The sequence below is a fragment of the Carettochelys insculpta genome, chromosome 2 (assembly GCF_033958435.1).
Source record: "Carettochelys insculpta isolate YL-2023 chromosome 2, ASM3395843v1, whole genome shotgun sequence".
Classification (NCBI taxonomy): Eukaryota; Metazoa; Chordata; order Testudines; family Carettochelyidae; genus Carettochelys; species Carettochelys insculpta.
Genome location: NC_134138.1, coordinates 40,881,691 through 41,025,869, shown reverse-complemented (window position 1 = coordinate 41,025,869; position 144,179 = coordinate 40,881,691). Strand labels below are relative to the sequence as shown.

At 45.3% G+C, this 144,179-nt stretch overlaps 2 protein-coding genes across 3 annotated transcripts; both read left to right on the top strand.

Annotated features, from left to right (window-relative positions):
- Positions 1-1,772: 1,772 nt before the first annotated feature.
- Positions 1,773-53,657, top strand: ATP6V1C1 (ATPase H+ transporting V1 subunit C1). 2 transcript variants are annotated; one of them, XM_074985665.1, is made up of 14 exons: positions 1,773-1,925; positions 16,745-16,840; positions 17,948-18,130; positions 22,295-22,362; positions 24,485-24,570; positions 26,423-26,517; positions 36,790-36,881; positions 38,081-38,179; positions 42,066-42,134; positions 43,798-43,890; positions 44,041-44,134; positions 46,143-46,240; positions 49,631-49,757; positions 52,871-53,657. In XM_074985665.1, exons 3-14 carry the CDS (start codon positions 17,999-18,001, stop codon positions 52,964-52,966), a joined length of 1,149 nt encoding a protein of 382 aa, XP_074841766.1. In that variant the 5' UTR covers positions 1,773-1,925; positions 16,745-16,840; positions 17,948-17,998; the 3' UTR covers positions 52,967-53,657. The 2 variants fall into 2 exon arrangements, with proteins under 2 accessions (XP_074841766.1, XP_074841765.1); XM_074985664.1 differs by lacking the exon at positions 16,745-16,840.
- Positions 53,658-76,136: 22,479 nt separating this feature from the next.
- BAALC (BAALC binder of MAP3K1 and KLF4) lies at positions 76,137-137,852 on the top strand. The gene is made up of 3 exons (XM_074985663.1): positions 76,137-76,419; positions 116,810-116,979; positions 136,760-137,852. Exons 1-3 carry the CDS (start codon positions 76,242-76,244, stop codon positions 136,868-136,870), a joined length of 459 nt encoding a protein of 152 aa, XP_074841764.1. The 5' UTR covers positions 76,137-76,241; the 3' UTR covers positions 136,871-137,852.
- Positions 137,853-144,179: the final 6,327 nt, after the last annotated feature.

The window sequence follows — 144,179 nt, the reverse complement described above, 5'->3', positions numbered from 1 at the left end:
CATGAGTACCGACCTGTGCCCTGTGGCCCACACCAGGTCCGCATCCTGTCCCGTCTGTGGCTGCGATGGCCCTGTGGGTGGTCCCTTTGTGTGGTCTACACCCCCCTCCCCCGGGCATGGAACTGTTCGCAGGAGCAAGTGCTGATGGGCACTGGTGCTGTGCCGCCGTCCTGGGGCCATGGTCCAGCTGGGCCCTGGTGGGCCAGGGTCTGCTGGGACTGTGGGGGGGCCCCCGTCACATATGGTGACCCCACCCCATGGTCTGGGGTGTGTGTCCTGTTGGGTCCACCCCCGATGTTGGGGATGGCCGTCTAGCGAATGCCCGGCTGGAGGTGCAGGAGGGGAGGTCAATGACCAGGCCCCCTCCTCACTGGATCAGTCTGCTGCTGCGCCCGGCTCTGTGTCTGGCCCTGGAGGTGTGGGGCTGGCCAACGGTCTTGGCTCCTACTCTTGGCCTGGCTGTGGCTCCTTGGCCGAGGTGTCCAGGAGGGCGAGCAGGAAGGAGGTGTTCTGGGGGCCCAAACTGGTCCTGAGTTCCCTGGAGAAGGGGCGGCCCCCAACTCTCTGGCTGAGTCCCGAGCCTGGGTGTAACCTTGCCACAGCTCCTTAACCTTACTCCTGACTTGGTCAGGAGTGCGAGCAGGGTGACCCCAGGTGCTCAGGCCCTTGGCCAGCGAGGTGTAGGCAGCCACATTCCACCGCTTGTTCCCCATCACCTGGACCACATCCTCCTCCTGCCAGAACTCCAGCACGTCCCAGAACTCAAACTCCATCCAAGAGGGGGGGCGTGCTTCTTTCCCCCCACCTGGACCCTTGGAAGCCCTGGATACATTTGAAGTGGGTGGGGGGCGCCCTGGGGTTTCTCGCGGGCTGGCTGGTGGCCATCGTGAGTTGGGGCGGGGGTCTGCTCAGGATCGCACTGAGGTGTGCAGGGCAGCACAGGTAGCAGCTGCCACCTGCACACACTCACCTTCCTGCAATGGGGTTTCCTGGTCTGTGCAGCTTTCAGAGCCACTGCACACACAGCCCATAGAGCCCTGCAGGGGCTGGGCATTATGTCTCCACCTAACAGCTGATCACTGCCATGGCAGACCCCACTCTGTGGGAGAAGTGGGACGCAGAGTGTCTACACACGGTCGAAGGCGCGGCCGTGTCCTATTTTCTGTTCGGAAGAGCGGTGTCAAACCCTGCGGCGCCTAACCTGGATTTCCTCTTCGTAAGCGCGCAGGGCGTGCGCAGACGCGCCGGGCACTACTGGGAAGCGGGGCCTGCTCTTTCGACAGAAACGGCCAGTGGAGGCGCGGCTGTGCCGTGCCGTGTCGTGCTTCCCACGTGTGGGCCAGCTCCGCGTGCGCGGCGGCAGGTGCCGTCAGCTAGCAGCTTAGGACCGGTCGTATGTTGAACTCCGCTCCGGGTAGACGGGTCTGAGGTGGCAGTTACCGACGTTACGCTTGCGGCAAGGACCCGCGCGGCGTCCTGTCAGCGGCCGGACGGGTCCGACCGCGCGGCACCGACCCCGCGCCACAGCGACACCTGCCGAGCCGCGGCCGCCCTCTCGGCAGCCGCATCACCAGCCGCCGTGGGTAGCTCGGACCTCTGAGGGGACCGCCCTCAACTGCCCCGCCCCCGCCACCTGGCCGCTCTCACACTCCGTGCCGCCCACCCCTCCCCGCACCTCACCGGTTCTCCTTCCGCCAACCAATTAGCAGCCCTTTCCGGTCGTTGTCCCGCCTCTTCCTCTCCCTGGTCCCGGGGGAAGCTGTGGTAGCGATCAGCTGACTGGCAGCTCACGTGACTCGCTGGCCGTTGGAGTGGCGGGGGCTGCTGTCGCTGGGCGATGGAGCAGTGACGGGTAAATACCCACCAGGACCCGCCCCGCCGCCTCTTCTTCTCCTTGCTCCTGCTTGGCCGCTCCGGGACCGCCGGTGAGTGCGGGGAGATGCTATTCCCGGGGCCCAGCCGGGTGCGGGTGGGACTCGGACCGGGTGACCGGGGCTGTCAGTCCCCCCCGACCCCCCCAGGAGAGGGCTGCTGCGGCCTCAAGGCTGGGAGCGGGTCGCGCCTCCGCGCATGAGAGACTCTCGTGTAGGCCTGGCTTGGGCCACCCGGCTCATTGGGGGAGGGGAAAGAGAGACTCCCCCGGGCGGGCCTGGCCGCGGCCCGCCACTCTGGATGTCGAGAGAGCGGGAGCATAGAAACCGACCCCCGGTAGCTCTGCCCAGTAGCCCTGTCCCTTGCCAAACGGGCCGGGCTGAAATTTGGTGCCGGATGTGTGTTGTCAATGTTTGCTGCTTCTTGTGCATCTTTTTAAAAAACCACGTAAAAGTTAACCCTCAGTTGGCCCAATATTTGTTTTTAAAACCTTTATCCTGGTCCCTAAACTGGAAAAAAATGCCCTTCCCCTGAGCTATGTAAAGAAGTCTTCTGGTCAATAAACTTGAGCTCCATTGCCTTATGAAACACTGAATATCTGTTGCTTTTAAAATTGTATGTAGTCAGGTAACAACAGCCTCTCCTAGGCTCCCTGCGTCACAAAAGGTTTCAGATAGCAGGGACCATTACAGAGCCCCCTGTATCCTGCCTAATTCAGTCAGTTGTAAATGGAGAAGTTGTATGTGGGAAAGGTTATATGCTGAGAATTGTTACTTCTAGCAACTGGTTCAAGGGTATTAACGTGATCTGATCTGAAATGTCAAGAAGAAAAACCTTTCACGTCTTTGTCCTGTGTAAATTTAAGTGAAGCTGTTGTGAAAATCTGGAAATGATTGAGGTCCTGTATTAATGGGCACCGAATGGTTGGTTAAATGGAGCACTGTAGTCTCTGATTGTGATATAGTCTCATGATGATCTATAAATGTGTCCTTTTCCCCTAGCATATTTACTCAAAACTTACATTTCCTCAAAACTTGCATTAATTTTTTCCAGTACAAATGTCACTTCCTTGCCATGGTAGACTTCCCTTTATGAAACATAGGCACAGTAATAGCAAAGCAGCTCATCTCCAGAAATTGCTTCTGGGTACAATAATGAAAGAATATGAAATCAGAATTGAAAGGAAGTTCAAGGGATCATCAAGTCCAGGACCAAGCACCATAGATGATTGCTAACAGGTGTCTGTCTAACCTGCTGTTAAAAATTTCCAGTGATTGAGTTGCCACAACCTACCTAGGCAATTTATTCCTGTGGTTAACCACCCTCTCAGGAAGTTTTCCCTAATGTTCAAACAAAACCTCCCTTTCTGCAATTTAAGCCCATTGCTTCCTGACTTTTCAGAAGTTAAAGAGGGTAATTTTTCTCCCTCATTCTAACAACCTTTTAAGTCAGTGTTAGTCTTAGATTTGTGTGAATAATACCAAACAGGCGTTGTTTGGAGGGGGTGTCACATGTACACCCCAGCATCTGGGCCCCCTCACTTACTGTAAGCATTGGTCTGTTTCTGGTGACTGTGGGGGTGGTCCTGCCCTTCTCCCATAGCAGAGCCATGCTAGAGTACTTGTTGCTTTTGGGCTGCATCTCTCTGGGGGTGGGGTGAGACCACTGCTGCACTCACTGTAAGGGATGGGCTGGGCAGGAGCAGGGCAGGGGGATGAGGCTGATGTTCTCCAGAAGTCCCGTCACCACTTGACACTGATACCAAATGATGAAAATATTCTCTCACTGTCTGCAGAGCAAGTTACTGCTATAAAAAACTGGTTAGCAGCTGAAGGAATTCTGTTTCAAGGCACCTGGCTAATGATTTCCACCAATTCAGGGGAGTAACTTTGTTCCAAACATCATCAGTAAATATGTACTGATGAAATGGGTTTGCTTCAACCCTGAAATTTATTATGGCTGGCATAATTGAGGAGTGTTTGAAAGAAAATGAGGTGCCGTTAGCATTGAACAATTTGCTTCTTTATTGTCTGCAGTTTAACTTTCTGGTGAGGTATTTTTTTCATCATTGTCTCTTGAAGATCCTTCCAAATATTGATAGTATCAGCAATGCAGCAGCAAATTCTCCAATGTTATTTAAAATTGTTTAACAAATTTCAGTATACTAAGCATATCTAAATCAGTGGTTCCTAATATTTTCAGTAATACAGCACACTTCAATGAGTCAAACGATTCCATGGTATGGCCACTCTTTTTCAGCTGAATCAATTGCTCATAAGTGTCACATTTTACTTACATTTACTATGGTTATGGTCTGACTAAATTGCAACATAGTAATATATACAACAAGCTAAACAAGGATCAAATGCATTAATGTTTCGAATCCACCACAGAATACACTGTCTTCAACAGGTCAAAAAAAAACCAAAAACCCTGCAGGCAAGTGAATACATGCCATGCTATGGATGTTGAGTAGTCACATAATCTCTACCAAATATTCATAAACCTGAATTACCTACCGGGAAAAGTAAAAAACAAATCAACAGGGCTAGACAAATACCCAGAAACCAACTACTCCAGGATAGGCCCCAAAAAGCCAATCACAGAACACAACTTGTCCTTAGCTACAGCCACCAACTCAAATCACTGCAATGCCTCATTAAAGACTTACAACCTATCCTAAATCATGAAGCCACACTCCATAAGGCCCTAGGTGACAGGCCTGTTCTTCCCTATAGACAACCTCCCAACCTTATGAGGATTCTCACTAGCAACCGCAAACTATACCAGAATAATACTAATCCTGGAACTTTTCCTTGCAACAACTCCCATTGCCAACTTTGTCCACATGTCTGTTCTGTAGAGACCATCGCTGAACCTAACAACATTAATTACAGAATCATGGGCACATTTTCCTGTTCCTCAACTAACATCATATATGTCATCATGAGCCAACAATGCCCACACACCATGTATATAGGACAGGCTGCAAACACTCTTCAACAAAGTATGAATGGACACAGAACAGACATCAAAAAATTCCAAATACACAAACCTGTCAGCCAGCACTTTAATGAAGTGGGCCATTCTGTTAAAGACTTGAAAGTTTGTGTTCTACTGAAAAGGGACTTTAACAACCATCTACAGAAGGAATGCTCAGAACTAACATTCATATTCAAATTCGACACATTAACGTGTGGTTTGAACAGGGACAGCAATTACCTGACCCATTATAAGGACTCTTTTACATACTTTGATGTTTTATCTAACTCTTAACTTCCGCACCCCACAACCCCGCTAGCTGCTGTCCTTCTGCTTTTCTGATTTGCCAATCTTGATAACAGTTTTTGAACCTCTGTGCTTTATACATAGAATCTGTTCTGGTAAGGCTGTGATCTGAAAAAGTGGGTCTGTCCCACAAAAGCTCATCAACTAATACATTATTTTGTTAGTCTTTTACATTACTACATGACTTCTGTTTTGTTTTGATAGAGTACAGACTAACATGGCTATTTCTCTGTCAGTAACCAGTTGAAATTTTCAGTGATTACTAGATTATTCACAGGGCAGGGGAAGAGGCAGCTCCAGAGAGCCAGGCTGATGGAGCCAGAAAGTGGCATTTAAACCGCATGCCACCTCCAGCAGCCTTCTGCCCTCCCTCCCTTGCCAGAGCAGGGGCAGGCTCCCTGCCTCTCTATTTGATTTGGAAGCAGCATGTCAGCTGCTTCCTGGTGCAAATGGGCCCCCCTGGGTTCTGCTCTGCAAAGAGTCGCAATGAGGGGAAATTGACAAAATTTCACAGCACGCTTGGGCCGTTCTTGCGGCACACTGATGGAAAACCAATGCTCTACATTTTTTTAAATAAAATGTTGGATACTTTGCATGAGATACTTCCATCTATTTAATCATGGTTTTCTTTACAAAAGTTTATGAAATTAGGCCAATTCTTAATAAATTGTTCAGAACAGTCAACTACAGCGTTCCATCAAACATTTTGAGGAAGAATTAGTTTGGATATTCCATAATAAACATGAGCTTTACCAAAAGAGAAGGAAGTATTTTGTGACTTCAGCATTTTGTTTTGTTCCTGGAGAAGATGTACTTAATACATAGTCTTAAAGATGTAGTAAATGGGCTCTTTAGCCTAACGTTATTAAGGAGCATACTTCCATTTATTCCTCTAAGTATTTTCCCACCTTCACTAGTTTTTCATGTATGATGTATGACGGAGTGCACACATGGCAGTTGAATTTTTGTTCACGGTTTATTCTAGCTTTCGCTGTCACATCCTTTAAATATTGTGATGTGTGCATGTCCTGATGTATCTGTTCTTTTTTCTGAAAGATATGCAACCTTCTCTTCCGTTGTCACATGGGCACGATGGCGATTACTAGTTGCCAAGCATGATCATCTTCCATGGGAGTTGTGGATCCTCAGGTGGCTGATGAGGCCTATCCTTGAGCCACAGGCTCTATTACAGTGAGAACAGATGCTTTCAGATATTGCAAGAGGCTATTGACCATGACTGGAAGCCAGTCTCTCCTTCCTCCTGTGCCTCTTGTCCTCAGCTGGTCATGGGCATGTTCAAAATGCAGGGCACCAACTTGTAGCACTTCTCTCTATTTTGAGTGATCATGGGTGAGTGTCTCCCAAGTGTCACAGAATACTGGATCATTGTGTACATTGCTCAACCCATCAAGGTTTAAACTGGCAAATTTCCCTTCAGGATTTCTTGCATGCTGTTCAAGTTCCTTCGCGGGCACTTTATCTAGCAACCTCCCACAATGTTTGTGCTACCAGAAGAATGTAGCCTGTTTGTAAGAACTCAACCATGTCATTGAAGATTTTTATTTTTGACAACATGAAAAGGCAAATATGTGGCATAAGTCAACTGCACGATCTTTTCATTCATGGTGTCTTGTTAGTTTTTGCTGGTCCTTACTACAAAGCCACCCGTAGTGGTGGTGGTTTTACTGAACAATTGAATCTTTGGCTTGCTAGTGATACACTGTTTCCTAACACATGTTTTTCGTTTTTGCACTGCTGCTAAAAATATAAATGAATGACTCTGAAGATGGTGCAGATAGACTAAGTCTCTTTTACTTAAATGGGATACTGAAACAAAATTCAGAAATTTTGAGTAGTTATTCTTCTCACCTATTATTCAGTTAATCATTTGTATTTTTTTCATCCAGGATAGAGTTCCAATTCCAAGGTACCAAAAAAGCTAAGACTGACTGTGCTTAAAGTGCACTTAATTTTGGATTAATCCCCCTTGAACTTACTGGCACTTCTGTGTTTTGTTTTTTTGTTTGTTTTTTTTAAGAAAACAGATATGGATGTGATTCCTTGGGACAGCTCAGTTATGCTGAAGTAAAATAAGGAATAGATTTATGCCTCGCCATTATAGTCTGTGGCAAAGGTTTTCCAAAATAAGGGGCATGTATAAAGTAATATAAAATAAGAAAATGACACACAATGGGATCATAATCAACTTGTTTTTAGCAACTTTTCTTAAAATGAGTTAAAAGTAGTCTTAGATACTACACTTGTCCCCTACTCCCTTTTCAATTCTCTCTTCAAAGTTAATCAGCCTCCTCACCTTCAAGCGCCATTTGTTGTTGGCAAACCTCACAAACAAGGGAACAGAGTGAAACTCAAGGGACAGAAAGGCTGTGTCTACATTACCACCTTCCTTCGAAGGAAGGATGGTAATGAGGTGGTTCAGAGTTTACTAATGAAGGGCTGCCGTGCATAGGCAGCACTTCATTTAGCAAATTCCCCCCGCGGCAACTCCGAAGTTTTAAACTTGGAAGTACCTGTACGCGTCTAGCCGCGGCTCACTCGTCGGTACTTCGAAGTGCCAGGGCATCTTCGAAGTCCCATTATTCCTTGAGGAGCATTTCGAAGTACTAGCGGGTGCACCGCAGCTAGATGCATGCCGGTGCTTCGAAGTTTAAAACTTCAGAGTTGCCGCGGGGGAGAATTTGCTTAATGAAGTGCTGCCTATGCATGGCAGCACTTCATTAGTAAACTCTGAACGGCCTCATTACCATCCTTCCTTCGAAGGAAGGTGGTGATGTAGACACAGACAAAGTGTTGTCTGCTACGGAATACAAACTAATTTGACAGATCTTATAAAATTTTTCAGTTGTTAGTTTTCAGAGCATGATTCTAAGATGCACTTCTAAAATGCTCAATTCAACTGTTCTTCGTGTCTTCAGTTTTAATAGTTGGAATACTGTTTTAGTAATTTCCTGTCATACTCCTAAATTATATTTAGAGCATTAATCTGACACAACTGGAAAACCACTTACAATAAAAATGTATTGGTAATTTCACCCTCATGTATTTTAGGTTCTACATGTCCAGAATAGTCTCCTTATGCTTAATTGAAGTAGTAGTAGTTTTATTCTTGTGTTACTTTTGATAGAATTGGGGAAACCACTTTGCAGGAAAAATGTGTCAAGTTGACTGTCCTTGTAGGCAACCTGTATTTACACTCAAAATACTTCTGAAGCAGGGTTTTAAAATGTAAATTTCTGCCTCTAAAATGGATATAAGTATTTTGGCCTTTCTGTAAAAGGGCTTATTTTTTCTCTGACTTGAAAATTCAGCTGTTCAGCTTTATAGCTTTGCACGAGATTACTTGTTACTGTGTAATTAAGTGGATAGGATATTTTTCAGACTTCTTTGGTGGTTAGACAGTTAAATATGATCTCCGTTATTGTACTACAAAATTTAAAACCATCAGAATAAGAAATTGGAGTGACAAGTCTGCAAGAAAATTTGCTTATATACAGTACTCTGCTTCTTTCACTAATTAGTAAGCTGTCAAGTTATTTTTCTTTTCCTGTGTGACTGCTTGTACTTTTTCACTCTACTCTGTTGTATTAGCAGCGAAATTTACTCGTATCTCTGAAACACTACATCCTAGCAGTTGAAACCAGAATAATCTTTGGTATAACTGCTGCCAGCATTGGTATAAAGGCTTGATGGTTCTAGTTTTGTTTACGTGGATCAAAGTTGCATTTGTTTATATAATTGTATATTATATAATAATATTTCTACTCATTTGAGAACACTTTTTGTCAAAACTGACAGACATTAGTCTTAGCTGTCACAATACTTGGGCTTATGTCAGTAGAGACACGATGCCATGGCTTTAAAATGTATCCAACACCTATAAGACAAAATCTGCCAGTATGCAGTGAGGAGAGAAATGTCTGAGCCAACACTCCTATACGATTTAAGGGAACAAAACAATGAATAACTGTTTAATTACAGCTCTCTTTCTGTACAATGAAGAAAAAGTCATGTAATATCTTATCCTTTTGTTCTGTCACATTTTCTTTCCAATAATTATTTTATTGATCATTGTATATCTTTTCCTGGATTGTCTGGTTGTGTTTGCTTTTTTTTTTTTTTTCTTTTCTGTCTGTCTCTCATCTTATCATGCTTTACCTACTCTGTTCTCTCGGCCTTGTCCTCTGTATTTGCTGTCTCCATCTTTTCTCACATCATTTTTTTTTCCCAACTGTGCTCCTCTCTTCTAACTTTTTGGAAATCTTGCCATATTCTAAACCAGGGGCTGCCAACCAAGAGAGGAAGAGATTGTTTGTTTGAATCAATTAAAAACTCAATTTATGAGCTGTAATGCATGTGAAAATCAGACAATCCTTAATAAAGTCAAACAATACTTTCTGTAACTGCTGTTATAAGAACAGCACGCACACAGTGATTTGTAATGCAGTACGTGATTACTGCAGGACATTCACTGCGTCTTTTTTTGAAACCCTTCCAACCCTACTTTAATTACGCCTATTTTACTTCACGTATAATTTCAGTTTTCTTTCTTAAAATCCATGTCGCCCTTCATAGCAGGAATGCCACAATCTTCCCTTTCAAAATCAAGCAACATGATCAAAATACAGACATAGTATCCTATCCCACAACTTTTCTACAGGTTGAACCTCTCTCGTCTGTGCTCTCGGGACCTGACCTAGCCAGACAAGAGAATTTCCCAGATGATGAGAGGTCAATATTTTCTAGCACATAACCAACACTTCCTCTGCTTATTTGGCTCTTAGAAGACATTTAGGGTGTCAAAGTTTGACTCAGACTCACAATTTATCAGACCACTCTGTTTTATTAGCAAAGCCGCTCTGCTAATACATTTAGGAGTGGGGCTTGTGTCTCTTAATTTATACAGTTTTTTGGAGAACAAGTTACAGAGAAGTTAGAGGCAAAAGAAGAAAAAGATTTTAGTCACCACCCTTCGAGATCCCTGAGACCAGTCAGGTATCTTCAATTACCTGCCACCCTTAACAATCTCCTTTAACAGCTTCCAGTTAACTTAACTAATTGCCCTTCACACCTTCCATTCTGATGCCTGCTTCTTAGAGGTGCTGGCTCCATCTTAATTGCTTCTCCATTCAAAAGCTAACTGTCCCTACGTGTGCTCCCTCAGATACTTTGTAACATGTTTTGGCATGCCCTCTCATATACAATGTATCCAGCATGTCCCCTTATACAACGTTATACTTATACAATGTTATACTTCCACAATGGTAAATTACAGATAAATAACAGTGCATAACGCAGAGAGCCAGGACTGGTGGCTGTAAATAAACATTATGGGGCCATGGGAAACTTGGCCACACCCATGATAAGTGGTTGCCTGGCTAACTAAAATCCATGTCAGATTTTGGAGTCTGTCAGGCGAGAGTGTTCTGGATTAGAGAGGTTCAATCTGTAGTAGCCTTCTGACTCCTACCTCTGGAGGAGGGGGATCTATTACACTGCTGGAAGAACCCCTTCCATTGCATTAGTGGGCACAGCTGCAGTTGTACCACTGTAGTGTTTTTTTGCGTAGACATAGTCTAAATCAAAACCGATCTTATCTGTCAGAAAGATGAATTGAACATAACAATGCACCTCCTGTATTTTTTATTGCACCAATTGAATTAAAGATTTGTTGTAAGCCCCTCTCTTCAGTAGTTTATACTCTAATTGCCAGAGACTAAATGTGTGTGCTTTAAAATAGTTTTCAAAGTCATTCTGTACTATCTATAAAAATCTTTAAAACTTGACATTTTAAAGTCCACGTATATTCACTGTTTGCCTCAGAAAAAAGTTTTTGAGCATTTAAAATAACTTTATTAATGATTGCCGAATGTTCTGTTCAGAGAAGCTACTTTTCACAACATCATTATGCAAAGAATGAGAGACCACAGCACCATGAAAATGTACCTGTTCTCCTGATTGATCATATCTGATACATCTTTTGGAAATATTTTGTAACACAAAGAGTTGTTCAGATCTCAGTGGAAACACATATAATGTTCCACTTGTAGTGAATGAGTCAGATTTGGTTTTTCTAGAATTCTTGCTTGTACTTTTCTTTCAGCAGAGCTACTTCCCCATCTTGCAGTGAGGCTTGTTGCTGAGTTCCTCCATCTTCCCCTCAAACTCTGTTTTAAAAATTAAGTTTTAGTACTTTTGAATTCCAGTCAATCCCTCGGTGTGGCAAATGGAAATAACACAAGTGACTTGAGCCTTTCAGATGTCAGAATGCGTATCTCTAAACTGAACTCTTGTCTTTTTCTGGAGATAGGGTTACGGGGCAGGGGAAGAGTGGAGCTCTGTCTCATGCAGTGGCAAAACTAAAAGCTGACTGGGAGTTTCCAGTTAGGAAGGCTTGTGAGGAAATGTTAGCTATGAATGACTTGAGTGTTAAAGTAAATCAAAGTATCAGAGCAGTAGCAGAGTTAGTTTGTATCTTCAAAAACCACAAGAAGTCCTGTGGCACCTTAGAATCATAGAAGAGTAGGACTGGAAGGGACCTCGAGAGGCCATCGAGTCCAGCCCCCTGCCCTCATGGCAGGACCAAGCACTTTCTAGACCATCCCTGAAAGCCATCTATCTAACCTCTTCTTAAATATCTCCAGTGATGGAGATTCTACCACCTCCCTTGGCAATTCGTTCCAGTGTTTGATCACCCTGACAGTTAAGAACTTTTTCCTAATGTCCAACCTGAACCTCCCCTGCTGCAATTTAAGTCCATTGCCTCTTGTTCTATCCTCAGAGGCAAGGAACAAGAAGTTCCCTCCCTCTGCCTTATGACACCCTTTTAGATACCTGAAAACTGCTATCATGTCCCCCCTCAGTCTTCTCTTTTCCAAACTAAACAAGCCCAATTCTTTCAGCCTTTCTTCATAGGTCATGTTCTATAGACCTTTGATCATTCTCGTTGCTCTCCTCTGGAACCTCTCCAGTTTCTCCACATCCTTCCTGAACTGCAGTGCCCAGAACTGGACACAATACTCCAGCTGAGGCCTAACCAGCGCAGAGTAGAGCGGGAGAATGACTTCTCGTGTCTTGTTCACAACACACCTGTTAATGCATCCTAGAATCATGTTTGCTTTTTTTTGCAACAGCATCACACTGTTGACTCATATTTAACTTGTGGTCCACTATAACCCCTAGATCCCTTTCTGCTGTAGTCCTTCCTAGACAGTCCTTTCCCATTCTGTATGTGTGACACTGATTGTTCCTTCCTAAGTTGAGCACTTTGCATTTGTCCTTATTAAACTTCATCCTGTTTACCTCAGCCCATTTCTCCAGTTTATCCAGATCCTTTTGAATTATGACCCTATCCTCCAAAGAAGTTGCAACCCCTCGCAGCTTGGTATCATCTGCAAACTTAATAGGTGTACTTTCTATGTCAATATCTAAATCGTTAGTGAAGATATTGAACAGAACCGGTCCTAAAACAGACCTCTGCGGAACCCCACTAGTTATACTTTTCCAGCAGGATTGAAAACCATTAACTACTCCTCTCTGGGTACGGTTATCCAGCCAGTTGTTCACCCACCTTATAGTAGCCCCATCTAAGATGTATTTGCATAGTTTACTGATAAGTATATTATGTGAGACCATGTCAAATGCTTTACTAAAGTCTAGGTATACCACATCCACCGCTTCTCCCTTATCCACAAGGCTCGTTATTCTATCAAAGAAAGCTATTAGATTGGTTTGACATGATCTGTTTTTAACAAAACCATGCTGGCTGTTCCCTAGCACCTTACCACCTTCCAAATGCTTGCAGATGATTTCTTTAATGACCTGCTCCATTATCTTTCCTGGCACAGAAGTTAAGCTGACTGGCCTGTAGTTTTCCAGGTTGTTATTCTTCCCCTTCTTATAAATGGGTACTATATTTGCCCTTTTCCAGTCTTCTGGAATCTCTCCTGTCTCCCATGATTTTCCAAAAATGATTGCTAAAGGCTCAGATACCTCTTCTATCAGCTCCTTGAGGATTCTAGGATGCATTTCATCAGGCCCTGGTGATTTGCAGGCATCTAATTTTTCTAAGTAAATTTTAATTTGTTCTTTTCTTATTTCAACTTCTAAACCTACCCATTTTTCACTAGCATTCTCTATGTCAGGCATTCCTTCAGATTTCTCAGTGAAGACCGAAACAAAGAAATCTTTAAACATCTCTGCCATTTCCAAATTCCCTGTCACTGTTTCTCCCTCCTCACTGACCAACGGCTCTACCCTCTCCTTGGTCTTCCTCTTGTTGCCAATGTATTTGTAAAAAGCCTTCTTGTTTCCCTTTATGCTTGTAGCTAGTTGGAGCTCATTTTGTGCCTTAGCCTTTCTAATCTTGCTCCTGCATGCTCGTGTTGTTTGCCTATATTCATCCTTTGTAATTTGTCCTAGTTTCCATTTCTTATACGATTCCTTTTTTATTTTGAGATCCTGCAAGATCTCCTGGTTAAGCCAAGGCAGTCTTTTGCCATGTTGTCTATCTTTCCTACGCAGCGGGATAGCTTGCTTTTGGGCCCTTAATAATGTCCCTTTGAAAAACTGCCAACTCTCCTCAGCCATTTTTCCCTTCAGTTTAGCTTCCCATGGGACCTTACCTACCAGCTGTCTGAGTTTACCAAAATCTGCCTTCCTGAAATCCATTATCTCTATTGTACTGTTTTCCCTTCTACCCTTCCTTAGAATTGTGAACTCTATGATTTCATGACCGCTTTCACCCAAGCATCCTTCCACTTTCAAATTCTCAATAATTTCCTCCCTATTTGTTAAAATTAGATCTAGAACAGCTTCCCGCCGGTAGCTTTTTCAACCTTTTGGAATAAAAAGTTGTCTGCAATGCAATCCAAGAATTTATTGAACAGTCTGTCCTCTGCTGTATTGGTTTCCCAACATATACCTGGATAGTTGAAGTCCCCCATCACCACCAAATTCTGGGCCCTGGATGATTTTGTTAGCTGTTTAAAGAGAGCCTCATCCACCTCTTCCACCTGGCTAGGGGGCCTGTAGTAGACTCTTAGTAGGACCTCATCCTTGTTTTTAACTCCTCTGAGTCTAACCCAGAGACTTTCAACCCATCCATCTCCTACATCCATCTCCACCTCTGTCAAGTGTGTACATTTTTAATATACAAGGCAACACCTCCTCCCTTCTTTCCCTGCCTGTCCTTCCTAAGCAGGCTGTACCCTTCAATACCAACATTCCAATCATGAGTATTATCCCACCAAGTTTCTGTGATGCCAACAATATCATAGTTGTATTCATTTATTAGTACTTCCAATTCTTCTTGTTTATTTCCCATACTTCTTGCATTTGTATATAGGCATCTCAGACATTGATTTGGTCTTGCCTCCCAGTTTTGCCCTGGCCCTCGTTTTACTCTCCCAGTGTAGTCCATACTCCCTCCCATGTCAAGTTCATCTCCCAGGTATCCATGCTGTCCACTTACCTGCAGGCTTTGCTCCCCTGCCCCCATCGAACCTAGCTTAAAGCCCTCCTCACTAGGTTAGCCAGCCTGTGTCCGAATATGGTCTTCCCCTTCCTCGAAAGGTGAATGCCATCTCTACCTAGCAGTCCTTCCCGGAAAAGAATCCCGTGGTCAAAGAAACCAAAGCCTTCCTGGCGACACCATCTACGCAACCAAGCATTCACCTCTAGGATACACCTGTCTCTGCCTGGGCCCCTACCTCTAACAGGCAGGATTGAAGAGAATACCACCTGCGCCCCAAACTCCCTGACCCGTGCCCCCAGAGCCCTGAAGTCACTCTTGACCTGCTCAGCGTCACACCTCGCAGTGTCATTAGTGCCCACATGGATGAGAAGCATGGGATAGTAGTCAGAGGGCCGGATAATCCTCGACAATGCCTGTGTAATGTCTCGGATACAGGCCCCTGGCAGGCAGCACACCTCCCAAGATGAAATGTCAGGGTGGCAGATGGGCGCCTCCGTCCCCCTCGGAAGAGGGTCTCTACGTTTCCTTCTTGCAGGGGTGGCAGTAGACTTCCTAGCCTTGGGGGTACGAGGCTTCTCCTCTTAAGTTTGACAAACAGAGTGAGGGTAATGGAGGAGTAATCTAGTGTTGCATCAGGAAAAGTGCCACTGGATTTTTGTCAGATATTAAGGGAAAGAATGCTTCTAAGTTAGGAGTCCCACCCCTGCCACCTCAGTGAGTGCAGTGGTTCCTGCTGCTGCCCCACACCAGGCCTTCCATAATCCCCGAAGCCACATCCCTCGGGAGGAGGGGCTCGGTGGTGGGAAGAAGACAGGAACGAATAGGGTTTGGGGGACAGGTGCAGCCTCCCAAGACCCAGGGGCTCCTGGTTCAGATTCTGAAACTAAGGCCATAGATGGTCCATGAGCTGTGAGCTTTAGACTTCTCTACATCTTGAGAAGGAAAGGATTTAAGTTGCCTTTTCTCCATAAACATGGGACATTGAGCAGATCAAGTTCAGAGAACATCAAATGATGTGAGATCACATACCTATGCTTGCCAGGTGCCCAGTTTTCAACCAGAATACTTGGTTGTAAAGGGAACCTCGTGGCTGCAGTCAACATGGCTAACTGAGCCATTAAAAGTACAGTTGGTGTGGGACTACCAGGCTCCCTGCCTGGTTCCATGTAGATCCCTGGAAGTGGTGGCATGTTGCTCAGCTCCTAGGTGGAGGGATGGCCGGCAGGCCTCCATGACAATGCAAACTGTGGGGTCAGTTACTGCAGGTGAAGGCAATGCACAAAGCCGCCAGGCCTTACCTCTACAGAGCAGCTGAGAGATGTGTTGCCACTTGCAAGGAGCCACCTGAGGTGGCAGTCATCAAGAGCTCGCACTGTGGAACCACCCCCCACACCCAAACTCTTTTTTCCCCAGCCCTGAGCCCCTTCTTAGAGCTTGCATCCCAAATCCCCTTCTGTGCCCCATCTCCATGATCCACACTCCAAACCCCTTGACCCAGCCTGGAGCTACTTCCTATACCCCAGACCACTCTGTCCTGACCCCACTTCAGAGCCCACCACTCCCATCCAAACCACAATCCCCTGCCCTAGCCCAGATTTCCCTCCCACACCTAAACCCCTTATTAATGGCCCCAGCTCAGAGCCCATACCCAAACCCCTTTCTCTAGCTTGGAACATTCTCCGACTCTCTGAACCCAATGGCCCCAGCTCAGAGCCCTCTTCTGCACTCCAAACCCTTTATCCCTGGCCCCAAGCTGGAGCCTGTCTGCTTCTTCCACACCTCAAGCCACTGCCCCAGCCTAGTGAAAGTATGGTTGGGGAAGAGTGAGCAACAGAGGGGGGGAGGGGGATGGAGTGAGTTGGGGGGGAAAAGCCTTGGAGTGAGGCAAGAACGTTCGGTTTTGTACAGCTAGAAAGTTGGCAACACTACACGTAACTAGCATTTTTTCATGTAAATACCTGGGCTTCATGTAACGAAGAAATACACCCCTTCCTTCCCCTGTATTGACATTGTACACTCGTGGACATAACATCTTTGCATTCATGTACCATGTTCTGCTGCTGCGTTCAATGGCTTCATTGTGATGGTCAGAAGACACATGTCGGAAGTTTATGAAGGAAGGAAATAAATCGGTAGTTGTGATTGGAAGAAATCTGTGCGGGAAGACAGACAAAAGCGTTTAATAATGTAAGCCTCATTTTGTTTATATTCTAATTGGAAGAGACGTGCATTAATTTGGAAGTTATACAATCAAAGGGATCCCCTTTTTTTTTTTTTTTTTAAAGGTATAGCAGAACTTTGCTAGTCCACACAATTTGATTCTTACAGATATGACCCCTTTCTCAACAAAGATTACAAATACTTTAGTGAGGTCTCATTTAAAACCTCACAACTTTTCCAAAGTGTACTAAAGGAAAAAATATAACTTACAGAACTAAACCATCATTGTCAAATGAATAAAGTACATTTAGTGGTGTGCTAGCCTTGACTTTTTAAAAAATTCAAATACTAAATCAAAAAGTCCAGTAACTCGCAGTAAGCTTGATTCTGTTTTTCACGTCCAGCACAGTGCTTAACTAGTTCCTCTTTTTGATCTTTTTTGAAAAGTTTACTTGTCTTCTCACTGAGAATTTCGTTATTTGCATTGTAGTAATGAATAAATGTCTGTTATGTGCACAATTCTGTAAAGTACCATGATGAGATCGGAGATTCAGTGACTATTAAATTACACATAAGTTCTCTACCTACATTAGCTGCTTGGAAAGTCCGGTTAACTTCATAGCTGTAAATGGTTCACAAATTACTTCATAGTCAAGCAAGAGTTCTTCAAGTGCAATTCTACCCTGAAAATTGGTCAGTCAAAAATTATACCACTTTACTGAGTCAATTTGTTTTCTTATATATTGTATTGCTTATATATTGATGTATTTTGCTTGTTATCCAGGCTTCTTTTAAAATAACTCATTGTTGACACTGTAGAGTGAATATGGCTCTGGGAGTTTGAGCTGAATTTTGTTATCAGTTGTGCACCTTTGGTAGACTGGTAAATTGTCCTGTTGGAGAAGCTGTATCGTTGAAAGAACCTGTCTTAATTTGCAATTTCTAGGTGGAGTTTGCAGGGTCAGTAGTTTAAAGGCAAAATGGTAAGTAATGAAAAACAAATGTAACAATATAATGGGTTTTATTTTATAACCTTGAAAAGAGACTGCGATATTGAGAACACATTAGAGTCCCTTGAAGTAGTAGCTTTTAAAAGTGTAATCTGTGGCTAAGTATAGATCCTTTTTCCCCCAGTGTCTTGCATCTATCTTCAGAAATATTAAGTATCAAAGTAAAGTGACAAAAATGACAGAGTTCTGGCTTATTTCCGCTCCTGGAGAGAAAACATGTCAACAGACATGGGAGAAATTACATGCTGCAACTACAAAAAATAATAATCTCTCCACCAATTCAAAGTTCAACATACCTGACTTAAAGGTACGCAAATATTCTGTCACATTTCCTAAAATGTTCATATTTTCTTTATTGAATTCAGGATGCTTCTGCTACAAAATCCGAGTGAACTTTTGTGTTTTTAATTAGTTAATTATTAGTGGTTTGAACAGTGGAACTTTAATTTTAATGAAGAAAATTACAGATTGAGAAGTTTCTGTAGACCTGAACCCTAGAAATAAATTCACTTAGAGAAAATACTGAAAAATCACTTTTTCTATTTAACGTATGCTGAGTTCTGTTTACTCTATAAAGCTTGAAGATACAATAATCACAATACTTGCATTTTAGATCTGGTAACTGCTGTAGAAGAAATAATGTTGAAACCATGAGTTAGTAGTTAAATTAAGAAGATGTGTGTATATATTTGATTAACTACTATTTTGTAGTTTGAGTTATCTGATAAGGCTTACTGTGGTCCCCTCTTGAGTTGTCTTTTACCTGAGATGCCATTAAATGGCTCAGTTAAAACTGCAATCTTTCAGTCAGAGCAGAGCCTATATCCAGGCACAACACTTCCTTCTTCAGTACAGATGGTGCTGCTTCAATACCAAGATTTTCCATGGAAAAATTATTCCTGGGGGCATTCTGCACCTTTTCCTCAAATCTGCACACGCTAACTTAAAATTCTGCATTTTTTGTCAAAATAAAGCTATTGCACTAGTTTCAATTATTTTGGTAGTCTGTTTTGAAATACCTACTGGCAAGTATTTCCAACAACACAGACAGAAGAAAAATCCTGGATTTTTTTTTTGGTGGGGGGAGGGGGACAAATTAATTCCTTACTAGGCATATTTATACAGAACATTGAATAATTCATTTAATCTACAATACAGAGAAATGTATTTACTGCACTCAGAATTAGAGCAAAGTTTTGGTGGAGCAAAGGTAATGCAGAAGCTAAGGGAAGGGGAAAATAATTGCTGGGAAGGGGCCTGGGAGTGAACCTGGAGGGTTGTTGGCTATGGGTAGGAGAAATATGGAACAGTTTTTGGAAGGTAGGGAGGGCTTGTTAAGGAGTTGGGGAGTGTCCTCTAGGCAGAACCTCGCTCATAGTCTCTACCATTCAACCAGGGACATCTGCTTTGCCCCCATGTGTTCCTGCAACCCCCGTGTATTCAGCTCCTGGTTCAGTGCTATCATCCCACTACCTCCTGAGCCTGTACCCCAGTCTGTCACTCTTACTAGCTTTTCTGAATCCCATTGTGTGACCCCTGCCCCAGCAGCCCTGCATGTCTCACTCTGTCCATTCCAGGTCTCATCACCTGGCCCCACAGTGAGAAATACAGCTTCTCTGCGGGATGACTTCTCCTCTTGTGGTGCCACAGCAGCCCATGGTGTGGGCAAAAAGTGTAATTGCAGCATCTCATCAGAATCTCTTTATTCTGTGTATGGAGGAGGGGAGCAAGCTGTGGAGGGGACTTAGTTTCTGCATATGCAGAATGATTCCCCCAGGAATTAAGTAAAATGTGAGACTGTGGATACCATTGCAAGGAAAAGGAAACCTGGAAAACAGTTGCTCTTGAATTGGATTCACTTCTTCCTGTCCATCTGAGGTGGGAACCTGTGAATTAAATTAGAAAAAAAAGCACACCATGGTGTCAGGAACACTAAGAACTAACAAGTCCAAGATAACTATTGAGAGTAGAAAAATCCACCAGAGGGAAAGAAGGAAAAGAAAAACAAGAAGGGAGGAAAATCTGCCTGTCACTGGAATGATTCCTAGCCAGGAGGCCCGATCCTTCCCACCTGCTACCTGTCACTATCTGTGGCAGTTAGCCAGAGGGCAAAAAGCTCCAGCACCCACCTGGTGGTGAAATTCTCAGGAGTCTCCAGCTGGTATAATTAAAAGCACCTCTTGAAATGGTCTGTGTCGGGGGTGAGCAAGATGTGGCATACCCTGCCAGGACCCTCAGGCAGGCTCGCCACCAGCTGCAGCCCCAGGCCACTCAAAGCAGTTGCTGCTCCATGTGCCTCTAGGCACCATGCACTATTTGCAGAGGCGGAGGGAAGAGAGTATTTGTGGAACGCTCCCTCCCCCAGCACAATCATTGCAGAAAACTGACCAGTGGAAGCTATGGTGAATGTGCAGGGGGTGGCGGCAGCACCAAGTATATTTTCCACTCCACACACTGGGCATGTGGTGCAGAGGCACACAGAGCAGCCAGCCACTTTGAGTGGCTTGGGGATGTGGCAGGCAGGCAGTGTGCCTGAGGGTCCTGCTGGGCTGCTGGCTGGGATCTGCTTAGGTAAGCATCTCCTGGCTAGAGGTTGCATCTGGCACTCCCTGCCCCAGGTCACAACTCCCTCCCAGATACTGCACTGCCTCCTACATGCCTTCCTCAGGTCAGAATTTTCTCCTGCATCCATACCCCCTCCCAGACCCTGCACCCTCATCCCCTGCCACAGATCACAACATCCTCCTGCACCCAGACTCCCTCTCAGACCCCACACCTTCTCCTGCACCACAGTCCCCTATGCCAAGCCCCCTTCTGCACCAAACCTCTGCCCTAATCCTTGCACCCCCACCACTGCAAATTGTGTCCCTTGACCATCTACCAAAATCTTGGAGTTGCACCCTGCCCCCAATCAAATATGGAATGGGGTTTTGGGGAGGTAAGGAGAGAGAGAAACAGAACCTTCAGTTTCTAATTCTTATGTACACCATATCACTAGAAGTTTTGTTCTTCTGGCTTATACGTTGTGTGGACGAAGGGACCAAACTCAACTGCAGAGGGAGAATCAATAAGTTTGCATGACACAAAATATCACCATATGTTCTTGAGATTTCTACTTTGAGGCCAAAATTTCATTAATCATTCACTTTGAGATTTTTGGCTGTATAGGAACCTGTCAGTACCAGGAATTAGAATGTGAAGCATCCATTTTCCCTCCCTAGCCCTCAAGACAAGAACAGGCTACAGGGATGTACTCAAAACTGCAGCCTATTATATATTCTATATATGTATATGTACACACCCACCCATGTGAGTGCATAGAGCAGAAAGCTGTTTGATTTAGAGCTTTCAACGTCTGAAGTTAAAAATTGTCTAGATAAAGATTTGTAATATACCTTTATTTAACTTTCAGTATAACAAAATTGCTGCACTTACATATGGCTTTAAAGGTCCTAAACTTAGTTCTGATTCTTTGTAAAACATTGTTTCTTTATGTGAACCACATGTACCAGTGCACATCAAGAGTACACCGAAAAAAACTATTGTACATGTTTACTCCCAAAAAAGAAAATTCCTTCAATTTCTGTGTGGCACGTTTGAGGAAACCTAACAGTATGTGAGATTCCAAGGGCTTCCTGTAACTTAAACATCAGGTGCTTAGCACCCGAACTATTTGGTATAATCCACACGTACTTAAACAATATTTGAATCTAAAATGGTAAAGTTTTTGTCCCGCAAAAATAAATGTGCAAAAGTGGCTGTAGATATCTTCTCTCTGAAAAGGAAAAGAAGACAAATGCTTTTGGAGGGTGGCAGAAATAAGAACCAATCTTAAAAACTACTTTACTATAATCTTGCCACTTATTTGAATAACAAGCATATCCAGAAGTGTTATAATTAATAGCAACGAATCTTGGAAAGGGTGTTCAGCCTCTTGCTTCAGGACTTACTTAAATTGGTTGAGACCTTCTCTGTGGGTGGCAAATTATCTTACATCTGTCACATGCTTTCATTGTAGCAGCTGATATTAGCCACCCTCAGAGATGGGATCCTGGACTAGTTGAATGTCAGGTGTGATTCAGACTGTTTCCACATGCAGAACTCAAAAAGACTTCAGCAAATCACTTGGGATAAATAACAGTTAACTTTTGAATATCCATGAATATTATCAAGGGATCTTGGAGGGGCAGGGTGCAGAAAGTCCTGTTCATAGCAGACATCATTAAGTCCCGTCTAAGACGGTGCAAATTTAGAAAGCAATTTGCGTCCAAAGTTTGATCGGTGTAATTCCTGTTAGTCAGTGGTGGTTATTAACTTCAGACCTTTTGTACTGATTTGAATCCGCAAGGTCTTGGTTTGCAAAAAGCACATAACAATTTTCTTGTTTAGCAGTAAAGTACTTGTTCTCTGAAACTTAACTTGAACCTAAAATCAATTAATAATCTTAAATTCTGTATTTTTTCTCTTCTAGGTTGGAACACTGGATATTTTAGTTGGTTTGTCAGATGAGCTGGCTAAGTTGGATGCATTTGTGGAGGGGTAATTATGTGTATATATTGTATGTTTGATGTTCAGTCTTCATAATGACTCCATAGTCAGTTTTTCAGCAGATTGACCCAAACTTTGTCTAACCTTACACAAGCTTTTTACAGAAAGTGATCTAAACATGTTTAAGATTATCTTTTGCTAATTAAAAATGGTTTTTTTTGTGGTAGTGCTGTGTGCTGCCAAATTCAGGAGAAATGTGTTCAGATCTTGGCTTAAGAATCACAAGCAGTGATAGTGAGTGTGACTGGTTTTCCTGGCATGCAGCCTGCAACTGGAGTACTGCTGAGCCCTGTGGTTTACCTGCCTGGGCTCCTGCTCAATCTCTGACATAGTGACAAGGTACAAACCTCTCAAAGTACTGCGCTTACACAGACATCCATAGGCAAGGACACACTCAGCTGAGTTACATGAAAGCTTCTCCTGGCCACTCACATGCTAACAATAGAGAGGCACCGGCCAATTCTCCCAGCTACCTACTCTAGATACCCGGGCCTGTCGCATGTTTGACTAGTGTAAGTTTATTACCCAGTGCCCCATTCCCTCAATGTGACAAGGATGTGCACCATCTTTTGTACACTGAGCAGAGGTTTCCCCACCACTTGAAGCACAACACACTGGTTTATGTAAAATACCAAACATGTTTAACTACAGAAAGGCCTGACTAGTCAACTGACTGACTAGTTGTGGTGCTGATGTTTTCCTTAGCAAATCCAAATTTGCTTGTGATATTTTATTTTACAGATTGCTAGGTATAGACTTACTTGTGTGTTTGTTGAAGACTGAGGTGATTTAGGTGCAGGGGAAGTATCAGTAGCCGGGGAAGCATAATTGTGCTTTTTACAACACAGAGCTAAATAAGCACAACTCCTTTTCCTCTCAGAGCATTATGTTCACAGTGACCTTGCTAAACCCGAGTGTGTCTTACTGATACAGATAGGCCTGCCAACCCGCTGACAGGGGGTGGGCAAAGTTAGCGGTTGCCCCCAAGGATTGGCATTTCCAAGGGGCCTGGTGTTGCAGCTGCTGTGCCAACAGCTCTGAGGGAGCAGGGATGGGGGGCATGGTTGATTTCCATAAGCCCCACTCTTGACCGTTCACTTCCAAGGCAGGGAGTGGCTCCCCACGTGACTTTGCCCTGTGGTCTGTGGCGGTTGTTGACACCGCAGGACTACAGACCTAGCAAGGCATTCAATAGAGATGATTGTTATCTTATCCAAGTCTAAAATTATCAGTTAAGAGTTTGATGATGCAAATCAGGTTTCTTAACTGTCTGAGTATTCCAGGGAGGGAAGGTAAAATGATTAGCAGTGGGATAACTACTTGTTGGAAAGCTTTAAAACAAAAAGCAAGTAGTCCTTTTTTAGATTTGTTACAGTAAATGATTGGAATACTGTTAATTTAGGATTCTTAAGCCACTGGACTCAGGAGATTTTGTGTTCTCTTGCCTCATCCACAGTCTGTCTTTGCACCTTTGGTAATTCATTTAGGCCTTGTCTACACTTAACACTTAGGTTGGCAACTCTTTTGGTGCACAGGGGAATGGAAAACTACAGCCCTTAACATGATACTTTATGCTCAGGGAGGTGGAGTGCTGATATTGACATAAAATCCATTCTGTCACCGTAATCTGCATCTGTGCCACAGAGTTACAGCAGTATGGTAGACATGTTTTTAACTTTCCTTGTGTTAAATAGGGTTAATCATGCTCCCAACCTCACAGGGTGTTTCGAGATCTGTGATCAGATATTTTCAGAGGAGCCTAATGGAAGCAGGCATCCAGAGCCCAGTGACTATAAATAGGGTTTGGGCACCTAATACCCTGGGACTCTAGAAGGTAGCCACACTACAGTGACAGTCACCTAGCAAAGATGATAAACAAAACAGATGTGCTGACAGCTGTTGGAAAGATGGCTTCCTGCAAATACATAATTTCTGTAACATGAGGCTTCAGGAGTGCAACTTAAAATTTAAGTTTGATATGATTGATCTGAAATACATGGAGAATAAATTGTCTGTGACTCAGTGGAACTAATGTAACAGATTCTCTTGTAAAATGGATGTGCTTTCTTCATTCTCAAAGTGTTCATTTTGTTGCTCTATCTTGGTTCTCCAGAGTGGTCAAGAAGGTGGCCCAGTACATGGCTGATGTTTTAGAAGACAGTAAAGATAAAGTTCAGGAAAATCTATTGGCTAATGGAGGTAAAGTGTTAACTTGATTCTCTCCAGTGTTTCAGAATTTGCTGCTTTTTCCCCTCTCCCTTCAGACTTAACAGATCACGTAAAGAAGCAGACTGAGAACTTTTGTTTAAACATGAAATGCTTTCATCTTTCTCTTGCGTAAGTCACTTATGTAGAAAGGGATAATACCGCCAATAGTGGGTAGGAAACATAGGTACAGATCTACGTGTTAAATGTCCATTTCCAAGAAATGCCTTTAGTTCCCTTTGGGTACTGTGGTTTTACAAGTCTACGGCTGTGTCTACACTAGCCCAAAACTTCAAAATGGCCATGCAAATGGCCATTTTGAAGTTTACTAATGAAGCGCTGAAATACATATTCAGCGCCTCATTAGCATGCCGGCAGCTGCAAAGCTTTGAAATTGACGCGTCTCGTCCAGACAGGGCTCCTTTTTGAAAGGACCCCAGCAACTTTGAAATTCCCTTATTCCTATCTGATGTTAGGAATAAGGGGATTTTGAAGTTGCCGAGGTCCTTTTGAAAAGGAGCCCCCTTTGGATGAGCCGTGAAGCAGCGAGCCACATAAATTTCGAAGTGTCACGGCTGCCGGCATGCTAATGAGGCGCTGAATATGTATTTCAGCGCTTCATTAGTAAACTTCGAAATGGCCATTTGCATGGCCATTTTGAAGTTTTGGGCTAGTGTAGACACAGCCTACCTGTTTAAAGTCCAATTATTGTCATTCCTTGCACAGATCTTTAAAGATTTTGTTGGGGTGAAATATTCCATCAATAAATTGTTTTCGTATATTGGGCTATTCGAATACTGCCTACTACGAGCTTCAGACAGACTGGCTGAGAATCTCTACCTACCCTCAAGTCACTTGTCAAGTTACATTTTATCAGGCTGATTCTCTCTTAGAAAGAGAAGATTGGCCATTGCAGAACACGGTGCTGAGCCCTCGTGTCAGCATTCTATCACCAAGTAATATGTCTGAAAAATATTTACTATTGTCTGGTATTGATATGAAAGACAGATACAAAATTTAGTTAAAATAACTGCTGAAGTAATGCTCCCCACCAAAAAAATGATTAATGCTTATCTATGTATAAACTGCCCCCCCGGACCTATGCACTTGATTCTATCAGAGAGCCAAGTTAACTTTGAAATTCAAGAAGTAGTTATGGGAAAATCAAGACTTGAATGCCATAGGTTGGGGTGGCCAAACTGACTGACCCTCTGAGCCACGTACAATAATCTTCAGGGATTTGAGAACTTGATGTGCCTCCCAGGGCTCAGGACTTCAATTTTGCTCTGGCTGAAGCCCGGAGTCCCAGCAGGCACCTCCTGTGGGTTGCAGCTCTGAGACCTCCCTGGCCCACTTCAGGGCAGAGACCCCTTGCTCCATCACCCTGCTGTAGGGTGGAAGCCCGAACCTCACTCCATCCCTGTCTGGTAGGTTGAGAAGTGGGGGAGGGTGTGAAAGGGCTAAGTGAGCCACACTTCAACTCTAAAGGAGCCGCATGCAGCTCCTGAGCTGCAGTTTGACTGCCCCAGCCATCGATGGTAGGCAGACATACTATGTATGTCTTCATCACTTTGCTGCTTCTCAGGGTTAACATTTCTACAATTTTAAGGCTTTGTAGGAGTCAATAGCTGAAGGCAAAACTCCCAGCTTACACTTCTATAACTTTTTAGCTATAGGGTATTAGGAGACATCCTAATATAAGCCTAAATAAAAGGGACAATATATTTGGAAGTCTACAGTCTTTCTTGGTATCTTTTATGGAGTCAGAAACAGTACTGTTTGGGGAAAAAAGTAAAGTTGCACAGTCTATTATCAAACTTAACATATTCCTTTCTTCACATTTTAGTTGACTTGGTTACTTATATAACAAGGTTCCAGTGGGATATGGCCAAGTATCCAATCAAGCAGTCCCTGAAGAATATTTCAGAAATTATTGCAAAGGTAAGATTGCATGTAATTCAAACTACATATATATTGTGTTGCTCTCATCCTTGATGCAACAATTTAGTTTGGCGGTGATTCGCAGTTGATCCCACTCTGGGCTACATATGAAATGGGAGATTTCTCAAGGTTCACCCCCTCCATCTATCACTAGTTCTGTGACAACTATAGTATTTGGCTACAGCAAAAAATAGATTATTAAGATCATACATAAATAAAACTTGCTTCTGTGCTATGCATTTGGCAGGTTGGTTTGTGTCTTATTTGGTATCTGTGTTCTTTTTCTTCCTCACCCAAATCTGTTCTCTCACCTGGTGTAATCTCATGGATTTCAGTGAGATTACACAGGCCAGGGTATTTTGCGGGATGTTTCCATTCTTTTGTGTGGTGTCTGAACTGGCTGATCATGGAATTTGCACAAAAGAAAATCCAGAAAACAGAAGCAGCTGTATATGGCACATAGAATCATAGAACAATAGAGCTGGAAGAGACCTAAACAAGCCATTGAGTACAGCCCCTTGCTCTAAGCAGCGCCAAACCCATCAGATCAGCCTAGCCAGGGCTTTGTCGAGGCGAGACTTAAATACCTCCAGGGATGGAGACTCCACTACTTCCCTGGGTAGACCATTCCAATGCTTCACCACCCTCCTAGTGAAAAAGTTTTTCCTAATGTTCAACCTGGACCTTCCCAACCGCAACTTGAGACCATTGTACCGTGTTTTGCCATCCATGACCACTGTGAACAGCCTCTCTCCAGCCTCTTTGCAACCTCCCTTCAGTAAGTTGAAGGCTGTTATCAAGTCCCCCCGCTCAGCCTTCTATTCTGCAGACTAAACAGTCCCAGTTCCCTCAACCTTTCTTCATAAGTCATATGCTCTATTCCCCTAATTATTTTGGTCGCCCTCTGCTGGACCATCCCCAGTGTATCCACATCCTTCCTATAATTGGGAGCCGAGAGCTGGACACAGTACTCCAGATGTGGCTTCACCAAAGCCGAATAAAAAGGAACAATCACTTCTCTGGATCTACTGGCAACGCTCCTCTTGATGCAACCTAATATGCCATTAGCCTTCCTGGCTACAATGGCACACTGTTGACTCATGTCCAGCTTCTCTACAACTCCCAGGTCCTTTTCTGTAGAACTATTACTGAGCCAGTCGGACCCCAGCCTGTAACAATGCTTGGGATTCTTCCGGCCCAAGTGCAGGACTCTGCACTTGTCCTTGTTGAACCTCATCAGATTTCTTGCGGCCCAGTCTTCCAATTTGTCTAAGTCACTCTGGACCCTGTCCCTACCCTCCAGCATATCTACCTCTCCACGTAGCTTAATGTCATCCGCAAACTTGTTGAGGGTGCAATCCAGCCCCTCATCCAGGTCATTGATAAATATGTTGAACAGAACAGGACCCAGAACCGAACCTTGGGGCACTCCACTAGAAACCGACTGCCATCCCGACTTGGAGCCGTTGATCCCTACCTGCTGGGTCCAACCTTCTGGCCAGCTTTCTATCCATCTTACCGTCCATTTATCCAATCCACATTCCTTTAACTTGCTGACAAGAATGTTGTGGGAGACCGTATCGAAAGCTTTGCTAAAGTAAAGATAAATCACATCCATTGATTTTCCCCTATCCACAGAGGGAGTTATCTCACTGTAGAAACTAATCAGATTGGTCAGACATGACTTGCCCTTCATGAATCCATGCTGACTATTCCTGATCACTTTCCCCTCCTCCAAGTGCCTCAAAATGACTACCTTGAGGAGCGCCTCCATGATTTTTCCAGGGACTGATCTAAGACTGACTGGCCTATAGTTCCCTGGATCATCCTTTTTTTTTAAAAATGGGCACTACATTTGCCTTTTTCCAATCATCCAGGATCTCTCCCGATCTCTACGACTTTTCAAAGATAAGGGCCAAGGGCTTGTCAACGACACATGCCAACTCTCTCAGAACCCTTGGATGAATTAGGTCCAGGCCCATGGATTTATATACATTTAGCTTTTTTAGATAGCTCCTAACCTGTTCTTTCCCCACCAAAGGCTGTCCACCTTCATCCCACAATGCATCACTTATTGCATTAGTCCAGGAGCTGTCCTCGTCCGTGAAGACAGAGGCAAAGAAAGCATTAAGTACTTCAACTTTCCCGACATCATCTGTCACTGGGTTACCTCCCTCATCCAATAGGGGCCCCCACGCCGTCTCTGATCACCTTCTTCTTGCTAACATGCCTGTAGAAACTTTTCTTGTTATCCTTCACATTCCTTGTGAGTCGCAATTCCAGTTGTGCTTTCGCCTTCCTGATAACTGCCCTACATGCCTTTATATCCCTCCCTAGACATCTGTTCAAGTTTCCAGTTTTTGTGAGCTCCCTTTTTGTGTCTGTTTTCCAAGGATTTCCCCAGTAAGCCAGTCTGGTCTCCTACCATATTTACTTCTCTTGCTGCGCATCGGGAGGGTTTCTTTCTGTGCCTTCAATAGGGCTTCCTTAAAATACTGCCAGTTTTCCTGGACTCCTCTTCCCTTGATGGTAGCATCCCAGGAGATTCTGCCCATCAGGTTCCTGAAGGAGTCAAAGTCTGCTTTTCTGAAGTCCAGGGTGTGTAATTTGGTGCTCTCTTTCCTTCCTTTGCTCAGGATCCTGAAGTCTACCATCTCATGATCACTGCTTCCCCGGTTGTCACCCACCTCTACCTTCCCTATTAGTTCCTCCCTGTTTGTCAGCAGCATGTTGAGCTACGCACCACCTCTGGTCGGGTCCTTAAGCACTTGTACCAAGAAGTGATCCCCAGCATTCTCCAGAAATTTCCTGGGCTGCTTGTGTACTGCCATATTTGTCTCCCAACAGATGTCAGAGTAATGAAGTCCCCCACAATAACAAGAGCCCGCGATCCGGTAACTTCTCTCAGTTGTCCAGAAAAAGCCTCGTCTACCTCATCATCCTGATTTGGTGGCCTGTAGCAGACACCAACCACCACATCTCCAGTGCTGCCTACACCACTAAGCTTGACCCATAGATTCTCAACAGGCTTTTCTCCCTCTATGTACTGGAGTTCCAAGCAATCCTAGTGCTCTCTTACATACAGTGCAACTCCTCCTCCTTTTCTCCCTTGCCTGTTCTTCCCGAACAGTTATACCCTTTCATGACAGCACTCCAGTCATACGAGTCATTCCATCAAGTCTGTTATCCCAGTCAAGTCATAGTTCTTGGACTGGGCCAGGGCTTCTAATTCCTTCTGCTTGTTACCCAGGCTTCTGGCATTGATGTACAAACACCTTACGTAACCAGTTGATCTCCCTGCCCTCACTATCTTCTTTTGTTCAGCTGGTCAAAACTCTCTGGAAATCCACAAAAGAATCAGGAAGTAGGTTGCATGTAAAGGGAGGGATCAGTACCAGAAGGCTGACGTGATCTGCAGTTATGGTTAGGGCCCTGTCAAATTCATGGTCTATCTTGATCCATTTCATGGTCATAGGAGTTTTAAAAATAGTAAATTTCATTATTTCATCTATTTAAACCTGAAATTACACTGCTTTGGAATTGTAGGGGTCCTGACCCACAGGAGAATGCGTGAGGGAATCAGAGTTATTGGGGGAGGGACTAGTTTGCAGTACTACTACTATTTTGTGCTGCTGCTGCTGGTGGGTCTGCGTTCAGAGCTGTGCAGCTGGAGCATGGCAGCTGCTGGCTGGAAGCCCAGAGCTGAAGGCATTGTCACTACCAGCAGCAGTACATAAATAAGAAAAACATTATATGGCATTGCCACTGTTACTTCTGTGCTGTTTGCTGAGTGAGCCCCTTGGTCAGCAGCTACCACGCTTCAGCCACTTACCTCTGAAGGCAGTGCGGAGTAAGGGTGGCAATACCACAACCTTCTAAAACAATCCTTGTAACCCTCCTGTGACTCCCTTTTGGATCAAGACCCCAGTTTGAGAAACACTGGTCTGCCACCAGGATGTTTGTGTATAGGGCAGGGGTCAGCAACCAAAATAACAAGAACAAGAAATCCTGTAGCACCTAATAGACTGACATATTTTGGAGCAAAAGCTTTTGTGGGCAAAGATCCACTTTATCACATGCATGAATGGGGGAGGTTTCAGAGGAGGATTTAAAGAGGGGGTCTCAGGAAAGGGGAGGGCCAGAGCTGACAAGGTTTATTCAGTCAGGGTGGAAATGGCCCATTATTGGTAGTATACATCAAGAGGGGAGAAAACAAGCCAGATCGGTCAAGGGGGATGTGGCCCATTGTGAGATTCTGATGTGGAGGTATGAACATTAAGAGCAAAGAAACTGCTTTTGTAAGGGGCCAGCCACTCCCAGTCTGTTTAATCCTTGGTTAATGGAGTCAAATTGCAAATAAATTGCAGCTCAGGTATTTCTCTCTCCATTTTATTTTTGAATTTTTTTTTGTTGTAGGACTGCTACTTTTAAACCTGTTACTGAGTGTCCAGGGAGACTGAAGTGTTCTCCTACAGGTTTTTGTATGTTACCTTTCCTGATGTCTGATTTATGTCCATGTATACTTTTATGTAGAGACGGTCCACTTTGGCCAGTGTAAATTGCAGTGGGGCATTGCTGGCACATGATGGCATATATTATATTAGTAGATGTGCAGGTGAGAGAGCCCCTGATGGTATAGTTGACATTAGGTCTTAGGTCCTGTGATGATATCGCTGGTGTAGATATGTGAGCACAGTTGGCAGCGAGGTTTGTTGCAGGGAATAATAAGATGAGCCTTTTTTTAAATTCAGTAAAAAAAACCTCAATTCAAGAGCCTCAATGCATGTGAATACGAGATGGTCCTTAAAAATAATGTCAAACCATACTTTTTGTAACCCTTATTTTAAGAACAGCACGCACACAATGATTTGTACTTCAACACATGGTTACTGCAGGATGTTCATGAAGTTTTTACATATCCTGTTTCCTCACACTGTGTGTGTACTTGTGCAGGTGTCGTCTTGACTTTCGCTCCTGAGCCCTCTCTCTCTCTCTCTCTAGGACACTAGCTTCTGAACAATCTTGTTCTTTTGAAATCACTGTACAGCTGCTCTGACACTTCGATAAAGCACTCTTTTATATATTCCCCATACCTGAACAGCTTTCCTCATTTCACGATCTCATGAGTTTCCACAGAACTAGCCACAGTTATGCTACTTGGTGATTTCACCTATTTAGCAAATGTGTTCTAACTTAGCTCTACTTTGCATAGCAGCTCCTCTGGGGCTTTTTGTCTGGCATCGCCAGCTGGATACTGTTTGGGAATAGTAGTGTGTTTTCTGAGAAAATGCCTCTTGAGGTTGCATTTTTTGTTGTTGTTGGCAGACTTCTCATTGCAAATGAGACATAAAGGAAGCCCAGTTGAATTTGATATAAATGCGAAAGTTTGGATCCATTTGGTTTGGAATTCTGTTGTCATCTTCAATTTTCCTCTTTCTGAAGCCATTCTAGCCCCACTTTGAAATTAAATGTGAAGTAAAATTGGCATAATTAGTTTTTTCTTAAAATCCCTGTTGCCCTTCGCAGCAGGAATACTGTAAGCGTCCTTTTCCTTTTCAAAAGCAAGACTTTATTAGCAACATGATCACAACATAGATACAGTTATCCTGTCCCACAATGAATTGCACATATGAAAGGGGGAGTTATTCAATGTATTGAGATCACATAGTTTGCAGTCCTTAAAGTGTTGCTTGGGGCATGTTGCTCAAAGGTCACTAGTAACTGCTGATACCACTTTTCATGAGCTGTCAAAAGTAAACCATCTTCTCCCCTCTACTTTTTTAAGTTTTTATGGATGATGTATTGCTCTCCTCTTAAAATCAAGTTGATAACCATATCCTGTTAAATGAAAAGCTTCTTGGATTTTAGTTTTCAATCTCAGGCCTTGAGAGAAAGTTGTTGAGTTAAGGCCACAAGCAGTCTTTTTATGCCATGTACTGCTAGCCACCATACAGATAAAGACATAGTTCTTTAGAGCTACTCCATTATGTTAAAAACAAAATCAAGTATCTTTTTAAAAATTTGTTCTGTTGGTTTCAGGTAGGATGTTCCAGTGCCTTGGCTCAAAACAGAAAATCCCTCTGGCAAGAACGTAGGCCCAAATAAAGGCACTAGTTATTTAATGATGCATTCATATATTATTGTGGAATGTATATGTACCTAGATTCTTGACATAGAAGCAATAGAGGAAGATTTTAGGTTTAATTATAAGACCAGAAAGGTACACTGTACTGAATCCTTTTATACACTTGTGTAACTAAGCTTTTTAAATCGGCATGCTTAATCCAGACAGCCAATATATAGAGTCCTCCTAAATTCCATGTGATAAAGGAATATATATTTTACCATCTCTTTGCCTAAGCTTAGAAAATCACTGAAGGTCTACAATGACCCCCTAAATCTTAAAGGCAGAGTGCACAATATGCTTGACTTGAGTAGTCAGGGAAGTATTAGGCAATGCTAAGAGACTATACTTTTAGTTACAGATGTAAATCCTTAATAGAATCTTGTAGTAAGATGGCCCTGAGATGGGAAGAGAATCTGTGTGTACCGTTAAACATGCTCTTACATTTGAAACTAGCATCTAGGCCAGTGTTTCCCAAATGGTGTTCCGTGGAACCCTGGGGTTCTGTGAAGTGAAAATGAGGATTCCACAAGAAAATTCTATTAAAATAGCTGACTCTTCTGCAGCTCCCTGCCCTGCCGCTGCTGAAAGAGGAGAACTAAATTTAATTGGTTTAGCAGCTGGCAGGGCACCGGGAGGGATCTGGCTGTTAAACCAACTGAATTTGGTTCCATTATTTCAGCGGTGGCAGGGCACAGAGCTGCCGAGAGCCCTATCCTACCCAAGCAGCCACACCGTTCCGGTGTGCATGGCTTAGCTCACCCCCATGAGGGGAACATGATCTTCTGCTGGGTGCACCTGGCTGTCTGCTGTAGGGTCACACCTGCCACAGGCTTACACCCTCCAGGGGAAAAACCTCCTTCCACTGAGTGCATGTAGCCACCTGGCATAGGCCCTCCAGCCAGCGCCACAGGTGGATTAGTCTCAGGGGCTGGTTTGGGGCAGAGAGGAGTTAAGCCTGGAGATGAGGGGGTGGTTTTGGGATTGAGAGGGGTTAAGCCTGGGGATGGGGAGGCAGGTTTGGGGGTTGAGCCGGGTACAGCCTGGGAATAGAGTTCTGCAAAATTCTTCTGAGTTTAAAAATGTTTTGTGGCCAAATAAAGTTGGGAAAGACTGACCTAGGCTAATGTAATTGGGAATAATCAGACCCAAAATAGTAAATGAATAAAGGGGCATTATAGTCTTGGAGGAAAGAAATGAGTTAAGACATACTGACATATCTGTAGCTAGTGAAATAAGTCATGCTGTTATGATTTTTAATTTTGAAATGCTTTGATTTATAACCAGCAATAACTCCATTGGACATGGCCCAGTGCAACTTCAGCAGAAGCCAAAGTATCCCATGGCAATATTTGCTAAATGAAGAACACTCTTTCATAAAACATGCTGAAAGAGGTCTGTCCACATTTTAGTTTTAACAGTCTTAGAGACCTGAAGCACAGGTAGCTTGGTGTTATGCCAAAATACACAAGACTGAAACTAAACTTTCTAAAGGAAATTGGCAAGTTACTTTCTGATGCAAACTTTGTTACATCTTCCCTTCAAAGTTTATAGTGAGGGAACTGATTAGTTTTTATTTAAAAAAAAAAAAAAAAAAATAGCCTGATGTAGTATAAATGTGACAATATTTAGAATTGTAGCAGGAATTTCCTTACTCTAGTTAGACCCCTGGTGCATATAGTCCAGTATTTCATTTCTGACAGTGGCAAATGTCATATACTTCAGAGCAGACATGTCAAAAATCAAAGCCTACTGAGGGCAAAACTGAGAGCTTTTAGGGCTATGAAAGAAAATGTACTTCTATCAGACAGCTGTATTTATTATATGTTATGTTTTAGGTGTATATTATATTTTTTAGGTCTTGTTTGAATATAATGCAATAATTGTAATTGAGAATTTAATACTTATGCATTTTGTTTTAAAACTTTAAGTTCATAAAACTTGATGTGTAAAATTGTTGCATTTGCTCATATATAATTAAGTTAAATATAAATTTGCAGTATTCTGCACCTCAGCCAGCTTCAAGCTGCAAAAAAAAATTCAATGGGGCCCACATGTTTAACATACTTGCTTTAGAGGAAAGTATAAGAAACCATGAAGTAGGCAGAAGTAATTTAATTTGCTCCTGTTCATGTTTCCTCTTACACAAACTGTCTTAAACCCTGAAGCATGAAGTTCAAATGTTTCTTACAATAGTTAATATTTTAGGAAGTCTGGAAATCTTTGTAAATGTCCATTACCTTTTTGAATCTTACTAAATTATTGTCCTCACATCTTGTGGCCAACAAGTGGTTTGATAGAAGGAATAATAGTCCAAGTCAAGAAGGAGGAAGTTAAAAGTATATTAAGTTAATAGCTTTGTGTGTAATGGTGAAGAGAACCAACTTGAAAGATTAAAAAATTGCACTTCTTTTGAAATCTTGAAACTATATTTGAAGGATCTAATATTAAAACAGTGCAATATGTCTGAACTCCCGTTAATGGACAGAAGGGTATATGATCATATATCGAGAAGGGGATGAAATATGGTCACCACTCACTTTTTTAATAATATATATGAAACTTCCTAACACATGAAATCATCTTGTTCACTGCTGAAAGTTGCTCAGTTCCGTGTAAAGGGATGAGAATATTTTGTGGCAGAAGAGTGTGTGGTAGAATTTTCATAGAATCATAGAATGCTAGGGCTGGAAGGGACCTTGAGTCATTGTGTCCAGCTCCCTGCCCTCATGACAGGACCAAGAACTAGAACCCTGGTACAGCTAGTCCAGTATTGTGTCTCTGACAAGGGCAGGTGCCATATACTTCAGAGGAAGGTATAAGAAACCATGCAGTTTTGGGACATGTAGTATGCTGTATAGTCACACAAAGCAAAATGGATGTATGGAATCACCATCACTGGAGATTTTTAAAACAAAAAGCAGTCAAGTAGCACTTTAAAGACTAGCAAAATAGTTTAGTAGGTGAGATTTCGTGGGACAGACCCGCTTCTTCAGACAATAGCCAGACCAGAACAGACTCAATATTTAAGGCACAGAGAACCAAAAACAGTAAGCAAGGAGGACAAATCAGAAAAAGATAATCAAGGTGAGCAAATCAGAGAGTGGAGGGGCGGGGGAAGGTCAAGAATTAGACTGAGCCAAGTATGCAAACAAGCCCCTACAGTGACTCAGAAAGTTCCCATCACGATTTAAACCATGTGTTAATGTGCCGAATTTGAATATAAAAGCCAGTTCGGCTGTTTCCCTTTCCAGAACAGTGCGATAATTCCTTTACAGTAACACACACATCTTTAGGTCATTGACAGAATGCCCCATTCCATTAAAATGTTGACTAACTAGTTTGTGGATCTGGAGTGTTTTGATGTCTGTTTTGTGGTTATCTAAACATCTGTCAGGAATCAAAACAAAAAGCAGTCAAGTAGCACTTTAAAGACTAGCAAAATGGTTTATTAGGTGAGCTTTCATGGGACAGACCCACTTCTTCAGACCATAGTGGGTCTGTCCCACGAAAGCTCACCGAATAAACCATTTTGCTAGTCTTTAAAGTGCTACTTGACTGCTTTTTGTTTTGATAGTGTATAGACTAGCACGGCTTCCTCTCTGTTACTATCTGTCAGGAATGATCTAGATAGAGCTTGGTCATACCATGAGTGCAGAAGACCAGACTCAGTGACCTCTCGAGGTCCCTTCTAGTTTTTAGTGTTCTGGGATTCTGTCTCTGAAAGTTTCTGTAATAAATTAAATACCTTATAAAATTGTTGACATGAAAATACAGATAACATAATTTGGTAAAGCGGAAGGTGAGTGAAATATTATTTCAGGACACTTCTAAAAACAAAAGAAACATGACAGCATAGAAGTTGTGGTTCATAAATGCTAAGTTCCACTCTACATTACTCCATTGGACTTCCTTAAAGATATCTGCAATGTGCTGCCAGTTATAAAACTGTGTAGCAATGCAACTTTAGTCACTTATTTAATACTGCCCCCACAATTTTTTCCATTTCTGCTTACAAATAATGAAATCCAAGTTTTATAGCTTTTCCTTAGCAGCAGTTTAAAAATAACGTATTAAATTTACACTTTTTATGAGGCTTAAAGTAACAAATTTGGGTTTTTTTTAATTTTTTTTATTTATTTTTTAAGGGAGTAACCCAGATTGACAATGATTTAAAATCAAGAGCATCAGCATATAACAATCTGAAAGGCAACCTTCAGAACTTGGAAAGAAAGAATGCGTAAGTGGTATTACACCTTGCTAATATGAAACAAACATGTCTGTTTAATTGCAAAGTGTTGGTAGTGTGAATATATTAAATTTCAGCTTGGTAGGTTTTAGAGGTGCCTATGTTCCAGCATTCTGGTGTGTCATGCAAATTAGCTTGTTTACTGGGGTGAAAAAGCCTGAAATAGCTATTTTTACTTCACTATAGTTATATGCAAACAATATGCCACTTGAGTAACTCTACTAATCATGTGACTTTTTTTTTTTTGTTGCTCTGTTTCCTTACAATTGAAATATCTAACTAAATACATGACTTGTCCCTAAACCCACAGATTAATTAAGAATTGTAGTCTCCAAATCCACAGGTTAGTTAAGCAACATCTTAAATGTGTAAAGAGGAAAAGCAGCAACAGGCCCAGGGACAAGGTGGGCCCTGCTTTCCCACCTCTTCCAGGGGTTGGGACTAAGGGCAGAAGGGGTGGGGCAGTGCACTCTGCAGGGTTTCACAGCGGCCCAGAGCTCTGGCTGCTAGCACTTCTTCTGCAACAGCAGTCAGAGCTCCAGGCCCCTTTGAAATGCCAGGCCTAGGGGCAATTGTCCCCTTTACCCCCACACCCCCATCAGCAGGCCTGGATAAAACTTAGTGAAAATAGGTCAGAATAAATTTAAATAACTGATGGTAACATTCTGTCCTTCCCCTCTTTGTATGAAAGATCCTCAATGTAACCAGACCATGTATTTCCTGGTGGAGACATGGCTATATATCACTCACATGCTCTATGGGAGTGTATGCCCAGTGGCTCTGTGTTCCATGCGGCCCCTAAGGATATATTTTCAGAGGTGACTTAGGCTCCTAATGTTCACTGACAGTCACTTGTGCTTTTGCCTCTTAATTTTTGAAAATGGAACTCAGTACTACATAATAGACTTCAGAACTTGAAATCCCATATCCCACACGTGGATTGGTCAAGAGCCTCAACTGCTGCCATGCTATGGAGGCTGTAGCAGTGACAGCAGAACCACTGATAACACTTACAAATACCTTACAGAACCTGCAGGTATGGAAAGATTAGTAATAGTAAGTGCACTCTGTGTACTAGTAATTATTTCTAAGGTAAAGTACTTTTAAAAATGTTACTAACCAAACTTTACAAGTTATCTAGACCAAGTGTAAGGTTTGTATTTACTGTAGCAGTTTTTGTTCCTCTGCAGGGGAAGCTTATTAACTAGAAGTCTGGCTGATATCGTAAAAAAAGACGACTTTGTACTTGACTCAGAATACTTAATTACATTGGTGGTGGTTGTACCAAAGTAAGTAATCTCCTGGAATACAATATTGAATAAAAATATTACTAAAATGCAAGCAAAGCATGAGTTACACAATATGTTTTGTCACAGGTGGGAAAGGGTGGTTTATAGTATATTTTCAGTCTCAACACTGTCTATGAAGTCAATGTAGGCCAGACTTTTAGATTCCCATCCATGGCATGAGGAGCCTGTGTGTCTGTTTTCTTGCTGTTGCTATCTGACAGCGGTATCCTAGGGAGTGCTCACTAGCCACAAATACCTTTGAACAAAACTTGGAATCAGTCCCTTAATGTTTTGTATGGAAAGGTGATGCCCCTTATTAATAATAAAAGAGCTGTCCATATAAAAGAATAAAATCTAACCAAAATGCTAGATGAAAGCCAGGATTTCTTTCCTAATTTTCCTAAAAGATCTAGCCACTCATTTGCTTGGTTATTTGAAGATTATCTTGTGCCAATTAACCTTCTTAACAACACATTATTTTTAATACATTAAGGTTCTATTTAGCCTTTCTATACCACGTTTTTAAAGAGTTTGAGTAGAGCTTGGATCTCACTGGTCCAGCACCCTCGAGATCTGAGCACTGCTCAGTTCACTGCTCCTCTGCTGGCCTCCTGCCCTCCCCCTCCCCCCCACTCCTGGTTTCCCCTCGCTGCCACCGGCCCGCTGCCAGCCACCGGCCTGCTGCCAGCCACCAGCCCAGACTGTTTCCCGGCTCCTTGACCCTAGCAGCAGGCTGCTGGAGTGGAACTTCCAGCCACTGGATTCACAGCTAATCCTTGCTCCTGGCTGCTTGGGGCTCTCTCGTCTGACGATGTGCCGACCTACTCCGGGTCCCGTGGGTGCACGTGGGGTGTGATACAGCGGGGGGAGTCGGGTGGCCCAGGACCAACCACCCCACCTTTATAGCAGCCTGATATAGTGTAGCAGCAATATGTGATTCAGTGTATCCACTTTAAAACCTAGGTTTCCACAGTATTATGAGTACCAGGAACAATAACACTCCGATTGTGAACACCACAATGCCCTGTGGCTGTTCTAAGTCCCAATAATTCTCTATACAGACCCAGCTAGACCAGCTAGTGGTATTTACCAATAGTGATTTATTCATTTATTCGTAACTACAATTACTTAACACTTGTTATATATATATATATAGATATATATATATATATAGATAGATAGATAGATAGTTATTTATTTGGCATAAGCTAAATACTAGGTTACATATAACTATATATAATTACATGTGACTTACCAATAACATCCAATGCTCCCACATCTCACCAATAACTACGTTACAGCGGCCCTTCAAGTCAGAGATACGGCTTGGTTGGGACCTTTCGTGGTGGTGACGTCCGGGTGATCAGGCCGGGGTCTGCTGTCTGGACTGGAAGTTGCTAGCCTCCGCCTTGTGTCCAGGAGCCCACACCCTTATTCCTGCTAAATCACCTTTTATACTGTTTCTTACTTGGGGGTTCGATACCTGGCCAATTAAAGCGTTTGTTACCTAATTTGGGCTTTCTATCCTGCCGGCCTGTTATAACATGTTACAAGATTTCCTCTGTCCTTGGTCTTTTTCTGAACCTCCCCTGAGACCCTCTGATGTTGTACAACCAAGATGTTCTCTTTGGGGGGCTTCCAGCTACTAGCCCCAGCTGTTCTCTTTGGGGGCTTACTATCTGCTTGTCAGGATGTTCTCTTTGGGGACTCTCCAACTACTTGTCAACTTTCTGATTTCTTTCTCCTGGCCTGACTTCAGACCTTCCCGCCGTTGTATGATAGCGTTCCAAGATGGAGTGTATGGTCATTCTGCCTTGTGAGTGAGGCCCGGCCACCAGGTGCTCGTACTCCCACATCGTCCAGCAACATCCATGGTCCTGCCAGACCAGTGTGGCCTGAATGTCAGAGGCTGATCCTGTATTGCCTTTAGAATTGCATACAGTCTATATCAATTTAACAATTCTGTCAGTAGTCTTGTAACCTCAGTCATCTTCAGGAATGCTTTAAATGGTGTGAGGGTGATGAGGAATTCTCAGGTACATGCTGAGTACTATATAGATAACTTTAGAAAGTATTAGCTTCAAACTGAAAATGTGCCCCTCTGCCAAAAACTGCTACCCTGGAAACCCAAATAATCTTTTTTCTTTTTTTTTTTTTTTTTGAGTATGAATGGGGTGGAAAAAGCAGATTTGAATATTTCTTGAATCAAATAACTGAGTAAACTTCCAGACGTTTTGTTGTGCTCTCTTTACGTTGCCAGGCTATCCTTTTTTGGGGATGGAGAACAGGATGGGATTTGTGAGGTGTTTTGCTCCTGTTGAGCAGAATGAAACCCAACCCTATGCAACTACCCAAAGTCATCACCCCTGCGCACAGCTCCAACCCCAGCTCACCACCCGCACCGGCTCATCCCCCTTCTACACGCCGTGCGGCTCCGGCTTGGTGTATGATACATAAGCACAACATTACTAAATAATCATTCACTATTCAGTAAGAATTAAGTGTAACACAATAGTAAAGGCAATATCTGTTGTAATGGCAATAGCCAAGGAAGTGAGCGTGAAGACTCATGGATCATATTCTTCCTTGTGCATTTGAGTTGTTGTGACTTTGGGTAGTTGCATAGGGTTGGGTTTCATTCCCCTCAACAGGAGCAAAGCACCTCACAAATCCCATCCTGTTCATTTTGAGTACTGGGTGCAAAATGTCTCTAAGAAGAAGATGGTTCTCAATCTCTGTGTGTGTCTGCTTAGCCAGCTCCTAAAAGGGATGTAAATATCTCATAGGAATGTTGACAGCCTTCACTGAACAATGTCTGTTAGACATTTCAGAGATCCTCTGAGAGGTGTTAAATGTGTAACTATCAGTGCTCAGCTGGCTTCTCTCTTCCCCTCCCCCTCCCGCCCCCGTCCAATCCCATGGGTGGGGCTGCCAAGGTGCTGGTACTGAGTACAGTAAACCCTCAAAATCCTGCTCCCCTAGGCTCTGGCTCAAACCACCCCGCCCGCCACCCGGCAGCTCTGGCTCACCACCCTGGCCCTGGTTCAACCCCACACCAGCTCATCACCCCTGGGCACAGCCCTGGTTCAACCCCCACGGCCCAGCTCACCACCCCTGCGCCAGCTCCAGCCCCAACTCACCACGCCCATCGGCTCATCCCCCCGCCCCGTGGCTCCAGCTCAACTCAACCCTCACCCCCTGTACAGCCCTAACCCACCCCAGGCTTAACCGCCCTGCCCCTGTCCCACGGCCCCAACCCACTGCCAGGCTTAACCCTCCCCAACCCAGACTTACCATTCAAAAGGCGCTTCCAGTGCTCCTGCTGCTTCCCTAGCTGCAAAACATGTGTTCTTCCCCCTGACTTACATGAAATTCGAGTTATGCAAGGGTTTGCGGGAATGCAACCCTCAGGTAACTCGAGGCACTATATTGGCAAGTACTGGCACACCAAAAAGCACTGGTAATTATTAACTTCATTGTGCAGCTGTGCCTGATTTTTTTTTTTTTTTAAACCTTTGCCTTTCACTTTTTAAAAAAAGCCCACCTCATCACACATATACACCTAAAAGTATGTTTAAAGATCAAATACTATTCCTCCTTAATGTCTGAGTCCTCATTTTAAGAGTGTTTTCTTTGCAAGAATTAGTGAAAAATACCTGAAAAATAGGACAGGAGGAGTCCAAATTCCCTAGTTCTTGTACTTTTTGCTGGCCTTCAGCTGTCAAAGGTAAAGTTGACTTGCAGGAGAAAGAAACACTTTTCAAATACTCCTGAGGGTGTCTAAATATTCAGGGGTTCTCTGCCTGCCTTTTGTGACCAATTGGGTTTTTGCCCTGGTTTCATTGTTGTAGAACTAAACTTGAATTATAACTTATTTATTCTGTAGGTCTAGTTACAATGACTGGGTCAAGCAATATGAAACATTATCAGAGATGGTAGTTCCACGATCCAGCAAGTAAGTGGCTTTTTTATGATTCAGCTTTTCAGAAGTAAATCTTTGATTTGCTTGAATTGGGTTTTAGTCATGCAGAAGAGTATCTTTTGTCCTTACATCTTTGGGGCCTTTATTTGTAACTAGCAGATGAACCCAGTGTTGCTCTGGTCCTTAACTGAAGTTGTTTTTTTTTTCCCTCTGCTCCCCTCACCTGACCCCAAGGGGGGTCAGCGAGTGCAGGGAACAGCGATATTGCAGTGTGACCATTGGTGGCAGAATGCATGCCCCCCCCAACCCACCCTTGCCTGTCTTTTGGAGGATGGGAGCTAGTTTGGGCCACAGCTCCTGCTTGGGGTTGCTTTCCCCAGCCCCAGCATGAGATTGGGGACTAGGAGGGGACAGGGCTGGGTATCCTGGCCCCAGGACGTCAAAGGAGCTAAATGGGAAGGGCGTTTGTAGGGGAGGAGGGTGGATCATTTAGTGGTGTGGAGGCAGGCAGGGTCGAGAGTCCCATCTCCATGTTGCCACTGCTCTCCTTTGGCTAATGCCACCAGTGGTCACTCCAGTATTACTGATCCCTGCACTTGCTGTCCACAGTGGTGAGACTGAAGTATGTCGTCCTTCCTGGTGCCCCTCCTTTTCCATGTTCTAAGAAATCCTGGGATTTCAGGCATTTTCCACTTTCCAGGCACAACCAAACCCTGACCTTGGTTTAAGATAGTGTAAGAGGAGGCTACATGCCAAATTTTGTGGTCATAGCTCTTACGGTTTAAGAGAAGTTCTTGAAGAAAGCCGCATTGTATTGGGATGTTAGCTGTAGTCCTTTGGAGTACCTACTCCAGGATGGCTAACACAACTCCATGCCATCCAATCACCTGCTTAGTTCACTGCTACCTCCGCACCTCCTGGCCTTCTCTACTTGCATCCATTTCCTTTCATCTGAAAGACGCCCAAAATAAACATAACTGCTGAAAACTCACATGACCGCATACATCGAAATGAAATCAGCAAAGTTATTTCAGATAGAAAGAGGCTTTAAACTGGAGAAATATCAGGTGTAGCACAGCAAGCATCCACAGAACATGTAATATAAGCAGTTTGTCTCTTGTTCAAGGATAACAAAAGCAAGTACTTTAGCTAAGATTATTCTTCTCTAATGTAGTTAAACTCTGGAAGTGAAGTACTGTAGGTGCAGTGGAGGTAGAGATGCCAACTTCCCTTCTAGCATGGTGTGGGGGGGAAGGTGCCCTGCCACTGCCCTGCCTCTACCCCACTTCCTCCCCTGAGTGCTCTGTGTCCCTGTTTCTCACCCTTCCTCCTGGAGCACCCTCAACCTTGCAAAACTGCTGTTTTGTGGTGGGAGGGAGGCCTTGGCAGGGAGAAGCTGATTAGAAGGGCCACTGGAAGGTGAGAGGTGCTGAAGGGAGATGAAAGGGGAGGGCTGGGTGGTAGTTTGGCTGCTGGTTCATGATGAGTACTCACTATTTCTCCCCCTTAGGTGCTTCAGCCCCAGGGCACCCATGAATGGGGTGCCTGTGGGGAGAGTTTTTCTAGAATCATTCATAAACAACTAAATTGATTTTACTAGTTCTGAGTGATCACAGACTATAATTTTGATTGATGCTTCAGTCCCATAAAAGTTCTAAACCTGAGAGTTGTAAACTTTTTTTTTACCCCTTTACAGTGTTCTTTCTGAGGACCAAGATAGTTACCTGTGTAATGTCACCTTGTTCAGGAAGGCAGTGGATGACTTCAGACACAAAGCGAGGGAATACAAGTAAGATCATTTCTTCTTTGTCTGCTTCCATCTCTTCTTCATTGTACAGGAAATCAATCGCAGGAAGTGAACAGGCTAGCTTCTGACAAAAATAAACAATTTGTACTCTACACAGCCATTTGCAATTTTTTTGTTCCTCTCCAAATGTAGGTTTATGGTTCGTGATTTCCAGTACAATGAAGAAGAGATGAAAGCAGACAAAGAAGAAATGAACAGGCTATCTACCGACAAAAAGAAACAATTTGTAAGTTGTCATACACTAAATGTTGTTTTGGATAGAAATGACTATAACTGAAAATTTAGGCATGAAAAGGTCACTGCTGCGATCATCCTCAGACCACGAAGCTCACAACAAGAGTACTTTTCTCTGTTGGATCTTCTTTTGGCTTGAGACATGATGCTCAGGGTTTATAATCTGAGGTAAGCATAAATTTAAGTTGCATGCAAACTGCTGAGTGTCTGTGATTGAATAAACGTAACAAAATCGCAACTGAGTCTCAAAAGGACTTTGATAATATTTAAGTTACGCTTCTCTCATGCATGAAGTACAGTGGGTCCTAATTATGAGCACCAGTTAAAGGCATTGTAGCCTGCCTGAAAATACTACAGATGGTAGCTTATAACATAACATCTCTTTTATAAAATATACAACTGTTTCTAATCCAAAAACATTCATTTAGACAGACTGTGAAGTCCAAGCAGAATGCAAAAACTATATTCTTTCCTTTTACATAGAAGAAAAAACACTCGGTATGTTGTTCTTCCTCAGTGATACAACATATCCTGCCAGATCCTCAGCTGTAGCTAAGGTAAACAAGGATGAGGAATAAAGTAGTGCTGTGTTCCTCTGGTCTTGGAGCTGCTTAGTGGGTGTCAGTTTAATCCAGTGATACTCTGACTGAGGCTCTGGAGCCAACAGTGGCTCTCCATTGTGTCACCTGTGGCTCTTTGCAGCACATGGCATCAAAACATTGTGTGATTTAATTTTTAATTGGGTTAAGCCTGTGGTGTCCAATACACTTCCCAGTTCGCCACATGTGGTGAAGGGGGAAGTGTCTTGTGGTGCATGCAGCTTGATGGGCTGATGCAGCGGCTTGGGCAGTGGCTTAGGGGCTTGTGTGGTGGTGCCAGTGGCGGCAGCACACAGCTGGCCTGGGGGTTACGCAATGGCTCCTCGGGCACCGCAGCTGGCTCGGGGGCTCAAGCACCACGTCGCACCACTCTCAGGGCTGCGTGGCTTGAGGCTGGGCAGCATCAGCAGGATGGCTCAGGCAGCGGTTTCAGTGAGTTACCAGGGGCAGGTGTGTAGGGCACCTGGCTGGTGGGGTTGGGTGCTTGGCTGCAAGGGCGTGGGGGTGGCAGGAGAGGTAGGGTGCCTGGTTGGGGGGGGGGCATGTGGCAATCAGGTGTTTTGGTTTTGACACCACTGTTTTAAGTTATTAACCAATCAGGATACTTTTACAGTTAATCAGCTGTAGTCAATACAGTGGTAATATTTGGTCAATCATTTTGCAGTGAGGAGTAATATATGTTGGTTAAGTATGAATATATAATACTATAGAGAAGTCACACTATTGTTTCTCTTTTGGGTAATGTCGATTGCAAATTTGGCTCCTGAAATTCTGAGGTCTGAGTATCACTGGTGTAACGTGTGCCTGCTGCCACTAAACCTAAGGGGTTATTGTGGGTCCAGGCATCCCCAGTGCAAAGAAGAGCTCTGTCCACATCTCCTGTACCAGCAGCTAGGAGATATGACATTGATGCTCTGTGGGGACTCAGTCTGATCCAGGGATCTCCCTCTGCAAAGATCTTAATGGTATGGTTTTCTAGGTTCCGAGCTGCTTCATACTGATAAAGTAGAACAAGGCAGATGAGGCATGACTTAGGACTGTTGCCTTAATTTTTAGAGTTAATAGATGTCAGTGCACTAAAAACACAGTAAAAGTGATTATGAACTTCACTAATAGATATTTGGCTCATGTTAAAAGCCAGTGTGCTCTCAGTAGAGTCAAGTGCGGTTTTCATATGAGACCCCTACTGTCCTTTTTCTGTAGTAAAACAATTGGGAGTTAGCTGTCTAGCACTTGCTCTTCCACCTAAGTTTTCTGTGTATATAATAATACTGTTTTAAATAAAGAGTATTTCTTTTAAGCAAATTTTAATACAACAGAGTCTTTCTTGAAGCTTGTGAATAACTCCCTGTCTCTTCTACCCTCTCTTCTCTTCCTTCTCTCCCACTTCACCCCAAACAGGGACCTCTGGTTCGGTGGCTGAAAGTGAATTTCAGTGAAGCATTCATCGCATGGATTCATGTGAAAGCATTACGAGTCTTTGTGGAATCTGTTCTAAGGTAAACAGATTTGGAGATGAGTTGCAGTGTTTTTCCTAGGATTTTTTTTTTTTAAACCTACCTGGAGTTATTTTTAAATAACTGAGGACCTTAATCCAGGCCTCAAATCATTTTGTACTATTCTTGGAGTTGTTCTTGCCCTGCTCCCTTAAATGAGTCATGCTCTCTGTATATTAAGGCAAGAGGACTTCACTGGCTGTTAATGGTTTTCTTTAATTGAATGACTGGTAGAAGATAACTTTCTAGACTTAAAAATGCAAACAATAAATAAAGTGATCTATTTTAAGATACACAGAGAAGACAAAGCACTTAGTCATATTATTAAGTAAACACAATTTAATACAAATCTGTTGAGGCTGTCAGGTTGATAAAGCAATCCAAAACTCCTCAACAGTAGCTGTTAGATTTATATTTTCCCGAGTATGTGGCTTTACTGTTTTTGTCTACTTGGCTTTTCTCTTGCTCATAAGAGAAACAAGAAGTATAGCTAATAAGATGACTAAAATAAGTGGATTAATTCTGCAAAGAAAGTGGATTGGTAGAGTGGGAACATCTCGTTCACAATTGAAGTTTATTGCTTTCTAAATTGGACAGATACTGAAAGCTTCTTGTAACTACATTTATAGCAACAGATGAATAATATAGTAAGGTAAAGAATTAAGTTAGGTAAGTGATGGAGCAGTGTTCAAAGGATGACAGGGAGTGGTGGTAGATTCATAAGTTATTTTGATACATATTTTCCAGAGCCTGCCCATCCCACAGCTATGCAGACCTGTTACTTTGGGAGGGAAGTAATTATTTGTTTGTTCATTTCCTTAATGAGAAACTAGAATGAAAAGTGTTGAAAATGAATATGCACCTTGATTAGCTAAAAGGTGGCTGGGAGAAGGGATTGACAAAAAAGGGGACTAGCCTTCTCATGCAGTCACGCAGGTGAGATCTTTCAACATAGGTAAATTACTTAGTTGCTATCCCAAGAATTAGAAGTAACCTAATGGAAGTCTTCAAAACTTAAAAAAATAAAATAAGGGGCGAGCAAAGCTTGGTGAGAATAAACATGGGAGTTCAATATTGATGATGGAGGGAATTTAAAAAACAGGTGTCTTTATAATGGATTTCTCTTCTTATTTAACATGAAACAAAATTAACAAGGGGTCCTGTGACACCTTATAGACTAAGAGAAATGTATGAGCTTAAGCTTTCATGGGCAAAGACCCACTTTGTCAGATGCAGGTAGTGGAAATTTGCAGAGGCAGATATAAGTGGGCAGGCCAGAGCAAGGCTGGAGATAACAAGTCAGGGTGGGTGAGGCTTACTACCAGCAGTTGATCTGGAGGTGTGAACACCAAGAGAGGAGAAACTGCTTTTGTATTTAGCTAGCCATTCACAGTCTTTGTTTAATCCTGAGCTGAGGGCGTCAAATTTGCAGATGAAATGCAGCTCAGCAGTTTCTCTTTGGAGTCTGGTTTTAAATTTTTTTTGCTGTAGGATAGCTACTTTTAAATCTGTTACTGTGTGTCCTGGGAGATTGAAGTGCTCTCCTACATGCTTTTGTACATTGCTATTTCTGATATCTGGCTTGTGTCCATTTATTCTTTTCCGTAGGGACTGTCCAGTTTCCCCAATGCATATAGTAGAGGGGCACTGCTGGCACATGATGGCATATATTATGTTGGTAGATGTGCAGCTGAATGAACCTGTGATGGTGTGACTGACCTGGTTGGGTCCTGTGATGGTATTGGTGATGTAGATATGTGGGCAGAGCTGGCACCAAGGTTTGTTGCATGGATGGGTTCCTGAGTTAGAGTTGATGTGGTGTGGTGTACAGTTGCCGGTGTGAATTTGCTTCAGGTTGGCAGGTTGTCTGTGGGCAAGGACTGGCCTGCCTCCCAAGGCCTGTGAAAGTTGAGGATCATTGTCCATGATGGGTTGTAAATCCCTGATGATGCACTGGAGGAGTTTTAGCTGAGGACTGTCTTTGATGGCCAGTGGTGTTCTGTTGGTTTCTTTCTTGGGCTTGTCCTGTAGTAGGAGTCTTCTGGGTACATGTCTGGCTCTGTTGATCTGTTTCCTTACTTCCTCGGGCAGGTATTGTAGTTTCAAGAATGCTTGGTAAAGATCCTGTAGGTGTTTGTCTCTGTCAGAGGGGTTGGAGTAAATGCGGTTGTATCTTAGTGGTTGGCTGTAGACAATGGATCGTGTGGTGTGTCTGGGATGGAAGCTGGAGGCATGAAGGTAGGTGTAGCAGTCGGTAGGTTTACGGTATAGGGTTGTGTTTATGCGGCTGTTGCGTATTTGCACCGTGGTGTCCAGGAAGTGTATATCCTGTGTAGACTGGTCCAGGCTGAGGTTGATTGTGGGGTGGAAGTTGTTAAAATCCTGGTGGAATTCCTCTAGAGTCTCCTTCCCACGGGTCCAGATGATGATGTCATCGATGTAGTGTAGGTAGAGACGGGGTGTGAGTGGACGAGAGTTGAGGAAGTGCTGTTCCAGGTCAGCCATAAAAATGTTGGCATACTGAGGGGCCATGTGGGTGCCCATAGCTGTGCCACTGATTTGGAGGTATACATTGTCACCAAATCTGAAGTAGTTGTGTGTGAGGATAAATTTGCAGAGTTCAGCCACCAGTTGTGCTGTGGAATCATCGGGGATACTGTTCCGGACAGCGTTTATTCCATCTGTGTGTGGGATGCTGGTGTAGAGAGCCTCTACCTCACTTCAATCTCCCATGATACACAGTAACAGATTTAAAAGTAGCTATCCTACAGCAAAAAAATTTTAAAACCAGACTCCAAAGAGAAACTGCTGAGCTGCATTTCATCTGCAAATTTGACACCCTCAGCTCAGGATTAAACAAAGACTGTGAATGGCTGGCTAAATTCAAAAGCAGTTTCTCCTCTCTTGGTGTTCACACCTCCAGATCAGCTGCTGGTAGTAGGCCTCACCCTTCCTGACCGAGTTAACCTCGTTATCTCCAGCCTTGCTCTGACCTGCCTATTTATACCTGCCTCTGCAAATTTCTACTACCTGCATCTGACGAAGTGGGTCTTTGCCCATGAAAGCTTAAGCTCATACATTTCTGTTAGTCTATAAGGTGCCACAGGACCCCTCGTTGCTTTTGCAGATCCAGACTAACACGGCTACCCCTCTGATACATGAAACAAAATTGTTTTCCAAGATGCCCAAATACGAATCAGTTAACAGTTCGGTCTTGCCAAAAGTAAAAAATATAAGCAGATGTTTTATTCTCAGGAACCAGAAACTGTTAGCAAGCTATTGTCCCCCTAAAAAGTGTGGTATAGCACTGTTTGAGGCACGAATGAATAGACTCTAATGTCACTTGAAGAAATCTCATTAGCATCTCTCCTGGCTTTCTGCTTGTATCCCCAGGTACGGTTTGCCAGTTAATTTCCAGGCAATGCTGCTTCAACCCAATAAGAAAACAATGAAGAAACTAAGAGAGGTTTTGAATGATTTATACAAACACCTCGACAGCAGTGCAGCAGCTATCATTGATGTAAGTAACTCGTGTCACCTTTTTATAACTATTGTTAAGGGTATCCAGCTGCCACCCACCTTCAGCCCAACATTGATTAGTCTTTTTTTTTTAAATAACCAAGTGAGGAGTGGTCTGCCTCACTGTACAGTGTTAATCCTCGAAAAGGAATTGCTCCATGAGAAAGAGATGCAGGCTTCTAGGCTCTTCAGGAAACTATTTAATAAGAAATAAGCTCCATGAATTACCTTGGAGCAGTTCACAGAACATGTTGCAGAAGCTTTTTGGCTTTTTTTAAAAACTTTTTCTCTCCATTAAGTACAACCATTCCTTCTCCACTGCAGAGGGCCATTTAATTTTATTGGCTTTAATTCAGTGGAGTTCTCCGGGCACCTTTTCATGGATTTTTGCAATGGTGGAAGTACTTGACTGATAACCAAGTCATCTGAAGAGCTGTTTTATGGTCTTGCATAAATTGTGTGCAGTTTAACAAATGAAAGCAGCATAAATGTAGCACTTTAAAGACTAACAAAATAATTTATTCACTGGTGAGCTTTCATGGGACAGACCCACTGTGCAGTTTGTACAACCCCAATGGCCAGTGTACCATGATGGCATAGTAAGCAGCAAGTAGAACTTTTAAGTTAAATGGGTTGAGAACAAATACCTTTGATCAAGTTTAAACTTAATTTAGAATTAATCTCTAACCATTTCATAACCTTTAAACACAAGTAATTCAGGAGATTGTTTACCATCTTCAGCCTGAGGGACTGCTTCCGTTTATTAAAAACGAATACCACATACTTCACTTGGCAGTTTCAGCAGGTATACGAAGTGAATGGAAATGAAGTCAGAATTACTTTTTCAGGCTGTGTCTACGTTACCACCTTCCTTCAAAAGCAAATGAAAGCAGCAGAAATGTTGCACTTTCAAGACGAACAAAATGATTTATTCAGTGATGAGCTTTAAACTTTGAAGTAGCAGCACACAGTTTATGTTGTATTTAAGGAAAACTCAGCTGAACCAAAGTCTGACAGTTAGTCTGCAATACAGTTTATGTTGGACCCACAGCAGTCCACAAGTTTAAAATTTCAGAGTTGCCATGGGGGGGGCGGTGAGCCGATGCCCAGGTGCCAGCTAAAGGTCCGGTGGGGCAAAGGGAGTGATGCCACACCAGCAGCTACGCTAAGCAGCCAGGGCAGGCTGGGTTCTTTGGTTTGTGTTTAGTTCGGGTACAGCAGCAAGAGGAAAATTACACTTATTAGAGGCTTTAACAATTAACTTTTATTTATACAAAGATAGAAACAATTTAACTAAGACAAATGATTAAAGTACAAGTTAGTACCCGTGGTTTTTAAAGGGGAAACAACACAATTTAACTTAAGAAAAGTTCTAGACAAACTAGCTAGCTTAAACTAATACAACTAATGTGTACACAAGAAAGGCACATTGCAGGTGTGATTTTCACCCCTGCCTCTTCGACCTGGTGGAACCAGAGTCTTTCCCTCAATTCCTATAGGAAAGAAGTGTAATACAGGTGTAATTCTTACCCCTGCCTCATAGATCCGGTGTGACCCAGAATCTTTCTCTCAATCCCTCGGGAAGAAGTAGATACGAACCAGGCGTCCCCAGTCTCGGGAGTCAATACCGGACCTGGCCAGCAGGTGTGGGTGATTGGAGCTCAAAGGGGGTGGGCTGCCAAACCCCTCTTTATACCCCTTTGGTCACGTAGGCTTCTTCCTGGTCTCAAGTGGCCAATCGGGGAGGAATGTGTTTGAACCCCAGGTTTCCCAGGGAAGGTGCAAGGCTCAATTCGCACCTGTGAATTGTGGACAGTTGGGCACCTTGGAGGTGATGGGCGGAGGTTCCCCGTTCTTCCTGGGGCAGTGATCAGGCGTGTTAATTACCGATATCAGCCAGAAGGGCGGCCATTAGCTAGCCCATTCACTGTCTGGTTTCTGTGTATGGTAGAGAGTCTGGGCGAGACAGCACACCTGCGTTCCCAGGGCATCAAAGGCTGCCTGTCTCCCTCTCTCTCTCTCCCAGTGGGGGGGAGAAGAAAAGGCCAAATGGGGGGTTCATGTCTGGCTACGGGGGGTGGGGGGAAATTTGCTTAATGAATTGTTGCCTATGCACGGCAGCACTTCATTAGTAAACTCCAAACAGCCTTATTACCATCCTTCCTTCGAAGGAAGGTTGTAATGTAGACACAGCCTCAGTATCCTAGAGGTCCTCAGTGCTAGGAAAGCTTGCACGGCTGCTGCCAATACTGTGCTTGTTCTGGCTGCTTAGATAGAATTTCACTGTCCAAAGCCGTAACTTTTCATAAACAGTTGACAGTAAAACAAGCCAATGGTCTTGAACAGGTGAAATGTAGAATTTAGACAAATAATCATGAAGGTTCCTCCTTATGTTAACAGTATTGTTGAAGTATTTTCAGATACCAACATTGAAATAGGGTATAAAAATATTTAATCCTGCAGACTAACTTTCAGACTTTGGTTCAGCTGAATTTTCCTTAAGTACAAATTTTAAATTTGCAGAAATATTAAATAAAATAGTTTAATGAAATAGGGATGTAACTAAACAAAGCTAAATTTAACTTGCATTGGTTTTTTTTTCAGGTTTGCCTGTAGATTTCCACTCTTAAATAGGCAAAACTCTATGTAAAGGAAAATCCTTTAATACAATTTTAGAGTAACAGTAGTAGTGATTTGCTGAAGACTGTATAAAGCTGAAAATGGGGGGAAGAGAAACAAGTGACTACACTTTTTGCTCCATATTGTGATGAAGTTATGGTAACAAAGCCAAATGTATTTAATCTGAAATACAGTATGTCTTACAAAATATGGGAAAGGGAGTATAAGTAAGGGAAGATATTTTTATCTATCCACTTTATTCCATTTAAGGAAGTGTGATGGCACATTATCCTTTTCTTCCCTTACATTTACAATTCCAGACAAAACAAAGCCCAAAGTTTAAAATTCAAATAGGGTTTTTTTTTATTTTTGAGTTTGAGGTCTGGCATGAACTTGTGTATCTAGAATTCTGACTATGTCATGTAATCACCTGAATAGGATACTGACAGTCTATTGTAAAATGTATAGTCATTTTTTAAAACTCTTATTTCACAGGCAACTATGGATATTCCAGGATTAAACCTCAGTCAACAGGAGTACTACCCTTATGTGTACTACAAGATTGATTGCAATTTGCTAGACTTCAAGTAAATCTTTCCTGATCCTGACAATGCTCTGGTAGTGTTGGTGTAAACAAAGAGAAGTGAGGTTGAAGTACAATGATACTTTTAACTCTGTTAATCCTATGCTTGCTTCTGACTCCCTTTCCTTAGATGAATTTTCCCCCTGGCTGTCCATGTCTTGACACTTTCTTTCAAAGAAAAGGTATTAGTGCTTTTAATCAATCAAGTCTGTAAATGTATATTGAGAGAATCAGAGTATTTATAAACAGAGTCATTTATTTAAAGAAAAAGGTAATTCCTCTTCCATATGGTGATCTACATTAATTTCATGTACCATTGTTCATAAAGACCTCATTTACAAAGGAAGATAGCGTGAACATGTATGCCATTTTGTTCTCTGTATTTAGTAGATACACAAGTGTTAACATTGATGAATTGTGATGTAAAATATATGAAATTGATATACAGTCTGTGCTTTCAGAATATTTTGAATTACAATCCATAAGAACTGTTGGAGAAAATAAAAATACCTGTGCAAATGTATGGTTCATCTTATTGTGATGCATAGAACTGTAGATGTCTCCAGCCAAACATTAATACAGCTAACGTAAAGATATGATGCATGCTGTAGCTGACAGTATAGAAATACGTTTTTTCAGTTTAATATAAATATTTGATGCAAGGTAAACTGAAATAAACACCTGCATTGTTGTGAGAAATTCTGGAGGATACTTTATTCCTATAATTTAAAGTTCCAATTGTACAAACATACCCCACAGTTAGTTCTTAGGGGGGCAGTCATGGCTTAACTCTCTGGGGGACTAGGAAAGACACAGACTTCTAACACCTTTGGCCCTTAACAGTCACTCACATGCTGGTTTTATTTATTTGCAACAGTGGCTTCTCTTATAATATAGCACCCAAAATTCTAGAGAAACAGCTACTACTTATCCTATAGCCCCACACACAAGGCAGCATGACGTTTTAATACTTCCAGTAACTCTTCTCTCAGCCATTTGAATTTAAAACTGCATCTTCCACTCATTACATCAACACCAATGGATTCCAAGTACTGAATTAATAACACTAATCATATTGTAATCATCAGGACAAGTCCTAGGGCTTTGAAATAACATTTCGTAAATCAGTATATCTCCAGAGCGTTCTAGTCTTTTGGAATTTTTTCCCTAGTTAGCCTTTAATATCATCTGAATTTAAACGATACTGGAAGATTCAAGGAAGATCAGTTGTGTGGCTTCTAATTGCTTGTTATAAACACTCTTTTAGGCATATGTCTGGCAGACATGGCAGCAGCTTTCACTGAAATGTATAGCCCACATAAAGGGGTGCACCTGCTTGTGTATACACACTTCCAGGGAGTTCTGAGCTGAAGTAGCAAAGGTCCAAAACAAGATCATTTCATAGATTCTGAAGTCAGAAGAGACTATTGTGGTCTAATCTGAATTCCTTTGTGGCATAAACCATAGACCTTCCCCCAAAATAATTCCTTGCACACATCATTTTTTTAAAGAAAAAATCCAATCTTGATTTAAAAATTGCTAGTGTTAGAGAATCCATCACATGGTAAATTGTTCCATTGACTATTCTCAGCATTTGAAAACTTACATGTTATTTCTAATCTGAATTTGTCTATCTTCATCTTTCAGCCATTGGGTCACATTAGACCTTTTTCCAATTGATTGAACAGCCTATTATTGAATATTTGTTTTCTGTTGGTACTTATAACATTAAATCCCTCCTTAGCCGCCTCTTAAACTAAACAGACTCGCAGAGGTCAGTCACATTAAAGCATATTTTTTCTAATGTTTTAATCCTTCTCCTGAGTCTTCCTTGAACTTGTGTCATACTGCTTGAGTTATAGGTGCCCATGTTGGTTACAAATAAGAAATTAATTAATTCTTGGCACTGGGAATACAAGTTCATTTTAAACAGTCTCTTACATACTATATTCCTGATCTCAGTGGGCAGCATGTGATATACATTTAGTGATGTGAAGACCTTGTGACTATTTCTGATGATGTTCTTAAAGTTCCCTGGAAAAGGTGTTAAGAAGTAACTTGAAGAGTTTGGAATAGTTAAGGCAATGAGAGAGAAGATGCTGCTGTACTGCAGTGGAGGGATAAGCAGAGTTTCTTCCAAAAATGGAGACTTTTCTACCTCATTTCTTACCCTACCTCTTCTATCAACTAGATCAGGACTTAATTACTACTTTCATATATTATTCCACACAAGTGTTAGGCACTTTACAGTACAAAGAATGAGATGATTCCTGCTCTGAATAGCTTGTTTTTAAGATAGATGCAACCAGAGCCATCCCAGCCATAGGACAAGTTGGGACACAAGGTATACTAGGCCAGGGTGCAGGCCTTTGTCAAGGCGGGGAGCAGTTGAGCAAGGTCCTGTGTGTGGGACACTGGGCTGGGGCTGCCCCAGGCCCCAGACCCCAACTCCTACCTCTGGACAGCCCAGGATGCATCTAATGATAACCTATCAATCAGTCATTAGAATATAATCTTACAACATTAAACTAGTAACTTTCTCCTCTGCAGTTCTTTTCCTATTTGTTAAGATGTTAGTCAATGGATTGAAAACTTTCTAAAGGTAAGTTGCCCTTTCTTCTGTTCTGCTTAATTATTAAATATAAATCATTCAGCAACATACACTTCCATCTGTTTCTTTGAGAGAAAGGAGGGACATTACTGATTAGAGACCTCACAGTGGATCACTAAGAAGTATTTACATATTGCCAACTGAATGACCTGGGCAGCACTTGTATTTTTCAAGAACTAAGATTTGTTCGATGTATGCACCTTTTTCCTTACATGCTGTGAAGAGTCATGAAGACAAGGCAGTAGTGCCTCGATTTACACGAGGGTTGTGTTCTCACGCACCCTCGCGTAACTCGAATTTCGTGTAAGATGGGGGGTGGCTTTTTTTCCCTGGTGGAACATGCATTCTGCAGCAGGAGCACCTGGAGCTCCTTTTGAAACGTAAGTCTTGGGGGTGGGGGGCAGTTGGATATCGTTAAGCCTGGGGTGGGTTAGGGCTGTGGCAGGGGAGGCAGCCAGGGAGTGGAGTTGAGCCAGAGCCGCGCGTGGGGTAGGGGTGGGTTGAACTGGGTCAGTGAGGGGGAGTTGAGTTAGAGCTACGCGCAGGAGTGATGAGCCGGAGCCACACAGGTGGTGTGCCAGGACATGGTGGGGGTTGAACCAGGGTGGGGCTGGTGAGCCAGAGCTGTGCTCAGGTAGTGAGCAGGGCTGGGAGGGTTGAACTGAAGCCGGGTGGGGAGGGGTGGGTGGGATTAGGTTGAGTTGGGTTGAGCCAGGGCTGGGGGAAGCAGGATTTTGAGTTGCGCTTAACTTGCGTTACTGTGAGTTAAGTGCAACTTGAAATTGTGTGTTTCGAGGGTTTATTGTGCTCTAGGTATAATTTTTAAAGGGAGTCAAATTGACATTCATCAAGAGCCAAGCATATACCTGAGGACACAAAATGTAGTTTATCCTCTGCCAATGTGTAAGTATGTCATTGTCCCTCAATGGAGATAATAAACAGGACAACCATAATTTATTTTGTTGATAAATGCTGAGATAACATATGTTTATCTACATGTTGAACTCCTCTAATCTGGAGCTCTCTTGTCTGGCAACATCCATCATCTGGCATTGTTTTAGTTAGCCAGAAACGCACTTGGGTGTGGCCAAGTTTCCTGTGGTCCTGGCTTAGTGTTCTGTGCTGTTACTTAGCTGTAGATTACCCTTAATGTCTTCTAAGAGCCCTGTAAGCAGTGGAAGAGTTGGTAATGTACTAGACAATATTGACCTCCCATGGTCCAGGAAATTCTCTCATTCAGCACCAGTCAAGTCCCAAAGGTGCTGGATGAGAGAGGTTCAACTTGTACAACAAAAATTTCATACAAATTACATATATACACCCAGTCACAAAACATGTAATGCCTAGCTCAGTGATCATTGGTCTGTCTCAGACCTCCAGGTACCACTTGTAGTACAAACAGCTAAACCCACAAATGCACAGTCACAGGGCTTAGTACCTTGTAGGAAAATATAAAAACTGGGTCTGAAAACATATATAAACATATAAAATGTATAAAAACATAATCCATTTTGGCTTATTTCAAAATTTGTAAAACTCATTCTACAAGAAATAGGTATTTCAAAGTAAATGCTGTTAAGACAGGGAATAGTGCCTATGGCCATGTCTACACTAGCCAAAAACTTTGAAATGGCCATGCAAATGGCCATTTTGAAGTTTACTAATGAAGGGCTGAAATACATATTCAGCGCCTCATTAGCACGCGGGCAGCCACAGCACTTCGAAATTGACGTGGCTCGCCGCTGTGCAGCTCGTCCCAACGGGGCTCCTTTTCAAAAGGACCCCGCCTACTTCGAAGTCCCCTTATTCCTATGAGCAGATGGGAATAAGGGGACTTCAAAGTAGCTGGGGTCCTTTCGAAAAGAAGCCCCGTCTGGATGAGCCGCGCGGAGGCGAGCCGCGCCAATTTCGAAGTGCTGTGGCTACCCGCATGCTAATGAGGCGCTGAATATGTATTTCAGCGCTTCATTAGTAAACTTCGAAATGGCCATTTCGAAGTTTTTGGCTAGTGTAGACATAGCCTATTTGAAATAAACCATTATGTGTCCAATGGCTCTGTGTGTAGACTATGTACAGTAAAACCTTGATTTTTACAGACCCCAATTAGCAGACTTCAGAAACAATGGATGCCCCCATTGTTCCTGAAGCCCACTAAACAGGGGGTCAGTAAAATCTTAAAAGTCCCTCCTGCCCCCCACCCCAAAATTAAGGGACTTACCTGCTGCAGCCTGGAGGAGTCTCTGCTGCTGCCACCTCCTTTGCCAGAGCCGCCACATGCTTCTGTGGCATCTCCTCCAGACCACACGGTGTCCCCTGCAGCCACCCACAGCAAGGCAGCTCTTGCCATGAGGCCAGGTGGCTTGAGCTGCACGGCCAGGTGCATGAGGCAAGACGGCTCTAGATGTGCAGCCACGTGCCTGTGGTAGGACGGCTTCAGCTGCCCAGGTCCAGGCACCCATGGGCAGGCCCCCTGCAACCAGGCATCTCCAGCCAGCAGGCTCCAGCAGTTCCTCCTTCAGAGCTGGTGAGTGGCAGAGGTTTGCTTTTTGGGGAGGGTTTTTTTTTTTTTGGAGGGGGGGAGGTTGGTGTGTTTTTTGAGGGGGGGTTGTTTTTGGGGGGGAAGTTGAGGTGGGATTAGGGTTGGGAGAGACACTGGAGAGGGGGAGCAAACCCTCCCATTTAACAGACTATTGGGAAGAACGGACAGCCCTTCTGCCCTATTAGTCCATTAAACAGAGGGTTTGCTGTATTTAGACATAGATAAGTGCTATTTCAATATGCACTTTTGGCTACGTCTACACTAGCACAAAACTTCAAAATGGCCATGCAAATGGCCACTTCGAAGATTACTAATGAGGCGCTGAAATGCATATTCAGCACCTCATTAGCATGCCACTAGCCACAGCTATTCGAAATTGCCACTTTTCGCTGCTGTGCAGCTTATCCACACAGGCGTCCTTTTCGAAAGGACCCCGCCGACTTCGTAATCCCCTTATTCTACTGATAGGAATAAGGGGATTTCGAAGTTGGTGGGGTCCTTTTGAAAATGACCCCTGTTTGGACGAGCCGTGCGGCAGTGAAAAATGTCAATTTCGAAGAACAGCGGCATGCTAATGAGATGCTGAATATGCATTTCAGTGCCTCATTAGTAATCTTCGAAGTGGCCCTTTGCATGGCCATTTCAAAATTTTTTGTTAGTGTAGACATGGCCTTTGTGGGCAGCAGCATTATTTTGAAATAAGCTATTTCAGAAGAGCTATTCCAGAATAGTTGATTTTGGAATAAGGCTGTTGTGCAGACATACAGTTACTACTTTAAGATATTAAATCTCACAATCAGAATCTTTGCTGTTGAAACACTAGAGGGTGCCCCAGTACTACTTTTAAATAGTTTCAGAATGAAGCATATTGGGTATGTAACTTGTTAAATGGTTTGAACTAATTTGAGATCCTTGTGTAGCTTCATTTCCCTAATGATGATGATTTGATAATTTGAGCCCATAAGATCAATTTTATAAAAACTACTCTTACTACTAAATTTTGTGGGAGTTGTTCTCTTCTCTTTACTTTTCCCTCCAACTAACCAGAGAAGACTATTTGTTGCTGTGACAATTGATATTTACATGTCAGCCAAGAAAAACTAGAGTTCTTCTTGATTTACTGATTGAAATATAAATTGAAGACACTCCAGAGTAAACTCATACTCTGAAAGGTGACTCCTCTGGACATGCAGATACCATTTCAAGTGATTGCACAAAATATTGAATTAGGGGATTGTTATACTTAGTCATTCAAAAAAGAGTGTTTTATCTGTGACTGGAGCTGGTACACACATAGCAGTGTGGTACATTTGCAGTTCAGTGTGTTATTGTGGTGCCAGTCAAGACTCCAGGGTTCCATCTTTTACTTAAAATGGAGATTCAAAATCTTGGTTTTGTTGAAAAATGGAAGATATTTTCCCAAAAATTGCAGCACTTCTTTGGACACAAAATATGTATTTTGGTAATTTACAAATAAATCTTAGTTGGGGTTAAAATTTATTAAAAGCGGACTCCTCTAATATATGTAACAGGTCAGTCTTTTTGTCCAAAATGAGCTTAGCAGAATAACACATGCACTTCCTACATAGTTAAAACGCAGCTAATTGAAATCTTTTCCATAGGCTATATTTGAATAAACTAATTCATCTAATTATCATATCTAATAGATTACTTGTATTACTGGATTGCCTTGGAGGCCTGGCCATTAATCAGTATTCCAAAGTGCTCGGGGGACAGAGAGGTGACAAGGTCAAAGCAGTAAGCTAGGCAAATGATCTTTGTAGCAGCATTCTGAATGGATGTACACATAAGATAGCATCTGTCAAGGCCAAGAAGAGGATATTGAAGTAAACAAGACATGGGTGGATGAGAACTTGAATGAGAGAGTTTTTTTTTTTTTTTGCTGCCTGGATGGCTAGGGTAGGTCTTTTGGGAATGAGGCATGCAGGCAGATGTGCAGGAGAACCCTTGAAATGCAGACCCACTGGAACTTGCGGTCTTAGCTCTCCTTGCTCACTCTACGTTTGTACACAGCCCTGTAAACCAATAAGTCCACTGAAAATTAAGGGACAGATTTACCACTACCTTTTGGCAGCCTTGTGCTGCTCTAGTCTAGTGCTGTAATTCAGTTGTTACAGATTACATGGAATTCATTCTAATAACTTAAACTGTGTGGTCACATTCTTCTTAGGTGCCTTGTTCAATGTGTATTACAACTTTAATTAAAATGTACAGAAATTCCCAAATTAAGATAAAAGTAAGTTTGAAAGTGTGACTCAGAAATTTGCGTTAAAGAATTACCAGGATGATTTACCTCCCCCCAAACCATTGCAAATTCAGGAAACAAAGAATTAAGGTTCCACTTAAAGGAAATCCAGATATGTTTAGGTGCCTCAGCTCTGCCTTTCTTACCCTAACACCCTAATATCCTTAATTCCATTGGTAATGATGCCACCAGGAGGAAAAAAATATGAAAAAAAAATCAAATCTTTAATAATCAATTTTATCCAATAGTATCACAAGTAAATCTAGTGAGGAAAATTTTGACATTTTCATCAGAAAATGCTGATTTGTTTAAATGTAAACCTTTTGTGGCAACATACCAGTTTCAATGAAAGTTGAGTCAGGAAAGGATTTCTCAGGTCAGGATGGATCTTCAAAGGGAAGAGAAGAGAAATATCACAAACCCAGCACAGTTGGGCCATAAGCTGCATCTCCCACATCCCAGCGGAGTGCCCTAATAACTGGGCTCTAAAGTTTCTCTATTTCTACCAAAAACAATAAAAATAAAAAACCAACCAAAAAAAAAAACACCACCAACAAAAACCCACTTTGAAAGTTATCAGCTTCTCTTGCTGCAAAATAGGAAATATTTTGATATATCAAATCTTCCCAGGATTGGAAAACCACTTCCCACTTAGCACTGGTCACAAATCCTAAAATGTTTTCACCACACTGGAATGTTTTTGCCATTCTAATGAAATTATTTCTACAGTACCAAGGGTATTTGTGACCGATACAAGAAAACAAGTTCCCTCCCTTGAAAAACTTTAAATATTCAAAATCTAGATTGGTCAGTTCTGTTCTGGTGAATCCACCAGAGACATGCTGATCTCTCCCCCAGAGCTAGAGCCTCTTGGCAGCCCTAGAGAGGGGCTTTTGTGAAGGTGGCAGTGGGGTTTCAAGGAGAGTGAGGCATGCTGAAGAGCTACTGTTCTCTCAGCTAGATTCACAGGTAGAGGGAAATATGAAGACATCAATATGAAAATGCCAGTTTCTTAACTTTACTCCTAAAATCCTTGGTTACATTGCCATTTTTGTTACTCAGGGTGAGAAGGAAAAACATATGTTGCTGATAAAAGAAGCGTATATGTGTATGGAAAGTGTTGGATGCTTGTCTGTGATGGACCAAAAGTTGCCTGGGTCACGTGGTTGATAACAGACTGACTGAAACCAGTCTGATATGGTTTAGTTGCTGAGGGACGAGATGGTGTGTCCTTGCAAGAAAACTTAATTTCTGTTACTTAAGACAAAGGTAGCGCTATTGTTTTAAACCAATCAAATCACTGTTGCTGAGCTTATGTATTGACCTCTTCTTTGTGTAACCAAGAGTATAAAAGTTGCTGGGGACATATTGTATACAAAGTTTTCCTTTCAGGCTTCCCACAGCTGTGTGTTAAAGTGTTTCTATCTTTCCACACTGGAGTCTGTGTTTCCCTGACAAGGGGCATGAAGGAAACCACACACTCAAACATAAACTACACTGACAGAAATACCAGTATGAAAAGCAGTATATTAGTGAGGGAGCTTCTCACGATATGGGGAGGAGAGGCCCCTCTGTAAGAACAAAGGCCTGTTTCCACATTAGAGGAACCAAGGACAGAGCAACATTGTTTCCTAATGTAGTTTTTAATCTATTTGACCCTCCCATAGCTCATAGTTTACCCTGGATTAACTCTCTTCTGCCCTTTAGTACTGATTTTCCCTTTTTCACACTGTACACCCCTCCTCTCATTTAGTCTCCCTTGTTCATTGATTCTTTCTCCCCTGAATTTAGAAACAAACACTTTAGCAAAGGTTGCAGTTTAGAACAGTCTATGTTGCTAAGCAACAACCTGCCTTTCAGTGCAGCCTGCTTTCCATGTAAGCTCCATTGTGTTGACTCATCATCCATGCTCCTCTCCTACCTACTGTAATTATGAAGAACTGCTGGAAAATATGGAGCACTTCCCAGACCTTGGAAGTCATCTCTTCACTAAAGTTGACATTGATGCAGAAATCCAGAATTATGTGAGTCATGCAAGCTCTGCTTTCGCCTGCCTGAGACAAAAGGTCTTCAAGAACTGGGACATCTATCCCAAGACAAAGCTCCTCATATGCCATGCAGTAGTTGTTCCAATGCTACTGTACCCATGTGAAACCTGGACAACATACAAGTAACATTTGAAGGCACTTAATATCATCAACACTCCCTCAGGATAATCCTAAATGTCTCTTGAGAGGACAGGCACACAAACACTAGAATCTTGGAAGAGTCGAACATGACCAACATTGAAGCCATTATTATGCCTCAACAGCTTGGTTGGACTGGTCATGTGGTTCAGACGTCTGATCAGTGCCTCCCGAAACAGATTGTTTTCTGAGTTCAAGGAAGGACAGAGGAGCATTGGGGGGCCAACGGAAGTGATATAAGGACATGCTGAAGGCACACATGAAAAAGTGCAGTATTGGTGTTGACACTTGGGAGAACCTTACCCAAGACCATCCCCAGCAGAGACTGGTAATCCATAATTGGTTGCTGCAATTTGAGAGGTCCTGCCGCAGTACAGACCAGGAGAAGTGCAGAAGAAGAAAAGAACATCAAAAACTGTCCTGTGCCCTTCCAACAGCTACCAACTCCTGCCCCTTCTGTGATAAGACCTGCAGCTCCAGAATTGCCCATCAACAGACTCACAAATAGGAGGAAGACATCCTACTCATTATCAAGTGACTGCCAAGAGTTACCTAGCAGTCTCAGATCACTTTCACCTGCTCATTTTCAAATGGTTATCAGTGGAGTTGGGTGAGAATTAGAGGATAGGTGGTGGTGGGGAATCTTGCCTTTGGATGACAAGATACACAAGATATTTGTTCTGTTTCACTGAAAGACCTGTCCCAGGATGCTGTGAAATCTGCAGCTCCTGCTTGAAGTGGGCCCAGTTCTTGAGAGGTATGCCTGAGAGCTATCCTTATGGAGCAAGCAATGCAGCCAGTCTCTGATCTTAGCCTCTAAAGCAGTGTCTACACAGCACTCCTCTTCCAGAAGGGGAATGCAAATGCGTGAGATTGAAAATGCAAATAAAGCATATTTACATACCTCATGACTCATTTGCATATTCCTGTGTGATTGCACTTCTGGAAGAGGGTTTTCTGGAAGCAAAACCAACCATGTAGATGGGATTCCTTTAGGGGGAAAAAAAGCCCCATTTTCTAAAGAAACCTTGTCCCTGAAATTACTGCAGAAGAAGGGTTCTTTCAAAAATGGGGTTTTTTTCCCCCAAAGGAACCCCATCTACATGGCTGTTTTTGCTTCCAGAAAATCCTCTTCTGGAAGAACAATCATGTGGGAATATGCAAATGAGTCATGAGATATGTAAATCTGTACTTTTATTTGCATTTTCAACCTCACTCTTTTGCATTTCCCTCCTGGAAGAGGAGTGTTGTATAGATGCAGCCTAAGTATCTGGACCCTCAGGAAGCTAAAGGATGAAGAAATGTCCACTCTTCAGTGCCAAACCCTGATGAAAAGTCACTTAGGCTTGCATCTCCCTTGTCTGGGAAGTACAAGGACAGAACAGACTCTGAGTATAGATCCTCAGAAGTGAACATAGCCCTTTTCAGCTGTGAAGCTGGGTCTGCACTACAGAGCTCTGTCGATAGAAGAGGCCTTCTGTCGACAATACTAGGGAGTGTCTACATTACAGATGTGTTCTGTCAAGAATCTGGTGACAGAATGCAGCAGTTTTCCTGGCAGAGTTCTGTCTTGACCGTTCAAGGCATAGCGCCTCTGTCAACAGAGTATATTGACAAAAAAAAAAGGTGTAGACACAACGGGGGCCCTCTGTCAACAGAGAGGGCTTCCAGTTCACTGGGCTGCTCTGTTTGCAGAGCTTCTTATTGGCTGCTTTGTCAACAGAGGGCTAGGCAGGTCTGGTTGCTCTCTGTTGACAGGAGGGCGTGGACAGGGGCAGCTTGTATTAGATGTGGATGTGTTCTGTAGACAGGAGGTTCTTTCGGGAAATATCTGTCAACAGAACTCTGTAGTGTACACACAACTTGAGACTGCATAAACCACTGAGCTCTCAGACCTTAAATGTGCCTCAAAACTTAGAAAAGGTGCCCCGACACTAAACCTGGTGCCAGTTAAGTGGACCTACACATTAAAGAGGCTTCACTTTATGCCTCTGGAGTCATTTTAGCCTCATCAGTACCAAAGCAATCAGAGGGATTCCTGGCTACATGGTACAGGCCAGAAATTTGACTCTTACCAACCACGCTTTGGTTTTCCACACTCGGTCCAGTACGAACATCTCCACATTGAGCTACACAGATTTTTCTATCACCTTTGTATTGCGAAATTGCAACAGTCTAGACATAACCCCACTTTCCTTGTCCCTTTTTCAGGGACCACTCCCGTGAGATATTGCTTCAACAAGAAATGCAGTCCCTCCTTGCTTTTGGGTATTGTAAAGGAGGTTCTCCTGCAGTAGAATAGGAAAGGGATTTCTGTTCAAGATATTTCCTCCTCCTGAAAAAACTAGCGGACTTCACCCTATGTTAAACCTCAGGCCCCTCATCAGTATCTATTTCAAGAAACTGAAGTTCAAAATGGTCTCCCATTGCATTTATCATATGCTCCCTGGACCACAAAGTCTGGTATACTGATTTCATAGAATCATAGAATACTAGGACTGGAAGGGACCTCGAGAGGCCATCGAATCGAGCCCCCTGCCCCCACGGCAGGACCAAGTACTGTCTAAATCATCCCTGATTTCAGTGATGTATTTCATATTGGATAAACTCTGCATACAAGTGCTTCCCAAAGTTTGTGTGGAACAATCCCTACCAATACTGGGGTTTGCCCTTCAGCTTGTCTGTGGCATGTTGGGTATTCACAAAGTGCTTTGCAGTTGGGCAGCATACCTGAGAAGGATGGACATCCATGTGTTATCGTGCTTTAGGTAACTGGTTGTTGAGGAGCCCCTTACAATTTGCAGGTCCAAGCCATCAATGTGTCCATCCTCCAGCAGTTCTCGTGTCTGGGCCTGATAGTGAAGGAGAAGAAATTCACATTAATCTCTGTGGTACATAGAATTCATCAGGTTCTCAACATGAAGTTAGCGACAGCCTACTTACCACTTGCCAGATTTCACATGAAGTGAGACCTCTGCTCCCAACTACTGCACCACCTCCTGCTGTGAATGAGAACTTGCCCCACCCCTGCTGGTCTCTTGGTAGCATATACATTCGTTACCCCATTTTTGCAGTTGTTGATCCAATTATTTCCAAAGATTCAAGGGTGGCATGAAATGTACATGGTGCTATATGCCCTAATAATTTACTAGTTTATTCCAGTGGAAAATACAGGTTACCTTAACACTGCATCCAAATAGTGCCCAAAATATCCTGGAAAGTCTTTAGATCGTTGTTTTGGCCTTATGAAAAAAGGTGTCAAAGAAGGAGAGAAGACACTTAGAGCAGAATTGTGCTCCAGTGCTCTGGGGCCTGATCTACCGCCCAGAGGGCTTCCACTACTGAAAACTACTGGGGGCTTCAGGCCATCCTCCTGAGTTCTGCAGTGAAAAAAGAAGCCCCAGGTGAGTAAAACAGAGAACATTCAAAGCTATTAGGGATTCTTTTATGCCTCTTACACCTGGGGAGTGTATTGTTAAAAAGCATGCATCCAGCACTATCATACAGAGAAGGATTAAGAGGAAAGAGTAAATGATTTGCTGGGACAGGAATGGGTAATGGAGGTATATTTTGATACTGATGTAAATCCGAGCAAGTGACACTCTCATGAGTCAGCACAGTGGGTGGAAGTGATTTTTATATAATAACAGTATCATCCTTTCTTTTCTGTTGCAGTGTCACACAGCAGCAAACACAGGCACGGTACAGCAACCAGTGAGTCAGTTCCTGTGTATCAAACTGAAATGAATGAAACCAAAAATATTTACCATTACATCCCCTATATTTTTTGCAGTAAAGAATTAGTAGCTGGTTTCAAGGAACTTCCACATCCTGCTTCCCTTATCTACTGACCATATAGAAGCCTGAACTTTTATAGACATCTCATGGGAAAGATGCTGTGGATTCAACCAGTGTTCAGTTAGAGAAAGGAGGAGAATTTATTGAGGCTTAAGGGAAACAAAGACTTTACGTAAGTCAACTTTTGTTTGTTTTTTTTTAACAGCAGCTAGAATCACTACAGTATGGTAAACCCACAATTCAATTAAAAGAAACAGGCTGCAAAGTGAAGCACCTGTGAGGATTTTGTCTGCAGCTTGTCCCTTTCTACTTATACATTTGATGGTTACTTCCAAAGGAGCTATGCTGACTACACTCACAGATGATCTCATGCATTGTATGGAATGAAGCAGTGTTTCCTTGCTTCAAACCATATGTTTCATTCAAAAAATAGAATTTTCACTCAGGAATGCACAGTCCTACTGAGTTTCAGTAGAATCATGAGAGATTACCCATTGAAAGAACAACAAATCCAAAATGTTTTTTTTTAATTTTCTAAGAAAAGTCCATTTTTAAAATTAATTTCTGGATTTTAAGTCTTGAAGGGATACTTAAGCTAGTCTAGTATATCGTCTTGCATTTTCATGAGCTATAGAATTTCACCCAGCGATTCCTGCATCAAGGCTGTTACTACTAGTGGAGCTAATTAATGTCTTTTATAAAGACTTCCCTCTTGATGTAGACCCCTAGGAAAACAAATCTGTCAAGTCATAACCAATCTTCACTAATCAAAGAGACCCTAGATCAGATGTGTCTATTTCAGATTTCTAGCCCAAACCACTAAGGCACGACAGCTTCTTTAAAAAAAAATTTGCACATTCCTTTTTATAAGTATACTGTTTTGTTTTCCTTCTCTTGTATTCAGAACTAGCTAAACTGGGTTTCTTCAAACTTTTCAAAAAAGTTCACCTTCAAGTAGAGACGGGTCCTGGGGCATTTCAGTCAGAAAAGTGAAAGTTTCGGAACGAAAACCCAAGATCACCCTTAATTATAGCTGGTCAGGATTTTTCAGAAGAAACTAGTGATTCTGGGCAACTCAATTTTTGGTGCCCATTTTGAAATACATTAAAGGGGAGAGGTGGTTGATTTTCAGAAAGTGTTAAGTGTCTGAAAAAGTAATTATCTTTAAGGAAGATGGGAGCCCAAAGAATTAAATAGTCCAACACCAACATGTGCTCAGCCTCTAATTAAGCAAGCACAGTTATTGGGATTTGCATTGATATAGGAGATTGGTAGCTTCCTTGTGGTGTTTGTGTCACATACTTGGCTCAAAGCAAGACACAAATCAGCATCCTGGTGTTTTGCAAAGCTACCAATGGGGTCACAATGTTTGTGAATTATTTTAAACCGCAAATAACCGCTATATTAATACAAAGTTAGTTTTGACGTATTAAAGCCACCCCAGGCAGGAAATTTATGTGTGTTCAAAATCTGCTTTAACCCACTTGGACATATGCAGCATATTAAGCTTTTTTCAATACACCTCTGTGAGATATTGCTGATTTGAATACAACTTGCTATGGAAATAGAAATGAGGCGAGGGGGTAGAGTCTTCTGCCAAAGATATTTTAGGCTACTATTTCTTTTCCAGATTAAGTGAAAGCTACATTAATTAGCTGCATTACTATAGCCCCTAGGAGCCGTAGTGATGCATGAACGCCTCATTGCCCTAAATGCTGTACAAACAGAATGGAAAGTTCCGGAACCAAAGGGCTTACAATCTAATAATGAAACAAGAGTGAATCCCGAGAGAGTATTATAAGGAAACAATGAGACAATATTTATCGCCGTGAAAGGAATGATCTCAGCACTCCAGCAGCCTCATAATTGTTAAGTTTTGATAGGCATCATGGCAAAAGAGAGTATTAAGGCGGGACATGAAGAAGGACATTGAAATAGTTTCTGGTGGTTGACAGGGAGCTCCTTCCAAGGGTTATCAAGCTCTCATAATATCATGGCTTGAATATTTCAATATTGCCCAAATATGGTATGGTACCTTTGGGGCTTTCCCTGCAAGATGTCAGGCCAAGGTGACAAATGTCTTGTTACAAGGAATTACTTCCATGAAGTGACCATTGTGGAAGTATAACATTGTATAAGTATAACGTTGTATAAGGGGACATGCTGGATACATTGTATATGAGAGGGCATGCCAAAACATGTTACAAAGTATCTGAGGGAGCACACGTAGGGACAGTTAGCTTTTGAATGGAGAAGCAATTAAGATGGAGCCAGCACCTCTAAGAAGCAGGCATCAGAATGGAAGGTGTGAAGGGCAATTAGTTAAGTTAACTGGAAGCTGTTAAAGGAGATTGTTAAGGGTGGCAGGTAATTGAAAATATGTAACTGGTCTCAGGGATCTCGAAGGGTGGTGACTAAAATCTTTTTCTTCTTTTGTCTGTAACTTCTCTGTAACTTGTTCTCCAAAAAACTGTATAAATTAAGAGACACAAGCCCCATTCGGGGGGCTCACTTCTAAATGTATTAGCAGAGCGGCTTTGCTAATAAAACAGAGTGGTCTGATAAATTGTGAGTCTGAGTCAAACTTTGACACCATTTAAGTGGACCAGATTTGGTTGAATGAAAGGAATCTTCTCAGAGCAGCTATTTTAACAAGACATTGGGTAATGGCTAAACCATTTCTCGAAAACACACATCAACCAATCTGGGATATGATCCTGAAACAAAAATCAAGGGACAGGATTCAAGAAATCAAAGTCAAACCTAATATTTGGAGAAGATGGCTGATAAGTACTTGTCAAATATAGAATGTCTAAGCTTTCTAGAGGCTGTACAAAGACCCAATCATGCAACCCCTGGCTCAGATGAGAAGTTGTTTTGACACATTTCTCATGATCTCTTAAGCAGGAAGGCTGCAAAAGAATCAACGGGTTACTGGAGAACAAAGAGAGAAATTTAAAAAGATAAATTATTTTGTTGCATCATTCTTCATCACAAAGGGTGTTGGGGAGAGACCCATTCTCTCGTGGTAAAAATGAAAAAATTGCAACAAAATAGGAATATTCTATGGACAATTTGAAATCCATGTTTGAAGACTGTTATAAATGAAATTAATGAACTGATCAACCTCAAAATTGTCACTGTTTGATCTTTGTTGATTTAAAAGTCTGTATTTGTATTCTAGTTCAGAAATTGCTAAACCCAATTTAATAAAACCTTTACCCTTTTTCTGTTCATCCCTCCCTTCCCCATCCTTCCTCCCCCAAAAGAAACCAAAGCAGCATACAGTTGACTATGAAATTAGGATACGCCCCTCTAGTTTCAATAATGTCATACTGTAATTACTGCAATATACCTATGTCTTTCTACTGGGATTTATTTCACTGGCATATTGCTTTAGGGCAGCATAACATCTAATTAATCATGAAACAAGTACCTATATTACCAATAAATAATCAAGTGAAAACATGTCTGTCTATATTTAAAATATTAGTAAATCAATGGCCGTGTCTGCAAGCAAAAATAAAGGATATTTAATTAACTTTTACAAATTAGGACCATAAAATTTCTTAGACACTTAGTCAAGAACATCTTAGATAATCAATGGATTTAATATGGCTACTTATTTACTTCAAATGCTAATTTCACACCTGTGAAATTATCATACAAGTTGCACGTTCCTTACCCAGCATGCTCGGGACCTGACTGGTCCCAGACAAGAGAATTTGCAGGATGAGGGAAGGTGTATGGCTTCTGCAGTCAGAAAGCCCCTGTGATCAGGGCTGCTGCAGCCCCAGCCTCTCTCCCCAGCCCAGCTGTCACCAGACTCCAGCCAGCTGCTTCCCTCAGCTGCCATGGAGCAGAAGGGGGTGCCAGCTCCCAGCCCGTGGCAGCCTCCCAGCCCCTGCTGCTGCAGGGGAGCAGGGGCTCCTGCCTTGGCCCCACACTGCTGTGGAACTGACAGGGGCTCCAGCCCTGACCCCCACACTGCTGTGGACTGTTGGGCATTCTGCCCCAGCCTCTGTGCATTGCTGTGGGGCCGGTGTGGACTCCTGCACCAGCTGCTACTCTCTTGTCTGGCAACATCCGTGGACATGCTGGCCCATGGATGTTGCTGAGCGAGAGAGTGCTGGATTTCAGAGGTGCAACCTCTTCTATTTAGGGGCCAACCCTAGTCCTTGTGCAGAGTTTGAGGTAAGCAGGCTATTTGCGAAGGAGTTCTGCAGACACAAGAGGAAATAGGAGAATCCAAATCCTCTTGCAAGCATTTAAGATACTCCATGGTTGCTATGCAGCCTGAGCTCTCCAGGAACCCTAAGTTTAGGTCCTTTATTCAACCTCTATAGGTAGACTGGCAAGTAGGTCTGCAAAGTGATGGATTCACCATCCTTAGTCCCTGCAGTCTGCTCCCCAAAGCTCTGTGCTAGAACAGAAAGTCTGCAGAGAGCACATATCCAAGTGTTGAAGGAAGTACAGCCCCTACATGTGAGATCCTGGCTTTGCTGGTAGTAATTACATTGTCTGGGCTGCACTTAGAGCCCCCTTTGCAATTAGGGGCCCACTTTCACTTAGTGTATAAATCCAATGCTTTTCTAAGAGGAAAAAAAAAGGTGCCAGTACTCATGCCGCATCTAGGGACAGTGGGAAGCCCCAGCCATCGGATTCCCAGGTGCAACTTGATTTACTTGACTTTAAACACTTGTACTCTGAGTACTCAAAAGTGTCTCCTTCACTTCACTGTCTCAGGACAAAACTTTTAGCTGACTCCAAGAGTACCCCAGTTGTTCTTCAATCTCAGTACATCTTCTCCATGTTGTCTGAGGTCTTTCTCTTTTGCGTTTTCCATGCTGGTTCCATGTGAGGGCTTGATGGACGATGCTGGATGATGGTTTTCTAGCATCGTGGCCTACCCATCCCCACTTTCTTCTCTTGGTTTGAATGTCAAGTGGTTCTTGTCCTGCTCCGTTCTAAAGCTCCTCATTTGTGACAGTCTTGCCATTTGATGCAAAGGATGTACCTCAGGCATCTGTTTATGAAGGTCTGTAGCTTGTGAGTTGAGGTCCCCCAGCCAAGGCGCGCTGAAGAAAAGCACAAAAAATAGCGCTATATAAATCCTGTCAGATACTTACAGAAAATGTATCTAATCTGCCTTTGTTTGCAGGAGAGACTGCCTTCAATGTCCATCAGCTTAAGCATTGACCTAGGTTCTGTCTGTACATGTACCATGGGTACACAAGGGGAAAGGAAAAAAGGACTTGGAGTGCTTTGCTCCCCAGCATATTTGTGTAGGATGCAGCTAGAATTCCAGTCCTTGTGTACCTAAAATCTAAAGGGAAAAGCTAGCTAGACTAGGGGCAGGCAAGATACAACCCACAGGCTGCCTCAGGCACAAAGCAGCCAGCTGCTGCTGTGAGCAAGTTCCTGCTCCCCATAGCTCTCTGCAGTGGGGGTAGAGGCATTGCATGTTGGTCCCATTGGCTGGTTTACAGTTTCTGGGGCAATAGGAGTTCAGACATTTTGCTGTGGGGGCAGGGGACAGCCTGCGAGGCCTTCCTCGCCCCTTGGCACCTGCAGCAGAGAGCTACAGGGAACAGGCCATAGTTTTGAGCAATCTGGGCTGCAGCAGGCAGGGAGCTTGCACAGGGCTGCTGGCTGGGAGCCACCCAGGTAAATCTCCCAGATAGAGCCTGCCTCTGGCACTCTGTCCCCTCTCTCTCCACAACCCTCTGCCCCTCCTCCTGTACCCATATACCCCCTCCCAGATCCTGCACCCCAATTCCCTGCCCCAGGTCACACCCTTTCCTGCCCCAGTTCCCTGCTCTGGGTTACAAACCCCCTCCTGCCCTAGATCACAATCCAACCCCCTGCCCCAGGTCATAACCCCATCCTTCAGCCAAACTCCCTATCAGACTGCACACGCCCTTGTGTACCCAACCTCCATCCCAGACCCCACACCTCCTTCATTAATATAATGAAAGAATACAGCCTGTGACCACTTTCCAAATTCTTGGAGTGGCTCATGCATCAAAAATTATTGCCCACCCCTGAGCTAGGTGAATCAATCTCTCTAAGCACTACAAATCTGTGCGGCCAAAGCTTCATCCTTGTTCATTCCTTACCACCCTTATGGACCTGCTTGTGCTCAGTAGCAGGTACTGGCAAATACATGCTGTACTTTTAAAGAGGAGGCTCAATTATTACCACATCAGAGCACTCTCCGTAAAGTCTGGGTATGTCTCCACTGGCAGAATGCCTCTGGCTGCAGCCACTCTCTCCTCCCCGGGCGCTCTCTCCTCCCCAGTACTGCGAGGGAGTGTGGGTGTTCTGGCTGTGAAGTCAAAATGAAGCCCATCATTTGCAAAATCTCTTCTAGTGGTTGAAGGCAAACTGAATTACAGCTCTGAGTAAGTATATTGTATTTTTAATGCAGAAAAAGTACCTTGAACTGACTTTCTACATAGAGCATTTCTTCTTGTTCTCTTTAAACCATTTAACCACTCAATGTTATGCATATAGAAATTAGAGATGGAAAAACATCTTTTAGGTTTTATCCTTCCACCTGCCAATAATAGATATTCCTTACATGGACCATTGAAAAAAGTTGATATGCAACTTGATGCAAAATATGCATTCTAAACCCAAGGACAGTCAAACTTAACAATCTTTGGCTAAATATCCCACAGTAAGAGAACTTTTAAGCCTGCTGTATATCAGTTTCATATTCTTTTCAGAGAAAGTTGTGGTGATTATTTCCACGTGTTGTATTTCAACAGGGTAACTTCCATCACCTAAGAGCCTGGGTAACTACCCACAGGCAGACTCAAACCTGAGACTTCAGTACAGCTGGCTCTCAGTTTAGGCTGCAGAGGACACTTATTCTTTCTCTCTAAAGTGGTCTCGATACCACTACATGGGACAGTTAACCACACATAAGTGGGTGGGTTACATACTTCCCCTAGCTGAGGAAGGGCATCCTAAGCTTCAGAGACCCAACTGAAATCCCAGACAAGCCCCCCACTTGTAGCTGCCCATAGGGGGACACTAAACCTGGGACTTCTGGAGCTTAGTGCAAGTGTCTCTACAGCTTGAGCTAGAGGTCAGCTGGCCCCTCAGCTTAGACTGTAGAGGACACTTATTCTCTGTGTCCTCTACTTCATGGGATAGTTAACAGTACAGGATGGCAGGGGCAAGCTTCCAGTACCCTACCATGCTGAACTAATGGGACTCAATTTAATTGGTTTAAACTATTTAAACTATTTAAATTGAGTCCTCTTTCAGTGCAGCAGGGAGCTGGGAGTTGGAAGAGACCAGCAGCGGCAGGAGCTGCAAAGGGCTCCTTAATGAGCCACATGCAGCACAGAGCTACCCAGCCACCTTTTAAAAATGGCAGCACCAGGAATAAAGGTGCCAGAACACCATTCCACGGCATTCTGGCAGAAAAAAAAGCCCTGATCTTGTACTTTATTTCTGTAATTACTGTTTCTTCAGAACATAATTATCAAGGGAAATACGAACCATCAAATTCACCCATGATGCAACTCATCTGACTTCAGTGGCATTACAAAATGATAAACTTGACCCAAAAATCTGAAAGAAAATTATCATTTATGAGACCCATTGTAGTTGTACACGGTGCTTTAGAGGAAAAAAGAACCAATTATATCCATTTTGAAAAATTCCAAATATGAAATGATTGAGGGTTGTTTTTTTTGTCGGTTGTTTCCTTTCATCTTTGAAAAGTTAGCAGGTATTGTCTGTCTTTTTTTTTAAGTTGGGGAAAAAAATACTTAGCCATTTCAGCCTGATGGCAGGCAGGGGGAAAACTGACTTTTATATTACAAATGAAAAATGCAGAGGTTTTTAAAAATAGCTTCACAGATGCAATAATGGACGGTAGAAATCCACAACAGATTGTCAGGTATATTTTAGTAGTCCAATGAAAATTCATTTTGATACAAGTATGTCATAATAGTTAGAAACTTACTTCACATACACACACACAGTCTACCCTAACACTATATTTTGTTTTAAATAGCATTCGCACTGTCTTGTTACTGCATCTTGTGTGCTAGCAAACTGAGTGGAAGAATCAATCTTTGAAGGAACATATGGAATACTGATGATTTAAGACACCTATGGAATGAACCAGAGCCCCCTAGGAAGATGCTTGACAGTGAATACGGAATAAGGTAGGACTTACAAAATATTTTCCCTGAGTGTGCACCTTGTTCAGGGCACAGCACTCTACTGCTTTTTAGAAAGTAGCTCCTCATGAGCACAATGCACTTGAAATTTGGTTAAAAGTTAGCCTATTGCACAATTTTTCATCCAAAACCTTAAACGTTTCCCTGAGGAGCCTTTCCCTAGAACCTCCTGGCTAGAGGCATGAGTGTCACCAAACTCCACTTTTCTGGATAGCTAACCTGAACAACTGGCTCAAGCAAAGAATGAAAGATGTTCTTTTTAATGGTACCCACTGGGAACAGAAATGTCTGAAATGATGGGTCAGATCTCATGAGTTAAGCAGGACTGTAGTGAGTCATCACTTGGATGAGAATTTGCTAGGTGGTTGGCTGCTTCCAGGACTGTTGTGTGATTTAGCAAAACCAGTTGTACTCTTCATCCTGAGTCACTTTGGAACCAGAAGGCATTACTGGATGAGATGTAAAACTGGTCTCTTTATCTCATTAAAGATCTCATAGCAAAGTTTGAGGGCTACTAACATATGGTTTAGCGTGTCTAATTCAAACTGTTAATTATTCTGGTGACCTAAATTTCCCCCGTTTTTATTGGATATATTCCCTTGCCTACAAATGTGTAGCTTTGCAGGGCTACCTCTGCATTTGGCAACCTCTGCATTTTAGTAACAGATGAAGTGCCCCTCTGAATAATTTGTATACCTTTTTATTAAGGGCTTAGGGAAAAAAGTGATCTTTAAATATAAGATTTATCCTGTAGCTGGCTTGCAGCCCTATACTGATAAATTATTATGCAGGAAATAATTTATCCGGAGCAACGACGTTCTCTCCTGCAGCTCCCCACACAATGGGGACTCTAAGAGCTCTAATATAAACATCAAATAATAAGAGTTCATTAATTTCAGTGGTTCTCCAGCCCGCCACGACGCACTGTGGCAGATATTATTGCTGACTGCTTTCAGTGAAAACCGTAGTGACCCTTACTCACGACTGTAGTGACTTGTTCTCTGTTGCTCTGAGAGCGGTGGGTTGCCATGTACATTCCAGCGCACCGAGGAGCTGCGGCGAGAGGCGGCCGGCTATGACTGGGGACTGAATTACCAACGTTGCCTGCTCACCAGCAGCGAGGGAGTTAATGCGGCAAGCCGGAGCCAGTCGCTGTTGCCCTCGCAGAGGAGGACACGGGTGGGGGAGGGGTGAAAGGGGCGCCCCCCCCCCCCGGTTTGTTAGGGGTAGCGCGGGCCAGGTGTGCGCGCCCCAAACAGGACCCCCGCATCGCCCTGAGCGCGGGGGCCCGGCCTCTCTGCGGCCGCTTCCTCCGCTCGGCCCTCAGCGGGCTGGCGAGGGCTGCTGCCCCCGCCCCGCCCCGCCCCGCCCCGGCCCGGCGCTCGCGGGAGGCTGAGGACTTGCTCGCGGCGGGGGTCAGACAGGCGGCTGAGGCGCCTCTAGCAGCGGCGCCTACTCGAGCTCTCCGGGCTGGCGGGGCCGGGTCTCCCGCCGGGAGCTCCCGGGGAGAGGGCGGCAGGGGAGGCGGGGCAGCCGCCCGGCGCCGGGCAGAGCGGGGAGGACGGTAGCGGCGCCCCGCCGGGTGGCGGCCCCCTGGCTGGCGGGCGGAGGCGGGATGCGGCGCCGGCCCTGAGCGGCTGGCGCTGGGCTGCAGCCGGGCGGCGCGGGGCCGCGGCAGGATGGGCTGCGGGGGGAGCCGCGCCGATGCCATCGAGCCGCGTTACTACGAGAGCTGGACCCGCGAGACCGAGTCCACCTGGCTGACGAACACCGACACCGAGCCGCCGCCGCCGGCCTGCGGCCACGAGGGCGCCCGAGCCGAGGCCGGACAGCGGGAGCCGGGCGCGCCGGCCCCGGGTGAGTGATGGGCGGGGCGGGGCGGGGCGGGGGGCCGCGGCCAGGGCCCTTCACCTCCCGGCCGGGCGGGCGGGTCAAGCACCGTCCAGTTCCCCCCGGCGCGGGCACAGCCCCGCGCCTGCGAGCCGCAGCCGCCGGCTTTCCGTGAGCTGCCCCGGCGGCCAAGAGTGGCGGTGCCTCGCCCTGGGACACGTGCGAGGGCCGGGAGACGCCGTGGCAGTGATCTGCCCGGGGCCCGTGCGTCTCCCGCTGGGACGCCAGGGGGTGCTCGGCCGCTCAGCCCGCCTGCGCGGCTGGACACTCCCGCTCACCCCGGGCGGCCGGGGGTCGGCAGGAAACCTCCTGGTCTCCGCGAAAGAGCGGCCATCTGAACCCGGGCGTGACTGGCCGAATCTCTTCCCTGTCCGCGCCAGAGGGTACTGAAACGCGGCGTTACAGGCAGCCCGCGGCGCGGCTTTCCCTCGGCAAACGGCGCCCTTTACCGCTGTTGAGAAACGCGGGCACCTAGGCCTGCCGATTAAGTACTTCTGTTTAAAGCACAGCCTGTCGGGTCCCGACACGTAGAGTTGCTTGTAGTTTCCAATGGCCATGGGCAAGGAGGAGCTGTCGCATTCCCGCAGGTTTATTAGGAACAAGCTTGTTCTCTACCTGCCCTAAGGATGGTTAATTTTTGAGGGAGAACATAGAGAAGGTGTTGGTTTTGTGACAGTCTCACTGGCCGGGAATGTGGTTTTGTGGCTCCTTGGTGCAGAATAAATGGCCCTGCAAAACAAGGCCTTAGAAGTGGCACAACTCAACCAAGCCTCCCTCCCTCAGACTCCGCACCCCTCATGAAAATAAAATCCACCCACCCAACCCAGCCCTGTGAAGTGAGGCCAATGGCCTAAAGTTTTGACCTTTTCTTAAGCTTGTCACATTGTTAACCAGCCCTGAATCTAAGAACGTAACTATGGGGAAAGTGACTCAGAGGGATAGTCATGTTAGTCTGTAGCTTTACAAAAACAAGCAGTCCTGTAGCACCCTAAAGACTAATACATAAAGGGGAAAAGAAAGAGTGAGGAAGAAATGGGGGGGGTTCAAGTGTTAGATATATTAGATTCTTAAGGCATTCCAATCAGATTATGGAATCACACAGGGGAGAGAGAGAAAACACTTAAAATATGCCTTCTGGGTTTTTTTTGCGGTTGTTTTTCTAATAAACGTTTTGCATTGTTGTGACGTTGTTGGTCCTGGGAGATTAGTGAGACAAGGTAGGTGAAGTTATCATCTGTTGCTGGGGAAAAGAGCTTTTCTTCAGGTCAGCTATTACTTCACGTACCTTGTCTCTCAAATGTATGTGTTCTAGTGTTTTTTCCACTCAAGTTTTAAATGCACCAAATGATGGAACTACCGCAACATCCTTTGAGGCAGTAAGTCCTTGGTGTGCTGTACCAATAGGAGACAGAGCTGCTGGTTGCGCTTTCTAATACCACGCTACTCTCCCCACAGCTATCATTTAAAATGAGAGATGTAAGCATTATTTATAAAATAACTGATTAAATAATTAATTATAATTAAGTTAATTCTTTTGGGAGACTGTTTCTTTGCTATGCCTGTCAGGAATTTTTCCTAGCATTCAAACCTTCACTTTTCCTTTCTTGGTTATTCTGTCATTCCTAGAAATAATCCAGCACACCACAATGAATAGCCTACTTCCATTCTTGGCATTACTTACTACCTGTCAAAATATTTTCAGAATGCTAGTACGTTCTTCTTTCTCTCTTCCATTATATTTAGCTTTACTTATGTACTTGCACTAGAGTTGAATGTGTGTATCTGAATTGACAGTATTTCATTATATTTTGATGTAACTTTTTATGAAATAGAATTGCATTTCATTATGGTGTGTCTTGTTTTATCTTCTGTCCCTCTCCATATGTCACCTTTTTTTCTTCCTGTTTTAATTTTTTTAGGTTATTTATCAGTCTTTTTACATCATTTTAACTATGCTTAAAGAAACTAACACAATTAAACATCTCTACTTCTTTCAAGAGTACATATAGAACAACATTAATTGTTTTGATCCAGTAAGTGAAATATTGAAAACTATAAAAGAACAAATTCTCCTCTGACCAGGATCATAACAGAAGTAAAATATATTTAGTAGTAATTCATTCAGTTCCAAAGCTGAGCCTCTGATCGCACCAAGCAGCCTGACATCTTGAGGGAGAGAGAGATGAAAATACAGGCAGCATTGTGAATTATTGCAGGTGGTGAAACTAAGAAGGAAGGCTTTTTAGACAAGCATCAGTCTGTATCTGCAAAAACAACAAGATAGTTTGGAGCATTAGCCTTCGTGGGCAAAGGCCAGCTTTGTGAGGTGTGTGAGTGGAGATTCCAGAGGAAGGTCTACATATACAGGCTCATGAGAAAGAAGGAGTCCCAGTCAAGAAGAAGGCCAGAGTTGACAAGATGAATTCAGTCAAGGAGGATGACTGAACTGACCTTGTAAATTCTGGCCTTCCTCTTAACTCTGACGAATCCTCATTCATGCATCTGATGAAGTGGGTCTTTGCCCACGAAAGCTTATGCTCCAAAATATCTGTTATTCTATAAGATGCCACAAAACTTCTTGTTGTTCTTGAAGCTACAGACTAACATGGCTACCTCTCTGATACTTGTCACAGAATCTTTGTTCACAAGCCTCTCCCAAAGCTTGGGCTACAGGAGGGCATAATAATAGTACTGTACTATTTTTCTTTAGATGCACATAAGGATTCATCATGCATCTCCTTACACCTGGTTCTCCTTGCTTTAGTTATGTCATTGATTCCAGTGGAACTACTAGCACAGAGGTGAGAGGATCTGACTCAGTCACCAATGGGCAAATCCCCCCAAGAAAACTAAAGGATAAATAAATTTCGAATAACCATAAAAACTGTAATGTTGTCAAAGAAACGACAGTGTTCTGGCTAACTGAGAGACACAGAGACTTCTCTGGGGTAGAATTACAAGGTGTTTATTATGCGCATAAGGTACCTCTCCAGGGAGAGGGACTCTGTATAGCACGGTAAGGGATCATTTACAGTCTTAACTTGGGTACAGCTGATTGGTTAAACACAATAGTTAGAATACATTTGATTGGATAAAGGCTACAGTAACAGGTGAACAAAAAGATAATTTTTCAACATCCTATCTTGACAGGACACAGTACTCCTAGTTCAGTTAGATCCAGTTCCTTGCAGTTCTTGCTGTTCATTCTTGTGTGGGGTCGTACCACGGTCAGCTTATCTGCCAGCAAGTAATGTCAATCACGTGGGCGCTTAGCCTTACAGAAGCCATGTTAGTTATGCTAACTGCACACAGTTCGTCACAATGTCTTGGTTCATATTTGCATATAACTTGCTGCAAAAACCATCATAACCATCTAGTGTAAACGAAAATAGTCTATTGACTGCAAAACACCACTCCCTATCAAAAACCATTCAAAGTTCCATTACCTAAATTACAGCTGAAACCAAGCTCAGTAGTATTGCTCAAAGGTAGCTTCTTTTAAGTCATTCTGTTCCTACTCTGTGAAGTCAGCTGCCATGTTCAATTCAGTTTTTGCTTATTTCAGAAAATGACTTTGATTAATGACACAAAATGCTGCCTCTTGCTCAAAAGATCATATAGTCATGATCTGACCCTTTTGAATGACAGCTCTGCAGGGCACAGACTGTCTCTGTGTAGTTTTACAGCACCTAGCACCAAGGGGCCCAAATCATGCTTGAGAGTGCTGCCTTGTTATAAATAATGAGTCATCTTTCAATCATCCGCAAACTAAATTAAGAGTGCATCTGTTGTAGCAGACCTGAAAAAGTGCTCTTTGAGTAATGCAGAATGATTATTCTGTACTTCAACTAGCCAAACACAATTTAATTGATACAAGAAAGACTTTTTTTAAATTACTTGAGTAATTTTGTTGTTTGACTTGAAAAAAGCAAATCTTTCTGTATTAGTCTTTGTGTACTTTACAGATGTATCAAAAAACATTAGCCAAAGTATATTTTATGCAAATCAACCTGACATATTATAGACAAAAACATTTTCATGATGTTAGCAAAGGCATACACTGTCAGTGGCAGATGAGCAGGAAAAAAGTCTCTATCTCTGATGTCAGATCCTTCTTCTGAAATCATTGGCAAAATGTCCTTTGCTTTAAACAGAATCAGATTTTGGTCTTTCATGAACTTGTTAGGGAAATTCTATCAGAATAATAGGATGGGAATCTCAATAGACGTGCAGGCGTGTGCAGGCATACTCAGAGTCCATAAATCAAGGTCAGCTAATAAACAGTGTTTGGCTGATATTTGTCATAATTGTCTCTATGTAGATACATTCGCGTGTTTATGAAAAAAATAGTTTTACAGTGTTGAATTTATTTGAGTGAAATACTGACTGGAGAATGATGATGTTTTTCTGCAAATGTGTGATTACTCACAGCACCAGGGAAGATTGATAGATATCACACTGGCATTTAATATGGGGATTCCTGCTCAAGAATCAGCGTGATTGAAATAAAGGGATTCAAAGCACTGGCCAAAATTTTTATGGGAGTTTCCAGAAGTTGGTCTTCCCTTGTATGTTGCTTTACGCTAGTAGGAGAAACTGAAAAGAGTTGCAGAAAACCAGGATGCTTTGAACACTAGTTGCTGTAACAACAGAGAGCAATATTGGTTCTAACCACAGCTGCAGTCATCTGCTGTTCCATTCACCAGGTAAACATGAAGTTAAAAGTTTAATATAAGTGAATAGACAACCATGAGGTTGCAAATGAAAATCTCATCTTATGAAAAGAAAACATGCTTTATTAAATCATATCTTTATCTTTAAATATAATTTAACGTAAATAATTTCTGTTGAGAAACCCATTAATGAAATGTCCAGGTTTGGTATTGCATAAGAAGAGCATATTAATAGCTTGCTCTGTGCTCTTATATATGTCTTTTTCTTCCCCCATTTCTCATGTTCATTTAAACTGTGGACTATATAGGGAAATGGTCATAATAATTACAATGGTGTTTAATGTCTTAGTAAGGAGTGTTGTAATGACCAGCAGATAATTAGGACATCCTTGCTGAATGTAGGTGTATTCCAGAATTCTGTGTAAAAAAAAATGTGTTCTATTAAAGTATTAGATAATGTGGCCCATTTTATTGTCAGTAGATTTTTTTCTACACTCTTTCAACTTCTATTATGCATAACTTTTGCCAGGAATATAGTGTATTAAATAGGTCCAGGTCTCAGCAATGAAGAAGAAAGCAAAAGGAAGGAGGAAAAAAGGAAGATGAGATGGGAGGAAAATATTGTTTAATTTTCAGAAAGTGTCCTTTTTATGTATATGCAAAGTTCAGTGGACATGCTTTTGAAGCATTAATATCTGTGCCTGAAGATGATACGAAAAACATGGGTAAATTTTATTTGTATAGTTGGTTAGTGCAGATGCTTGTACACACATAGAAGGTTAGGTTGTGATAACGCATGGAGTGAGACCCCTTTGCAAATCAGTTCCTTAAAATCATGATTTGATGGAGGTGTTCTCCAAATAGGATTTGAATACCATCAGGGTTTATAGGATACTCAGTACCCAGGGAAGAGCATATAAATAAACCTTTGTATTGTCAGTATTGTAAGTACAAACACAATATTAAATGTAAAGGTAAGCAGAAGCAATCTGAAAAAGTGTAGGACCCCGCTGCTTCTGAGGAATTAATCTGAACATGTCATTCATATAGATCAATAGATAAATAGATAGATGTGTATAAAATAGCCCAGTGACAGCAAATTTAGTTTTTCACAGACTGTCCACAAAAGATGGAAAATACTGGAAGGACCAAAAGGACATAACAGTCATGCACAGCATAACCACCTTTCTCTCTCAGTTTTCCTGACAAAAACAAAGTGCATCTTTAGTTCAGACCACGTATCAGGGAATTATAAATAACTGTTCTTTCCATGTGCTATCATTTACAGTTAACCAGATAATGGCTACGTCTACACGTGAAGCCAACATCGAAGTAGCTTATTTCGATGTAGCAACATCGAAATAGGCTATTTCGATGAATAACGTCTACACGTCCTCCAGGGCTGGCAACGTCGATGTTCAACTTCGACGTTGCGCGGCACCACATCGAAATAGGCGCTGCGAGGGTACGTCTACACGCCAAAGTAGCACACATCGAAATAAGGGTGCCAGGCACAGCTGCAGACAGGGTCACAGGGCGGACTCAACAGCAAGCCGCTCCCTTAAAGGGCCCCTCCCAGACACAGTTGCACTAAACAACACAAGATACACAGAGCCAACAACTGGTTGCAGACCCTGTGCCTGCAGCATGGACCCCCAGCTTTCGCAGCAGCAGCCAGAAGCCCTGGGCTAAGGGCTGCTGCCCACGGTGACCATAGAGCCCCGCAGGGGCTGGAGAGAGAGCATCTCTCAACCCCCCAGCTGATGGCCGCCATGGAGGACCCGGCAATTTCGAAGTTGCGGGACGCAGATCGTCTACACGGTCCCTACTTCGACGTTGAACGTCGAAGTAGGGCGCTATTCTGATCCCCTCATGAGGTTAGCGACTTCGACGTCTCGCCGCCTAACGTCGAAGTTAACTTCGAAATAGCGCCCGGCGCGTGTAGCCGCGACGGGCGCTATTTTGAAGTTAGTGCCGCTACTTCGAAGTAGCATGCACGTGTAGACACAGCTAATATGTGTAATAAACAAAGAGAGAAAAGCCAGTGGACCTGAAGTTAAATTTAATATTTGTACACTCACCCCTCGTTTAACGAGTACTTTACTTACAAGTACTCATTAAAATGAGGGAGACATACCTACCAACGTTCACTAGACGAGTGAACATCCCCCACTAATACGAGCCAGCCAGTAGGTCCCCGTTGCGGGGTGAGGGGCGGCAGCGAGTCCGCCAGTCTCGTGGCTGGCTCCGCTCCAGCCTTAGGGGGAAGGGGGGATGTGCAACGAGAGCGGCAGCCCTGTGGCTGGAGCTGAGCCAGCCGCGGGGTCTCTGGCTGAGGCGTGGGAAGACCCGCAGCCCGGCGGCTGAAGCTGAGCTGGCCTCAGGGTCCCTGGATGGTGGGCGGGGAGATCTGCAGCCTGCCTCCCCCCGACCCAGTCCCACCATTCCCCCAGCCTGCTCCCAACACCCACCCCATCACGTTCCAAACCTCCACCGGCCCCGTGCATCCCCCCCACAGTACCTCTGCTGCAGTCAGGAGGAACAAGCCACCACCTCCTCCACTGGCATTGCCTATAGGTTTTAACCTCCTCTCCCGCTTTAACCCCCTCCCAACCCCAGCTTCACTTACCTTTCAAAAGCAGCTCCACTTGCTGCCACTACAAGCACTTGGAATGAATCAGAGTGTTTTACAAATATTTTAATAGGAATTTAGCGCCCTCTTATGAGTTTTTGCCTACGAGCAAAAAGTTAGAAACCGATTGTGCTCGTATAGCGAGGGATGAGTGTATTCTTAATTGACATATGCTGGATGTGAAAGAGTTTACTACATTTTCTTATACATGTTGAAAGTTTTTTGGTTTTGATTTTGTGTTTTTTTCATATGCACATAACATTATACAGGTTGGGATAGACCCTGTTAATTGCAAGGACAAAAAGTGGGGCCCAGTGTAAGAAAGTTTATGCACCCCTGACCTAGCAGATAAAGAGCAATTGGTCACAGGAGTAAACGTTAACGGTAGCTTAGCTACAAGTGATCATGACTTGATTACGTTTATAATGTACAGAAAGAATAAAGTTCAGACCAGTATTGTAAAGTAACACCCTTCTCCTTTCCACACACTGTGCTTTAATAGGGCCAATTTCACAAAACTGAAAATAAGTATGAGCCACATTATCTGTGAGGAAGAATTTACTTAGGATAACGTGAAATATAATTGGAGATTTGCTTAAAAATACCTTACTAGATGCCCAGCAAGTCACAATGGAGGAAGAAAGACATACTGTTTTTTTTTTTAAAAAGGACTTAATTTAGAGAGGAGGTAAAGGTATCTATATAACAAATAGAAGAAAACAGCAGTTGAAAGTAAGGATTATAAATCAGAAGTTGGCATTATAGAAAATTGATAAGGGAAGTAATAGGACACAAGGGCCATGTCTACACTACAAACATAACTTTGAAGTTGCTTACTTTGAAGTTGAGAGTCTACACACACCCTACTTCGAAGTTAAAGGGACTCCGAGAGTGGAGTAGGGACTTCAGAGTTGGGCTCCATCTGCAGTCTACTTCAAAGTAGCGCCTAATTTCAAAGTTAACTTTGAAGTTAGTTCCTAGTGCAGATGCACGCAAGGAAAAATTTAAGGCCAGCATAAATAAGAATAACATTTTATAAAGTTTTAAAAAGATATTAAGAACAAAAGAATCCTCACAATGGTATTGATTCATTAGCAGATGGCAATGGTAGAATTATCAAAAATATTGCAGCAAAGGCAGAAATAGTCAAAATATTTCTCTTCTTTATTGGGCAAAACATGATGCAGTCTCATCATTTAATGCTAATACTCTTATCATTCCACCGGTATGTGTAGAACATGTAAAACGTAAGTTGATGAAGTTAGATATTGTTAAATGGTAATGGAAAGCAGTCTTTTCAAGCTAACTTGGTATTTTTTTATGAGACTACAAGTGTGGATGATGAAGGTAATAGTGTTGCTGTAATGTACTTAGATGTCTGTAACATATTTGACTTAATACTGCATGACATTCTGATTTAAAATTAGAATGATAGAAAATTAACTTGGTACACATTAAATGGATAAAAACTGGCTAGCAGATATATCTCATAATGTATCTGTAAATGGGGGGACACTCATTGAGAAGGTGTATTTCCATGGAAGTTCTGCACCAATCAATTCTTGGTCCTATGATAACAAAAAGCAGTCAAGTAGCACTTTAAAGACTAACAAAATAGTTTATTAGGTGAACTTTCGTGGGACAGACCCACTTCTTCAGACCATAGCCAGATCAGAACAGACTCAATATTTAAGGCACAGAGAACCAAAAACAGTAAGCAAGGAGGACAAATCAGAAAAAGATAATCAAGGTGAGATATGCTACATTTTTGTCAGTGGCCTGCAAGAAATCATACAGTGATCACTGATGAAGCTTGCAGGTGGCACAAAAATTTGAGAGAAGGTCACTAATAATTGGGATTGTGCTTAGTTTACCAAGCAATCAGACAATGTGTATTTTAGTATAACTAAATTAAAATGTATACATCTAGGAACAATATTGTAAGATGCTTATAAGATGGGTGTGACAGCAGGTAGCATAGGCATGAGAAGGCTGTGCCTTTCCAAAGACTCTGCCATGGTCCTGTCCATGTTCTATCCCTAGACTCCCTCCTGCCTGCTTCCAATCCCCTTCCCACTCCCCTATGACCAAGAAGCTGGGAGAGGCAGGCTGGGGCTGCTGCACACTGTACCCTGGGCTGAGGGTCACACCATGCTCCCTGTCCATCTGCACGGTGCTGGGGGCACTAAGACGGCACTGCCTGCCCATTGTTCCAGTGCTGGTTCTCTGGGCCTGTAGGTGCTCCAGCCACACCACCCATCTGCCCTGTGTGATGGGGCACTTTGGCTACCCCACCCGTCCAGTTTGCAGGGGTCAGGGGAGCAGGGTGCCCTTGGCAGCAGGCCAGTGGCTGCAGGGTGTATGTGCACCAGACACCAGCAGGGAATTGGGGGCAGAAAGGGAGGGGCAGGGTCTCGGCTCCCCCACAGGCACATTCACCTGCCACCCATCCAAGATGGGAGACTTAGTAATCAACTAAACATGAGCTCCCAATGTGTTGCACTCAGCAAAAAAGCTAATGCCAAGTCCATCGATGGGGGAAGGGTTGGTAAAGGAGGCGGTTGCATCAGGGCCCAGTAATTTAAAAGAGCCTGAGGCTTTGAGTGGTCACTGCTGCTACTGCAATGCCAGCAGCAGCTGGACCCCTGGACCCCTTAAATTGGTGCTGGAGCCCCTGAGGGCCTGGGTGGCACTGTTGGCCATCTGAGGAAGGCGCAGCACACTTTGGGTAGCACTGACACCTGGCTGTCCTAACTCTACCCCTTCTGGGGTCCTTGAGGAGCCAACCTCCAATTCCCATTGCCCAGGGCTTGGTAACATCTGTCACCAGCCCTGGCTAATGCAGTCCTGGAACACACAAACAAGGGGAATCGTGGGTCGGATTAAAGAAATTATTTAATCTTTCTGTTTGGCACTGGTGCAACCAGAGCTGGAATACTGTGCCCAGTTTTGGTGTCTGCAATTCAAGAATTATGTTGATAAATTGGAGATGGATAATTGAATAGCCACGAGAGGGATCAAAGGATAGACTAAGGAAACACGAATGGCTGTGCTGGGACAGACTGATTATTTGTTTAGCCAGCATCCTGTCTTCTGACAGTTGCCCACACCAGACGCTTCAGAAGCAGTGAACAGAAAAGGACTATTCTGAGTGATCCTTACCCCATTGTCCAGTCCAAGCTTTTGGCAGTTGGAGATTGAGGACTCCAAGAGCTCAGTCTATTTAACTTAACAAAGAGAGAGTTAAGAGGTGACTTGATTCCAGTCTGTAAGTATCTATAAAGGAAACCCCAATGTTTAATAATGGGTTCTTCAGTCTAGCGGAAAAAGGTATAACAGTCAACTTGCTGGAAATAAGCATGACTTTTTAACAGTCAGGGTAATCAACCTTTGGAACAACTTATAATGGTAGGTGGTACTTTTTCAGTGACTGCCAATTTTTCAATCAAGACAGAAAAAGATCCAAAGAGATATTCTCCAGTAATTATGTTATGGAACTTCTATGGTCTGTGCTGTACAAGAGGTCAGATAATGTTTTCGTCTGGTCTTGCAATGTATTAAGCACATGATTAGTTCAGAAACTGTGCTTTACTGTCCATAAATGGAAAACAAGAAATTCTCCAGATATCGTATAACAATTTTTCATGCCAATTTAAGCAATCAGACTGAAAACAGCAGTGAAAGTCAGATGACATTATATTAATGACTTACATTAGAAACCAGAAATTTGAAGATCAGGAAAAGTAACACAATGTCTGGTTTGAGGAGAAGGGACAGAATTTAAACAATATTTAACTGGTAAAGCCAATGTTTTCTGAAAAGCTTTTATATTGGTTTGATTTAATCATAGTTTCATAGATTCTGAGGCAGAAGGACCTCTGGTTTAATACATACCAAAGAACTTCCAAAAAACAGAGCAGATCTTTCAGAAAACAAATCCAATCTTGATTTAAAAATTGTTAGCGATTGAGAATCCAGTAGTTAATTAACTTCATTGTTAAAAAGATTATTTTGTTTCCAGTTTGAATTTGTGTAGCTTCATCTTCCAGCCTTTAATCTTCTTTTTGTTACATAGATTATATTGGAAATGAGATTGATGTGATGAAGTGGGTCTGTCCCATGAAAGCTCATCACTGAATAATTCATTTTGTTAGTCTTTAAAGTGCTACATTTTTGCGTTTTGTTTTGTTGGAGTACGGACTAACACAGCCACCTCTCTGTTTCTGCTCCTTGAGTCTGTCATTCTAAGGAATGTTTCTAATCAGTCATTCTCATGGCTCTTCTCTGAACCCTCTCCAATATGGCAATGTCATTCCTGAATTGAAAGTACTAAATCTGGATGCAGTATGCCAGCTCTGCCTGTGTCAATACCAAGTCTAAAGGGGAAATAATTTTTCTACTCCTACTTAGTAGGCATCCTTCAGTCTGCATAGACTATGGATCGCACCCTTTATAGTTTCAATTGAGGACTTCATTTACAGCATCTACTGTGACTATGAAGACCCACACGAGAGTGACAGTCCTTGCTGCATCTCTTGCAGATGTGGTGGGTGTCTGGCAAGTCCTTAGTGTGCTTTCTGTGCGCTCGCTTCTCCTCTGCTAGTTGTCTGATCCTCATCTCGCCCTTCTGAAGGCCCTTGTGTAACCCCTGCCTCCATCTGCTGCGGTCGTCTGCTAGTTCTTCCCAGTTGTCCAGCTCAATGTCTACCTCTCTGAGGTCTCTCTTGCAGACATCTTTGTAGCGCAACTGGGGGCGTCCGGGAGGTCTTTTGCCAGAGACTAGCTCACCATATAGGATGTCTTTTGGAATCCTTCCGTCATTCATCCTGTGGATGTGGCCAAGCCAGCGGAGCCGACGCTGCCTGAGGAGGGTGTGCATGGTTGGGATTCCAGCTTGCTTGAGGACCCTGGTGTTGGTCACTCTGTCCTTCCATGATATTCCAAGGATGTGCCTGAGGCAGCGCAAGTGGAAGACGTTCAGCCTCTTTTCCTGGCGGGCATACAGGGTCCAAGTCTCGCTGCCATAAAGGAGGGTGCTGAGGATGCAGGCTCTGTAGACTTGCATTTTGGTGTGAGTGTACAGCTTGTTGTTATTCCAGACTCTCTTGCTGAGTCTGGACATTAGGATTCCATTTTTTATGCATCACAGTATTGCATTCATTCTTTTTGCTGATAACATCACATTGGAAGCTCATGTTCAGGTGTTTATCACCACCCTCAAATCATTTTGAGAGTCACTGTTTCCCAGGATAGAGTCCTTTATCCTGTTAGTATGGCCTACATTCTTTATTCCTGGATATAGATGTTACATTTGGCTGTAGTAAAATGCATATTGTCTTCTTGCACACAGTTTACTAAGCCATCCAGATGACTCTTTATTAGTGACCTGTTCTCTTCATTGTTTACCACTCTTCCAAGTTGTTTCATATCCAAAACTTTCCAGTGATGGGTTCGTTTTCTTGTAGTTGCTGTTAAAAATGTTAACATGCATAGCACCAATTCCTTTCTGGAAACACAACCACTCAGTCATTTTGGGGTTGGGTCGATAAGTTGGCTACCGAAGAAAATTACACATATGCTATCCATTGGAACGTTCAAACACTGTGCGCAACTGCAAAATTAGAGCTGCTTTAGAAGGAGATGGAGAGATATTGATGCAATATACTTGGACTGGCAGAGATGCATTGGACAGCATCAAGAAAGATATGCAGTTGTGAAGTCATTTGGTCAGGAAATGAAACGAAGCATGAAGCAGGAGTTGGATTCCTTCTTAGCAAAACAGCTAGAAGAGCATTATTAGGATACAAACTGGTGAGTGCAAGAATGATGGTAGCGAGATTCAAAGGAAAACCATTCAACTTCTCAGTCATTCAAGTGTACGCAGCCACATCAGACAGTACGAAGGAAGAGATTGGGCTATTCTATGAAGACTTGACAAGGACAGTGGAGGAGACACCAAAGAAAGATGTGTTGATCATCAAAGGAGATTGGAATGCGAAGGTTGGAACAGATAACGAAGGGTGGGAGAGGGTCATGGGAAGGTTTGAATATGGAGAAAGAAACGAATGAGGTGAGAAACTACTAGAGTTTGCTATGGAGCATGAGATGGTGATCTGCAATACGAAATTCCAAAAAAAGGACTGTAGGAAGTGGACATGGCTATCGAATGACGGGAAGTCCAAAAACATGACAGATATGATTTTGATAAGAAGAAGATGGATAACATCAATACAGCAGTGCCAAACTTTCCAGGGAGTGGATATAGACTTAGGCCACGATTGAGTGATCACAAACATCAAGATAAAACTCAAAAGAAAGTGTAAGACACAGTTTAAAAAAAGAAGAGACGTGGTGAGGCTTTATGGGGAAGAAACGGAATGCATACAGAGCAGCACTCAAAGAGAAGATTAAGAATATCACCACAGTGAAAGACCTAGATAAGAGAGTCACAGGAATAGCCACCACTATAGAAGAGGCTATCAAGAAGACTGTTCCAGAAGAAGAGAAGATCAGTAAGAAATGGATTACTCAGAAAATACTGAAGTTGGTTCAAGAGAAGAGAGCGTTGAAGATGAGAAGAGAGGTTTCCAAAATGGCGGAAAGCAATATAGGGTGAAATGCAAGGAGGTAAGCAAAGCAGCCAGAAGGGACACGGAGAAATGGTTAGAAGAGCAATATGAAGATATAGCGAGGTATTATGGTGAATGTAAGACCAGGGAGGTGTATAAGACAATTAGGAATAGTAAGAGGAAATGACAACTGAAGCAGATGGCGATCAAAGATGAGGACGAAGAAGTGCTCATGAACAGGGAGAAAATTGTGCAGCGATGGATGAGATATTGTACCAATCTATACAAAGCACAGTTGTACCCGAGTGTTTCAGAGAGACTGATTGAAGAACTCAAAGAGATATCTCCACCGAGCATCGAGATTGAGACCGATATTTCGAAGGAGGAAGTAGAAAAAGCAGTGAAACAACTACAGCACAACAAGAGCCATGGAAATGATAAGTTCATAGGAGAGATGATCAAATATGGTGGAGAAAGCATGATTCAGGAAATACATCGACTATGTAATATAGCGTAGAAAGAAGGGAAGGCACCTAAGGAATGGACAAGATCCGTGCTAGTGGGAATACACAAGAAAGGAAGTACATTGGAGTGCAAGAACTAGAGAATGATTGCCCTGATGAGTCATCTAGGCAAGGTGCTAATGATGATACTGACAAAGAGATTACAGTTGCAGATAGAAGAATATATAGCAGACGAGCAAACAGGGTTCAGAAAAGATAGAAGTACCATACAGCAGATATTGGCACTAAGACTGATAGTGGAGAAAGCTCGACAAAAGAACAAGAACATATACACTTGTTTTGTCGATTTTCAAAAGGATTTTGACAGTATAGATCAGAAAGGGACTTGGGCGGTGTTGGAGTCATATGGAGTGGATAGCAGACTGATACAGTTGTTGAAGGATATCAGTGACAATGCGGGGGCAACGGTGAGAACATGCAGGGAGTTGGGAAGTTGGTTTAAAACAAGTAGAGGTATGAGACAAAGAGATCCAATATTGCCAAATATCTTCATCACACATGTGGAGAGAGCGATGGACAAGATTGAGGAAGAGATAGAAGGGATATCTGTGCACGGGAAAAGAATTAACAACTTGAAGTTCATGGATGATATAGTTATCATTGAGGAAGATAAGTAGAAGCTAGCGAGAACAGTGCAGGTGCTAAACGAAGAAGGGAAGTGGTAAGGACTGATTATGAACATAGATAAAACAGAACCAGTGGTATTTGGAAATAAGGAAATAGGAAGGAACATCAGTGTCAATGGTATTGAACTAGAAAATGTAGAGAAGTTCACGTATTTGGGGAGCAATATAACATGATCTAGACTGTAAGAAGGAAATAGCGACTAGAATAGTGAAAGCAAGAGAGAGTTTGAAGGCGATGAATAAGATCTGGAAAAGCAAAGCAATTAGCTTAGGAGTGAAGCTGAACATCTTGAAAATGTGTATGCAGCGGCATGTTGTACAGATGTGAGACATGGGTGATAACGAAAGGTTAGAAAAGAAGAATATCGGCCGTCGAAAGGAGTTGTTATAGAAAGGTTCTGAGAATAGGACGGATGCAGAAGGTCACCCATGAGGAATTATATAGAAAGATACAGCTGAAAGAGAACCTGCTGCAGAAGGTTATAAAATGGAAGTTAAACTTTTTGGGCTTATTGCAGAATGAACAACGAAAGAAAAATCAAGACCCTGGTATTCGGCATAATGGGTGGTTTGAATAGGAGAGGCAGACCCCACAGAGAATGGATAGATGATATAGTAGATTGGTGTGGAGCTGGTGTACAAAAACTAAGCCACTCTGCACTGGGCAGGGAAAGATGGAAGGAAATAGGGAGAGAGGAATCAGACACCAACAGGCGCTGAGCCCATGGTTATTAATGATGATGATAATTTTATATCATCCTGATTTTTAATTAAAATGTCATGTGATATCAAGTCAAACACTTTCCAGATTGCTGTTATTTCACACTACAAGTTGAACCTCTCTAATCCGGCACCCTCGGGACCTGACCAGTGCTGGATGAGAGAATTTGCTGGGCCACAGGAGGTCATTATTGTCTAGTAGCATCACCAACACTAGCACTTCTTACTGGGCTCTTAGAAGACATTTAGGGGTAAATTACAGCTAAATAACAGCACAGAACACTGATAGCCAGAACCGGTGGCTGTAAACAAACTTTATGGGACCACAGGAAACTGGGCCACACCCATGATAAGTGGGCGTCCAGCTAACTAAAATCATGCTGGAATATGGATGTTGCTGGATGAGAGACTTCCAGATTAGAGCAGTTCAACTTGTATTACCTTTATTAAGCAAAATTATAATTGCGTTAAACAAAGATAAAAAGTTAGTTTGCTGGATCTATTTTCCATACATGGCCAAGTGGAAAAGGTTTTCCATTTGGGTATCTCAAAAGGGGTTGTCCCCATTACAGGCCTTGATACCCTTGATTTTAGGCTACTTATGGCATTTAAATCAGGAGGGGCTGTCCTTATCCTCCATCAAGGTTCATTTAGCATCCATTTCAGCCTTTCACCCTGGCCCTGGGATATCTTCAGTTTTCTCAGGCTGGGTGGCTAAATGGTTTATGAGGGGCCAGAAGAGAATCAAACCACAGGTGCGGCCCCCTCTGCCTGCATGGGACCTTAATCTGGTGCTATCAGAACTGATGGGAGCCCCCTTCAAACCCCTTGCTTCCTGTTCCCTGCTGTTTGTAAGTTAAAAAACAGCTTTCCCAGTGGCCATCACGTAGGCCAGAAGGGTATCAGAGACGAGAGCTCTGACGGTGGACCCACTCTATACGGTATTCCCCAAGGACAAGGTTAGATTGAGACCCCATTCAGCATTCTTACCAAAGGTGTTCTGCTCTTTCCATGTCAACCAAGAGATTTCCTTACTGTTTTTTTGCCCGAGGCCTCATCCCTCCCTGAGGGAACAGAGTTTACATACCTTGGATGTTTGAAGGGCTCCAGCCTTCTATATGGACAGGGCCAAACCATTCATAAAGTCGCAGCAGCTTTTTGTTGCAGTGGCAGACAGAATGAAAGATCTTCTGATCTCCTCCCAGTGGATTTCCTCCTGGATAGTGCCTTGTATTAAGGAATGTTGCAGGTTGGCAGGGGTCCGCCCTCCCCCTATTAGGGCCCACTCTACCAGAGTGCAAGCAGCAGCAGCAGCATTCTTGGCCGATGTCCCTATCGAGCACATCTGCAGAGTGACCACCTGGTCCTCAATACATACATTCACAGCTCAGTACGCACTCGCACAGCAGGCTCAGGAGGATGCTGAGCAGGGCAATACTCCAGTCATTTTGGGGCTCCGACCCCATCTCCTAGGCATTTGCTTGTCTTCGCACAGTTTGGAATGGACATGAGCAACACATCTCAAAGACGACCAGTTATGAAACAGGTAATTCTCTTTTAGGGGACTCTTTTGACATATTTGTTCATTTAAATATATATTTGTCAGACACCTGGAGCACTGTGATGGGCTTCTCTAAATAAATAATATTCCTTTACCCCCCTCCAGAATATCTTTTTGTTTGTTTTTGGGAAATGAATACCAGAAATGCTGAATGAATAAATCTTAACTTAAATATTTGACATGCTTGATGGAAGGGAAATTATATTTGCTGTTATGCACCCTTGAGTTGTAATCTTTTCAGGCCTCCCATTAAGCAAGACTGGACCTTTTCAGCACTCAGATAAGACATTCTCAAGGACTGCTCATGTACTGCACAATTTGAGGTCTGCACTTCCTTAAATCAGACCTTAAATCCAAGGTCTTGTACTGTGGGGACTTTAGGGTGGGCTGTGTAATCAGCTACCTTATAATTTTTGATTTATCAACAGACCATGCAATTTTTCACAAAATCCTAAATCAATTTCAAGGTGTGTAACTACAGCCTGCCTTCTTAAATTCTCCTTCCAGTTCAAAACAGATGGAGTGGGGACTGCTTCTGTATGGCTTTCTACCTTTGGTAGTCATTTGCACCTGGAGAAAACAAATTCACTGAATGTGTCTTTTGCATGGGCCCTCAGGTGAGGGATCTCCTGACTGTCTTGATATCTCCGGGAGAGAGGCTCGTAGGTCCAGAAACACTTGGGATATATAGAGATAAAAATATCTAAAAAATACACTTGGAAATATAATGGAAGTTAGTTCCATTCACAGAATATAGGTTTAATGTATTTTGTATGTAAACAGCATTTAAAATGCAGGCTGCTGTAGTCTGCATTATTGAAACTTTCTAATGGTGTTTAGGGATAGTCTCCTGTTGAACACATAATTATAATCCAGTCTCAGGGTAACAGAAGTTTGGATACCTGTAATAAGATCATCAATAGAGATGCAGAACTGATGTAATAACCACCCTAGTCCCACTTTCAGGCCTGGTCTCTGCTGCCAGGAGCCATCCAAGTTATTCAGCGTCAGCTGTGTGAATAACGTGCCTGAAGTCAACATACGTAGATATACTTACTGCAACGTCTTCCCTGTGATGAGTTGGTGCCAGACACTCTCCCATTGACTTCATCTGTGCTTCTCATTCTGGTGAAGTAACAGATCAATGGGAGAGTGCTTGGAGGTCAATTTATTGTGTCTATATTAGATGGGATAAAATTGATCCCCGCTTGATAGATCACTGTCTGTTGACCTGGCAGGTACTGTAGACATGTCCTCAGGCTAGTGTACACCTTAAAGGCAAAGGCACGTAACTGCAGTATAGTAAATTCTGAGGTTCAAATGTTTTTGTTGTTTTTTAAGTTCACATTCATTTAATATCAGGAGTGAAAAGTTGTGTGGCAGATACTAATGCTAATTTTTGTTTTATATCATGCCTCTTGCTAAGCTGAGGTGGAGAAGTGCTGTTTTGTTGGATTATGCCAGTTCTTCTTAACAGATGCAGAGCTTGCCAAGCCAGTCTGTGGCACCCTTATAAGCAAAGTGAAGAGCTCTTAGCCCACCCTCAGATCTGGTCAGAGGGCCATTGTCAGTATTGTGTGATGTCTGTCTTTGACCACAGCTATATGTGTGATTCTCATTGGCCTCAGGTGCAGATGTGCTGAGAGCCATTGAATCAAACTAAACCCTGAATATGATGGAAACTACTTCAAGCCACAGCACGCAGCACTCCCAACACTCATCGTTCCAGCACCTATGCTCAGATGTGAAGACTGCCTTCTCAGTGATTATGCCAATGATGCCACGCACTGGGGGTGTCTTTCACACATTTCACAGCAATAGAGTTGCACTGAAATGATGGCTTGTCTCTTTTTTGTGATTAGTAATGCATTTTTGTCCAACAGTATTTTTGGCTGTTGGCTGAAGTCTTCATTGTTACTCTAAAACTTACCTTGCCTTTTTTTTCTATTATCAGTAACAGTGTTTTAAAAGAGGAAATGGCTAAGTGGGGGTGCAGTTTTGTACTGAGGGAGTTTGTAACTGTGAACGTCACTGCAGGACATGTAAGGTTGGCTTTTGAAACAGTTGTTGGATTTTATTTTTTTAAAAGTCCCTCTAGTCAGTATATTGAAGATTTGAGTTTTCTGCTTTGCACTGTGCTGGTTGAGTCTAAGTCTTACGTACTTCATTAATTAAGCAAAAGTTATTCTGAGCCTTTTTTTTTTTCCTGGAAGATCATGGATTCTGTTCATGTTGCAAGGCTAACCATCCAAGGGAAAGCCTGGCCGTCTGCTGAAGAGCAAAATAATTTCTTAGTGGTGATTTTTAACCCTCCCTTTTTCCAGTAATACATTTTGTTGTGTTTCTTTTCCTTCTTCTACCACCCATTACACCCCATTCATGTTCTCCCACTCCCAGCTCTGTGCTTCCCACCCTGCTGACGCTTCACAAAGAGTCACTTATGGAATTCCCACAAACTTTAATCATGGCAGGTTCCTTCCTTTTACCAGTCCATTCACAGTGCTTCTGCTGCATCAATGGTGTGTATATCAGAAAGATTTGACTCTAAGCATCAAAGAAAGATAACTCTAGATCTTGCAAGTGTCCAGCACAATAAGGTATTTGGAACTAACCTAATGGTATAAGGGGTAGCATAGTGTACTACTGTGCAATGAATCAGGATTCAAACACTCACTGGTACCTGCATGGTACGCACTGAAGAGGCAACAAACACACCTGCTGAGAAGATGGACTACTATAGCCAATTATGTTGGTTTATCATTCATTTATTGGATGATATTATGATTAACTAACATGTCCTGTCATGATCATTGTATGATAAATTGATTTAAATTGTAGGCTTATAGAACTATAACATTGATCAGTAGTCAAAAGGGAAAGGAATGCAGGAACAGGAGTTCTTCTTCGAGTGTCCCCGTGGGTGCTCCACATTAGGTGTCGGGCTCGCCCGGCGCCGCAGATCGGATCTTCCAAGCAGTTTCTGCCGGACCGCGCATGCGCCGGTGCGCGCCACTCCCCCGCGCGCTCCCGGCCACGTGCGCGATCCGGTCCCCGCCAGTTCCTCATAACCGCCGTCGGCTGCAGACGGAATCCGACTAGGCTAAGGCCAAATAGCATATTCAACGACTTTATCTGTTTTTCTTTCAAAGTTTTTTTCAGATACTTAGGCTACTATGAGTTAGCCGGTTGTTATTTTGCAAAAAAAAAAACAAAAAAAAAACAAACAACAACAAACAAACTACGAGCGGGACAGCTTCAGCCAGTCCCAGTAACAAGCGCCGGAGGCCAGGAGCTACGGCCATCAGCCCTCCTGCTGAGGCAGGCCATCGGACGGGGAAAACAGCACAGGGAAGGTGCTAAGTACCCACTTAATAAAACTCAAAGACTCACCAACAATGTCCTCTTCAGGCTTTAAAAAATGTGAGTCCTGCCAAGAGGCGATTAAGGAGAGACAGGGAGATGTGGCTTAAAATGCTGCTTTGGATAAGGCCCTCCAGCCAGACGTGCCGGAGCGGCCGCAGCAGGAGAGACCCTCCGGGGCCCATAAAAGGAAAGCTGCCTCCCTCACTCCATCAGCGCAGAAACGGAGGAAAGTCTCCCCAACCCGATCCCTGCCGGCAGCAACAGCGAGCGGGACGGGAGGAGCGCACAGCCCCCAGCCGCAGCAACAGCTGATCGGCGGCGGCAGGGAGAGCCACGTGGAAGCAGCTCAGCCTCCGATGATCAGCCAGCCGCACCGCACCGCAGGCAGGGCAGCGGCTTAAAACTGCTTTTCATAAGGCCCTCCAGCCAGACGTGCCGGAGCGGCCGCAGCAGGAGGGACCCTGCGGGGCCCATAAAAGGAAAGCTGCCAAAAACGGAGGAAAGCCTCCCCAGCCCGATCCCTGCCGGCAACAATAGCGAGCGGGACGGGAGGAGCGAGCAGCCCCCAGCCGCAGCAACAGCTGATCGGCGACGGCACGGAGAGCCACGTGGAAGCGGTTCAGCCTCCGATAATCAGCCAGCCGCCCCGCACCGCAGGCAGGGCGGCGGCTAAACAAGCGCCGGTACCGGCGACACCGCAGGCAGCAGCACCAACCCCCGGGGAACCGGCGGTGCAGAGCGCGCAGGCACGCAGCCTGCAGGCACCGGAGCACACCGCACCTGCGGCACCGCCCTCCAGCGTGCCAAGCTCGGTGCGCACAGGGCCGGGATCCCCTGTACGTCAGGGGGCAGAGTTACCTCCTCAAGGGAGGGGGAAGGCTGCACACAAGAGGAGGCATTGCAGCCCCTCTCCGCACAGGGCTGTGGAGTTGCTTTCTCACAGCCCTCCGCTTATGTTACAGACTCCAACCAGAAGGCAGGGGTCCCCCCTAGCCTACCCGGAGCCCCCTTCTCCATTTTTTGCAACCAGCCTCACCCTGGCTGGGACCACCTTCACCCTTCCTGGGGTTTGAACCGCTGGACTATTATGCAAAATCGCTCTCTCCAGCCCTCCCCCAGACGCAGAGGGTATGCACCAAGGGAGTGGTCTAGGTCACCTTCCCAAGAACAGTGCCTATACTGCCATGGTCGCCCCTACCACGCGGGGCATAGACACCATCGGCTATCTACCAGGGAAAGATCCCCACAAACGTTCTCGTACCCCCGAGGGCAATTGCGACCGGGGACAGAGACTCAAGCATCTCAGGGGGGACTGGTTATGGAACCCCGAGATTTTCCCTCGCAAACCTCTAGTGAGAGGGTGTACCATCACCAGCAGGAACCGGAAGGGTCCACAGAGACGTATCCCAGTGGTTCCTCGCTCTCCTCCCCGGATGAGGCTACGGCCCCGGGGGACGTCCATCCTCCGGACGATCTCAAACAGTTCCAAGAGCTGTTTTACGAGGGTGGCCTTCACTCAAGGCATCCAGACAGCTAAGGTGCAAGAGAAACACCATAAGCTCCTCAAAAATCTGAGACCTCCGGCCTCCTCCAAAATAGCAATACCGCTTAATGACGCAATCTTGGAGTCTGCCACTATGATATGGCAGACTCCTGCGACTATTCCGCCTGTCCACAAGAGAGTGGAAAAAAAAAACAAAAAACTTCGTGCCGACAAAGGGCACGGAGTTCCTGTTCAGCCACCCACAACCAAATTCCTTGGTGGTGGAGTCGTCGCAATGTGGGGGAACAGACAAACATGCCAAAAAGCTAGAGCTGTTGGGCAGAAAGGTCTACTCCTCCTCCACTCTACTGTTGCGAATGGCAAATTATGCAGCGCATCTAGCGAACCATAATTTCGATAACCACATTAGGTTAACCTCCCTCATGGACTCGCTTCCAGAGGGCAAGAAACCAGTGCTCAAGGCCATCATGCAAGAAGGCTACGCGGCCTCGAGGACGGGAGTTCAGATCGCCCTGGATGTTGCGGACTCAGCAACAGCGTCCACAGTACCACAGGGGTTACGAGCAAGGGCGACATCAACAGCACCAGCAGTACAGAACTCCCAGGCGTCATTCCCAACACAGCCGTGCGTCCTCGGGGCAGGGCCAAAGGCCACAAGTTTGACACACAGATCCAGGGCTGCGCCATCACTACCGTCGCAAGGTCATCCGAAGCGGTTATTCCACCATCGCCTCCGACCATTCTATAACCAGTGACGAAGGATCACCACAGACAAATGGGTGCTGGAGATCATAGCCACGGGGTACGCCATCCCCTTCCAGTCGCTCCCACCGCCATGACCTCCACCCAGGCCCCACTTCCAGGAGGTCTCCCACGTGGCGAGGCTCAAGCAGGAGGTAGACCATCTCATGCTCATAGGGGCAGTGGAAAGAGTGCCGGAGCAACTGCAAGGGAGAGGGTTCTACTCCAGGTACTTCCTCACGGGGAAAAAGACAGGAGGCGGGAGGTCCATCTTAGATTTTCGAGGCCTCAACCGGTACCTGCGCAAGCAACGCTTTCGGATGATCACAATCGCCTCCATCCTTACGGCACTAGACGATGGAGATTGGTTCGCAGCCCTCGACTTATAAGACGCGTATTTTCACATAACTATTCATCCGGCTCACCTACGATTCCTCTGGTTTCTCATGGTAGGCAAAGAACATTTTCAATACAAGGTCCTACCGTTTGGCCTCTCCTCGGCCCCCAGAGTCTTCACCAAGCCCTTGGCAGTGGTGTCAGCCTACCTGCACAGACAGGGGGTATTTATATTCCAGTATCCGGATGACTGCCTACTCAAAGGGGCCTCGAAGGAGGAGGTACTACGCATAATATGCGTCACAACAGGCACGTTCTCTCGCTCGGCCTGGTTATCAATCTGACAAAATCAAAGATAGACCCCACGCAGGACATAGAGTTCGTAGGGGCACGCATAAATTCTATTACAGCGAGGGCGTATCTACCAGAGACTCCCTTTCGAGCCGTTGGCTCCCTCGTGCAAGTCTTCACCTTCAGCCCTACGGTGCTGGTTCTGACGTGCTTACAGCTGCTGGGCCACATGGCAGCAGCGGCGTTCGTACAACAGAACGCCAGGTTACACATGCGCAGCATGCAGCACTGGCTGGCGAGCGTATACAACCCGGCAGCACACACTGTTCACAGGGTGGCGTCGCCCACAACAGAGGTGTGCAAATCCCTTCAATGGTGGGTAAACCCCGAGAACCTGCTAACAGGGGTACCCTTCCACCAACCACACATATTGGTTTTTCTTACTACAGACGCCTCCCTCATAGGGTGGGGAGCACACATGGGCGAAGAGGTGACGCAAGGGCTGTGGTCCTCCACGGAGCAGTCACTGCACACAAATATACTGGAGCTCAGAGCAGTGTTCAACGCCTGCAGACACTTTCGAGACCATATAAAAGGCAAAGTAGTCGGGATCAGTATAGACAATACCTCCACCATGTTTTATATGAATCGGCAAGGAGGAGCTCGGTCCCGTGCCTTATGTGCAGAAGCAGTCCGGTCGTGAAACTGCTGCGTCGCCAACAATATAACCCTGGAAGCCTCGTACTTCCCAGGCGCTCACAATGTGCAGGCAGACCAGCTGAGCAGGCGTTTCACACTCACGCATGAGTGGCAGATCCGTCCCGATCTGCTGCAGCCGATTTTTCACGCATGGGGTTTTTCCCCAGATAGACCTGTTTGCTACTCAGCACAACAAGAAGTGCCCACGATTCTGCTCCAGGGCAGGACTGGGACGGGGGTCCCTGAGGGACGCCTTCGCGATCTCTTGGAGGGGCCCCCTGCTTTATGCTTTCCCTCCCACAGTGCTCATCCACAAGGTGTTGCAGAAAGTCAGGAGGGAAGGAGCCTGAATGATCCCGATAGTCCCAACGTGGGATCGACAGCAATGGTTCCCCCTACTCCTGCGCATGTCGGACCGGCCACCGATGCCCCTTCCAGTGGCGCCGGATCTGCTCACGCAAGCCCAGGGGTCCATAGTGCATCCGCACCCCCAAGGCCTGCGACTACAAACGTGGTTAATCCATGGCTCAGCTCCCTAGAGAGCACATGTACGGAGGAAGTGCAGCAAGTCCTAGAAAGTAGCAGGAGGACTTCCACCAGGAAGACCTACAAGCAGAAATGGACTCGCTTTACGGCATGGTGTTCTACCAAACAGCTAGCCCCCCTTTCGGTGCCTATGGCTGTGATATTAGAGTATTTACTGGACCTCAAGAGAGGAGGACTCTCGCTATCCTCGTTTAAGGTCCACCTTGCCGCCTTTTTGGCATTCACACACGGAGAGACAGGGCACACGGTGTTCGCCCATCCCATGGTTACCAGGTTCCTTAAAGGGCTGGTAAACCTATACCCCCCCCCTCGGAAACCGCTTCCACCTTCGTGGAACTTGGACCTGGTGCTTAATGCGAAAAGGGGACCACCGTTCGAGCCTTTGGCCACGGTTTCCCTCTGCCTCCTTATGATAAAGACGACCTCTCTTCTCGCAATCACGTCAGCTCGCAGGGTGAGCGAGCTTGCGGCAGTTATGGCAACGCCACCCTGTGCTGTTTTTTCCAAGGAGGCGGTAACCATACGGCTGCATCCAGCCTTTGTTCCTAAAGTTTCTTCTGAGCTTCATACTAATGAACCTATTGTTTACCCTCGTTTTATCCAAAGCCTCATAACTCTGACAAAGAGGCGCGCCTACGCCTCCTGGACGTGAGGAGGCGCTAGCTTTCTATATAGACAGGGCCAAGTCCTTCCAGAGAATGGATAGACTCCTAGTCTCTATCGCTCCCAAATCAAAAGGAGAATGTCTCTCTTCGCAGAGAATCTCGAAGCACATCGTATCTTGCATTAAAAAGTGCTACAAACTCAAAAAGACTCCTTTCCTGGCCATGCCCAGAACTCATTCCACTAGGGCGGTGGCAGCATCAACAGCCCTTTTTCAAGGGCGTTGCGCTAAAAGACATTTGCAGAGTGGCGACCTGGTCATCCTGTGACACCTTCGCCAAACATTACGCCCTTCACAGGGTATTCCAAGAGGATACCCGTCTCTCGACAGCGGTCCTCTCGGGGACAAGCTGCACATACTCCGATTACCCACCTCCTATCTTGGGTTACTGCTGGGTAGTCACCTAATGTGGAGCACCCACGGGGACACTCGAAGAAGAAAGAAAGGTTATTCACCGTAGTAACGGTGGTTCTTCGAGATGTGTCCCCGTGGGTGCTCCACTACCCGCCCATCCTCCCCGCTTCGGATCTCTGTTTAGTGTTTTGCAGGAGCATCCGAGGCGGTTGGTCAAGGAACTGGCGGGGACCGGATCGCGCACGTGGCCGGGAGCGCGCGGGGGAGTGGCGCGCACCGGCGCATGCGCGGTCCGGCAGAAACTGCTTGGAAGATCCGATCTGCGGCGCCGGGCGAGCCCGACACCTAATGTGGAGCACCCACAGGGACACATCTCGAAGAACCACTGTTACTACGGTGAGTAACCTTTCTTTTCACTCTGTTGAGCTGGAAACTAGCAACCGCAGTGGAACCTACAGTGGTGTAGTACCAAATTACTAAATTCACTTTAAATGAAGTAAGAGGCTACAGCCACACTGCAGAGATTTCTGTGACTCCAGCACAGGTTTATGGTCTCCAGAAAAAGATAGATCCAAACTTCCTTTGGTTAGAAAAGTGGTTGAAGGTGAGGAGGAGAGTCAGAAAGGGACAATACATGAGGGATGCTATGGTGACCATTACAGATCTTGTAGAACCTCTGAGATACACAACATTTTTTTTGGTAATTTTAGACATTGTTTAGGAAAATAATTGTTCACCTCCTTCTTTAAACGGGAATTAATTGGCTCTTAGCTGTTCTTTAGCAAAGTAAAATAATTGATTTGACATATGGATATGCAGAATGTACTTGCAGCATTAACCCAGGCTGACATGTATGTTACTATTAGAAAACTGTGCTGCGGTAGCAAGAGGAGCTCTGATCTCTCTGATAATGTAAATACATTTTCCAGTGGCTGAATAATGAAAATGGACCCTGCTTGGTTTGTCTATGTTTTATTTACAAGGTGCACAATAGGAAGTCCTTGATACGAGTTGTTGATTGAAGTGTGACAGCAAAAAGGATTTCAGTAAAATAACAGATGAAGGTTAATGTTATATTCTAGTACTTTTATAACCAGAAACAAGAAAAAAGATCATCCTCAAAGTTACATTAATATTATTTTAACCCTTGGATAATACAGAAGAATACTAAATCCCTGGTTGGTTTAAACAAGTATGTTTTCACCATAGCAACCAAGGAACATATCAGCTGAGTCATTCTGAAGCATTTTCTCCATTCAAAACAGTGTAATTTTTCATCATTAATTGACTTATTGCAAAATGATTTGTGCTGCTCTATTTAAGGCTCTGAGAACAACATTTCCCAAACCCTGTAGGTGAACTCAGAAAAGTTAATAAAGCCTAACACTGTCTTAATGTTTCTGCTCCCACTCCTTGCACCGTGCAATCCATTAACACTCTTCTGAGGTGCTTCCAGAGGGGACACTCCAGAAGAGAAAGCCACAAAGGTCTGGGAGACATAACAGAGATCAGAGCCATCCTTACCCATATGTAGCTGTGTTGGGGACCTGAAATTTGGGTGCCACTGGATCTTAATGTTCACACACCTTTCCCTGTTTTGTGGCTCTGCTCTCTCTGGAGAGGATGTCATGATGATAATAGACTCTTCCTTCCTACTCTTTGCTTTCTGTCTTTTAGCCAGCTTATTATCCATAAAAATATTTTGCTTCTCACCTGATGGATAATTTACTTCTTTTGCAGCATCTTGTGAAGTGTATTGTCAATGGTCTTTGGAAAGTCTAAATACATATCTGCTGGTTCTTCTTTATCTTCTACTTTATTTCTGTACTAAAATTGTGGTTACAATAAGTTAACACTTAAGAGCCAAACTGAAGTCAGTTTTGTCTTTAATTGGAACAGGATCAGGCCAAAATGACACAGGGGATAAAAATGTCAAGATGGAATTTAGTCAAATTGTAAATGTCAGAAGTCACAGATTTTCTCTAAAACACACTAATGTGCAATGCATGACTCCAACGGCCACAAAGATGAAAGTCCAGCTTTAGGTCTAATTATTTTTGCACCACATGTTTTACAATATTAAATTCTGAAGAATTTGGAAAGATGCAGAGTATCTCAAGTTTGTGGGATATTTTGTTAAAACAGCTTTTGTGGAATGATGTTTAGGTAGAACTGAGCTGTATGCAAAGTCTTATATAGGCTGAACCTCTCTAATCCGGAACTCTCTCATCCAGCAACATCTGTAATCTGGCATGATTTTAATTATCTAGATGACTGCTTATCATGGGTGTGGCCAAGTCCCATAAAATTTGTTTCTAAACACCAGTCCTGGCTCTCAGTGTTCTGTTTCTAGCTGTAATTTAACCCAATTGTCTTCTAAGACCCTAGTAAGCAGTGGAAGTGTTGGTAATCCTGCTAGATAATGTCGACTTCCTGTGCGCTGGCAAATTCTCTTGTCCAGCACCTGTCGAGTCCCGAGGGTGCTTGATTAGATAGGTTCAATCTGTAGTTGCCTTTATTCAGTTGTCTTGATTTTGTGGGTAGTAGCTTCAGTATTATTAATATGTTAGAACAGAACAAATCTGAAATACATGTTTCTCACTTTTGCCGTTCCATCTTTTAACTTTTCCTTAACTTGCCAGTTACAAAGATCTTCATATCAACTATCAGTATATTTTCTAAATCTTTGTTAAGCTATTTTCTTGCCTTTTATATTATTTTGGAGGAGTTACAAAGTTTGATTTAAAGTGTCTTTCATTTGGTATGGGCATGAATTTATAAGCATGCTATCATCATTTCCACGTGCAGGTTTTGTAGGTGACATCTAAAATGTTAAATGCAAATGGTACTCAAAATGTATTTTGTTAATGTGAATATTGCATTAAAGCGTCTGTTGCTTACTGAAAAGACACTCTTCCAGAGTGGCTTTGATAGTGTTCAATTTGCCTTCTGCTGATGTTATTCTGAATCAAATATTACATGCTTCTTTAGAATTTTGAAGAGCTAATTTTTTTTTAAAAAATAGGGTTTGTATATTAAAGCACCCATTTTATGCACCTTGAAGTAGCTCTCACATGACACAATTGGGAAAGGGAGTTGTCATACATTGATGTTCCAATTGTAAAGTGTGGCTTGAAACAAGGGGTGAATCTAGCAGTTGGACAGGGTGAAGAGAGTAATCAGGACCGAAGGTCATTGGCATTATACAGAGTAGGAAATGTGAGCATGGGTATTGCTCCCTTCTGAAGACACCTGAGAATTTCTGTTACATGTTCAGATGGTATTTGGTGAATGAAATACTACTCATACTTCTATGAGTGGGATTATTTGTTACCTAGAATAGTGATAAGAAAACTATTATTGCAGTTGCTTCAGTTCCTTCCATGACAGCTCTGTAAGCTTATCCAGAGGAAGGGGTCTGCGAAAACATGCACTCGATATTACTGTGATAAGAACATAACTATGACCATACGGGGTCAGATTAGGAGTCCATCTAGCCCCTTATCCTCTCTTCCATTAGTAGCTGGAACCAGATGCTTCAGAGGGAATGAACAGGACAGAGCAATGTGTCAAGTGATCCAGCCCCCGTCACCTATTCTCAGAATCTGGCATTCGGAGATTTAGGGACACCCAGAGCATGGGCTAACAGCTATGGACCTTTGAACTTATTGGATTCTTTTTTGAACCCACTTATGCTTTTGGACGTTGCCACCTCTCCCAGTAACAAGTTCCACAGGTTGACTGTGAAGAAATCCATCCTTTTGCTTTAAATTAGCTGTTTATTAGTTTCATTGTAGTCATTGTTACATGAAGGGGAAATAACACTTCCTTATCCACACCGTTCATGATTTTATTGATCTTGCACATTCCCCCTATAACTATCTCTTTCCCAAGCTGAACAGCTCCAGTCTTTTTAATGTCTCCCCATATGGAAGCTGTTCCATGCCCCTAATCATTTTTGTTGCCCTTCTCTATACTTTTTCTAATCCTAATATCTGTTTTGAGATGGGGTGCCTGAAACTGCATACAGTAATCAAGATGGCTTTATATATTGTCATTATGTTATTTTTGTCTTGTCAGAGTCAGTCTCTAATATTCTGTTAGTTTTTTTTAGTGCTGCTGCACATTGAGCAAATGTTTTTCAGAGATATGACACCTCCAAGATCTCTTTCTACAGTGGTAGCAGCTAATTTAAACTGTATCATTTTGTATATGTAGTTTGGATTATGTTTTCCAATGCACACTACTTCACATTTATCAGCATGACATAAAAGCCTCAGCAGTTTGGTTTAAATTACACTTAGACAAGACTCAGATACAGGTTTTTAGATACAGGTTGTTTCCACCTTAACAGTTTGTGACTGGTTGCATCACAGAAATCATCTGGAGAGTGTCGCCCACTGTTCTGATCAAGCCACTAATGTCCACATTCCTGCCCTCTGGGACGCTCCCCAACCCTGTCCTGCTGGGCCAGAAACTCTGGTCTCCCCTAGCCTGGGCACAGAGTTGGGATAACCACCCCCAGAAGAGCAGTTCAGACACTGAATCAGCTCAGTTCTGGGAGGATTCAGTTATAGGGCGATTGTCAGCACCCAGGACGCCAACCCCCAAAGGGATCAGAACCCCAATGAAATCTATCCGACTCTGTATAAAAGGTAACAATTATTTACACTGGGCTTGATAAAAAAAGTGTTTTTATTAAGTATAAAAAGTAGAATTTAAGTGATTGCAAGTGAAAACAAACAGATCAAAGTAAGGTATTAAGTTAAAATAAACAAAAGATGAAAGCTAATCCTAATACACTGAAAGACTTTATATATGAAAAGTCTTACCCTAAGGAGTTGTTCTTATCTGAAGCACGAGTTGATCTTCTCTGACCTTGGCTCAGCAGCTTTGTCTTCACCTTTTCATTACAGTTCCTTATTTCCAGGTCTCCTCACGTGTATCCTCTTAGGCTGGGGTGGCAGTTTCAAAAGCCAGCTGACAGCAAAGGCCTGATTGCTTTCAATTTCTTAAATAGACTTTCTTCCAGGGGGTGTAACCCATGTTTAATCTTCCCAACCCCATGGAAAACTATTAGATTCAAGATAGATTCCAATGCCAGGTGGCATGGTCACGAATCTTTCTAGCACCAACCACAGTTTGGCCTTGTAGGAAAAATAAAACCATTCATGTGTTGTTGGTTTGTGTATGGAGCCATTAAGTTCCTAAAATATCACTAATGACCCTCATTAGCACATTTAGAATTAAGATCAGATTCACACTTCATAATTCTAACTTCACATACAAGAACGATACATGCACAAAAATAGGAAATAAAAATTCAGCAGATTGTAACTTTAAAAAGATGTGTTACATGACCTATTTTGTGTAAAACATTTTTGAGTTATATACATTCATATTCAAAATACAATTTTCGTAAAGTAAAGGGGAGTGCCATGACAGCTTTCAACTTCTAGATGGAAGTAAAATAAAAAAAAATTAACAAATCCTTCCTTTATTTATGACATGGCTGTGTTGTGGTTGTCTTACAACATTGCCAAAGGCTTGCTGTCTGGAGAGTAAGAAGTTGTGTGCCTGATCCTTTCTTTAAGGCCTGGTCTGCTGTCTAATTAGAATTCATATCTGAATTAATTAATAACCAGCATCTAAATTTTGTTTTGTTTTCTGATTTGTCAGCAGAATCTTGTGCTTTCCTTGCTAATGGTTTGTTGTTCTGATTAGTTTTCACTGTTGATATATGAAGAGGAAAGTGAATGTACATTCCTAAACTTGCAGCAGGTTTACTGCAGTTCTCAAATTGTGGGTCGGAACCTGAAAGTGGGTCTCAACTCCATTTTAATTGGGTTCCTGGGACTGTTGTTAGCCTTGTTGAGGCCCACAGTTGAATCCCATGCCTCACTACCGGGGTGAAAGCTGAAGCCTCAAGGCTTCAGCCCTGAGTGGCATTCTCAGGTTACAGGCTCTCCCTCTGGGGGCTCTGGTGCTGTGCTTGGACAGGCTCAGGTGGGGCAACTGAAGCAGGGAATAGAACCAATTTACGCAAGGCCATGTGAAGTTAGTACTGAAGTGAGGCACAGAACTAGAGTATCTGCCTACCAAGCCTACATTTGTTCCTGTAGGGAAACTGTGCCTAAGGACATAGACAGCCCTTGTTCCTAAATAACTAACTGGCTCGCTGTGTCCCTTCCTGCCAATCATCTGAGCGTGCAACAATAGTCTAGAATCTTTTGTAACCTGTCCCGTGCCAGGTGACTGGGACTAAGGAAAAAAAAGAGCAGCCTTACTACTACTCTGCTGCACACCTTAGTCTGGAAAATGGCAGGGAGGTGTGAGATTTAAAATGCAAGTTGCTTGTGTGGACTTCATGATGGTGCAGGAGAGGAGATGCTTACTGCTGAAAGGGGGAAAGTGTCAATGCTGTAGAATAAGAATATAAGAGCTACCATGCTGTGTCACAACATGGTTCATCTTGTACAGTATCTTAAGTCCAACACTAGCTCATCAAATGTGCACAAGGAGAACATGGAGCAGGACAGCTATGGAGTGATCCACCTTATCTTCCACTTCTGGCATCTAAGGGTCAGCATTTAGGACTGTCCTGAACATGGGGTTGGATCCTTGATCATCTTGACTAACAGTGGTTGATGAACTTATCTGGTTCTTTTATTAACCCAATTACAGTTCTGGCCCTCACAGTATCCCATGGCAATGAATTACACAGGTTAGAATGTCACACAGTCTGCTTTGGACTTAACTATCTTGAATAATTTTGTGTTTTCTGCAAACTTTGCCACTTACTTGTTCACTCCCCTTTTCAGATCTTTAATAAATATGTTGAAAAGCACAGGTCTCAGTTCAGATCCTGACAGGAACCCACTGTTAGCCTCTCTGGCCATTGTTAAAACTGGCGGTATCATAGAAGATTAGTGTTGGAAGACATGTAGGAGGTAATTTAATGCAACCATCCCCTCAAAGCAGGAGCAACCCCAAATAAATAATTTATTCGTCCTACCCTTTGTTTCCTGTCTTTCAACTAGTTTCTGATCCATGGGAGGGCTTTTCTTCTTATCCCAAGTGTTACTTAATTTTCTTAAGTGTCTTTGATGAGGATCTTGTTGAAGACTTTCTCAAAATCCAAGTACACTACATTGAGTGAATCACTTGTTATTCACATGCTTGTTGACTCCCTCAAAAAATTCCAAGAGGCATGATTTCCCTTTACAGAATCTGTGTCTACTCTTCCCTGGCAAATCATATTTATCACTGTTCTTTACTGTAGTTTCTACCAATTTGCCCAATACTGAAGTCAGGCTTAACTGGCTATAGTTGCCAGGATCTCCTCTGAAGCTCTTTGTTGCAGGCATACAAATAAATGAGAGCAACACCAGTTTTCACCTCTCAGAAAATGACAATTGCCCTGCATTAAGGACTTTTAAATATTTTTTACAGAAACTGCAATATCAATGTTAAAAACCCAATTACATTTTTTATTTATACAAACCGAGATTATGTGGATTATTTTTAAATTTCTTTTCAGCTGACAGTCCTACAGAGAAACTGGCACCTGCAAGTTCTATCACCATCTGCTGACAGCTTAGGAAAACACAATGGTTGGGTCTACACGTGCACGCTACTTTGAAGTAGCGGCACCAACTTTGAAATAGCGCCCGTCACGGCTACACGTTGGGCGCTATTTCGAAGTTAACATCGACGTTAGGCGGCGAGACGTTGAAGCCGCTAACCCCATGAGGGGATGGGAATAGCGCCCTACTTCGACGTTCAACGTCAAAGTAGGGAACGTGTAGTTGTTGTGCGTCCCGCAACATCGAAATTGCGGGGTCCTCCATGGCGGCCATCAGCTGAGGGGTTGAGAGACGCTCTCTCCAGCCCCTGAGCTCAATGGTGGCCGTGTGGAGCGGCCCCTTAAAGCTTCCCGCCCCCTCCTTTCCTGTGCAGGAAACTAAGAGAGCATGCAGGCAGCAGCAGTAACACGCAGCTAGCCTGTACGCTCCTCCACAGCCACCCACACCCCCACCCAACGCGATGGACGCCTGGCAGCCCCCCCAGCGCCCCCAGGGGACCCCCCCAAAGGGGAGCCAGGGCTCCCAGCCCAGGAGCCAGGCGGCGAAGCGGCAGCAGGGCCCCTCCTGGACGGAGGCCGAGCTTCGGGACCTGCTGGGGCTCTGGAGCGAGGAGGAGGTGCTCCAGGTAATGGGGAGCAAAAGGCGGAACGTGGATGTGTTCACTCAGCTGGCCGAGGGCCTGGCCGCCCGTGGTCACCCTGCCCACACTCCGGATCATGTCCGGAGTAAAGTGAAGGAGCTGCGGCAGAGTTACGCCCGGGCCCGGGATGCGGCCGGCCGATCTGGGGCCGCCCCCGTCACTTGCCCCTTTTACAGGGAGCTCAGGGACATCCTGGGCCCCCGGCACACCTCCTCCCCTCTGGCCACTCTTGACACCTCAGCTGAGGAGCCCCAGCAGGCCCCGGAGGCGGAGTCCTCCCCGGAGGCAAGCCCCGCACCCCGGGGTCCCCCCCAGGAGCCCACCCCCCGGGGCACCGGAGGAGGAGGAGGAGGGGGACTCCTCCTCCAGCGACATCGGGTTCCAAATAATGATGCCGTCCCGGACCTCTAGCCGGGCGTCCGCCCCCTGGGTGTCCCCCGAGCATGGGAGTGGACCGTCAGGTATGTACCCCCCCTGGTGCACACCCCTGGGGTTGAGGGGCGGGAGTAATAGATATGACCAGGGCCCTCCACATGCCCAGATGACCATGGCCCCAAGGACAGCAGTGGCATGTCCCTCAGAAGAGTCCATCAACCCCTGCCCCCCCACCCAGCATGACAGTGCCATGCCCCATCCCCGGGGCTGGGGGGAGCGGAATCTCTAGGGTCCCCCGGGTGGAGGGGGTGGGACACCCAGCAGCAGCAGCAGCAGCAGCAGCAGCAGCATGTGATGGAGTGGGGGGAGTGCAAATGCGAGACTCAGGCTAGATATGAGAAACAAGCTGAATAGCTCCCAGTGGCTAAGGATGATCCTGGGGCTACAACTGGCAGGTTACACCTCTGCCCTGAGCAAAGAGGAGGGAGGAGCCGAGCTGGGTTTGAATTGGGGGCGGCAGTTAGAGGCTAGGGGAAGGGAGAGCTAGAAGGCAGCCAGCCTGAGGAGGGGGAAAGCTACACCCCAGAGGGGCACCCCTCGGGGTCTTCTCCCCAGGACGGGTTGGAAGGACCGTCTCTGACTGCTGTACTGTCGCTTCTGGGAGAAACTGAGCATCTGTTGCCGAATAAACCTCTCCTGTCATTCCTGCTGAGTGAGAGTCACTCCTGCCAGTGGACGGGGTGCAGTGCAGGGGGACCCCTGAACCCCATCATAGCAGCATCTCCCGGGGATGGGGATGGGGAACCTGCAGCAGAGGGGTGGGGGGACAAGGGCCACGGCTCGGGGCCCACACTAACGGCTGTCTCCACTCTTCTTCCCCCCCTCCTGTGTTCCGCAGCTGCACCATTGGAAGAACCGGAGAGCGCCGGCGAGGCGTCAGTGGTCCCGGAAAGCCCTCCGGGGCCATCACTCCAGGCCAGCCCCTTGGCGGAGGACCGACTGGCCCCACGGTGGGCAAGACGGTGGACCCAGCACCAGCAGCCGCCGGCAACGGACCCCCAGCTGCAGGCCCTCCACCGCCGGCAGGTGGAGGTCGCCGAGCAGCGGCTGCGGGTGGAACAACGCCGCTTCCACCTGCAGGAGCGGGCGCTGTCCTGGTGCCAGGAAGAATGGGGGGCCTACATGCAGACTTTCAACCGCATTGCGGACTACCTGGCCCCCCATGCCGCACCGGCCGCCGCTGCGCCCGCCCTGCCTGCTCCACCCGCTGCTCCAGCCGCCATGCCGGCCGCCGTCGCACCGCCACCCGCCACCGAGGGCCATTCCGCCGAGGGGGACCTGGGGCCAGCTGACACTCGCCGGCCGTATCTCCCGGTCCTCCCGGCCCCCAGCCAGCCCCGGCCAGGGCTGCGGCCGAGGCGGGGATCCCGACCGCCCACCCCCAGCGCTGGACTGTAGGGGCGTGGGGCCCAGGACGTGTCCCCCCCCCCTTTGTATATATTCCCCCCACTTTTAAGTTATTTTTTTGCTGTAAATAATTTGTATTTGTGACCCCCGTTTTCCAATGCTGATCCTTACCCCGCCATGTAAATAGTTCTCCCCTTCCTTGTCTTCCCCTTTCATGTTATCCCTGTTTTTATAATATATACATATATAAGTTAGAATTTCCATTATAATAAGAGTTCAAAAGATGTTTGATTTGACAAACAACTGTCTGCTTTTATTTTTACAAGAAAAGTGGGGGGGGTGCTCTTGGGTGCTCTGTGGTGTGGGCGTAGGGGCAGGGTGTGTTGTGGAAGATGGGGGGGGCAGTGGGGGGCCTGCCAGCGTTCACCCCGCGGCCTCGTCGAACTGGGCACACAGGGCCTCCTGGACCCGGGTCCCTTCGGGGTCCACCTGGTGACTGGGGGCAGTGGGTGGCTGCACATCGGCCCTGCCGGCCTCCACAGCCCAGCCGTGAAAGAAGGCCTCCCCCTTGCTCTCCACCAGGTTGTGTAGGGTGCTGCACGCACACACAATCGGGGGGATGTTGGTGGGGCCCGCATCCAAGCGGGTGAGGAGACACCTCCAGCGCCCTTTGAGGCGGCCAAATGAGCGCTCCACCACCTGGCGCGCGTGGTTCAGGTGCTGGTTGAAGCGCTCCTGGCTGGCAGAGAGATGGCCCGTGTAAGGGTGCATGAGCCAGGGCCTGAGGGGGTATGCCGCATCTGCGATGACGCAGAGGGACATGGTGGTGTCCCCCACTGGGATCTCCTGCTGTGGGATGTAGGTCCCCACCTCCAGCCGGCGGCACAGGCCCGAGTTCCGGAATACCCGGGCGTCATGGGTGCTGCCAGGCCAGCGCACATAAATGTCCAGGAAACGGCCCCGGCTGTCCACCAAGGCCTGGAGGACCACTGAGTGGTAGCCCTTCCTGTTTATGTAGTGTCCTACACTGTGCTCCGGGGCATGGATGGGGATGTGAGTCCCATCCAGCGCCCCAAAGCAATTGGGGAAAGCCAGGGTGGCAAAGCCCGTGATGGCGGCATCCGGGTCCCCAAGCCTCACGAGCCTGTGGAGGAGCATGGCGTTGATGACGCGGACGACCTTCAGGGGAAGCACATGGGAGAGCACCAATGAGGGGTGAGCAGGATGTGTGTGGCCCTCCCCTGCCAGGGCCCCCCTCCCCTCCCCTGCCCTCCCAGAGCTGCCTCCCCATCCCCCCGTGGGTCCTCTTACCTCCATGAGGACAGCCCCGACGGTGGCCTTGCCGATGCCAAACTGCTGGCCCACGGATCGGTAGCTGTCTGGAGTGGCCAGCTTCCAGACAGCAATGCCAACCCGTTTCTCCACAATGAGGGCACACCGCATGGCGGTGTCCTGGTGCCTGAGTGCAGGGGTGAGCCACTGGCATAGCTCCAGAAATGTCTGCCGGCTCATGCGAAAGTTCCTGAGCCAGCGGTCGTCGTCCCACTCTCCGAGCACCAGCCGCTCCCGCCAGTCAGTGCTCGTGGGGTAGCTCCACAGCCGGTGGCGTATGAGGCGGGGGTGGGGGGCGGGGTGCTGCAGGGTGGGGGTTGCATCCTCCTCCCCTGTGGGCAGCTCCTTCTCTGTGGCAAGGAGGTGCTCAGCTGCCTCCTGCATGGCATGGAGCAGGGTGAGCACTGCTCCTGCAGGGGCGGCTGGGTGGACCTCTGGCTGCTGCTGCTGCTGGGGGTCCATCATGACTGCGTCGCTCAAGGTGTGCGTGCCTATGGCTCTGCAGACCGCCTGCTGTGCAGGCTGCGTGTGTCTGGGAGGGGCCCTTTAAGGGAGTGGCTAGCTGTTGCCCCGAAAGCGCTAGTCTGCCCTGTGACCCTGTCTGCAGCTGTGCCTGGCACCCTTATTTCGATGTGTGCTACTTTGGCGTGTAGATGTTCCCTCGCAGTGCCTATTTCGATGTGGTGCTGCACAACGTCAATGTTGAACGTCAACGTTGCCAGCCCTGGAGGACGTGTAGATGTTACTCATCGAAATAGCCTATTTCGATGTAGCTTGCACGTGTAGACGTAGCTGTTAATGAGCAGGTTCGAAATATGCTAATGAGGCACTGCAATGAATATGCAGCGCTTCTTTAGCATAATGGCAGCCATGGCAATTGGAAAGTACGGCTTTTCGAATCGCACACCACCTGTGGAGACGGGACCTTCCAAAAGGACCCCCCCCCAGATTTCGAAAGCCCTTCTTCCTATCTGGTGATTGGAAGAAGGGCTTTCGAAAAGTGGGGGGGGTCCTTTCGGAAGATCCCATCTCCACAAGCGGCACACAATTCGAAAAGCCGCACTTTCAAATCGCTGCGGCTGCCATCATGCTAATGAGGCATTGCATATTAATTGCAGGACCTCATTAGCATATTTTGAACCTGCTCATTAACATGCCCCTTTCGAAAGGAAGGGGCACGTGTAGACCCAGCCAATATGTTTGTATTCACATTCGTCACACATTATGCCACCTACATAATTTTCCTCACCAATACCGGAAATTTGGGTGGACCTTTCTGGCAGTTTGGACAACTATTTTGCTATGCTCCCTGTTAGCCATTTCATTCATCTTTACTTCTCTCCATCATTTCATTTGGAACCCTGCTACTGAAAATTCTTTCTATGGATGAGGCAGCTTTTCCTGCCAGATGTATTCCCTGCAGATTTCTGGGCAAGGATACAAAGCTACTTCTGTTTTATTTTTAGCACCTTAATGCTACACTTGAGCTCATATCTAATTTATGAAAGTACGTTTTGGAGATGCAAAGTATAGTTCAAACAGTAATACATGTTTTATGGGTAGTTCTTCTCAGTGACTTTTTTCTTAAAAAGAGGAGCCGGTACTCAGCCGGATCTCCACCCCTTTCACCCCGCAGCCAGTCCCCTGGCTGGGGCTGCCAAAATACCAGTACTCAGTACCGGCAAAAAAAAAGCACTGGTTATTCTCATAATTATTTTTCCTTTATATCAGTGTACACATCCTTACTTCTCTAACCAGTGATTGCAGCATTTGTAAAGCCATAAAATAACGTTTTTTCTTTTAGCATGGAAGCAAGCCTCTTTATACACTCATCCCTTGCTATATGAGCACAGTTGGTTCCCAGCTTTCTGCTTGTAGGTGAAAACTTGTAAGAGGGACACTAAATTCCCATTGCAGTACACGTAAAAATCTCTGATTCGTTCCAAGTGCTCCTAATTCGGCAAAGGAGCAGCAGCATGTGGTGCTGCTTTTGAAAGGTAAGTGAACTTTGGTTTTGAGGGGGTGGTTGGAGAGCGTTAAAGGCTGGGGGCAGTTTGGGGCCATGAGGAAGAGGGAGGGTTAAAACCTAGTGGTGGGTTGAGTCCGGGAGGCAGCCTTGGGGGGCGGTTTAAGGCTGCTGCAGATTGGGTCTGTGGGGTGGGTGGCAGGGATTAAGGCTGCAGCAGGTTCAGTCTGCAGGCCAGCGGGGGACAAGGGGGTCAGGCTGCAGCGGGTTGGGTGTGTAGGGCTAGCAGGGAATTCAGATTTCGGTGGGTTGGGCCTGCAGGACTGACAGGGGGGGTCAGGCTGTGTTGAGTTGGATCTGATGTAGGGGTGTTCACTAGACAAGTGAACAAAGGTAGGTATATGTGTCCCTTGTTTTAGCGAGTACGCGTAAGTGAAGTACTCATTTAACGAGGGATGAGTGCAAATAGATTTTGTTGAACGTTTTTGAACAATGAAAGCTGCAGTAGCCAAAGTGAAACATCCAGCTTAATTTTTTTGCTCTTATAACTTTTACCAGATCTACAATGCAGATTTGAGACACAGCATTGCAAGTAGAAGCTTAATGCAGTGGGCTTATTATAAAAGTTGACTTCTGTTAGTTGTTAGTTCTGTTAATTCAGTAAGATGAAACTTTTTAAAGCAAACTCATATCATTTTGCTTTATGTTTGCCTTGCAGTACATTCACTCAAGCTGAAATAAATTAGTTATTAATAATTTGACAACTGATGGGCAAATGTTTTGATCAAATATGCTTGTAAGTATTATGCAGTAAATCTTCATAGAAATTAAGGGTACCCCTTTTAAATAAAAATCATATTTATCTGTATATTTCTTAGTTATCATTTTTATAAGTAACTCTGAAGATTACTACAGATAAAAGGGATTCAATGGCACTCTATAGTCAGTGTTACTGCTTTCTTATATAGTCAGTTAGGCCTGTAAGTCCTCTGCATGGCCTTCTGCAGAGTCCTATGAAGTCAACAGGACTCTGAGGTGGAGAAGAGGTCTCTTTATGGTCAGCGGCAGGAGGCAGAGGTGGCTTTTTTGTCAAACTACTCTTAACTCCTTATTTTACGTAAACAAGATTTCAAGCTGGGAGTGTGCTTTAGTTAAAAGTTACAAAATAGTTATACAATGCAAGGTAACAGTTGTCATGAACATAAATTGTTGCTGTAATGTTCAATATGTGATTTCATGTGTTCTTAGGTATGACAGAAGATGAAAAATCAACTCAGACCTGTATCACCTTGTCCTCAGCTACCAGTGGAATAATTAATGCTGAGAAGAAAACTAGCTGTGGTACTCAGTGTACAAAATCTATGGTCCATGGTTCTGGAGCTGTGACCCAGAAACAGAATGGCTTCAGAACAGCAGAGGTATTTAATTATGTTCCGTGATTCTCAGAGCTCGTGTCAGTGGGAAGACAATTATTTTTGTGATAATTTTCAAATTTATAGTCAAACCCCATTTAGCATCTTGGAATATGATAAAATACTGACAATACAGCTGCAGCATGTTGCACAAGCAGCTGTAGATTTGGGGAGAGGCAGACTCTGAAGCTATGTCTTCTTACTGGTGATTAAATGCTGATGGGACAAACCCAAAGCCTCCTGCCAAGCTGCACAGCAGGCTCATTGGGCAGGTTCTCTCACATATTTACCTTTTGGATGAGAGACCCAGCATGGGAAGTATGAACACAAATGGAATTTGAGAAAACAGCAACTGGGAAAGGGAGTTTAAAATGGACAACACACCTCAACCTTAAACTACCATGTTCATTCATAGCAAACATGATAGTATGGGTCTGTTTATCTCGAACCTACTTATATTGTATTTTATCTCATTCAGTGGTTCTGCAGCATGGAAATACTCCCCCATTATGTCTTTCCATGTACCTGGTGCACTAGCAGGAGTACAGGGGCACATTCCACATGTCAAAGTTTGACTCAGACTCACAATTTATCAGACCACTCTGTTTTATTAGCAAAGCCGCTCTGCTAATACATTTAGAAGTGAGCCCCCCGAGTGGGGCTTGTGTCTCTTAATTTATACAGTTTTTTGGAGAACAAGTTACAGAGAAGTTACAGACAAAAGAAGAAAAAGATTTTAGTCACCACCCTTCGAGATCCCTGAGACCAGTTACATATTTTCAATTACCTGCCACCCTTAACAATCTCCTTTAACAGCTTCCAGTTAACAACTAATTGCCCTTCACACCTTCCATTCTGATGCCTGCTTCTTAGACGTGCTGGCTCCATCTTAATTGCTTCTCCATTCAAAAGCTAACTGTCCCTACGTGTGCTCCCTCAGATACTTTGTAACATGTTTTGGCATGCCCTCTCATATACAATGTATCCAGCATGTCCCCTTATACAACGTTATACTTATACAATGTTATACTTCCACACACATCAGTATGACTTCAATAGCCATAGAGCGATTGCTGAAAATGAAAAAATGCAAATTCTTGTCATAATCATGCTTCCACAGAGAAAATTAATCAGTCAAGTAGAATAGGGTGTAATGGAATCAGTGTACTTATAAAATCCAATTTGTAAGGGACTTGGCAGCATTTCAGAATTATCTTCTACAAATGAGAAGAGATCCGATCTATTATTATTTTATTATTAGAAGCAAGAATACAAACATTTCAAGACAAGCTCTGCGTAAGCTTGAAAGCTTGTCTTTCTTGCCAACAGAAGTTGGTCCAGTGAAAGATACTGCTCACTCATCTTATCAATCATTTTATTTAGTGTTATTAGAGATGATGGACTAGTTCCTGCAATTATTAAATCATGTGACTACAGACAGCATTGGGGCTACTCACAGGAGTATGGATTATTGGATTGGACCCTCTATCATTGGCTTGAAATGCATTCATTCTTCAGCTTTCTTCTGGCAAATAAAGATGCTTGCAGTCAGGTCTTGTTATTGTTCTATCCCAGTGCACAAAGAAGATAGTTGACACTAAGTCAAATCTTGCTCATCCTACTTATGAGTATTCTTAATGATTTCACTTTGCTTTTTATTTCTATCAGGAAGCAGTGTTACCTAGTGTACAGCACATAGGACCAGCAGTCAGGAGACCTGGGTTATATAGCTGGGTTTTGCTTGGTCAGGCCCATCCACCCGTAAAATGGGAATAAAGCTATTTTAGATTATTAAGTGCTTTTTATCTATTTAGCTAAGCTAGGTATCAATAGTTGCACAAATATCTATTCCTCTCCTCCACAAACACACACACTCCAGACAGCCACTTACCCTGAGGTCCTGTGATCTGCTCCTCCTTCACCTGGAGAGCACCCTTCTCAAAACTCCCTCCTGTTTGCAATCACCTGTTCACAATGGTCTGTTCATTTTAGATAATTAAAATAATATTACTTTAGATTGTACATTGCCAACCTGTGGAACTGACTACTGTAGTAGGTCGTTGAGGCAATCACTATCGCTAGATTTCTAGAAGGTACGTCTTTATTTTCATGGGGACTTACAACTGTACATGTACCCCCATGCACTGTATTTAAAGTTCATTTTGTGGAAAAACATAGCTTCTCCTGTTAAAATATCAAATTTATCTATATATGTAAGCTGAGGTTATTGGAGAAGGATCTGTAATAAGACACATGCATCATCTTTCCTTGTTCACAGCAGAAAATAGTCACTCTGTTCTTGTAGTGTCTGATCCATATAATTTGTAAGACCCTTCAGCCAACACCTATACAGTTCAGTACAATTATTCTAATTCCTATAGCCTTATTACCATCAGCCTCCTGTTCATCAGGCCTGTGGGAAAAAAAGAGGATCCCTTCCTGGGGATCCTCTTCTATCTGGGCACAGCTGCCCTGCCTTGCCCCATTAACACTATTTTCCTGCTTTTTATCAAGCTAGTCAACTGATGAGCTGATCAGTTCCTTAGCTCACCCAGTTTCCTCAGCTGATCAGCTAATTCTTACCTGTTTCTACAATCAGTTGTTGCTTGGGAAACAAACAGAGACTAGTGATCAGAATGTTAACCATAGCACTCTGTCACAACCTCATTTAAAAATGGACCAGCAGAGCTATTATCCATATAACGGCACATGCATTCTTCTGTGACTCTTCTTGCACAGGTTGGCCCACACGGCAAGGAGCATTTGTCCCTCAATTTTCAATACTTCACAATAGCCACAGAACAGTATATTACATCATGAATTTTACTTCTGGCAGTAAATAATCAGGGCTACATCATTATATCTGGTTTTAAACAGACTCACCCGTGGACTTCTTGATGATTTCTAAGAATTGAGTAATTCAGAAGGCGGTGACACATCTCTTACACCACAGCGACACAGAACATCTGTTTCTCTGGGTTTCAAAGCGCCGCATGCTCCCTGAAAAGTTTCTCATGCTATTTTTTTTATATTTTCTGAAGTGGAGGTCAAGCAAAGTGCCAGAGATATTGTGCTGTTTTTGAGAATCAAGTGTATGAGTTAATTTCTTGTACAGAACTTTTGGCTGTTATTGGAAGGGTCAGAAGAGTCCAAATTTATATCATAGAAAGAAAAGTACCTCACTGAGAAAGAAGCATTAAAAGGAGGCTACCTCAGGGCCTTGTCCTCCACAGGATCTTGTGTGTTGTACGGAATTCCCCACTTCACATCTGCATAAGACCTACCTAGATCACAACTCTGAGTCCAGGATGGAGTGTGGGGACGCTCAGCCTGTTAATATTGTTATTAAAGCTACAATTTAATGATGGATCTCTCTAGCAGCACCAGTACTGCTGGCTGTGGGGCCACTCGAATGACTGGCTGCACAGCCACTCCAGCAGTGGCCAGCGTGGCTGTTCTCAGAGCCACCTGAGCAGCAGGCACTTAGGTCCATTGCTTGGACAGCCTTAGGGTCAGCCATACTGGCCGCTGTAGAAATCACAGGTGGGAAGAAGTCACAGAATCTGTGACTTCTACAACCTCCGTGACAAACAGAGTTCTAATCATTAGTAGCGTCGCCAGAAGTTCTTAGGAGTTCCTGGACCAGGAGGCCATTGTGCTCAGTATTATGAAATCACAGAATAAAAAGACTTCTGACCCAACAAGTTTACAAACTGCTTGTGTCTATCCTTCCTTTATCTTTTGTTTTATACCAAGATTATGAATTGCTTGTTGCAGGGTTGTCCTTTTGTTCTGTGTATAGCACAGTGAGTTCCATGAGAAGGGCCCCAGGGTGCTGTGGTAATACAGATAATTGCTAATCATCACCATCACAGTATGAAGCAAGAATCAGATACAAACATATTCAGGAGCATAAAGAAATAATAAGAGAATATTGATCTCAATATAAGAACGACCATACTGGGTCAGCCCAAAGGTCCTTCTAGCTCAGTATCCTGTCTTCCAGAGGTGGCCAGTGCCATTTGCCCCAGAGGGAATGACCAGAACAGGTAATCATCAAGTGATCCATCCCCAGTCTTCCATTCGCAGATTCATTGACGCAGAGGCTAGGGCATACATGACAGGCAATGCTACCAGCATATCATCAAGGAATTTGCACTTCTACAGGCAGGCCAACAGAACTTATTGGATGCAAGAGTGGAATGCTGCTGCATCTCGTAAAGGGAAGATTGCAGCATTCTCTTGGAAGAGGGTACAGTGAATGAGGTACATACATAGTGATGTCTTTAAAAGACAACTATTTCCTTGTGCTGCCCGATATTCTGGGCTGATCCAGAAGAGTTAGGACACCAACAAGATAATCTGTCAGAGGAATTGCCAAGTTAGTCCGTATCTCCAAAAACAACAAGAAGTGCTATGGCACCTTATAGACTAACTTGCTAGTGTAGACATACCCTAAGTGTGTTGACGCACCCCTTCTGTCATCAGATGCTTTTGCCCACGAAAGTTTATGCTCCAAAACATCTGTAAGTCTATAAGGTGCCAGAGGACTTCTTGTTGTTTTTGAAGATTATCTACATAAAACTTACTTGTAAATAACTAGAACCTGAGTATTAGAGCCAATACATCTCAGATCAACATCAAAGAGAGTTTGCCCATTGACTTTAAAAGATTCAAACTGTTTTTAAGAGAGTCTGGTTTTAAAGGACAATTGGTATGACCCGGATAAGGTTGTTGCTAGTGAATAGAATAAATTGTTAATTTTTTAGGTATTCAGTTTTTTTAAAAAGATGGAGTGACTTTTCTTTGATGAGTGCTGTATTGTAAAGTTCTTTGTTTGTTGGAAGTGATCTGGTATATGATTGTACCATCTATATTGCACTTAATTCTGATACAAAGATAAACTATAATTCTGAAAAAAAAACATTTTGGTTTGTGAACAGGAGAAACCTACAGAAAACTCCAGTCAAACTGCTATGAGCGATGTATGTTCAGCTCCCTTTGACTTCAGTGGGAGCCCTCCCCAGTGCCATCCATGGACTAAAACTAGCCTTATTGTAGAAAGGAGTTCACTTTTTGATCAGTGCATAGAGGTGCATGCACAGCAGCATTAATGTTATTCAAAAATATTTATTGGCCTGGGCCAGTGCCCACTGACATCAATGGGAGTCTCCCTTGATGTGAATGGACTTTGGATGAGGCCGGATACCTGTTGTGCACAACTGAAAAATGTGTGCCAGATCACGAAAATGGGTGGAGAACACTTGGGCTATGTCTACACTAGACGCATCTGTCAACAGGAGTTACATTCGACAGGGAAATCTCGACAGAACGTCTGTGGACTGATTGCATCTATACACAACTTGCTCTGTTGACAGAGAACTGACAGACTGAACTGACCTCTGGTGCCAGAAAGCAGAATGGCAGCTCTTCAAAGGGGACTGTCTGGCAGCCAGAGGTCCTTTCTGTCAACAGAAGTGTCTACACTGCACTTATAATTGGAGATACGGATCTCCTAGAACTGGAAGGGCCCTTGAGAGGTCATCTAGTCTTGTCCCCTGACCTCTTGGCAGGACCAAGCATCATCACTGACATCTATTTGCCCCAATCCCTAAAAGGCCCCCTCGAGGATTGAGCTCAAAGCCCTGGGTTTAACAGGCCCTGCTCAAACCACTGAGCTATCCCTCCCTAACTACTTCTGTTGATAGATTGTATGCCTCAAATTTTTGAGGGATAATAGTAGTAGGCATCCTTCAGTCTGCATAGACTATGGATCGCGCCCTTTGTAGTTCCATTTGGGATCATCATTTGCAGCATTGACTGTGACTGTGAAGGCCCACATGAGAGTGACAGTCCTTGCTGCGTCTGTTGCATGTGTAATGGGTGTCTGGCAGGTCCTTACTGTGCTTTCTGTGGGCTCGCTTCTCCTCTGCTAGCTGTCTGATCCTCATCTCACCCTTCTGAAGGCCCTTGTGTAGTTCCTGCCTCCATCTGCTGCAATCGTCTGCCAGCTCCTCCCAGCTGTCCGGCTCGATGTCTACCTCCCTGAGGTCCCTCTTGCAAACATCTTTAGAGCACAACTGGGGGCGTCCGCGAGGTCTTTTGCTAGAGGCTAGCTCGCCATACAGGATGTCTTTTGGGATCCTTCCATCATTCATCCTGTGGACGTGGCCAAGCCAGTGGAGCCGCCTCTGCCTGAGGAGGGTGTGCATGGTTGGGATTCCAGCTTGCTCAAAGACGGCAGTGTTGGGCACTCTGTCCTTCCAGGATATTTCAAAGATGCGCCTGAGGCAGCGCAAGTGGAAGACGGTCAGCTTCTTTTCCTGGCAGGCATACAGGGTCTGAGACCTGCTGCCATAAAGGAGGGTGCTGAGGATGCAGGCTCTGTAGACTTGCATTTTGGTGTGGGTGTACAACTTAATGTTATTCCACACTCTCTCACTGAGTCTGGACAGAATTGTGGCTGCTTTTCCAATCCTCCTATTTAGCTCAGTGTCCAACGACAGGGTGTCAGTGATGGTGGACCCGAGGTAAACGAACTCGTGGATGACCTCTAACATATAGTTGTCAGTGCTGATTGATGGAGGTTCAGCAATGTCCTGACCAAGTACGTTTGTTTTTTTTAGGCTGATGGAAAGCCCGAAGTCCTTGGATGCTTTGGAGAACTGATTCAGCAGTTCTTCTTTGAGTGGTCCCCATGGGTGCTCCACAATAGGTGTCGGGCTTGCCCAGCGCCGCAGATCGGAAATCTTCCAGCAGTTTCTCCTGGATCGCGCATGCGCTGGCGCGCGCTGCTCCCCTGCACACCCCCGGCCGCGTGCGCGATCTGGTCCCCGCCAGTTCCTTCTCAACCGCCATTGGCTGCAGACAGAATCTACTCAGGCTAAGGCCAGAGTCAGATTAAATAGTGGTTTTTTTCTACGTGTCATTTGTTGTTTTTGGTTATTAAAAAAAAAAAAAGAGAGCGAGAGAAAGCAAAGACAAAGAGAATATCAGCAACAAAAAAAAAAAAAGAGAGAGGAGCGGAGAAGAGAAGAGCGGACGTGAAGGCCATTTAGGCCGCCCGCTGCCCTGCAGGCCGGTGATCACTATTTGGGGTGGAAAGGCACGGATTAAGTGCTAAGTACCCTATTAACAGTAAAGGACTCACCGCAATGGCCTCTTCAGGTTTTAAAAAGCGTGAGTCATGCCGTGAAGCTATGCCGGCCTCCATGGGGCATAGCGAATGCATCCGATGCCTGGGGGAATGACAGGCTACCCAGAAGCATTCTCACTGTGCTAAGCTCACAGACAGGGCCAGGAAGGACAGAGCGATGAGGCGTAAAATGCTCTTGTTGTTAAGGCTCTCCAACCGGACTTGCCGGAGAAGCCTCACCCAGAAGGGCCCTCTGGGTTGCATAAGAGGAGGGCAGCTTTCTCTGACCCCCTTGGTGCAGAAACGGAGGAAACTCTCCCTGGCTCGATCCTTGCCGGCGTTTGCAGCGAGCAGGACGAGCGGAGCACGCAGCCCCCAGCTGCATACTCAGGCAAGCAGCAGCGCGGCAGCGCATGTGGCAGAGGCTGAGCCTCTGGTTGTACAACAGCTGGCACGTGCGGCGCCTAGAGCGTCAGCAAGGCAAGCGCCGGACCCGGCAGCACCAACGGTGCAGGGGTGACAGGCACGGAGCCTGCAGGCACCAGAGGAGGATACCCGCGCGGCACCACAGCTGACTGTGCCGAGCGCGGCACTAACAGCAGGGCCGAGATCCCTGGCACGGAAGGGGGCGGTGCTGGCCCCGCAGGGGAGGGACAAGGCAAAATCAAAAGCCCGGCACCGCAGTCCATCTCCGGACAGGGCTGCGCTGCTGTTAGCACCAAGCCCTCCCCCTGTAATGCACACGCTGCATCAAAGGCCTGTGTCTCCACTGGCCCGTCCGGAACCTCCTTCTCCGTTCCTCCAACCAATGTCACCATGGCTTGGGCCACCTTCACCATTTCTGGGATTGGATCCCCTGGAGTACTATCACAAGCCAGTTTCACCTCTATCTGTGTTGTCATGGAGGTCTCGCTCTCCCAGACATCGGGGGTACACACCCCATGAGTGGTCTAGGTCTCCATCCCCGGACCCTTGCCCATGCTGCCATGGTCATCCTTATCATGCTGGACACAGACACCACAGGCCTACACTACACCCAGGGGCAGGTCCCCGCCCAGCCGCTCAATACCCCCGTGGGCACTCCCAATCGGGGATGGAAACACAGTTGTCTCAAGGGGAGTTAATTTTAGAACTCCGAGGCTTTCCTTCACAATCCTCCAGCGAGCAAGTGTATCATCGACCGCAGGAGCCCGAGGGTTCGAGGGAGGTTTACCCTAGTGGTTCCTCCTCATCCTCCCCAGATGAGGCCATGGCCCCCGGGGATGTCTCTCCCCCGGATGACCTTAAACAGTTTCAGGAGCTGTTTAAAAGGGTGGCTTTCACGCAAGACATTCAAACGGCAGAGGTGCAGGAGAAACATCACAAACTCCTGGAAAATTTGAGACCCCCAGCTTCGTCCAAAATTGCTGTTCCAGTGGACGAAGCCATTTTGGAGTCAGCCATTACTATATGGCAGACTCCGGCCTCTGTTCCGCCTACGAACAAGAGAGCGGATAAGAAGTACTTCGTCCCGGCAAAGGCATGGAGTTCCTCTTCAGTCACCCACAACCAAATTCTTTGGTGGTAGAGTTGTCCCAGCAGAGGTCAAAGGCTTCTCAGTACAAATCAGGGGAATCGGACAAAGATGCAAAGAAGCTAGAGCTGTTTGGCAGGAAGGTATACTCCTCTTCTACCCTGCTATTGAGAATGGCAAATTATGGGCACACCTAGCAAACCATAATTTTGATAATTACTCCAGGCTTACTCACCTCATGGATTCACTTCCGGAAGACAAAAAGCCAGTGTTAAAGGCGATTGTGCAAGAGGGCTACGCAGCATCGCGGACGGGAGTCCAGATTGCCCTGGACGTGGTGGACATGGCGGCACGTTCAACGGCTACAGAAGTGGTCATGCATAGAGAATCCTGGCCCCAGATGTCGGGTATCCCGAGGGACCTACAGGCGAAGATCGTGGACCTTCCCTTTGATACGTAAAAGCTGTTTGCAGACTCAGCCGACTCGGTCCCTCACTCCAGTAAGGACTCGAGTGCTACACTTAGAACCTTGGGCATTTATAGTCCCCCATACATGGGGGAAAAATTTTATCTTCAGCAAAGATGCTATGCTTACAACCACAGCGTGCTCAATATCAACGGGGCTACGGCCAAGGGCGCTATCAACAGCAGCAACAGTACAGAACTCCTAGGCGACGTTCTCAACAAAGCCGTACGCCCTCGGGTCAGGCCCAAAGGCAACAAGTTTGACGGGTATGTCGGGGGCTGCACTATCAATACCCTCGCTCAATGCCACTCTCATCTCATGTTCCATCATCGCCTCAGACGGTTCCACTCCCAATGGCAAAAGATCACCACAGACAAATGGGTGCTGGAGATCATAGCCACGGGTTACGCGATCCCCTTCCAGTCGCTTCAACCGACGAAGCCTCCCACCAGGCCTCACCTCAGGGATGCTGCCACGAGGCGAGGCTCAAGCAGAAGGTGAATCACCTTATGTTCATAGGGGAGGTGGAAAGAGTGCCAGAATAATTCTAGGGGAAGGTTTTTATTCACGCTACTTCCTACCAGAGAAGAAAACAGGAGACTGGAGGCCCATCTTAGATCTTCGGGGCCTCAACCGTTACTTGCGCAAGCAACATTTTCGGATGATCACAGTTGCCTTGATACTCACGGCACTGGACGATGGAGACTGGGTTGCAGCACTCAACTTACGAGATGTTTACTTTCATATAACAATCCACCCGGCACACAGACGCTTCCTCCGCTTCATGGTCGGCCAGGAGTGCTTCCAGCACAGGGTTCTTCCGTTCGGCCTCTCCTCGGCCCCCAGAGTCTTTACCAAAACCCTGGCAGTGGTGTCAGCCTACCTGCACAGAAAGGGGGTGTTTATTTTTCCCATATGTGGGCGACTGCCTGCTAAAAGGGGCCTCAAAGGCAGAGGTCTCACGCATGATACGCGTCACAGCAGACACGTTTTTCTTCGCTGGGCCTAGTCATCAACCTCGCAAAGTCAAAGTCCGAACCCACACAACATATAGAGTTCATAGGGGCACGCATAAACTCTATCACAGCAAGGGTGTACCTACCCGACGCCCCCTTCTGCACCATCAGTTCACTGGTGCAAGTCATCACATACAGCCCCACGGTGCCGGTCTTAACGTGCTTACAGCTGCTGGGCCACATGGCGGCAGCGACATTTGTGATACAGAATGCCAGGTTGCACATGTGAAGCCTGCAGCACTGGCTGGCAAGTGTTTACAAACCGGCATCCCACACTGTCCACAGGGTGGTGTTGCCCACAACAGAGGTGCGCAGATCCCTGGCGTGGTGGGAAAACCCCGAAAATCTGCTAGTTCGGGTGCCTTTTCACCAACCACAAATTTCTATTTTTTCTTACTACCGATGCCTCCCACATAGGATAGGGAGCGCACATCGGCGACAAGGTAACGCAAGGGCTATAGTTCCCTGCGGAACAGACACTGCACATAACCATGCTGGAGCTCAGAGCAGTGTTCAACACCTGCAAACGTTTTCGAGATTACCTACGTGGCAAAGTAGTTGGGATTCAATACTGACAATACCTCCACTATGTTTTACACCAATCGACAAGGAGGAGCACGATCCCGTGCCCTATGTGTGGAAGCAGTCCAATTGTAGAATTGGTGCATTGCCAGCAACAAAACGTTGAAAGCCTCGTACTTGCCGGGCACTCACACCGTGAAAGCAGATCAGCTGAGCAGGCGCTTCGCAATCACGCACGATTGGCAGATCCGCTCCGATCTGCTACGGCACATTTTTTCATACACGGGGGTTTCCCCAGATCGATCTGTTTGCCACAAGGTCTTGCACAAAGCCAGAAGGGAGAGAGCTCGCATGATACTCATAGTCCTGCTTGGGATCGACAGCAATGGCTTCCCTTGCTTTTGCGCATGTCAGACCGCCCATCGCTCCCTCTACCGGTGGCGCCGGACTTACTCACGCAGGCTCAGGGGTCCTTAGTGCACCCGCACCCTCAGTGTCTGCACCTACAAGCATGGCTAATCCATGGCTCAGCTCTTTAAAGAGCATGTGTACGGAGGGAGTACAACAAGTCCTGGAATGTAGCCGAAGGACCTCCACCAGGAGGACTTACAAGCAGGAATGGACTCAATTCACAGCCTGGTGTTCCGCCAAGCAGTTAGCTCCCCTTGACGTTCCTATACCTGTAATACTAGAATACTTATTGGACCTCAAGAGAGGCAGGTTTTCTCTATCCTTGCTAAAGGTCCACCTTGCTGCTATATCAGCCTTTCGGCATACAGAGGAAGGGCTCACGGTATTCGCCCATCCTATCGTTACCAGGTTCTTGAAGGGGCTGGTAAACCTGTACCCCCCTCGGAAACCGCTTCCCCCATTGTGGAATTTGGACTTGGTGCTCAGCACGCTATCGGGTCCACCTTTTGAACCATTAGCCACAGTTCCCATACGTCTCCTTACGATGAAAAAAAAAAACCTTCCTCCTTGCAACTACGTCAGCCTGCAGGGTGAGTGAGCTCACGGCAGTGATGGCAACGCTGCGCTGCACAGTATTCTCAAAGGAGGCGGTAACCTTAAGGCTGCACCCAGCCTTTGTTCCAAAAGTCTCTTCGGAGTCCAATCTTAACGAGTCAATAGTTTTACCCTCATTTTACCTGAAGCCTCACAGCTCCGGCAAGGAGGCACGCCTGCATCTCCTGGATGTGAGGAGGGCGTTGGCCCGCTACATAAACAGAACTAAGTCCTTCCAGAAAACAGACAGGCTCCTAGTCTCTCTCTCTCCCAGGTCAAAAGGAGAAGGTCTCTCTCCACAGAGAATCTCTAAGCACATTGTGTCCTGTATAAAAATGTGTTACGAGCTTCAAAATGCTCCTTTGCTGGCCCCGCCCAAGGCTCACTCCACCAGGGCGGTGGCGGCGTCAACAGCCTTCTTCAACGGCATCGCATTAAAAGACATCTGTAGAGCGGCGACCTGGTCGTCCTACGACACCTTCGCCAAGCATTATGCCGTACATCGGGTATTCGAAGAGGATACCCATCTGTCGACAGCAGTCCTCTCGGGGGCAAGCTGCACATAAACCGATTACCCAACTCCTTACTTGGGTTACTGATGGGTAGTCACCTATTGTGGAGCACCCACGGGGACCACTCGAAGAAGAAAGAGAAGTTACTCACCTGTAGTAACGATGGTTCTTCGAGATGTGTCCCTGTGGGTGTTCCACCACCCGCCCATCCTCCCCGCTTCGGATCTCTGTCTAGTGTTTTTCAGGAGCATCCGAGGCGATTGGTCAAGGAACTGGCGGGGACCAGATCGCGCACGCGGCCAGGGGCGCGCAGGGGGGCAGCGTGCGCCGGCGCATGCGCGATCCAGGAGAAACTTCTGGAAGATTTCTAATCTGCGGCGCCAGGCAAGCCTGACACCTATTGTGGAGCACCCATGGGGACACATCTCGAAGAACCATCGTTACTACAGGTGAGTAACTTCTCTTTTCTGAAGCTGGTCTTCTGTGTGTGACACTACAGCAGCGTCATCTGCGAACAGCATATCTCCAATGAGGACTTCCCACACCTTAGATTTAGCTTTCAGCCTTGCAAGATTGAACAGTTTCCCTTCAGATCTTGTGTGCAAAAAGTGCCCTCTGTTGAAGATCCAAAGGCGTGCTTCAGCAGGAGTGCAAAGAGGATCCCAAACAATGTCGGAGCAAGGACGCATCCTTGTTTGACACCACTCCTGATGCTGAAAACATCCAATAATGTGCCATAATATTGGATGGTTCCTCTAATGTCTTCGTGGAAAGACTGGATCATCTTGAATAACCATGGTGGACAGCCTATCTTGTGGAGCAGTTTGAACAGTCCATCCCTGCTGACCGAGTCGAAGGCCTTGGTCAGGTTGATGAAGGCAATATAGAGTGGCTTCCTCTGCTCCCTGCATTTCTCCTGCAGCTGCCTCAGAGAGAAGACCATGTCAATGGTAGATGTCTCTGCGCAGAATCCGCACTGTGATTCGGGATACACCCTCTCAGCAATCTTCTGGAGTCTGCCGAGGATGACGCGAGCGACCAGTTTACCAGTGATGCTTAGGAGGGAGAGTCCACTGTAATTGTTGCAGTCCCTTCTGTCTCCTTTGTTCTTATACAATGTTACAATGTTAGCATCGCGCATATCCTGTGGAACCTCTCCGTCTGTCCAGCACAGGCACAGTAGCTCATGTAGGGGTTCCAGGAGGGTGTCCGTGGCACACTTGATTGCCTCTGGTGGTATACCATCCTGGCCTGGGGCTTTTCCTACTGCAATGCTGTCGATGGCTTTCTTCAGTTCATCCACAGTTGGTTCCTGATCCAGTTCGTCCATTTCTAGTAGGAGCTCGACGGCATTGAGGGCTGTATCAAGCACAGTGTTCTCGCGTGAGTACAGCTCAGAGTAGTGCTTGACCCAGCACTCCATCTGTTTGGCTTTGTCAGTGATGACTTCACCAGATTTGGATTTCAGAGGTGCCATTTTGTTCTGGGTGGGTCCTAATGCCTTCCTGATGCCCTCGTACATTCCCCTGAGATTACCAGAGTCAGCACTGGTCTGGATGCTGCTGCATAGCTCGAGCCAGTAGTTGTTGGCACAGCACCTGGCTGTCTGCTGTACTGTTTTTCTGGCTGCCCTGAGTGCTTGCAGGGTACTCTGGCTCGGTAAGCATTTGTGCTCCAGGAGTGCAGCGTGCTTCTTTTCAATGGCTGGAATCATCTCATCGGAGTTGGCTTTGAACCAGTCATTTGTGTTTCTAGCTCTTTGTCCAAACACCGAGAAGTCCGTGTTGTAATTTGTATCCCTCAGATGCTGCCATCTGGATGTCACATCGGCACCCCCAGGGCTGCTGCGCAGATTCTCCTCGAGGGTCACTCTGAACTTTTCGGCTCTCTCTGAGTTTGCTGTCTTTCTGGCATCAATGCGGGGCCTTCCAGTTGGTTTAGAGTGGTACAGGTTCTTGGGTCACACCTCAAGTTTGGAGCAAACTAACGAGTGATCTGTATCGCAGACAGCACTATGATAGCTGTGTGTCAGAAGGACGTTTTTGAGGTTGTAATGTCTAGTGATGACCACATCTAGTTGATGCCAGTGTTTCGAGCATGGGTGTCTCCATGACACTCTGTGCTGTGGCTTGGTTTGGAAAAATGTGTTTGTGATGCACAGTTTGTGGTACGTGCAAAGTTCAAGAAGACGCTGTCCGTTTTCATTCATTTTTCCCACACCTAAGTGGCCTAAGCAGGAAGGCCATGAGTCACAATCGGCTCCAACTCTTGCATTGAAGTCACCCAAAATGTACAGTTGTTCGCGAGCAGGTATTTGCACTATGGCAGCACTAAGCATGTCATAGAACTTGTCTTTTACTTCTGGTGTGGCTTACAGGGTTGGAGCGTAAGCGCTGATCAGATGGACAGGACTGGCACAAGTTTGAAATATGACCTGAAGGAGTCTTTCTGATCCGCCCTTGACTAATTCCACCGTTTGTAGAAGGGTGCTCCCTGGGTTCTTCTTGGGCTTTACCCTGCCAGAAGAAGGTGTAGTCCTTTTCCTTTAGATATCTCGAATCTGGGAGTCGCATCTCTTGCAGAGCATCAATGTCAACTTGGAGCCTCTTCAGCTCCTCGTTGATGACAGCAGTCTTTCGGGTGTTGCTGATGTCCTGAAGGTCTTCAGTCAAACCGGTCAGCATGGTCTGCACATTCCAGCAAGCAAGCTTAAAACTTTGTTGGTTTCCTTTTCTTGTTGATTTTCTTATTGGTTTGCCTGGTGCTCAAATTTCAGTCACTTGTCAGGTTTGGGAACCTTAAGCCTCACGCACCCAGTGAAGCAGGTGAACTGTGGCGGGACAGTACCCTTCTGGCTGGGGGGTGCCCAGCTTAAGGTGAGCGGCGACTGTCCAATGAAATGCGATGATCTCTCCCACCATCAAAGGTAACCCCTGGCGCTCGTTCTCTCCGCCAGTCGAGCAAGAAATCATAACCGGTATCTGTTACCTCCCGTGTTGGTTCAACGCTGTTAAGCAATGCTGGAGTACCTCTCCAGGCGCGAACCCGGGCAATTTTTTTTTTGGGACCCTGGGCTGCCCAGACGCCAGTGTCCCCCTCTCGGCTTTACTGATGTAGTCCAAAGGAGAGGATAATCTCTATGTCTGGTACCAGCTCAGCTGCAGAAGTTGCCAGGTCAATGCCAGAAGTTGATACAGAACCGCCTTAGGACTCCCCTCTGGATTTTCTGTCAGGGTTTACTCCCTTAGCCTTGCTCCTTCCCAGGGTAACCCACAAGGCAGTGGGTTAATAATGTCAAGGGATAATAATGTCAAGGCAAATGCAGAGTTCTGTCAAGACTCTGTGGACAGAATGCTTTGAGGGTGTGTCTACACTACAGCTCTGTTTTGAAAGAACGTCTTTCGAAAGAAAACATTGAAAGATGCTCTTTTGAAACGGAGCATCCATGCACACCAGCGGAGACCAAAAGTTCAGTCTGTCCTTTCGAAAGGCCCCCAGCACAATTTCGAAAGAGAGCATCCACACATATCAGGGTGCTCTTTCGAAAGAGCAGGGGCAGGAAGGGCCACAGGCAGGGTTGCATGGCGGGCAACCCCTTCCGGGACCACCGACTGCCATCCCCTTAAAGGCGCCCCCCCCACAGGCCTCAGTCTGCACACGCAGAGGGCCAACAACCCTGTCCTGAGGCAGAGGGGAAGAGAGAGAGAGAGAGCAATTGGAGGAGGCATCCTGGGACCACCTGGACCCCGAGCAGCAGCACCCCATCCTTGAGGCCATGGCCAGCACACTGACTGCAGCCCTGGCCACTGTGCTTCAGTGTCTCTGGTGGCCACTCTACTAGCCACCCTCCCAGAGGCCGTCCTCAGGGTGCGATGTTCCCAGCTGGTCCCCCAGGTCACCCACTGCTTGTGGAGCTTCTCCACAAGCAGTGACTGGTTGGACTGGCTGGTGCTGGAGGACTGGGGAAACAACCGGTGGCTACAGAACTTCAGGATGGCCAAGGGGACATTCCTGGAACTGTGCCACTGGCTCGCCCCAGTCCTCCAGCACCAGGACACCTGCATGAGGGCAGCGCTCCCCCTGCACAAAAGAGTGGCCGTCGCCCTTTGGAAGCTGTCCAACCCAGTTACCAATCCATCAGCCACCAGTTCAGGGTGTGCAAGGCCACCGTCGGGGCCGTCCTCATCAAGGTAAGCCAAGGCTGGGTCACCCATACTGCATGTGGGGAGCAGGAGGTGGGGGTGCCCCAGCGAGGGGCACTATTAGGGAGTGGTGGGGGATGTGTGTGCAGGTTGCAGCCCAGGCAACATTCATGAGCACACCCCCTCACCGCCCTGCAGGTCATCCGTGTCATCAACAAGGTGCTCCTGCAGCAACTGGTTTGTGTCAGGAACCTGGATGACGTCATGTGGGGCTTTCAGGAGCTGGGCCTCCCCAACTGTTTCGGGGCCCTGGACGGCACCCACATCACCATCAGGGTCCCAGTGCACAGTCGTGGGCCTATGTGAATCGGAAGGGCTACCACTCTGTGGTCTTGCAGGCACTCATCGATGCCAACGGCCGGTTCCAAGACATCTGTGTTGGCTGGTCTGGCCATGCCCATGACACCAGGGTTTTCAGGAACTTGGGACTGGGATGCCACATGGCTGAGGGGACCTTCATCCGCCAGCAGGAGTTGCCCATTGGGGACACAACAATGCTGCCATATATTGTGGAGGTTGTGGCCTACCCCTTGCGGGCCTGGCTCATGAGGCCATACATGGGCCACATCCAGCTGAGCCAGGACCATTTTAACAAGCGGTTGAACTGGGCCTGCAGTACTGTGGAGCAGGCATTCAGCCACCCCAAGGGGCGCTTCAGGTGCCTCCACACAAGGCTGGAGGTGGGCCTGGCCAATGTCCTGGCAGTGGCCAGGGCTTGCTGCACCCTGCGTAACCTCCTGAGGCCAAGAACAAGCCCTACATGTAGTGGTGGGCCTCGCAGCAGGGGCACAGGTTCGAGCAGTCCCCTGCCACCCCATGCCACCTGGCCCAGCAGGACGGGGTGCGGATCCGGGAGGCCCTGTGCCAGGCCTTTGAGTGGAGGACATGGTGAGCCCCCCAACCCTGCGCACACATACCACCATCCTGCACGCATGCACACACACACACACATGCACACACACCACCACATTCACACTCCCCCCCACCACACATGCACAGGGGACATGGGGTAGAACACAAAAAGAAACATTTCAATATAAATAACAAAGCTGAGTCTTTTTTTAGACAACTATTTCCAGGGCGTGAAATGGGTGATGGGGGCAGGGGATAACTGTTTACATGGATGGAACGGCCCCAGGCAGGCTCTCAGGGAGCGGTGCAGCATTAGTCTTCCTGGGGGCTCTCTGGGCATGATCCCCGTTGCCCACGCCCTGCCTGTCCGCCCCGTGTCCGGGGGCTCGGTCGGAGCTGGGCCAGGGCCAGCAGCACGGGCAGGTAGGGATGCATCTGGGGCGAGGCCTGTGTGGGGTTGGAGCCGGGGGAGGCAGGAGTTGTGGCCTCCCCCGGCCAGCCCTCACCAGCAGCATGTAGGCCAGCTGGATGAGGTCGGCCGGGGCAGGTGGGTCCGGACGAGGACAGCGAGGTCAGCCATTTGTGGGGGGGGTTCGCTGTGGGTGGTGGGGTCGGAGGGTGGACCAGGGAGTCAGGGGAGGTTGGAAGCGGGAGGCCGAGTGGGGGACAGGGGAGGTGCGGGGGCAGGTGGGTAATGGCCAGCCAGGGGATGGTGGGCAGGGGGTGGGAGGGGCAGCTGCGGGAGTGAGTGGTGATGGGCCGGTGGCCAGCCATGGCCTGGGTCAGTGTGTCAGGGTTGGCCGCCGCCCAGTCCCAGGCCTGCCGCTCCATGGCCAGCCGCTCCTGCAGCACACTGGAAAGGTCCCGCGGTGCTGCAGTGTGTGCAGCTTCCCCTGTGTTCCCCTCCCCACCCAGGTGGTGCCGGTGGAGAGCCCAGCAGCGGGCCCATGCACAGACAGCACGGGGTCTGGGTTGCTCGCCCTTGCCCTCTGTGGTGGGGCTGGTCCAGCCGCTGGCTAGAGGAGCGATGGAGACAAAAGAGGAGAGCAGGGGCGCCATGAGTCCCAAGCACTGAACCTTGTGCCCCCCCACTGGGTGCCCTGTGATGCCCATGTCGCGAGGTTCCCTGTGTGGGTGGCAAGGACCCGGGCTGCCCCACACTGCCTGTGGTGCTGCCTTGCCCATGTATTGCTGAGCGCCGCATGTCGGGCCCCATCCGGGCCTTGGTAACACAGCTGTCTGGAGTCCTTAGGCCCTGGGGTGGCGGGCATGTTGGGGGGCTGCAGCAACCCTGGGCGGGACTGGATGCCCCCTCCCCAGTCCTGGTGTGCGAGTTAGGGTCCCTCCAGGAAGTCGGGCAAGGTATGGGTGGATGGGGCCCAGCTGGATGGCCTGGCTGGGATGTCGATGGCAAGGGCCCCCTGGCTTGAGCCTTCATCATTGCTGGTGGTGTCCAGCCTCTGTGGGTGCCTGGTGCCAGCTGTGAGTCCGGGACGGTCCTCCCCCTCTGTCACCGTCTCAGGATCCTTCTCTGACTCCAGGACCATGTTGTCCAAGAGCACGGCCAGGGGTCCCGCCTCCTTGGGCCCAAGGAAGTAGTCCAGGTCTTTATAGTAGGGGCAGCTGGTGGGCACTGCCCCTGACCACTTGGCCATGTCCTGGCCCCAGTAGTATCCCTGGCGCAGCTCCTTCAGCTCACCTGGTCCGGAGTCTGGATGGGGTGACCACGGCCAGTGAGGCCCATGGTGAGGTGCTGGAAAGCTGCTGCGTTCCTGCGCTGGACCCCCGTCTGGTGCAGGACCTCCTCGTCTGCCCAGAGGGCAAGGAGGCCCTGCTCCTCAGCATCTGTCCAGGAGGGGGCCCAGTGCTTGCGGGGCTGGCTCCCCTCCTGGGAGGGCACCCTGGTTTCCTTGGGGGTGCCCCTGGGGTGGGCGGGGATTGAGGGTGCTGGCCATTATGCCGAGGAGGGCGTTCGGCTGGCTGGAGCGTCGTCTCAGGGAGCTGGCTGTGCAGCAGCGTGGGCTCCCTGTTGCCTGCACGCTCTCAGCTTCCTGCCTGAAGGTTTCTGGGAGCTTGCATCCTTAAACGCAGCCGGCTGCTATAGCCATAGAGCTCCACTTGTGCTGGGAGCGGTGGCGCCGCCTGCCAGCTGATTGCGGCCATGGAGGACTCCCTCTTCCGAAAGAGTGAGCCGCGGAGCGTCTACACTAGCTCTCTTTCGAAATAATCTTTCAAAGGAGGGTGCTCTTCCCATCCGAGGAAAGGAGGACAGACTTCGAAAGAGTGGGAGAGTTCTTTCGAAGTTAATTTCGAAAGAGCACCGCATGTGTAGGCTCTCCATGGGTTCTTTCAAAAGAACTCAGTCTTCTGATCTGGATTTCGAATGTACTTGCTAGTGTAGATGTATCTTACGTGTGTAGACACTCCCCTTCTGTCAACAAAACTCTCTAGTGTAGACACAGCCTTGGTCTTTCTGTATATTTATTCTGGCAAACCTCAGACCAATGTCTCACAATTTGTTGCCAATATCAAACTGATTATATTGTTTCAAATTTTTCAACAGGCTAAATGGGACACCAAGAAGATGCCCACAAAAGAAGTTACCATTAATGTTAAAAAAAGCATCAGGCAAATTGACAGCAACAGAAGAATCACAAAGAATTGTGTCAATTAGAGGAGTGAAGCAAAAGTGAAGATGGACCTAACAATACTTTGCTGCACTTTGACTGTGACTGATCACTTAAGATTTGAAGATCTCAAGATGTTCTGTGTTAAATGCAATGGGCAGTGGCTGCTGAGTGCCTTGAGAAATGTTGTCTTAACTATCAGTAAATAGCTGCAAACACTGTTGGATGTTCAGATGTTTTGCAATGGCACTGTACAAAAATATAGCAAAATATGTGCCATCCATTTTTTTTCTCTCCGAGTCCTAGGATATCTAATTGTAGATTTTCTATGCTGCATTGCTGTTAGAATGAGATTGGACTATTAGAGGTGCAGTTCATCTTCCTTTAAAATAGACAAAGAAAAATGTATCTGTCATTAGTAAGTAGCCTGAAATGCATTATCTTCAGCTTTACAAATTTAAATATCTGACTTCCATAAAAACTCAAGTCCAGATATCAAGTAAAGAAAGACCAGTGGCTTCCACTTTTACACTGTGTATGTGATCCATAAGTCTTATTGTCTTCTGGTTAAATTACCTTGTTTTAAGAAGAGTTTAGATCTTGAAAGCAATAATAGTATTGTTGTTACCAGTCTAATGAACCTGAGATCCCCAGTTTTAGCTCATGGTTTGTGTTCTGGTTACATTCTGTCTTGGCTTTTGCTCAATTCTCCCTTTAGAAAATGCATACCAAGACCTGTTTTACAAGATTTTGCAAGACACCCTTCACTTTCCCATCTTATGTATAAATAACCAGACTTACCCAGATAATTTCTTGATGATGATAACTGCAAGATGATCTTTATTTGATAATTAAATATAATTGATTTAGCAATGTATACTTCTTTCACTATATAGGAAATGAGCAGAACAGACATTTTAATTGCATTGTATTCTGTGTCACTGTACTGTATATTTGTCAGAAGTGTAGTCCCAAAAAAGCAATGTAAACTTTGTACAGACCTCTTATTAAAACAAGATTCTGTTAAAAGCGAAGTAATAAGGTTGCCATAAATCCTCTGTGGCTTTGAATTTGAACTTTTATTGAGGTAAGAGGAGCAAAATCATTTGACTCACCCATTATATGCCCATGAGCACCCCTCAGGTGTCATTTACAATAACTATTTAGCAGCCTCTAAATGTTCATAATTGATGATAGGTAAAGGTGGGCAGAAACTGATCAATGTCTGAGCTGCGTGAGGTGCTTCTTTTTTCTACCTAGGTAAACACAACCATAAATAGATTTCTGGAACAATGTCCTAATTTATTCCATTATACCAGAAAGACATCTAGTCTTGATCTGAAGACATCTAGGAATGGAGACTCCATCATTAGCTTTGGTAGTTTGTGATTTGTGTGCCTTGAGGAGCAAGTCCAAGTCTGGGTGGGTTCATGAGTGATGAGGTTGTAGAGTTTTTCTTGGAGTTATGTGCTGAAGTGTGATATCTTTACAATCATATGTGAATTTTGATGTAAGGTCTTTTTTAGAATGTGCTGAACTTAACGCTGTACCTCCTGGCCCATCACCTTCTATGGCTACATGAGCAGCATCTGTCAACAGATTGCTGTTGCACACAACTTGCTCTGTTGACAGAGAGCTGCCAGACTGCACTATCCTCTGGTGACAGAACAGAGGAATGGCAGCTCTGCAAGCAAGGCTGCCCGTTAACTGGAAGCCCTCAGTCAACAGAACTACACCAGGGTTTCCCAAACTGGAGGGTGTGACCCCCTGGGGGCGGAAATGAAGAAATTCTGGGGGGGGGTGAGGTGACCCAGCCCCCCCCGGTCATTCCTCCCACCCTAAGAAAGAGGCGGCCTTTGCTTCCAGCTGTCAGCCCCTGCCATTTTACATGGGCGCAGCTGCTTTAAAAAACAGGCGGTCGGCAAAGACCCACATGGAGCTGGCTGCCTTCTGCAAAGGGGAGTGAGTGTGGGTTGGGGAGGGGAGGGAAAGGAGGAGAATGATGGGGTCTGGGGGTGCCTGGTTTGCGGGAGAGGAGGGGCTTGGGCAGAGGGGCTCACGGCTTGGGTCGCCAATTTGCGAGGCTTGTGGGATTTATGTGGCTGACCCCGGCATTTCAGGGCTTGGGTGGCTTGGGCTGGCGGGCAGATGGCTGGCCCCAGCAGTGCAGGGCTCGGTCAGCTTGGACAGGCGGCTCTGGCAGCACAGGGCTCGGGTGAGTGGGTAGCTGGCACAAGCAGCTCTGGCAGCTGGCAAGGGGCTAAGGCAGCTGGCCAGCTGGGGTTGCACCAGGCATCCGCAAGGGGTCAAGAAACAATGTTTTTATAGCAAGATTTTGTGTTTATTTAAAATTACTGATTGAATTTTTTGTTAAAGGGGGGTTGGATGATGATAAAGAAGAGGTGGGGGCATGAGGGTTTTTCAAAAATCAAAGAGGGGGTGTGATGCCGAAAAGTTTGGGAACCACTGGTCTACACGGGCACTCTATTGACAAAACACTGTCGACAGAGGTGTTATCCCTGTACAGGGACAGAGATAATGCTGCTGCTGTGGCAGAACAGCTGACTTCTGTCAACAAACTCTTAACAGAGCAATTTAGCCCTGTAGATGCTCTGGAGTTTTGTCAACAGAAGCCGTATGCTGTTGACAGAACTTGCCCCTGTAGATACAGCCCTTGCGTTCAGTGCAAACACTTTGGGTACCTTCACAGAAACCTGAAGAAAAAGAGCTTGAAAGCTTGTTCCTTCCCCCAGCAGAAATTGAGGCCTTGTCTCTCTCAAGCTTCCCTATGAATCGTGGGAGAGTGTTCTTTGTATGCAGTTAATGTCTCAGAAGAATGGTCACAAAGTGCATGTTGTTATCAAAACTTGATGGAATTACACACCACAACTAGTGTTTGTCAGAGGCTGGAAATGGATCACAGGAGAGGGATCACTTGATGATTACCTGGTCTGTTCACTACCTCTGGGGCATCTGGCATTGGCCACTGTCAGAAGACAGGAGACTGGGTTAGATGGACCTTTGTTCTGACCCAGTATGGCTGTTCTTATGTACAAAGTGTGTTAAGGTATAGAGGGAATCCTGGGATAGCCTCTTCATGGCTGGGATCTACTCCTCTTCCATGCAGCAGACCCTCTTCACTTCTGGTTTTGAGACCTTCTAGAAGATTTGGCCCAGTGGAAGTGCAGTGGGGAAATGCTACAGTGGAAACACCCCACAGAGAGAATAAGGAAAAACTGGTGCAAAACACAAGCAAACATGATGAGGTGACGGAAACCATTCTTTCTATCTGTGCTTTCTTGAAGTCTATGGGCTCCGCCATCACAAGTAGCAGGTATAAGAGCTCTTTGTTTAGTTACTTGTATACCACTTTATGAGTGGTAATGAGTAGGGCTGTGCATTTGGGCACCAGAGGAAGCCAAAGATACTTGTGTTATTTCAGTCCCAGGAATGGCTCGCTCAGGTATTGAGAAAGCCAGTGAAAACCGTAAACCCCAGTACAAATACCAGCATCAGTGTATAGCCCAGGATTGACACCCCAAGTTGGGAAAGTGAGTTAGTCAAGCAGAATACTAAAGAAACAAAAGTTAATTGTGGCAAAATTGCATGATTGTCAAAATGAGGCTTGTGTGTGTCTATCTGCAGCACAGATATTGTGGGGGTTGTGTTTTTGTTTGTTTTTGTGTGTTCATTTTAAATGAATTAGGCAAGTAAAGTCCATAGCCAATGAAACACACAATCAATTCAGCCAGGATAAATAGCACTACTGCCATGACTTTAACGAGAACATGGTGTTGAATTGTTTAACCCTTGATAGAGAAATTACCTGAGAATTCTTGGTGGCACCTTCTGTCTACTTTTAATAAAACTATGATTTGTTGATTTTTTCCCCTACTTCCTGAAAGAGTTTCTGTGGCTAGAATATCATCTTCCACCTAATTGACTATGCCTAGTATGTACCTCAACAAGTAGTTTCCTACTTTGATTCATAGCCAAGATGCTGACACAGTAACTGGTTTGTTTCCTATTGAAAAGGAATAACAGCAGAAAGAAATGGCTTTCAGAGCTGCCAAAAAATAAAGAATTCAGGGAGGGGCACCTGCATTCAGCAGTCGGACATACGGCAGCATATGGGATCCTGAGAACAGAATGTTCTGAATATCTGGGGTCAGACTGTACCCTAAGAGCAGGGCCCTATGCCATGGTGGGGTGCAATAGAGTGGGACCCACTGCGGTGGAAGTCCTAGAGGAAGTTGGGTTGAATGAATTCTGTTTGAAATTCCTATGTCTTGCAGGGAGAGCATGGAGCATTGGCAATTCTGCTGTGAATGAAATAAGAGCAACATAGGAATGCAGGACCAGAATGGAGCCTGGCGCACCTCTCTGCCCCCTTTAGGGAGGTGAGCGCTGAGTAGTATGTGTAGTCTCCAGATACATTTTAGCTAGCCCCTGCACAAAGAATAAAATGAAAGGGAAAATGTCTTCTTCCACACCTTGTTCCCCATTTAGGCCTAAGTGTATTCTGGTCCTTGCAAAACACTGAAACATAAAAAACAAAGGAATACCCTGTCTTTGGAGGAAGTGGCCTGAATAATATTTGTGAGTGTCTAGTGAGAGGGACTGACTACTGCAGAGAGATATCTCTGGAGACCTGGGGAACTGGTGTCCACTGCTTGTTACCTGGAAGACAAGGTTAAGACCAGCAGAGTCTCAAAGAATTCACTGGTGAGGTGAACAGACTGGTGTGACAGGGAGCTGATGTGATTCAAACCCCAGCAAAGCTCACTCTTGTTGAGGCACAGAGATAATGTGGAGGCTTAGGGTTCTGGGTGCCCTGAGGAGCCTCTCACAGAAATCTGGTCCACTGTTTTTATTTTGTGCCAGTACACAGCTTTGTTCATCTCAAAACCATTTTGTTCACTGTAATTCTTCACTGTGCCTGTCCAACACATCCTTGGTCTTCCTCTGTTTCTAGTTCCCTGCAAGCTGGTATCTATCGCCATGTACTACAGAGAATTTTTTCCCAGGTGTTTGGCTGGTGAAGTTTAAGAAAATATTTGTGGTCTGACTGACCCCGTGTTTAGGGTGGGAAGGAATTTTCTGTGGATCAGATCTGCAGAGACCTTAAGTCTTGCGTGGGAAAGGCTGCCCTCTGCATCATGGGACATGGGTCACTTGCTGGTTTCAACCAGTGTAAATGGTGGATTCTCCATGGCTGTGTCTACACTACCACCCTCCTTCGAAGGGAGGATGGTAATTAGGGTGTTGGGAGTTTACTAATGAAGTGCTGTGCTGCATATGCAGTACTTCATTAAGCAAATTCTCCGCCCCCCGGCCCCATGGGACTTGGAAGTACTGGCGGGTGAGGAGTAAAGGTACTTCGAAATTGCCCTGGTACTGGCGGGTGAGCCGTGGCTAGATGTGAGCTGGTACTTCGAAGTTTAAAACTTCAAAGCTGCTGCAGCAGGTAATTTGTTTAATGAAGTGCTGCGTATGCAGTGCAGCACTTCATTAGTAAACTCCCAACACCCTAATTACCATCCTCCCTTCGAAGGAGGGTGGTAGTGTAGACAAGCCCCATAACATGACATATTTACATCTTTACTTTGGTAACTTAGAAACTGGGGGTCTTTTACAGGAGTGGATGGGTGAGGACTAAGGACAAAATGGCCACTGCCGGGGTCCCCTTTATAGATTTCCCGGCTACATCTACACTAGCCCAAAACTTCGAAATGGCCATGCAAATTGCAAAGATTACTAATGAAGCGCTGAAATACATATTCAGCTCCTCATTAGCATGCGGGCGGCCATGGCACTTTGAAATTGCCACAGCTCGCTGCCACACGGCTCGTCCAGACAGGGGTCCTTTTCGAAAGGACCCCACCAACTTCGAAATCCCCTTATTCCTATCAGCAGATAGGAAAGGACCCCTGTCTGGACAAGCTGTGCGGCAGCAAACCGCGGCAATTTCAAGGTGCCACGGCCTCCTGCGTGCTAATGTGGCACTGAATATGTATTTCAGTGCTTCATTAGTAATCTCTGAAATTTGCATGGCCATTTCGAAGTTTTGGGCTAGTGTAGACATGGCCCTCATGTAGAGGGGAGTTTCCTGCTCCTGGTCATGTACTCCTGGTCACGAGGCTGGAGAGAGGCTATTCACAGGGGTCACGAATGGCAGAACACGGAAGAATGGTCTCAAGTTGCAGTTGGGAAGGTCCAGGTTGAACATTAGGAAAAACTTTTTCACTAGGAGGTGGTGAAGCTTTGGAATGGTCTACCCAGGGAAGTAGTAGAGTTTCCATCCCTGGAGGTGTTTAAGTCTCACCTTGACAAAGCCCTGGCTGGGCTGATCTGATGGGTTTGGTCCTGCCTACAGCAGGGGGCTGGACTTGATGGCTTTTTTAGGTCTCTTCCATCTCTATTGTTCTATGATTCTATGATTGAATGGTTGACCACCTAATTAGGTCACCTGTCCTTCCCTTTTTGGGGCATTCTGCCATTGGCAGACTCCCAGATGACACGTCTCAGCCAAATTCCTTTGGTGCGGATTGATGTCCTATGGGGCTCTTTCTTTGTTCATCCCATGTCGCCTGATTGGGAGGTGACCACAACTTCCATTGTGAAATCCAGCACTAAAAGATTGCTAATACAGGTACAGAGGTGCTATTTATAACTTCACATACAAAACCGAAAAACCCATCATGTCACACTTTAAAGACTAACAAAATACGTTATTAGGTGATGAGCTTTCAGGGGGCTACCGCTCTGTGACCATACAAAAATGGTACAGATATATGAGCAGCATAAACAGATTCAGTGAATCACCAGCTTTCATTAGACATCTCACTTGGCCACCTTGTCACAAGATTTGGTGCACACTTAGTACAGGAGTTACAGAAATGGTTTTCATATTTGTTTAAAAAATCCAGTGATGTCACAGTGACATAACCTAATAGCCACTGTCAGAAGAAGGTTAAAGTAAAAACCCGAGATGCATGCATTCGACCTGCACATATCTAGGCTTAACATGACTTTGAGTTGTGTGGGGGAGCTGGTGCTTGGCTCCGAACTGCCAGGGGCACCAGCTCCTCGCCACTCAGAGGAACAGGGAAACTGACCAGCTGCTGCCACTCCCAGGGACTGGGAAACCGCTCCTGTGAGGGATGACAGCTCACAGTCAGTCTGCCACCCCTGACAGGAGCGGGGAAACTGGTTAGTGGGATGTGTTAGTCAGTTTCCTGGCTCCCACCAGTGGAGGGAAGCCAGGAAACTGACCAGTGCACCAGTGCAGGTCAGTTTCCTGGCTCCCACAAGCCCAGGGGAGCTGGCAGCTGGCAGCTGGGAGCTGGGACCTGG

Bases quoted from the DNA above. Each gene is read 5' to 3' on its own strand.
- ATP6V1C1 (XM_074985664.1), top strand. From the start codon at position 17,999: ATGACAGAGTTCTGGCTTATTTCCGCTCCTGGAGAGAAAACATGTCAA. The intron at 18,131-22,294 runs GTACGCAAATAT...TTTCTCTTCTAG, and splicing joins TCAACATACCTGACTTAAAG to GTTGGAACACTGGATATTTT. The intron at 36,882-38,080 runs GTAAGTGGTATT...GTTCCTCTGCAG, and splicing joins AACTTGGAAAGAAAGAATGC to GGGAAGCTTATTAACTAGAA.
- BAALC (XM_074985663.1), top strand. From the start codon at position 76,242: ATGGGCTGCGGGGGGAGCCGCGCCGATGCCATCGAGCCGCGTTACTAC. The intron at 76,420-116,809 runs GTGAGTGATGGG...ATGTGTTCTTAG, and splicing joins GCCGGGCGCGCCGGCCCCGG to GTATGACAGAAGATGAAAAA. The intron at 116,980-136,759 runs GTATTTAATTAT...ATTTTTCAACAG, and splicing joins ATGGCTTCAGAACAGCAGAG to GCTAAATGGGACACCAAGAA.